Here is a 105,183-nt window from a genome sequence, read left to right on the forward strand (position 1 = left end):
GGGAATTTTAAGGGAGAAAGAAGAAAGATAGAGATGATTACCAGATTATCGGGTGCCGATAAAAAAATATTGGATAGCAATTAACGAAAAATAAAGAGAAAATGTATACACGGGGAGAAAATGTAAATAATGTTGATAAAATATTTGAAAAAATAAAAAGAGGGAGAGAGAGTGAGAAAGGGAGATAGATGATCATGGAAGAGGTTGAAATGAAAAGCTCGACAATAAAAAAGAAAATCGAGAGAGAGAGAGAGAGAAAGAGAGGCAACGTCAACGACAACGGCGAAGGCAACAGCAAAAGCAACAGCAACGGCAACGGCAACGGCAACGGCAGCGGCAATAGTAGCGCCGGTAGGACGATGGTGGGGGTGAGCACGACGGAGGGTAGGGTGCCGTAGGGGCAGAACCAGCGCCGCGACGCCTCATCACGCACAGTCGCGGCTCGAACGCCGTTCGATGCGAACGTGTTGTAGTTACGGTCCGTCCTCGACCGCCCTCTCTTTCTCTATCTGTCTACCTGTTCTTTTTCTTTCACTATTCTTTCTTTCTCTTTCTCTTTCCCTTTCTCTAATTATTTTTTTATTATCTTTGGCTCCACCTAACCCGCGTTATTTTCCTTCGACATCTTTTCCATCCTTCTTTCTTCTCCTTCTTTTTCTTCATCCTAATCATCGAAGAAGTATTCGACAAAAGGATTTTGGACATTCGAAGAAAAATAATAATAACACACGATTATTAACATTCTCGATTTTCGTATCAAAGTTATTCGTCGAATCGAGGTAGAGTATGCAAATTGAGGGAGTGACCCCTCGTATAATAAATATTCATTACCCTTTTCTCGCGAGTGATAAGTGACTTTTGTTTTCATCGAGGATCATAGTGTACGTTTCGTTTAAATACTGAACCCCCTCCCCCCATCGCCGTTTACTTTCCACTTCTCAACCGAAAGAGTTAGAGAGCGATAGTTGAGTCGCGAGCACGTGTCTTCGTTACGAAAGCTGATAGTTTTCGAGCTGACAAAACCTCGTATCAGAGCGTATTCCTTCCTTAATTCTAATTATTTAAACGTTAACAACGCGATTGATATTATCGTCGTGCAAATTTTAAAATGACCACCACGATGGTGTGAACTATTTAACATTCAAAATTCTTTTCGTAAAGATCCTTATCATTGTCGATCTCTTGACTTTATGAAAGAGAGGAAAAAAGAAGAGTACATATAGAAGGAGAGGAAAAAAGTAAAACAAAATATCGAAAGAACGAAGGTAAACAAACGAACGAAGAGTGCTGTGTCTGTCATAAATGGCGGTGACTCGCGAGCCCTGGAATGCTCGCTGAGAGCTTGTTCTAAGGAAGGGAATGGATTTTCAGAGCGCGATGGACACGTTCGTTGAGGCATGGATGGCTGCTAACACAAAAAACGATCAAGTACAGGTGAGTCCATTATTTCGATCTTTACTTTTGTCTTATTTTTCTGTCAATTTCGTAATCCCATAAGTACTGTACAATTCAAGGCTAGTACTTTCGATTTAACACAATCGACAATAGTAACAAACCTGCTTATTTCGCGGAGATGACACGTTCATAAAGTCAACGCATTCCTACGTTCGAGGGTGAGTTAACCGAAAAGCAACCCCTTTCCGACATTACACGGCCAATTGGCCACCCTAGTCAATCTCTACTACCCTTCTTCTATGATCGTCCCATTAAAACGTACATCATTCCGTTGCTATACTTTTAACGTTCTTTAAACCGAAGTTTCTAGCTTCAAAAAAGGAAAAAAAAAACAAAATTAATTCTACTTCCAACCTTATCTTAATGATTAATTAAATGGCAAGTAAAAAGTAAATGTAGGAAACTAAACATTTCATTTTCCTCTCTCTTTCTCTCTCTCCCTCTCTTTTTCTTCATTGACTCTAAAAAATATTTAATACCAGCGCCCACATAGATTTATGTAACTTTGAGTAAAAGAGTTTTCACTCAAAGTTTCGTTCATTTAATTTTCCAGAAAATGGTCTTTTTCGTTCTCTGTCTAGACTAAAAGTCAATGTAGGGAAAAATGAATACATAATATATATATATATATGGGATAGATAGAAATATATTCATACGTATGTTAATCCGTGGTACGGTCTAAAATTTCACGTTGAATACGAGGCTGGAGGCAGGCACGGGTCGAAGGGAGGACGTAGGGAGGGAAAAGAGGGCTGGAAGATAATCCTTGGTAAAGCCGTGGCTCTCGAATGTGTTGCGTGGATGAAAGTACGGGACGCTTACACGTGTAGGTAGCCGGGGGGTCACGGGTTCTGACCACGATACGGATGTGCCCCTGCCTTCTTCCTGTGCCACGATCATGTTCGTGTTCTGGCATTTGGTGCAATAAGACCGCCTATCCATTGACCGCTAGATCTCTCGTTCGTCGATCGTCACCGAACTATGTTTCCATTCGGTCGAATATTTTTTTATCGACGGACTTAACACGAGAACATAGTTTCTTGATCATTGATCGCTCGCTTTCGTTGGATTGTCTTATCTCGAAAGATTTATACGTATATACATATTTACGTATGTATGTATACATGCTAAGATATGATCGAGAATGATTTGAATATTTTGGTAAGCACTGACTTTTATATTTCGTAATATAACAGTACAATAAATTATGATACCGACGAAAAAATAGTCCTATTAATTCCGAAATCTTTTACGAAGTTTCAAGATTTATTTAAAGTCTTCTTTTAATTTTTTTTATTTATATTAACTTATTATTATTAAAAAAAACGACGACTAATATAAAAATACATCAAATTTGTATTCAATTGTAAGATATTTAGTTTAATTATATCATTTAATCGAAGTTGGATCAAATTATTCAGCAAATATTAAATTTTAATCAGTAAGTACGTATGGAAAAATTTAATTTCTACTCTAATAAATATTTTCCTCGTTTCTTTTTTCCAATAAACTTCCTTTCTTCGATAATTCTTGTCCGAATTTATGAATTTCGTAGAATTTTCAAAGCGTAAGCGCAAATTCTTTGTTGAAATCGTTATGAGTAGTCGTATCGAGGATAGAAATCATCGCGCTAGAAACGTTACGTCGAAACGAAAAAGGTTAATGGGTTAAATATCGCATAGTGTTGTAAGATTTTACGCGCATTACCATCCGCTAATTCTGGAAAGCCGTAAGCTTCACTAGTAGTAACATGGTTTTGCGAGAGGTACTATCTCATTTCTCTTAATACGAGAAACTGAGAGAAAGAGAGAAAGAGAGAGAAATTAATCCCATAACGTTGTTAATTCACTAATAAAAAGACACCAATCGTGAGATACTTTTAAGGGGGAGAAAAAAATAGCTTGTAAAAATTATCCCTCTTTTTTTTGCGTCTCATGCGATGTGTCACCTAAGGAACGGTATCTTTTTTTATATATAAAAAAAAAAAAAAAAAACCTAAGAACAATGCTTTCAACCAAGTCCGAGACAACGGCTTTTGTGCATACTCGACGTTTACCGGTACGCCTCGCGATGTGGCTTCCTCCTACGACGAATTGCCCCGTCCTCGTCTTTCAGGTATTTCATTTCCGCTGGGAAAAAAATCCGGAATAGATACGACTCGCCACAAGAGTAAGCCCTTATTTTTTCTAATTGGTTAAGAATAAAAGATATGGAAATATTAACCGAATTCGATATATATAATAGAAATTGTTGATAGGAGGTATACTATTTAAGTGGTATAATAAAAGCTACAAATATCAACATTTTCAGAAGGTAGCAGGTAACTTTTAAACGATATTGTACCACCAAAAACGTCCGCACCCTTCACATATTTTTTCAAGTATATTCATGAATTTGTTTCGGTTCGATAATGCTTTATTATGAACTCTGTCAACCGTAAATTCTCTTTAACGTTTTCCTCATTTACCGTGTATTAATAAATATCACGTCGATTTATTAATAAATAGACATAAAATAGATCTTGAGACTCGTCTGAATTTATCATTATCAACGTTATAGGAAAATAAAGGTAGAGAATGAGTCGTATAAAAAAAAAATGGAAGAGACGGTTGTACAATTGGTTCTGTTCATCTTTCGGTTACTTGACGATCTCTCGGGAGGACGTTTGGTAGCGCGAAGGATTTCTAAGAAAGACGAGGCGTGCTTGAAAGTTCGTGAAACCCTGCACGTTTATATGGCAAAGTGCGTAGTGTGTGCGTTGGATACGTGGGTAGGATACGATCGAGGCACGCATGGTCACGGTATTTGACCACCCCAGGCTCCCGGAATTATCGTGATCCATCTATCCGGCCTACAGAGTCGATACGTCAAACGTCGACTAAAGCGGATAGAGAGACAACAGAGAGAGGGAGAGAGAGAGAGAGAGAGAAAGGAGAAAAAAGGGTGGGTAGTGGGAAGTTGAAGATTTCCAGCTTTTTCATGTAATAGATTTTTAAATTATATGAGTAACCCGTAATATGTGACGCGATGTGACATAATAAGATCCGCCGAACAAGAAGTACAAAAAATTTATTACGTTTCATTTAGTATAGAAACATTTGGATATTGCGTCGATGAAAAAGAACTTATTTACTAAGAAAGCTACAAACGATAGAAAATGATAAGAAAGTTTAATACTAATAAGATTGAAAGATCGAGTCGAAAAGCTAGATCTCAATCGATTATATAAGAAAAGAGATTAAAACTAAATAAAAGATAGATCGGTATGGCTGCGAAATAAAATAAAAAGAATCTGTGATTGGAGTTAATAATTGATCTTGATATTCAAGAAAAAAAGAAATGATTTCCTTTTTCTCGTCATATAATTTATATTCTTAAATGAACATCTGTTACGTTTGACGAAGCATGAATTACACGACAACGATGACGACAACGACAACGACGACAATGATTTATGTAACGTGATGGCATCGATCTGCGGATTATCTCATAGAAAGGGGAGAGGGGCCCAATTATCGTTTGTGGATATCGACCATCCGATATTTCGATAAGCCTGATTAGAATGTTGCACGATTAGCATGCGACGGGCCATGATAACCATTTAATTCCACTACCGGTCTCTCTCTCTCTCTCCTTCTCTCTCTTTCACACACACACACACACACACACTTTCTTGCTCTTTTTATCTATTTCTTACATCAGTGATTAGAAGCATTATCGACCTATTAAGAAACATAGAAAGTCGGGACGCTTTTAGAACATTTTCTTACAAATTGTTTTATTCTCCGTCGATGAAAGCTTTTCCTTTAGGTTATAAACGTGAAAGCGAAAACATTGATTTCCTTTCTCTCTTTAATTCCTTTCGTCTTCTCATCGTACCTTGCTAGATTTAACTTTTGGAAATATCGCAATCCCATTAGAGAATTAATGGGTAGCGGTTGATATGTGCGTTAGATGGTAGTAGATATGTCGTTTATTATTTCCTTCTCGAGTGTTTTTATAATGAATTAAAAGGACTTTGATTGGTCTTTATTAAACCGATATTTGGATAAATTCCAATTCTTTGTGTAAGTTAAATCCATCGGTTGAAATTTCGCCGTCGTCTATAGACGATGTAAAGAACTGTGTGGTAAGAACTAAAAGTTTAAGAACGAGTACCGATTAAGGTTATCGCCTTAACGGGAAGCGAGCAAGCAGGAAACATCGTCGGCACGTATCTCCCTTTTCGCGAGATAGAAGGATTCATCGATGAACCTCGCCGATGACCCAGGGCCCATTGAATATCTTCTCTATCGTACGATTTTCCATTTTTTTCTCTTTCTTACTTCAGTTCGACGTGCCCGATAAGAGAACGAGAAAGAGTATTTATTACTCTTAGAGATTGGGGACCATACACAAGTCATATACAAATATAAAGATTCAACAAAGATACTAAATTGTCGTTAACGTCGCGTTGATCATCTTCTGGTTATTCCAAAGAAAACTATGAAACAAATTTCGCAAGATAATAGTATTTATTCCAAGAATACTCTAATCTTAATTAGAGAAAAGTCATCCAAACGTAATAATAAAGAGAAATAAAGAATAAAACAATTGTTATCCTTGAGTGACAAAAAGATGATAACGTAAATCTCGCTTTAGCTTGTGAAAATATAAGAAATATGAAACGTAATACGTAAGTCAAGACGTAGAGGTGCAATTTGACGAAATTGAAAAAATGACGTAGAGTGAGAGAAAGAGAGACAGGTGGAACATAAAAGTTGGGAGAGGGAAAAAATGAAGAGGGTGGTAAAAGGAGTCGAAAGGGGAAGAGAGAATGGAAAAGGTTGGCAGAATCCGAGTAGGGAGAGAAGCGAGGGCGACATCCTCCCCGTGAGTCACGTCGTCGTTACACGACGATGCCGGTCGGGGCGTTAGCCGGATAAGCCGCTAACCCCATCCACCTGTTGCCCCTTCTTACGGGCTGCCGCGTTCGGAAGTTGGCCGTTCCTCCTCCTTCTTCCTTCTTCGTTTTTCGTTCTTCGTCGAAACGAACCATGTTTGGAAAGAGAAAGAGAGAGAGATTGAGATAGAAAGGGTATTCGTAAAAGAGAAAGAAGGACAAAGATAAAGACTGTTTGTAAAAGTATAAGAGAAAGAGAAAGAGAGAGAGTGCGCGCGAGTGTAGGTTCGTGTGCGTTAAAAAGAAAGATGGAAGTGTAGGGCCCCCTCGTTGCCCTTCCACCCTCCTCGGAGCTCTTAGCAAGGCCCCAACTCTTCTTCTCATCCTCCTCCCTTTCGAAGCCGACTCTTCAGCGGTCTGACGTGTTTTTTGCAAGTGCATACCTCCGAGCAGCTCCCGAAACAGTAGCCGGTACTCCAGTACAGTCCGGGCAAGTGAAAAAATCTTTCGGCCATCGCTACCGGTTCCTAGGCTAATCGAATCCTCGATATTCATGCAATTTTCTTTTCAATTATTACAGCTTCCTTTTCTCTCTTGTTATGATCTTTCTAAATTGAATTTTTAGACTGGATTTATTGACAGGGGAATAATGTTTGGTACAATCGTGGAAAATCTTTAAAGAAATCGTTCGATTATCAAGATAAAAATTACGAACGTAAGATCAAGGGGTTTCTTATTTTTTAAATAATTATTCATAGAGAAATAAATATAGATCGAGATATTATATTAATTTTATGATATAAAATACATGGAAGAATATATTTCAGGTCAGAATTAGAATAATAAAAAAATCAATATCTTACATATATATATATATATATATATATATATTTAGAATCTGATGAAAAGCAAAAGTTATCCCTTATGTTAGTCAGCGAGAGTTACTCAAGATTATAAGAGAGAAGATAAAGTGAGGGTAATGCAAATAAGCGGCACGGCACGGCACGGCAAGGCAAGGCACGACAATGGCGCGTTAAACACGGAATTAGAAAGGATGACGGAGGGTTAAACGTTCCTCTCGTTTCTGGCTCATTCGCGCTCTCGAATTCCTCGGAGCCGTCATCGACGATCCAGTTCTTGATCTGGCGAAAAGGAACGATCGTCGGTGCATTTCGCAGTTCGTGGCTTGCTTGCCTGCCGGCTCGGCGCTGCCACCGTGTAAGATCGTCGCATTCTGGACCCAGTTAACCCTCGTTGACACCATGGACGGCTTAGCCGTTAGTGTTAAGTTCAGTTCACTCATACATAAATCTAAGTCCGCGGTGCGCTTATGCCTTAGCAAGCAGCTACGTCGGAATTGAGCACGTGCTCAGATTTCATCGGCGACGACGCTTAGATCATCCAGCCGCTCTCTCCGATCAAGCTCCGAAATCTTCCAGTCAGATTCCTTCAACTGGAATCGGTAGGATCAAATTATAAATTATTTATTTTTTTACAAGTTAGATCATTGAATGTTGAATACATGTTATATAAACATTTGGTAGATTAATTACATATTTGAAATATCACATTGGATAATAAAGTATCAGTTTTCGATGAAATTATACTTGATCGGTGGTGAGTTGTAAATTGATCATAATATTCGAGTTTAAATTGTGATTACAGAGTCAAGCGTTGGCATTGACGCACAAGACGTCGCCACCTTCGAGACCCAGCAGCGTCTCGTCTTTACCAAGGAGTCCGCAGTCTCATCAGTCTCAACAGTCGCAGCAACAGAGCACCCCGCAACCCCCGTCGAGCACGCATCCTCACCAGTCGCAGACTCCCCTTGGTGCGTCCTCCCATCAGACACCGTTCTCTGCTCACAATCAGCACCCAAAGCAAGAAATTACTGCGAGTCCGAAACAGGAAGGTTTTGACCTCAGTAAATCGGCCTCCAGCTCCGGTGAGCGCTCTTTTCATTTATTAATCACCTAAATCTTATACTTGTAAACACGTGGAACAAATTATTTGACAATTTTTTTCGCGTTTATCGTGAAAGTGAAGTCATAGTAATTTGAACGTCTTTATAGGAACCCTAGATTTTCCGCTTCTATGCTTTCCTGCCTTTTTTCTCCATTTCTCTCTCCCTCTATCTCTCTCTTTCCCTCTTTCTCTCGATGTCTTATTACCTGCGTTATCCTCGTACACTCCATTACACTCCGAGTTTCGGCCGACTGAACATCAAGTTGAACGTGGGACTCTAGCGGCCATAAATTTTATCCCGAATTAAGTCACCTTTTCGAGGACAGGACCGTGTGAAAATCACTTCTCGTCGAGTTTGCGAAACGTTATTCGGATTATCGTACTTGTACCATAAATGTGTTAAAAGAGTAAGAGCTTAAGACATTGGATAGAAATAATGATTCAGTCGGTAATATTAGGTTTTGCCTTCTTCCTCGCGAGTTATCAATTTTAATAATTTTTTATCGGCATATATTTACTGATCGTTTAATTTGGATTTTTGTATTATTCACACACACACACACACACACAAGTATTATATTAATATTATTTAATTAGATATCATTTTAAAGATAACAATGAATGATAATTTCTCCAAGTGAAAACAGTGCTCTTTAATTTAATGCTCCAGCTTAGAAAATTGGTTTCTATGAATGATCACGGTCTCATTGTAAGATCGATCAGTTTGATTTGAATGTATTTAGAAATGATATGAAGCTTTGAGCGTCGTTTATGGAATACTTCCGTCGAGAACGATGAAGACGCACGAACGCGTTCTCTCGCCGGAGGCTGTTAAAGCTTGTAAACGAGATAGACTATCAACGGAATTTCCTTGATCCTCGATAATGCTGTGGAAACAATTTGCGCGCGTCCGTTTGCTGGGAGGAACGGGAATCGTGCGAGTACCGAACACAAATGTATGGGACTCTCGCCATTGAGTCGTTTAGAAAAATATTCACATTCTTTAGACATTTTATTGAAATAACGGATCCATCCAACTCTTTGCAAAATCCTTCTTAATTCATAGGAACGTTAAAATAGAATGAAGTAAAATAGAAAATTCTCGACCCCCCTCTATTATATATATACTTTATTATTTTTATTTTGAAACATTTTATTTGAATTTATTTACTCAATTCGTCCTATCGTGTTCTCCTACAAAACTTTCGCTTACAAATATTTCCATCAAAGTATATAAGTATCCATTCGCGAATGAATTCGATATAAAATGATATTACGACGAAGGATGGGAAAAGGTCAAAAGGCTTTGATTGATCTCCTTAGGAAAGGAACAATTTTTCGCTTCGTATCGAGACACCGGACATCGGATTAGAAAAAGTTAGGATCGCGAAGTTGGCCGGATTACTAGGAATGCTTTTGTTTATCGACGCTATGTTAGCTGGTTCTAGGGCAAGAAGGAGAAGAGAGTCGATGCAAGGACGAAGAGTACATATTTGACTTTCGAACCCTTCTCGTTCACCCTAACAATCCAGGCTATGAAGCTCGAGAAGGAAAAGACACGTACTTCCTAAATCTACGGATTCTCTAGGATTCAACCTTAAATCTCGTAGCTTCATAACTACTCCTCTTTTGCCGTTCCTCCTTCGCATCGTTTTTCTTACGTCATTTCTTTTCTCACGTTATTTTTCCTTTATCTGCTTCTCCACGTATTTGCCTTTTCCTTTTTCTCATTCTGTTATGGAGACTGACTCCATTGAAAAAGATAGAAAAACTTTAAGCACGAGGCTGGATTGCCTTGAATGTCCTTGACCATTCTCGACGAATCGAATCGATCGGTACATCGTAATGAAACGACGAGGAGAGAATGAATTGGGCTTATAAAATGATTAAAATGATGATTGCAAGAGAGAAAAGAAAGAGAGATCAGACAGACAAAAAAAAAAGAATGAAAGGAAGCACGTAAATATATTTATTGATTTTCAGAACAACATCAATTAATGAATATCAATCGGATGAATTTTTTATGATTTTTAATTGCATTAATTCCAGTTAAATTCAAATGGATCTACGGTAAAAACGATTATCGAAGATAATGGCGAACAAGAGAATGTCTTTATTCCCGAAATTAATCGAATTTGTGAAACGAATATATCTCTAATTAACTTACACGAGTATTATCAACTTAACATTATTTACGCATTCTATATAAATGTACTTCAATACTACTGGATTATAAAAATTCCAGCATCCAATTTAAAAACACCCTATATACACACCGTATATTCAATATACACGCAAGGCTTACAAATACGCGCAAACGCACGTACACATGGATAAATGTATCGAGGATAGGAACGGGGAAAACGTCTTCTTTTCTTCTGGCATGGTTATCCGGCCGTTTGGAGTTAGGATAATCGTGCGAATGCGCGCGTATTTCATTCGGATTTACCTGTTCACGTACGTGTACGCGCGAATGTGTTAGCGTGTGCTTACACGTGTGTATATATATGCGTGAAGCTAAAGCAAAGGGAAAGCAGGGGCGATACGGAACCGGAGGGACTACGAAGAAGAAAGAGAGAGAAGGAGAACGAAGAGGAGGATATTGTGACCCTTACGAACTAATCCGGATTAAATTCGAATCCCCGGCTATGCGGCTAGGCGAGTTGCGAACACGCAGCCACGGAGCGCCATCGTCTTGCGCCATACGATCGTTCTCGTTACGCCATTTAACCCTCGCAAGAGATCGGCTTCTGGCTTTCGAGACGACCTTCAAGGAACAACGATTCTCTATCTCGTATTTTATTTTTTCTATTTTCCTGCAAATTATCTTCTTCTTCTTCTTTTTATTCCTATTAACTAGCTTTGTCTTTCTCTCTTATCTTTCCTTTTTACACGATATATTTTTTAATTTATTATCTAATTTATTCAATTAAATTACTAACTATGTTTTATGCAAGAGTTAATATGAAAATGTTATTATATTTATAGGAGTCATGTCTTATACCATATGTATTATATTTAGTTTATAATAGCGAACAGATGACCTTGTAGATTATTTGAAACCGATTGAGATAAGGAATCGAATAGTATCTCGTTAGTACTGGTCATCCTTTTATATTTGATCTGTCCACTGGCAGGTGCGAGACAGCAATGTATTGTCGCGAGTAACGCGTGTCTCACGTTTCATACGTTGTACAATAGGCATAGATAGAACGTGATAGAGAGAGAGAGAGAGACTCGGTCCAGCGTCTCCAGTACAAGATCGATCGCCATTTAAAGCCCGTGCTTCGTCGTGGTCTTCGAGCGTGATTAACGACGCTCGGTTAACCCTTAATCGATCTATGCGTATTCTAGGATACATCGACTTACGGCTAGCATTACAGCATCCAATCGGTCCACGTCGTTAACGAGTCCATGCCAATCGTCCGTAATATATGACACATGTATATATTTATATCATATGTATATATGAACTCGCGGGTTCATTTCGACGCTCATCGACGAAAATGGGGATCATTTGCTTTAATCAACAAATTTTGTCATTTTTAATTATATCGTATCACGTCACCCGGTAGATAGTTAGGTATACAGTGATATAGCTTACGAGCACAATACAAGTCAAATGCAAAATCGATAATCGTAACTCGCAATTTTGACCTAGGTGAGAAAGAAAATCGTATTGCATCATGGTTTCTTCATTTTTAACTTAGCTATCTCGCAAATTTTGACACGTTAGATAATCAATTTCAAAGATACAGGACTATTCTATTCTGTAAAGGGGATAACAGGATATCGTACCAAATTTCTTCGTGAATGTCGAGAACGGAGTATCAAAATAGTCGAATTTACTAAAGGAAGATTGTTAATCGAGAATTTACTCGTGTGGAGTTAGCAGATTGGCAGAATCCTTCCACGTATCTAACCCAAATTCGTTATTTACTTAAGAAATAAATCATTTGATAAAATATTTATAAGTAAAATAGAATTCACACAATATATTGATTCGTTAATCTAAAACAATTAAAAGCTTTCATGCTTATTTTGAACGCGAATTATTGAAAGAATAATAAGCAAAGAGAGACCCCTCTCAATCAGTTAATACAGGAGAAATTCGTGAAACACATAACGAGTTATATTCAACATTTTCTTTTCCACGCATCTCGCATAGAATTATAACATTTCCTTATCTGTAATACTTATAAATTTTAAATTTTCAAAAAATATAAGACTGTACAATTATATTTTCATCGTTTACACTGCCTTTGAAGGTGTTTCATGGAACACCCGTTATATGACGGGCCGCAATGCCGTGGAATACGCGGGATACGGCTACGCGCGAGAGGTGGAAGAGGACGAAGAGGAGCGCAGAGGGGAGAGGAGAGGAGGGGAGAAGAGAGGAACGGTGACCGCGTGGAAAGGGCCGCGTAAGAGAGAAGGGTGTGCACGAAGGGACCAAGTGAGAGAGTGATATAGTTGGGAGGTGGATAGGGGGGATGGTTAGGATTAGCTGAGTTGTGTGCGCTGGATTTCGGATTTGGACGACGGGCCGCGCTCACACGACCAATAATCCCGGATTAATCCTGGACTCGCACACACACGCATTGAGAAAGAGAGAGAGTGAGGGAGAGAGAGAGTGCATGTGAACAGTGATGGAGGTGCAATGAGAGAAAAAGAGCCTGTGGAGGTTCAGAGTAGGATAAAGAGCACGTATAAATCGACGGATATACGTGTATGAATGTGTGTGTGTGTGTGTGTGTCTCTGTATGCGAGACAAAGAGAGAGATTGAAAGAGTATATGTGTATATTCGTTCATTTATTTATTCTTTCGTATGTATGGAAAATTCAATCGTAGGGATAACACATCGATTGAATTATTCGGGAGGTCATTCGAGTTCCGTTGATCGAATAAAATGCTTCTATCTGGGAACGTATTTTCGTTCATATAATTATTAGTTTCGTCGATTCGCCCGAGAGAGAGAGAGAGAGAAAGAGAGAGATATTCGTTCTATCCTACAATCATATACACGCAAACGTCTCAAATACTGTTTGTTTGAATATACATTGATCTATATGTAACAATTCTAAAAAAAGAAATATAATTGAACTGTAATTTATATGATACACTTGTTGGACAAACAAATTTAAAAAAAACGTAACCATAAAAATAACACAAGTGTGAATCTGAAACTTTTCAAATCTATATTTGATATAAAAATTTAGTTCACTGTCACGCGTGTTAACATAGATACCGTGTATACGTAAATTCCTACTCACGCAGGAAGATTCAGTATTCGACGTGGTACGAACGACATCGCACGTCATATGAGGTAAAGTAAGAGAATGTGTCGATATGTGTCCTGCATGTATGTGTATATGCATGTGTGTATGTGGGTATCTGCCTGCGTGCGTACGCGCATGTGTCGAGCCAACGAAGATTTGCTCGCACACGCGAGATCAGGTGTGCTAGCGAATATACTAATACATCTATAGCATAGAGACGTACACACGTGCAGCAGAACGGCTCTCCCAAAGATAATCCCCGTGAATATAGAGACCGGATAATCCCCGGAGAGGGCTGACTATCTCTCTCTCTCTCTCTCTCTCTCTCTCTGTATACGATCGCGATTGTCCACGTGTGTATGTGTATCGCTCGTCCATGTGACTCTCACTCATACACCAAGCGCGGATGATGGCTTCGTACAAAAGGGCGAGGGACGCGAGCGGCTAGAGGAGATGAGGGCCGGGAGGACTATGGCAGAGCACACAAGGTTTAGAGGCTAAGCGGCTCATCCCCCAGGAAGCTTTACATCCCGCCCTGATACGAACGGGAATTCTACGGACGATTCGAAAGATATTGCGTCTGTGTATACGATTCTGCGCACAATCTTTCTCTCTCTCTCTCTCTCTCGTTTTATCTCTATCTTTTCCTATTGTTTCTACATATCCTTTTTAGATATTATACACAATAACACATATATATATATATTTAGATAATTATTTTACATCTGTAGATAGTTTTTGTATATCTCGTATTATCTCTCTGTTTTCAAAATTATAAAAATCTTGCATCATCTCTCATTTTCGTTCCAGCCAAGTACTTTATTCGCTTATTAATACTATAATCTTGATTAAATTCGTTTGAAATTTCTTTTTCTTCTTTTTTTTCAACTTTTTTATAAAGAATATTTGCTTTGAATATTAAATATAAAATAATCCGATCTATATATATATATATATTTACTCATCTTTAAATCCTTCTCTCTCGTCGTTTTAAAAAATTCTTTTCACATTGGATCGAAATTACCCATGTAAGTAGAATTTGTAAAACTAATTGCTGATAAAGTGTTTCGTTTTATTTTCACTAGGACAACAATTTGTTAACATGGTAATGAAACACGTGATTTGTACATCCAGAATGGCGGAAAAATAAGAAAGAATGATCTAGCGATGAATGATTTAGCTTGTAAAAAAGGGTACATAAAAAAAATCATTTTCGGCAGAGAGAACAGAAAGAAGGAAAAAGAAGAAAAGGCGAGGTTGCGTATGTGAGCGATCTTAATTCTGGATTATACGATCCCAGATTTCTATAATCCTACCAGGCCTTCGCCCGAAAGGAATCCTGGGATTAGAGAGTCGAAGAGCAAGCCGACCATACCTGACGATAAATCGCCGGATAGTAAGACTTCGGATTAACCGATTCTAAATGTTCTCGCTAACGCTTATAAAAAACTTTCACGACTTTTTAAGAAATAATAAGCAAAGCAAAGAAAAAATATTTTTAAACTTGCCGATATGAAAAGTCTGGAGCTTTGCAGAACACAAAGGATTCGTAGAAAAAGCTTTGAACCCTGAAACGAATATTAAACTTATCAATTGTTAGATCGAACAAAATGTTATTTCCATTAAATTGTATTAAAAATTCCAAAAATATCATGGCTATTTTATTAGATTTTCTATTATTACAAAATTTCTCAAGTATCAGAAGTCACGAATGTTTATTGGAAAACTAGTGATTTATCGGAGATATATTTTTAAAAAAGTATTAAAGGATATTTTTTTATATATAGTCAATAATTAATCTATTAATTAGTATTTCAGAAATTCTTGTATAAAAAGTATTGGTACTTGATAGAACATATAGTATAGTCAAGAGTATAACAATTGTCCAAAGCTGCGAATAGCTTCCCATGAGAATATCGTTGCGAATTTCGAGTGTCAGGATAACAGAAGACCGAGGGGAGAATACGAGGAAGAGGAAGACACGTGAAGGTCCTTTCTGCTATGGTCGAGGTAGTCCCATTGTAGCCTGTTGCGTTAACTGAGTGGTAGTGGCTGCGTACATCAGACAGAGAAAGATAGAGAGAGAGAGAGAGAAAGAAACGTTCAAGGACGCTCGAAACGACAGCAGTGTCTGAAGTATATGTGAGAGATCTCATGGATATATCGTCGCGTTATCCTTTCAGCAAGGGGACCGGGATAAGGAACGGACGAGTAAATCAGGATCTCAGAAACTATGAAAGTAGAATCCTTGTGAAGGTAGCAACAACAGGCAGGATATAAAGGCCTGATCCTCTTGGATTTCCCGACTTCCCGATTTTCTCTTCGTCCTATATCAAAACTCTTCCCGCGCGTCCTTTAAATCATGTCCTGCGTTCCTGATTATCAAGGGTCATACGCTACCCTTTTTTACCTTGCCAAATTTCCTTCTCTATAGGACATCCTTTATGCTCGCAATCTGCACGCGTGTGGTTTTATTAATAAAATAAAATATATGTAAGATAAATATGTCTACGTGGCATAATCAATTATGGTCAGTTATAAGGTTTAATTAAAATGTAACTATTAGATTCTATTTAGAATCCAAATGTGAAACTTTTCGTTTTGAAATATTTGTTAAATATTCAATCATGTAATTTTCATAATTATTAATTTAAATTTAAACTGAAGTACGTATATAAAAAGTAATGAAAATATTTTTCATCGCGTCAACGTGAATTTGAAATGAGCGAAAATTTCTTTGATCCTTTTCTCGCTCGGCCGATTTAAAAGAATCTCCGATTTTGCTTACGACCAAACGATTATTTAATTTCTACGGCAATTGAATTTTATATATCGAAGAGAATACGAGTTCTCGGGCGCGAGGAAATAGTAGTCCATTTTGAAAATTAATTTTGAGGTAATACATAGGGCCGAGACCGATTCCATAATACATATTTTAATAATTTTTATCCGGCTTACAAGTTCTCCTCATTTAAATGTAGAGAGTTTATCGTTGCGATGCCTCGCGATTCTATAAGAGCTTTAAAATAAAATCGATAAACGGACGCGTATAATGACGGCGATAACGATAATAGAATGCCCATATATATTTATTGTATATATATATACACATATACATACATATACAAAAACATACATGCATATATATATATATATGTGTGTGTACTTACGTAGGTACGCATTACGTGAAAATTATTTTATAAATTACATTACTTTTCGGCGTATTAATTTCTTCGCCAGCTCGCTACACAGGATTACCCGTTAATCACATTACAATCGGTTTAATCGCGTCAATATTATAATAGTAGCGTTTCGTTGTAAAATCGAAATCATGGACACGGATCTATCGATCAAAATATCTCTATAGAAATATATATTGAAAACAATAAAAATAAAAATAATGTACTTATGATTATTTTATTAAACTCATTCGATTATCTAAAGTTTCAACGATAATCAGAACATTTTCGCATGGGTACCTCTCATTTTCTCGTTAAAACAAATACCCAACTCGATCGCACAATTGCTTGGGAATAATTCTCTTTCTCTCTTTTTCTATTTTTCTCGCTCTCTCCCTTTTTTTCACACCCTCCTCACTTTTCACGATCTTTTTCATAATAAGCCATATAGATAACCTTAATAAAGCACGTACCCTTAACGAGTTGGTCGCATGGTTACGGTGCTGGATCGATGTCCAGCAATTTGTAGGCCTACAAGAGCATCCCATTACCAGGAGTGTATATCCTTCACGAAAGCTATTCGAGGAGATCCTTTAGAAGAAGCAACAAAGCTCTCCTGTCCTAATACCGTTGGACTTGAGTGCGTTGTATGTTAGTAATAGATGGACTATGATATGCCGCGAGGATGAGAAGAAATATTTTTCTAGAACTAAAAATATGCAAATGCGGTCCTTTGTTCGATACCTGGTGGCTTATCTTTACGAATAGGATAACAAGAAATAGTAAGAGGATGAATGGTATGCACTTGGAGGTTACTTGCCATCCACTTCGCGGACCTTCGAAATGTCCCGTGACCCAAATAAGGGCTTTTGTAGGACCCCGGTGATCAGGAAAGTAGGATCACAGGATGAATGGTTATCCTTACGCACTTGCTATACCCGTACGCACCCTTTCTTGTTTGCTGTCCTCTTCTCCCACCAGCTTGCCCTTCCCAACCAAACCTTCCTTATTCGTCTCCCGAAGGACACCAACCTCGACCCCACCAGGAATCCTGTTCGATGCATATGCTTCCCTGCTAGTTGTTTACGCATGGAGGCGGTAAAAAAATTCCCATAACTGCACTTCCCTTGTCAAAAGGATGGGAGGAGTCAGGATAGAACGGTTAGGAGATAAAGAGGATGTTCCAATACAATCTGTATAAAGAACTTTATTTCATTTATCACCTAATTAGAATTATATTGTTTCATAATTTTTCTTATTAGATAATCTCTGTTAGAAAATTATTGTTTTTTCTTGTAATGATCTAGTGGCAATTAAATTGACAAGTAAAAGTTTGGTTTTCTCCCTTCATTACTAATTATAAAATATTATATGTTTTCAAATGTATAAAATTTTCTATTAATAATAACACGATCCATCCAGCTTATCTTTGGCATACAGCCGTAAATTTGAAAAGCCTCCAATTTGTTCAGAATAATTTCTATTGCATCGTATATTAAATGCATTTATTGCAGATTGACTGTATCCATAGATGCATTGATTTTAAATTCAATCGTTTTGAAAAGCTAAATAAAATTTCTGTTTTGTTTCGTATAATCGCAATTTGAAAATACTCGTTCATATCAAATTCAATCGTTATGAAAAGCTAAATAAAATTCCTGTTTTTTTTTCGTAGACTCGCAATTTGAAAATACTCGTTCATATCTATTGTTTATTGCATTATCATCGAGGAAATTATTCCCCTTATCGATCACGAATAAGTTTGATGATCGATTAAAATACAAGAATGACGATGTAGTCGATCGATGCTCTTTAAAATAATCATCCGAGCGTTATCGGCTTTCGGACGTTCGTATCAAATTAATTATCATGTTCCCATCTTTCCACCTACTTCCGGACTAGTTAATCTCCTCGATTATATAATCCAGCCATTTAGGACTTAGACTCACTAATCCTCGGAGCGCCATCGCCAAACAAAACGTCAGGGTTACGTAATCTTTGAAGATTGCTTGATCCAGGATTACAGTGGAGACAGCTTCGAGGTTGCAAGAACATCTTTTTTTCCCTTGTATTTCTTCTTCTTTTTCTTCTATACTATTCAATGAGTAGAAACTTACGAAACATTATTAGACTTTAAACTAAGGATTACCTCGAAACCAAATAGAAATCGATTTATAAATTTCTTCTAAAATAATCAATCTAAATGTTACGTAAAATATGACCCATTTTGAGATAATCGTTTTAATATTTTATGCAGCAGGACACCTGTTTACGTACTTACATAAATACAACCGTTTTAAATAAACATAAATTTAAACTTCGCGGAAACGAGTACAAATAAATTTATATATTTCTTCAAAAATAATTAGTCCCCGAGAGAGTATTACGAAAACATGACACGTTTAAAGATAATAATGTTAATAATTGACAAAACAGAATACTCACATGCCTACAATGATAAAAAATAGACAAGTAACTATTTGAGAAACAAAATGGGAGGATCAAATCCATTTCTTTGTGTTTATAGCAAGGGCGGTCCTTACCTAAACGCTAACATGTTCTCCTGATACCATTGTAGGTATCCTTGTCAGAAATTTTTATAAAGAGAAAGCAAGGATGAGTCAAATGGTCGTGCATATTTATTGTATTTCATGGAACGTCGAACAAAACGACGAATAAGATCAAAATACATGAAATAAAAGTAAAAGAAAAATAAAGAAGGAAAGAAGAGAGAAAGAAGAAGAAAAATAAGATGAATACATTTGTCGAATCCCTCGAAAGTGATAACTAGAAGTAGAACGCGCTACTCTTCGGCTCTTATGAAAACCTCGGACAATATCATACCTCCAACTCCAAAAATGCAACCCTGATCATTAACAAGGGCATAAGGGTTAACCTGCAAACGTTCATTGGCCGTACTGACTATTTGACTTTGGTTTAAGGAGAAATCGAATCAACAACGTCAATGATAGCGTTTGCTTACCAACCTAACAAGATATTCTCCTAATTACTGAGTAAACAATTCTCGTCTACCGTCGTCAAAGAACGATCCTCTTCTTCTAATGTGTGTCAAACATTTTAAAAAATCACTATTCCCTTATTTTTCCATTATTTTTTCATTTAATTAGTATCTCATAATTTCTCTATTAATCATAGTTTCGACCTTTGTGCATTTTAATTAAAAACTGTTGATTTTCTTTTTGACTTGCTTATGCAACTTTCTGCGATAATTACTTTTAGATCCTTTTTTGTACTAAAATTTCATTGGTTATTTGCATCACGTTTATGAAATTCTAATTTACTTCTAAACATTCTATTTTGATATACTGTAAATATAATATAATTACAAAATATAACGATGTGGGTCAAAAAGTGACCTGTTCATCAAAATTAACACTTATAGCTTGTCTATTACTCTTTGAATAAGAGAGAGAGAGAGAGAGAGAAATATGTATGAACGTATGATACGTATGAACACATTGAAGGATATTACAAATTTAATTAATTCTATTATCCATTCTACAGCGATTGGTCTATTAGATCATCACTGACACCTTTGTTCGATGGACAATGGCTTCAATCAGATAATCCACAACTATTTGATTAATCGAATCGCACTCACTGATAAATGAATGAGTCTTGTGCGCGGCTATACTCTCTCTCTCTCTCTCTCTCTCTCTCTCTCTCTCACTCTCTCGCATAACTAATAATACCTATTCTTGCGACGTAATAGATCGAACCAATGCATAATAATATTCATATAGTAATTGATGTGCTCTACGGGAGCCTTTTGATTGGCTTAATAGACACTTGGCTAATAGCATCAATAATTTTTTGTAGCTATTCTTAAACAATTAGACAGGAAAATGAGCGAGTTCCGGACTAGTTTCTTTTCTTCAACGAAAAAACCAAGTTCGCACAAAGTATTCTTTGCAAAGTGTTAAGGACCTTTGATTATGTACATAAGAATGACGACAAGGTTCGTTTAGAATCCTCCTAGTGGTTCCTCGACACGTGACTCTTGAAACTTTCTGCTCTCCTGGGACGGAGAGGTCACACGGTAGCCTTATCCGCATTCCCGTGGGATCCCATCGGATTCCCTAACGAAAAGGACGAAGATAGTGAAACAGGAACGACACGCTTCTGGACTTGCAGGATACGCGAAATGTACGAGCTTGCTTTTGAGCAACGACGAGGACGACGACGAGGACAAGGATGATGACAAGGATGATGGTAACCAAGCATTAACTCGAGGACGAATAATCTAGATCCGTGTTTTGTCTAGCCATCGGCGATTTAGTTGGGGATATACGGTCTTCGGGTTACCAGGATACCAGGATATCGAAGGATCCGTGAAAATTCTTCTTCTTTCTCGCTTACGTCCAACATACTGCTTGTTGACACTGAGGTGAAGATTCCAGGAATCCTGGGAAATCCAAGAGAAACTCATTTATGTAGTCCTGATAGGAAAAATCCTATCAAATCTGGATAAATCCGTGTGAACTAGATGGATGGATGAGTACAATTTTGTACATTGAGAATGCTCTTCCTTCTCATTTACTACCCTACTATCTTCAATTTCACACGATTAAGAAAGAATCGTAAATGAAAGGATCGGCGAGAGTAATCGAATAAGTCCAATCTCGAAGTTGTTAACGATGCCATAACGCATGAAATTAATTACATGATTTTATAATATTTCAAGATTTGTTTGTATGTATTTCCTATAAAAATAAAAGTTATACATATATATTGAAGATTATAAATAATTAAAAATTTTCAAAGAATATAACTTTGATAATTGAATGAAATTTTACAAGGATACAGGATTCTCTCTTTCTTTCTCCCTCTTTCTCTTTCTCCAGGAGTTATCGAAGAATGTAATTGTGGAGAAAGAACGGACACCGTAAAGATTCATAAGCTCCTGGTAACAAACCCCCTAAACTCCGTTCTAAATCAAGGATCAAACTGTGTTCTCTTCAAGCATCGTCCTTTCTGCAGGGTACGCACGCCTGATCATCCTTACCCCATAAGGTCCTGTTACCGAAAGCCCTTCGAATTCAACGGAAATATCGGTGAGATGGCAAAACGATCCTGGAAGGAACCGAATGCTTTTGGCTCCTTTCATGCTTTCCTGCTGATCTAAGGATTCGCTTATCCTTGCGTGCTCGATCGACTCTCTCGAGAATATCTGCATTTTCTCCTAATTGGAGTTGCTTGTCCTTTTTTTATTTCTCGGCTTTAAATTCGCGAATATAAGTATCTTTGATATTTTTTATTTCAAATATTTGTATTCCTCTCGAGAATCTCGAAAAACTTATACGAGAATAAGGATATTAAGTAGTTTATGGGATTAACAAGGATCTGGTTCATGTGAATGAATAATGTATAAATAACTTTTACTCCAACTTTATAATGTTTTTTAACTTGTCATAATTATGAACAATCTTCAAAAATCTCAATCTTCATTAACATCTATTATCTTGATAGATTTTAATTATGACATTTAATCTATTATGAAAATCAAAGTAACATAATTATTTCCAAGCTTGTACGAAATAAGACAATGGAATGTCATTAAAAGTAATCTAAGAAATATTTGTAAAAAACCAAAGATTTTTCAACGATCTCAAAGCATCGAAAAATTTGAAAAATTTGAAGAAAAAAAAAAACGCGGATTTAGAGCAGTAGATTGTCGTAAAGAAGTAAAGAAAGAAGAAGAAGAGGAAGAAATCGACTTTACTTAAAATTATAATCCTCGATTCTAAAAGAGTTTAAAAATAATCCGAGATTAAAGCTCGCAACGCGCTACGAAAGTTTGATAGAAAGTCGTGAGCGTGCGCGCGCCACCAATTCATGGCACGCAAGAACCATTTCGAAGAAGCAAAATAACAAAAGAATAAGGAGGAAAGAACAGAGAGAAAGGCGCAACAACAAAAAAACCGGAACGGGATCTTAATTCCATCGAATAGGGATCCCTCGCAAATCTCTATCTTCCTGCTTAGCTATCGTTCTTTTGCGATGGTGGTGGTAATGCTGGTGGTGATGGTGGTAGTGTTGGACGTGATGGTGGGGGAAAAGGATCGAAAGAAAAAGATAGGAAATAAAATTTATTTTTATGACCTGAAACCGGTATGGGAAAAGGGCCGGTGCACCGGAATAAATGCAGTCAAGAATTACAAAAGATTACAGGTTAAGAATAAATGAATGAATCTGATGAAATAATAAAGAACGGGAAGAAGGAAATAAGAACAAGACCATGAATTGTAAATAAAGTATAATAAAACATTAAAATAAAGAATTTTAAAATTAGCAAAGTAAATAAAATTCAAATAAGACGATGCCCCAGCTCGAAACGAATTTTGCAAATACTTTTTCTTGATACATATTTTATACCAGTCAAATTTATTTCACTTATATATACCGAATTAGATAATGAATCAATTTTTAACTCTTACTGAATATATACAAAAGTTATTAAATCAACAAAATAATAAAATACATTATATACAAAATATAAGATAATATAAATAATAAAAAAATGTATTGAAAAAATATATAATGAGATCGGAAAAAGAGTAGATGTCACTGTGTAGAATGTAAAATACAATACAATGAAATTATTGGGAAGAAGGGAAGAAAAGGAAGGAAACGGAAGGTAAATAATTTCCCTCCGGATCGACCTGGTTAAGATTCATAATTTATGATCTTGGGAGTAATCCTAGATGGGAGTGAGGGGTTAGGATGGGGACGGGTCAGTCGGTAATGCGAAGAGCCGAACGGAGAAAGATGCGTGCATGGAAAAGGGAGACGAATAGAGTAAAAGAGCGAAAAAGAGGATAGGGGTGAGAGAGAGAGAGAGGAAGAGAAAGAGAGAGAGAAAGAGAAAGAGAGAGAGAGAGAAGAGTTAGGACTCATCCTTTGATCCGGGATTTATTTAACTACGATAGCAGAGCGTGGGCTTATCCCGGGGGAGGTTTTAGCCGGCAAAGGGGCGCGCTATTGATTTTTAGCTGGAGGATTAAAAGCGCACTTCCGTAACACTATACTCGAGCGCACGCACATGCACATGCCTTTCATTCGTTCGTCGTGTTTTTTTGTCGTTCTCTCTTGGCTCTGCTTTTCGTTATATTTTTCCAAAGCCGGGACATTATTTCGTTTTATAATTTTCCTTCTTTTTTTTATCTACCTTTTTTTTCCCCTCCCATATTCGATAAGCCGGGATAATATACGCGTTGTTTTTATCGAGCGAAATGAAATAAAGGAAGAGAAGACACTGGTGGATGTCCATGATAAAGAGAAGGAAGCTAGACCATGCGAGATAACGATCTTGCAAGCTTATCTCTGGCAGTAGTTTCAAAACGAGGTCAGACCGACTCGCCAAGCGCAAGTAGAATTTCACACTTTCGCTGTTCTCTCAGCCCGTCGCGCAACGATGCCGAACGTTATCGTCCTTTTCTTCCTCTACTCTTAAATCTGTTGTTGTTATTGTTACTGTTACTATTGCTCCTCTTGTCGTTACTAAAACGACCTAAAATCGAATACGCAAGTCGACTAAATCTTAACAACATTTAACAAGGATCAATGGGTACTTCTAAATGAATGCATGACAGAGATACAGAAAAAGAGAATGAAAGATATAGTCAAGCTGCACGTTATCCTTGCTTTTTCATAAGGAATGAAGACGGACTAAGACCGAGATCACTGCCCTTGGCTTTGCATCATCTATTTGAGATACACATTTTTCACTTTCGTTATCCGCCTTCTGACTCCCGTTCGATCTTGGATCAAAGTGCAACGAACTTACGGACCGAGCTTGAAATCTGAAAGCAAACGATTGATCGAACTGAGGAACGGATAGACGAAGAAGTGTCGTGTAATAACGCTACCGTGTCCGCTATAGGGGGTTGATAACAAAAAATGTCCTAGGCTAAGAAATGAGAAAAGCGTATAGATGAGAGAGAGTGTGTGTGTGTGTGTGTTGCGTGCATACGTAAACACGATGCACCGATCAGGCTGGCTTTAGGAATACGTTACCGTCGTCATCGTCGTCGGTGGTTATCTTCATGGGTCAGCGCCCACGGCTGTTGGCTTAATCTTCAGCTGCCGAGGAGAGAAAGAAAGAAAGAAGCCGAAGAAGAGATCAGGGTTTGAGTGAAAGAGTAACAGAAGGAGAGAAAGAGAGAAAGAGAGAGAGAAAGAGAGAGAGAGAGAGAAAGTTCAGAGAAAGACGAAGGGTCCATACGCGCTTATCTTTATCCGATGCTCGTCCGTCGACGAGCGTTCCTCGTTTAACCATTCTCTTTATTTCTCTCCATCTTTTTTCTTTTTTTTTTTTTCTTACTCCTGAAATCAAGCGAACGGTTATGCTACTCGATTTAATCCAATCGCTAAATTTTTATTATTACCCGGACTTACGGGTGCGTCATCTTCTCTTTCTCTCTTTCTTTGCATTCCTCTCTCCTATTATCCTATTTTTCTTCCATCCTTGTCTCTTCCTCTTTATCTTTCATTTTTTTATGTTTCTTTTTCTTTTTTTTTTGTTTTTTTTTTATTTTCCCCCTTCACACACAAGAGCAATAATAATGAATTAATTATTTAATTATCTTCGCTAACGTCATACTCGTGATTCGATTCTTATTTAACTTCGTTTGTTTGTTGCATATTCTTTCCATTCTTATATGTATTCTTTCTACGGTAATGAATTTCATTCTCACCATCAGTTTCAGTATTTTTGATTGTTCTTTTCTCGAGAAGATTGGACTTTGTTTTCAATTCGATGTTTGCTTCATTAAAGTTACATTAAAGTTAAATTTAAATTTCTTGTAATTCTCATTCAACTTTGGATTTGCGTTTTGAACTATTGATCGAAATAATCCAGAATTAATCCCGGTCTATTTCTTATTTAAAGTAGGACGCGATCGATACTATTCACCTTTCTCTCTTTAATTAAGATCACTTTAATTGTTACGGCGGAGTCAACGTTGCGTTCTCGAAGCTGTTCGATAATCGTTAGGTTAGTTTTAAATCGTCTTCGGATAATTAAGCAGGGTCGTCGAGTCCTTTCTCGTTCGTCGATCGTTTTAGATAAATCATTAAATGTTGAATCGACGAATAACGGTGTAGAAAGAGAAGGAGGAATAGAAGATCGTACGACTAATATGATCTAGTAGGATGCACAAAGTGAATCGCAATGGTCGCCAGCAAATAGTGCGTACGTCCCTGCAAGCACGAGCCGTGTAAATCGTATTAGGGATTATTGCATGATCAAAAATATCCCCGAAGGATAATCCTTGAAGGTAGTAGCTATGTGTGAGTGGCATTAGCTCTGACGTGTATTATGATGCGTGTAGGTATACGCCGATCCCCTGAAAACCCCTATAGCCTTGCTCTCTCTCTGTCTCTTTCATCCTCTCGCTCGACACCAGCATACCTATCTATCTATCTCTCTTTATCTCTCTCTCTCTCTCTCGCAAACATTGTACACTACGTCATCGAGCGTATAAGAGAGTCTGTGTGCGTATCACCGCTACGTCGACCTCGGCGAAAATCCACGCCTCTTCTGCATCCTGCTTTCGATTTATCTTTCTCTTCTTTCAAGCGTGAGAGAGCGCGCGAGCGCAAACAGGTGACGCGTCGCTAAGGGTTGCATTTCGGTTATATCGACAAATTTTCTATCCTTTTCTTTCTTTTCTTTTTTTTTCTTCCATTTTTTCAAGTTATACTTCTTTTGGCGCGTTTGAGAAAATGTGATGAGAGTGAAATTTTTACGAGCGACATGGTAAAAATTCGATACCGCGAAGTTTGTCGGTATTTACGATGCGCGGCGAAGCGATTTCAAATTTACGGCATGAAAGTCGTCTGTTTTCTCTTCTTCTTTTTTTTTTTTTCCTCAAGCGGGTGTCAACCCATCCCAAGTACTAATCATACTCAGCGCTGCTTGACTTAAATGATCGAGCGAGAATTAGTGCTATCACCGCGCTATGGCCGTTGACGCATAAAATAATTCGATATATCTCCCTTATATTTAGTGTGGATTGATATCTATATTTTGGATATTTTTTTTTGTTTTTTTTTTTTTTTTTATTTCTTTCTTAAATATATAATATATCGATCTCTCTCTCGGTTGAAAATATGTTTCCTTTTATTTTTTTGTTAAATAAATAATAATAATAATTAGTAGCTTATCTTATCATACTTCCAATCCTCCCCATTTTTACCTAGTCACGCTATATATATATTTATAAAATTAAATAAATAAATAAATGTATAAAAATATAATAATAAAAGAAAAATAATCGGCTTACATTAGCGAATATTTTCTCATCAACGTAGGGATGCAATAATTCTCATCACCATGGAAATCAGCAAAAGTGCAAAGGATCAGAAGAATCATAAGGAACGTTCGTTAATTAAATATTGTCTCCCTTTTGTCAAATAAATTCCAATTGTTATATATATATATACAGTATGTGAATAGATATATACATTTACGTGTAATACGAAAAAGATTAAACATATTCCTGAATGATTCTACACGTACTAAACGTTTTGTTAAATTTATTTCAATCTCGTTTTAATCTAGATTCGGTAACGAGGAAAGAAATCCTTTTTTCTTTTTTTTCTTTTAATTAGCAAACTGGGAACATTAAACAACGAGATTCTTTTTTTGATCTCATTTCTTGTATCTCTATCATTGCTCCCTTTTGTCCTTCTTTATCTACCTTTCTCTTTATTGATAGAAAATCAATTCGACACGAATCAATGATAATCAGAGTTTTAATAAGTAATGCCGAGGCAAGAAAATTTTCGCTTTTATTCGTATATCTTGGTCAGTCAACTATTTTCTAACAATAAATTGAATCAGTTTCTAATCATAATTAATTCATATTCGGTCGTTGATAAAAATATGGTTAATACAATTTATTAAAGTATTATTTCAAGTCGAATATGGTACGTCCAATGAGAGTCGTCGGTCTTAGTAAAAACAGGAACATTTCTTTTTCTACTTTTCTAATTTTATTTTCATTTAATTACACGATAAGACATTGTCGCGTAATTGCTTGCTTCTCTTCGCTGGAACAGTATTAAAACGAGCATACACACGTAGCTCTGTGTTCGCATCATACATAGTCAAAAATAAGGGCTCGTTTTAAGGTACGCGAAGATATTCATTGCTTTTCCAAGAGACTTTGTTCTCTCCTTTCTCCGAGAACAATCTTCTTCAGAGTTTATTCATTAAGACTTCGTTATTCGTTGAAGAGACGTATTCTTTTGAAAAATTGAATTAATCCTTCCTGACCAGATATTGCACTCAGTTGTCCTATTTCAACAAGAAGAATCAACATTCTTTACTTTCTTACTTTTTTGCATTTAAGAAAAAAACTTTTCTCTTCAAGCATTGTTGCAAAATCTCTCATTCAGATGCAAGAAGATGCCCCAAGTTGGAGATCCAAAAATAAAAAAGAGAGAGAGAGAGATAAAAAAAGACAATAATAATAATAATAATAATAATAATAATAAAAATAGAAGAAAAAGCATAACGAGTTTCAAGAAATTTTCGTAGTTCGTCGTAACGACGTCAACGTTGTTATTTATTACATTCCATCGCAGTAATCAAAATGTTGTAAGTAGCAGCTCTCTTTAACGTCGACACATTCTCCACTCGTTGTCGCTCGAGAATAATTAATCATTATTTATAGGGCTAGTAGCAACGATCAATTCGTCCTCCGGGAATCGATCAACGCGTCTCGATTGAACGAGCTTGAAGCTGCGAAAGTAGTAACGTGCTCGTTATTTCTTTCTTACTCTCTCGTGTAATCAATGAGAGAGCACGACGACAAAATACTTCTTCGAGAAAGAAAGGAAGAAAAACAGTAAGATAGAAAATAAGCAAGCAAGCAAGCAAGCAAGCAAGCAAGAAAGGAAGAATAAAACGAATGAAAGAAAGAAAGAAAGAAAGAAAGAAAGACGTCTGCTAGCGTTCGACGTGCACCGGCAATCCTATTTCTTTCTTATGCAAAATCTTGGAGCTGCGCGTAGCGTGTTAAGGGATTAAAAGTCTGCTCTATAGGGTCAGCCGAAGGCTTAGTACTCCTAACAAGATTAGCCTAAGATGCCGAGTCCGCATACCCCGAGGATTACACATTATGTATTCACCTGGATATATTCACGCAGAGTAAGAGAGTAAGAGAGAAAGAGTAAGAGAGAGAGAGAGAGAGAGAGTAGGGAGGAAGGGAAGAAATATCTAGTTCGTGCCTCTCGAATATATGTAGATACGATGCCTTCCTTCAACGACGATGACGCTCTTCTCTTCTTATAAGAGTTAGTATCTCCTTAATCCGAATGGATTCTTTTCTCTAGCTATGTTTTTCAAAAATATTATGATTATCTAAATAATATATAACGTGACGTTTGAAGAAAAAACATACAAATTTCGCAAAGTTTTCTCGAACCATCCGTACGTAATGATGGAGAGAATCCGTGTAAAAGAATTCGTTTGATGGCATTGTAATAATAGAAGACGCTTAGAGTAACGAGATCCTATAACGTGCTGGAAGAAAGAGAGCATCGCTGAGGGGGAGCCTTATCTTTCCCTTGTCGACTAGTACTCTATTTCGAGGCCGAGATACCAGAGTTCATTCTATCTCTTTCTCTCTTTATTTCACTCTTTCCAGTCGCTTTTAATGTCTCTTCTCTTTTCTCTCTTTCTTTCTATTTTTCCAAGAACCACCACTACCACTACCACCTCCTTCGATACTTCTCCTTCTCTCTCTCTCTCTCTTTCTTTCTCACGCGTTTTGATTATAACAGAAGCGAGAAAGTCTAAAAACGAACGAAGGGAGATAGAAAAGAGATAGGTGAATAAGAAAGAAATGATGGCGGGAGAAAGGAAAGAAGAAAGTCCGAGAGAGATACGGAGAAACGAGCATTGAGTAATTGTCGGCTTACGTCTGTCAGATCGTCAAAAGCTCTCTCTCTCTCTCTCTCTCTCTCTCTTTGTCTTCCCCCTCAAGCAACCGTGACGACCAAAAATCGAGATAAGCTTACGAATCCTCTACCCTATCTTCTTTGCCATTTCACCTCATGGAAATCGCGAGTTACAGCGAATCATTCCATGCTTCGAATATTTTGTCTACTTCTCTTTTCTATATTAAAGAAAGTAAGGGTGAAAGAGAAAGGGAGGAGTGTACTCAAACGCATTTGAAATATCCTTTTAACTCTCCTAACATGCGCGAACTTCTCGATCGTCTCTTTAAAAGTGGATCTAAATCATGTTAGAGTTGAAAAATAAATTCAAATTTAATAAGAGAAATTATCGCGATGAGATGAACGTCAAGCGGATTACGAAGAATTATTTTCATATGAGTTATTGATCGATCTTCTTTTACATATGCATATAATCGAATGGGAGCTCGCGAATAGCCGTATAGTTTATACATATATATGTGTAATAGAATAAAACTGGAGCCCTGGCAACCACTGACTCCGGTCGCACCAGGTGTAAAGTATATAGGTAAAAAGGAAATATATCTTTGTCTCGATACTTACACGAAACATCGCGTTCATAGTTTCAAGCAATTGCGAGAATTAGAATTAATAGCAATCAATCTTGTTTTTATTATATATTTTCAATTTCTTTTTCAAAACGTCGTGTCTCTGTGCGTTTGAAATTATTTCATAAATATAATATCTTAGAAAGCTTTTCACCCCAAATTCGATACATCGAAAACAACTTAAAACCAATTCTTAAATCGCATAATCGCGAAGCGTCCTACCCTGCACTTTCAGGTAAGTTGGCAAGCAGGAGCAAATAAGACGTAGAAAGGAGAAGTTTTCTGAGATGATAGAAAGTGAAAGATAGAGAAACATAGAAATACAAGACAAGACAGGACAAGACAAGACAAGAGAGGAAAAGGATAGAGCGATCCAAGGATGGTAGGAGTAAGTGGTGGTTTTGGCAAGGGGATGCTCTGATGCGATTTCACGCTGGATTTGCTTAAGATCTCCGCTAAGGAGCCCTTTAACCCTCCCCTTTTACCCTTCCCTGGCCTTTACCCTTCCATCACGCTATCTACGCGTTCGTGGCTTCCTTCATCTTTACTTACTTCGGTCACTTCTCCTAGGTAATTCTCCTTTCTCGTCCAAAATGCCACAATAGAGTTAAATTATTATCGATCTAAGTCAATCATTTATAAATAGTATCATTTATTTGATATTTCTGTAACCTTTTAACGTAACTTATAGCCATAATCGATAAAGATTTGAGAAAATCTTTTCTTCAAAAATATCCCATAAGATCGTATAAAATTCTCTCCAGATTGAAGGATAATCCTTTAGCTGACCTTCTCCTCCTTTGAACTCAAAGTTCCGTACGCAAGTCGGCCTTCGATCTCCCTGAATATTTGAGATCCGTCCGAGCAAGTGGAATAGCTAAATCCGACGTATTCCTTGGACGGATGGACGATAGGAAGAGCGGTCGGGGTTGAGGCTAGAGTTTGAACTCGGGGTTGGGGCTGGGGTTGCGTCTGGAGGATGGGGTGGTTCAGGTTTTGCGTTGGAAGCCCTCACGGATTAGAAGCGTTCGTATTGCGCACGTATATCCGTGTTTTAAGGATGCTCGCGCATACACACGGCTGTATGCAAACCCTTATGGCTTAAGCTAAGGCTAAGGCTCTCCCTTGACATTACTACGTCATTCTGCAGGAGTCTCCAGTCGCCGGAAGGATCAGCCTCTTCTCTCTCTCTCTCTCTCTCTCGCTTTCTTCTTCCTTCGGAGGATTTCGCCTTTCCTAAATCAGGTTGTCAGGCCACGATCCTGCTTCGCGTCCGCCGATCTAGAAAGACGTCATCCAACGCCGCCCGTTCGAAGCTTCATCGATATCTTCGGGAAAAAAAAGGATTTCGTCTTTCTTTTTCAATATACGCAAGATTTGAGAAACATAAGAACGCATCTCGTTCAACGAATAATCCTTGGCATCTCTTCGACGACGAAGAAATCGAGGACGAAGAACTAATGGACTTTGTACCTACCTGTCCTCTTCCTATCAACCTCCCACCTCCCCGCCGCCCTTCTTCCTTCTCGTCTCTTGCCAACTCTAAATCATCCCCCGACAACGAGTTCGCGCTCGCAATAACTCGTTACCGAAAATCCAAATTAAGCTCCTTAGCCAAGAAATTTACGAGACGTTCGTTCCCCCTCTCTTCTTCCTACCTTCTCTATACCCACGTCTCCCTCTCCTTCTCTCTATCTTTAAGACGCACCCCTTTTCCTCCTTATATACCTTCAAGAACGCAGTTTACCAAAGTAATTTTAATCTTCGATGCGTATGGGACGCGCGAACGCTCCACGATCTATATCTACATCGAACAGCTGTCCTGAATGTGTGAGTGTTTAGATATATATGTATTGACGCGTTCATGTATTCGATAAAATAACGAGAGAGTGAGAAAGATAAAGGTACGTTGTTCTCCTTGCTTTTCCACTATATATATAGATATATATGATATACATATATATCTCTCTCTTTGTCTCTTATTCTCTGCCTTGTATAAGAGCTTATTCTCTAAGCGTCTTAGGGCAAGTTTTCACCCTTGCTACTCTCCTATGTACTCGAATGCACGCGTTCTTATGAGGGCACGATCGTTAGCGATCTCAAAAATCAGGCAAATCGTAGAACCGTACATACATCTCCAAGGATCTCCAAGTATTTAGCTTTTAAGACATTCGATGGATAGGAAAAATAATCTTTTCTTATCTTTTTTTTCTACGCTAATAGAATATGTTAGTTTTCAATCATAAATAATATATTATACAGTCAAGAGATATAATATTAAATCTTGACGTTTAAAAAAAAGAAATCAATTTGTTGCTGACACATATTTTCTCCGATAATCTCGTGTATATTATATTTTGTCCGATGAAAAGTTTTAATCTCGTTTATAATTGCATAATAGGAGGATATTAAATAGTGTTGTAGATATTGGTTAATTCAATTGGATGAAAAAGAAACAAAAAACAAGAAAAGAAAAAATCACGGAAAACATAATAAAATGCAAACGACGTACAAAAGTATTCATCCGAACAAAGTTTAATGATGAAAAAATAAGAAGATATCTAAGGAAAATAAAAGTTGAAAAAGTTGGGAGATAAGTTAGTTCTCCGCGATGCGTGATTATGTCGCTAAGAATGGGCTAATACTCGGATTTAGAAGGTTTCGTCGCGTGGCCGGTGATCTTATAAGTTACACCGGCTGTAATGTTATCTCATTAGGTACGTCTTATCTAGTGCTTTCGTCCGCGCTCGAGCTTAGCTCCTCTACCCGGGCGGAGCTTAAATCGCACGCGAGCTTAACGGAACGAATGGCTGACCATTGGACGCACGCGAACGAAATACGACGCGGACGGCGAGCAAAACTCGAGTCATCCTAAATCAATCCTGAATTGTGTTTTAGTTCGATATCAACTAACACGACAAAAACTTTAACTTGAGCTCTTCAATCAAATCCAACCATTTCATCCGTTGAAAATACTCATCTCGGGCGTATGTATCTATTATTATTTCGATTAACAATCACGCTTAACAATGCGATCAAAATAATATATTTCGTTGTGAAATGTGTCGATACGATTTCAATGTAGCCTACAGTAGCTAGAATGATAAAAGTGTAGATATCCTACAACGCGTTAAACATTTGTCTAGTTTCCATTTTATCAGAAAATAGAACGATAATCCTTAATCCAAATTGTATTTTTTGCGTGTCATAAAATTCCGAGATCAAATTTAAATGAATACGTTTTCGATTAAGTATCAGAAAACATAGAATCGGTTATATCATTCGCGAACGGATAAGATGTATTTTTCTGGGCATGTACAATTGATTAAAAATAAAATCAGATATAGTTATCATTATTTTTTGCGCTATTGCATATCGTTAGATGTGATTTTATTGGCTTTGGCGATAACGATTCAATGGACACCTAATAATCCATCGGAGATTATCTCACTTCGTTAATCGAGCTTTCATTCGGGACATATGACTCAATTCAAACAGAACATTTTACATTTTTTATCTACATTTTTTTTTTATTTCTACGCAATATTAGATCATTCTCAGTTTACGTAATATATCTACGTTATTTTGTCTGTAAATGGAAAAATTGTATCACTATTTATGAGTCCAATCTTAAAAATGGGCCTATGAGCAGATAATAATGATCTATATAATTCTTCTTACAAACATATGTTCCAGTTAATTTTTATCGCCAACTAATTCCAAGTTAAGTAGCATATTCGATGAAACTGCCACCGAATCCAACAAACGTCTGATAGTGGAATTTATCGAAAGAAGTTTAACAAAACTAATAACGTTCGTGTTTACAGAACTTTTTACGAAAAAAAATATTGCTTATTGATCGAGAAAACAATAGGAGAATGTGTGCTGATACAGAAACAAGGTCAGACAATATTTACATTCGTGCATGAATTTGTATCATTATCATCTCCGTTATCTTCTATCCATTCTCCAAGTCATTTTTACTTATCAAAGAGCAGACAAATTTTAGAACTTCGAAAATAAAAAAAAGAGAAACGGAGAATTCTCGCGCGCGTTAGGAAGCAAATAAAAACACCATCACCACGTTTTAATGTAGTCAACGATTAAAAGGGGAAATCATTGAAAAAGAAAGAAAGAAAGAAAGAAAGAAAGAGAGAACACGAGGCAGATAAACGCGTCGAAAGAGTTGGGTCCTTATCTGTAAAGGCCGACATCCGCCGGATCAGCTCGAGATACCGAAACCACCCACACTTTCCTTCTTCTTCATACACCCTTCCTTCTCTTCTATGCTCTTCGTACTTGATGCTTTAATTAATCTCTTTATTTTTTCATTAATGAGTGTATATATATATATATACATGTTCGTGTGTATTTACGAACAAAAGGATTAGAATTATTGTTAATAAAGTGTACATATAATACTAAGAATACTTGTTTAAAATTACAATATTATAACTGTAACGGTGACTATGGCGATGACAATGTTCGAGATAGATGAAGTTAAACTTAAAATTGAAATTTCATCAGATGAAAAGCAAGCGAAAAGTATGGTTAACGTTTCGTCTTTGACCGAGGCTTCGTTATACCAACCGGCTGATTCGATTTCGAGAGATTATAGACAGTATCGTCTTAGATTACCTAGTCACGAAGACGAAGAAGAAACCTTAGGATCGAGGTCCCACGCGTACTGCGACTCTTTCTATCTTTATTTTTTTCTCTTAATCTCACTTTTTCTCTCTTTAACCAATCTGCATGACACTTTTCTCTAATTGGGAACTACATTTAATCAAAATAGAAACTAGAACTCGCTCGAATGATCCAATTGATTGAATTAGATACAAACACTCATTCAAATTATAAATTCCAATCATTTAATCGCGAGAAAATAATGTAGAAAAACAATGATAAGTTGATATGTAATCGATTACATTTCATATAAATGACATATCAAAATATTTATGCGATATTATAGAGAAAAAGATATTTACAAATAATAATAAATAATGAGATATAAGCGGAGAAAAAAAATGTAAAATAATATATAAAATATAAAGGAAAGAATCGATATATTTATATATACATTTGATCCACGTGTTCCAACATTTCGCAATCTTTCTTCCATCACTCTTTTTACGTCTCTCGTCATTTCAAAATCGATCTTTTAAATAATCTCCGTTTATTTAGCCAGCCACGAAAGTGGGACTAATCCCTAAGAGTATCGCCCGTTTAAGAGATAAGCTAGTTCAAAGCATATAAGTATACCGCCATATTAATTCTATAAATAACACTTGCTAGTATCCGTCGAATAGATAATCGCGCTTAATTGAACGTTATTCTCGATCGAGTTTCCTCCTTCTTTCTTATTTGTGATTTAGAAAGACTACGAGCTAATCTAACCGACAAAAGAAATAATCTGCCTTATGCGAAAACTGAAGAACGAAGACGCGGAAAGAAAAATATTCCCAGAGAGTATCTTCCACTTCGTTCTCACTCTCCATCTTTCTCTCTCTTTCTCTCTTTCTCTTCACTGTTCACTCGTTCCCATTTAAAAGAAGAAGCCATTATCGTTGGGGATGGCCCACCGCAAACTCGGCCGCGGGGTTGTCGAAAAATATGTTCCAACTTTTTTATCTCACATCCGTAAAGCACCGAGAGTGCTGAATGCGACCAGGGAGTCGTTAATTTATCAGCAGAAGAGTCAAAAAGAAATAGAAAAAAAATCGTAGAGAGAGTAAGAGAGAAACGCAGCATTTAAAGAGAGCGCCACTCGTTCTGTCGACGAATCGGCACCAACGTTCTTCCATTTTACGTTTATCGAATAAAAGACAAAGGGAAAGGAAAAAAAAAGAAGAGAAAAACAAAAGGTCTCGATGGAGAATCGATTAGTTTTGCTGTTACTCTCTTTCTCATTCTAATTCTCCCTCTTTCTCTCTTCCTGGCTCTTAGCCGGAAGTGCGTGTTTGAAAATAATGCGACCGTTTCGCGGTTTTAATTGAATATTTAATAAATCGCAAATATAGTGCGCCGTGTGTGCGTGGAGATTTAATTAAATTTTAATCGCCTTAATTAATTCCATTACAAAATTATGCGCGCGCTTACCTAACCCCCTTCCCCCTATCCCGCCCTTCCTCCTGCCATTCCTTCCTCCCTCTCTCCCCCCTTCATGATTTCTCCCCATGCGTTCTCTTCTCACATCCTCACCTCTTCGTTCACCTCTCCTACCGATCGCGGCCCGTTCACGGATAATTTTGCATTATGCTCGTCGCTTGAAAAACATGCCCATATTCTACAGGGATATTCTACAGGGATTTTCTGCATTTTCCAATCTTCTTTTCCCGTTCTTTTCATTATCTCGTTCCAATTAAAGTTTCGAGAGTAATCGATGAAAAAAGGGAAAAGAGAGAGAGAAAGAAAATTAAATGTTACAAATGTTGATATTTTGTTAATGTGAATATTAATGATAGACACAATGAAAAAGTGAAATAATAATTATTTAAGGATATATATATATGTATATATATATATAAGAAGAATAAATGATTGCACGCGAGCGATACCTCAAATGTACGAAAGATAAGTGGATCAAGTAAGAAGAATAAATTTCAAAGTCGAAAAAACTAAGCAAAAATTCGATCTTAATGATTGGCCCAGAAAAATACAAAATAAATAAAAAACATCGCTATTTGAAACTCGATCTGGTCTTGATCTTTTCTCCTTCTTTTTCTTCATCTTTCTTTCTTGGAGGGTCCTCCCGATGAATCTTATCATCCAACATGAACTGTCAAAGACGAGAAGGTTGCTTGACGCTTCTTCCGACGTGCCAGTTCCTTCCTCTCCGTTAGCGAGCCGAACGGGGAGATAACCGGAAGTTAGATAGGACCTGCACCAGAAATGAGAAATGTCTTTGCCGTTGCAGAGATTAAAGATTTCGGGATGAGTTTGCTGCCATTTTCTTTCCGTCTTCCCCTTCTTTTGGACTTTCCTTTTCACGATCATTCGTCTTTTAAGGCAACAACTTTTTAGACAACTCGACCTTATTCCTTCATTTATAAATTGTATCATTAATTAAGATTATCAACCAGCTGATCGTTAACTAACAGATAATAAACTTATCTGAGCGAGCAGGAAAGAAAAAAGTAAATATTATATAAGAAGAACAATTAGAGCAAGCAAGATTTCACTGCTCGTTATTAGATTGTATCATAGGAACGAAGTGGCATCGGTTAAATACATCTCATCTTTGCTTAAATAGGCAACCATTATGAGAATAAAGTTAGTAAGATCGTTCTTTAACAGGACAAGTTACGTGGCACGGTGAATCGTAAGACACGAAACGTTGCTAATAAACAGACCGCGTAATACGGTCTACCGCGACTAAACCCTGTGGCGTAAAAGCCCACCTTAAACCAGCTGATCCCGGTACAAAGACGACGCAAGGACCAGGCACCTTAATGAAAACTGTACGTCCCTGGATTAAGGTGGCCACCGGTCAGCCTACAGCATCCCTCTAGGTACGACCTGTCTTATGCAATGTAGGGTGTAGATGAGAGGGAAAGAGAGAGAGAGAGAGAGAGGAAAGACCTTCTCTATGATGTCCGACCATATTAGATGGAAGTTTAGAGGCATTAATATCTAATATAGTGGCGCCAGGTAGTAAATCCTTACTCGGTTATCTTCGCTGACGACTAAGCACCTTGCATCGAGGAGCCATTGGCCATCAATCTACCTGTCTCGAGCTTCCTCGGCTCTTTATTTATTGACCTTAGTCGTTTAATATCGATTGTAAATAAGTTACTCGAAAACAGGTAGGTATACACGTAAAGAGAGAGAGAGAGAGATAGAAAAAGATGCTTGCTGCTTCTTCTTCATTAATAGTAAGAAAAGAACGACTAAAGGAGAAACGAGAAAATGAAATTAGCATTTAACGAGCATTTAAGATAATCAAAATCCACGAACATTGAAAGCATACTTTAAGAGATTCGGTATTATGCGAATTGGACCTGGTAAAGCACTGTTTTCTATCTCTTATACCTTTTCATCCTTTCTTTCTCTAGATCTCTGTCTCTGTCTCTCTCTCTCTCTTTCTCTCTCTTTCTCTCTTTCTCTATCTCCATTTTCTCGGTTTCGGAGAAATCTGGGATTATGATCTAAAGTGGGATAGAGACTCCGAGACTTAAGTCAGGGTTCACAAGGATCGTAGCTATTGTGCCATCGCCCAGCTTCCATTGTCTCGGGTTAGACGAGTAGATCTGCATATGCTTAACATCGGAGTTAGACAGCTCTTGGCGATCTTCAACTCTGCGAATCATCTCAAATATCATGATTCTCCAACATCGAAGTCGATACCCATTGTACTGTTGGAAACGCCTCGGTGTCAGGGTAACCAAGACGAATTACCAAGACGGCTTTTCCTTCTTCGGCTCTTTTAGGAAATCTATCATTGTCTTAATTTTCTTTTTTCGTTCCACCTCTAATCGAATTCTCAATGTTCTTTGTTCCAGCTAAAAATCTGCCAGTTCATTGCGTCGTCGAGACAATTCATAACATTGTCGAGAGTCATGCGAGCAATGCCCGAGAAAATTGGCGAAGACCTCAGATCGAGACCGATTCTTATGTAATCATTCCAGTCGCAATGCCCTTTCAGGTAATTTCATAACGTTCAATTAATATTTAAAATACTGACTTAAGAAAAATTACTTAAATCCCTATTAGAGTTCAATAATAATTAAATTCATCTAAAAGAGAGAAATGAGAAAATATTTTATTTTTCGGCATTTGTTCACCCCTTCGATACGATTCACTTTTATATTTATTGTTTCAGGATTTAGTGGGAGAGGCATTGGTTCGGCTGGGTTATTCGAGCGATTTAATACCCAGCGCAAGAGGTAGCATAGTGATAAGAAACTGGAAACCTCTACCAATGGAAAAAGTAGCGGAAGGTCCACTTTTAACGGTTGGCGATATCCTTGCTGAACTTACTTCGGTAGCAACCTTGAAGATTCAGGTTTACAGATCGAGGCCACCACCGCCTAGTCCCGCAGCCGAAGTTAGAAACAAATTGCTCAGGCTGCTCTTACTTCATAGCCACGCTCTTCTCGTTTCCGCAGGATGTCCTTTGGACGAGGTAAAAAATCTAAATCTCTTTCGTTGAATAAATTCTGTAGGAAAAGAGAGAAAGAGAGAGAGAGAGAAAGAGGAAGAAAGAGAAAGACAAAACGATTCTCAAGGTCGACTTGTAAAGAGCCACCACAAGGAGCACTTAAAAATGTATAAAATGTAAATCTAGCCCGAAGAGTGTTTGCCTTGGTAGCTCTTTAATCTCATTAAGAAGTCCTCCTCTTTGGTACTCTTGTTCCTCCTTGGTAGAACGACGCTGGTAATCTTCGCCGTTGGTGTCTCGCACCCGGCTGATCCTCGCCTTAAATAAATGTTCTCTCGGTTTCGTGTCGCCAATCGAAAATTCAACTCTATAAAAGGCCCTGACCCTCTTTTCTTTACCTTTCTTCTATCCTTTTTTCTTTCGAAAGAAAAACGATCACGAGTACTTTGGCAAGCTATTGAATATACATGGATCTTTGCAAGAGTTATCTCTCGAAAGAAAAAGCGTTGTAATTCTTGCAAGAAGTAGACGAAGCTAGATCGATGCCAAAGAAAATTGTCTTCTTTTCTTTTTTTTTTCTCTTTTTTTTTCTTTTATCTTTCCTTCAAGCTTTCCATCTTTTTTCCAACAGCGAAAACGATGATCCACGATACGTCAACTGGAAAAGGAGAACGTTTCGCGATCGTGCTTTACCGACAGTAGAAGATCTTATAGCATGTGATAGGATTACCCTTTACTCAACCAAATTCGCAGCCTTCATCAAAAGCCCCTTCGATATCGGCACAGGGTAGCCACCCTTCAACCACCCCCTATCTCTCTCTCTCTCTCTCTCTCGCTCTCTCTTTCGCTTACTTGACGAACTGGTATTATCTAAGTGCACTCTCTTTGAAGATCCTGCTACCCTCCCATTCCCGAACTTTAATGCCGCTCGCGGTGGTCTATGATTACCAATTTTCTCTGGCAGACGTTACCCGCTCGTATTTCGGCCCGTCGGCTAATGGCGAATGGAGAACCTTCGTCTCTCATAGATTTGGTTTAATCTGACAATGATTCCTACTCGAAGATTCATTGACTAAAAGACGTTCGATTGTATCTCCAATTTCGACGTGACATTTTGATTTTTACTCGAGTAGAATATGTTGAAAAATTGATCCAATTAATTCTTCCGACGAGAAGAAAAATTATATTTAGTATTGTCTAGATTTATTGATTTTCAATCAAAAACTTAGAGACGACTTTCGGTATAGTCTAACATCGTCTTTGCTCGTAATTTCACTTATCCTAAAGAATTGTATTAAACATCTTTATTGCCCCCGTGCATATAAGATTATTTTTTACCAAAATTAAAAACAGACGTATCATCTTCGAGCAAATTTTCCACCCACTTTCTTAAGCCTTCGGGACCGTCGTGTAAAGTAAATCGCATTAGCCCTCGGAAGATGCTTATTGTTGACAAAATTACGAATTCGTTCTTCTTCATACGTGTGTTTGTTCGCGGATTTAAAAGCGATTGATTTACTACTGGCCCGTACCTCGAAGAGATCAGCTGACAGACATCACCTACTGCGTCATCCTTCGAGAATAATAAATACGTGTAAATCAGGCTCGAAGAGAAGCGCAGCTACTTGTATAGTCTCAGATAAGCCACACTCTACGTTTTTGAACAACCACGACGACGACGCAACGACGACGACAACGACGATGCCTGTTTACCGAACGATTTCTCAAATCTTCTTGAGAGAAGTCTACGTCGACTGTCTGGCCAATGACGCCTTTGCATTTACTTACACCGCTTTAACCTGACTGAATGATTAAGTATGCCGTTATAAAACTCACGGATGAAGATTCAATGTTGCTGTCAGTTTGTAATAACGGATTAAAGATACTTCGTTAAACGTCTACTTTAATTACAAGGTTAATTATTCTCCAATCTTTTTGTTTTTTTTTTCTGACTGCTCGAACAAACACACGTTTTCATGATGTATTTACCGGTAATATAAATTTATATACATATATTCGTTCTTGAGAAAATTAATTTCAAATATTTATTATTCCTTAGTATGTACTTAGATAATTGTAATAGATCTGATACGGAGTAACTTTATCATTGCTATCGTTAATATTATTATTAAATGGTATAACTTTATGGAAACATTTTGAAGGTTCTTTTCTACATAGTTGCCATTTTGGAAATCTTTTATTACAAACAATACATAATTCCAGAAATATTTTTAAATATCCAATTGATATCGTATATTTACTCGAAATAGAAAAAAAATATTTAACAATTTCACTATGAAAAAGTCACTTGAAATTATGACCCTCGTGAGTTACGCAATATTCATATCGCAAATGTAAACTTGGAGACGTTGTACTTAGGCGAATAGTTCACACCGAACGGAGCAAGGCCGTGTACAATTCTTAGCTACTTGATTGATATATCAATCCGACTTTAAGTGTTAGCGAAGAAGTATCGCTGAATCATGTCGAAAGAAACATTGTAAATCACGTTTAACACGAACGCTTTTAAACAATACTTATTTACGTTATGTTACAATCTATGTTTTTGTTTGTTTCTGAAAAGAAAAAAAAACATGAGAGGTGGGTCATAAAAAATTGCGATTTAAGATCAATTCGATCGTTGCGATTTATAAAATGACGAGTTGTGACGATGCTTCAGAAATACAAAATGGATTACTTCGGTTTATTAAGACTTCGTCGAGCTGCTTGATCCTCATTTCGCGGAGCATGTTTGTTCTTATAAATCATCCCACAGATAAGGCACACTCTCCGTACTACTTCCTACGACTCCGAACTTTTCCATAATCTGACTACTTAATGCTCGATGACGGTGAGCGCCATCCTCGGGGACAGCTATCGGAGCTGTGCAACGCCCACTTGTGTCAACACGATTAAAAGAAGACACGCGCGTGCCAGGATCTTACGCGATTCAACTCCCTTTCGATCACTCATATGTCCTTGCGATAATCAATCCTCCCCTGGTTAAACAAATCCTCTGATTATAATTGCATCCTTGTAATTAACGATTTTCTCGTGTCTTGAATAATATAACTGTCAATTTTGTTATTCGTCAAATGAATTAAATCGAATAAAATCCATACAAAAAAATAGTATTTCCATAAGATAAAAAGTATTTAAATATGACGAATAATGTTCATACTTGGAAGTCTAATCTTACACTCGTTTAATCCAAGTAAAGCAGGAATAGCAGGTAATTTCAAGAGGATTCCCATTTTGCCGTAGATGACACTGTTGTCGCTCTGCAGAGGCTGCAACGATCTCTCCGAGGAGACCAAGAGAAATTTTGAGTCTTGGCTACAGCAACAACAATTGGGTCTTGGTCTTAATCCGATCGTACCATCTTCGAATCATCATCATCATCATACTCAAAGTCCTCAGCCAGATGGTAGCGGACCGATCGGTGCTGGGACTGGGGCGATTGGACCACCGCATCCAGCACTTTTACAATACTCTCATAAAACGCGTATGAGGACTAGCTTCGATCCAGAACTCGAGTTGCCACGACTTCAACGTTGGTTCGGTGAAAATCAACATCCAACTCGACAACAAATACAACATTACGTGACGGAGTTAAATTCCTTGGAGTCGCGACGGGGTAGGAAACCATTAGACGTGAACAACGTGGTTTATTGGTTTAAGAACGCAAGAGCTGCTCAAAAGAGAGCAGAGACCAGAGGTGTCAACGGTTACAGTCCACCAGGACTGAGTCCAAGAGGCGCTAGCATCGTTAGCGAAGATTGTTCTGACGAGGAAGAGGACTCCAGGCATCAGGTACACAATATTTTACTCAACTTTCACATTTTATGTGTTTATTAGATATATAATATTATAATAAGTGTGCACACAATATAATCATTTAATTATAACTTTCTTTTTCAACGAGCCTAATATTAGAATAATAATTTCGATATATATATATATATTACTTCTTGATGATTATCGTGAATTAATACAAAGCTCGCGTTCGGTGAAGAATCTTTTTCGTTTCTTTGAGTTTGTAGTTAACAATCCTTAGCTTCTATAATGAATTAACCAGGTCTGGTCGGTTCGTTCTGGAACGATGAATTTACGATCATTTCTAACAGCCTCTATTAAAAGTCGGTTTCTCAGACTCTCTCGTCTCATCCATTTGCTTCAGTCGACGTCACCGTCGCCCTGCCCACCTAGCAGCCCACCGGTCGGTCCATTATCCTTGACTACACGACCAGAGGATCAACAACCGCCACCTTCGACGCCATCTTTAGTCAAGCAAGAGGACACCAGAGTATCTTCTGGTTCCGAGGACGAAGAAGCTAGGCCAACTGGTCCTCTCCCACCTGGATTTTCATTGGTACCAAGTCCAATGTTTGGACATGGTATTATGTACATGTCCCATTATTTACCACCACGTGGACCAGCCGGATGTCCGACGAGTATGATCGACGAAAGGAGAAAAAGAAACCGGACGTTCATCGATCCCGTAACGGAAGTACCTAGGCTTGAAACTTGGTTCACTCACAATACTCATCCGAGCCATGCGGTACGTTTCGATCTTTTCTTTTACTACAATATTTTATCATCCACTGCATTTTTCATATTCAAGAATAATAAAAATCTAAACGCTCCGTTGATTGAATTGTTTTTTAATAACTGACAATATCTTTGCAACAATTCATTTATTTCGAACAACTCGAGCAAACTGAACCATCGAAGCAATCTTTCATTAATTAGATCGCATATTTGAATTTGCTCGAACACTTTTAGTATCCTTAACCTGTCAACCTATCGATCGAATTCAAGACATAAACTTGTGATACTTAATTTTAACCGAAGCATGCATTAATCTTTTCTAATTTTTAAAATAATACAAAATAATTCAATAAACACTCGATAAATTTCGAAATCGTAAAAATATCAGAATGATATTAAAAATATTCATCGTGATCGATTCGCAGCTCATTCTCAAGTACACGGAGGAATTAAATCGGATGCCCTATCGCCAGAAATTTCCACGATTGGAATCAAAGAACGTGCAGTTTTGGTTCAAGAATCGTAGGGCCAAATGCAAGCGATTGAAGATGGCCCTTTTCGAAGGCGAGGCACCTCAACAGCATTCATATCACGCAGATTAGTTCCTTTAACCTTGATCGCATTAAATTAGAGACACTTGATTCAACATTGTTGCGGAAGAAGAAGAAGAAGAAGAAGAATAAAGAAAATGACGACGACGAGAAGGAGGAGAAGGAAAAAGGGATTGTGTAAAAACGCGAACGAATGTGAAACATATTGTTATATAAAAAAAAAAGCCGAATGCTCGAATGCACTATTACTTTGAACGCATTGATTCGTTGTCGGCCATCTTTATTGTAATTATATTGCCTAATTATTAATATAATTATCATGGAATTTGATCAATGTAAATACGAGAACGATATCGAATAAATCTGTATGTCACAATTAATCGTCTTCTTTCAGTAATATTTCCATCATGTATTCTATTAAAGAGTTTTCATCGAGTTGGAAATTCAACAATTATATAGAGTAAGTATATCATTGCAAAGATAATTTATAATATAAATATCCTATTAACAACGTTAGGATAAGTTCTTTTTAACCAATATAAGTTAATTGAACAAATCAAATTTCCGTGTCTTTTCTTTTTCAATAATATTTATAATTTAACACGTTGAGTGCTACGTCAGTCCGTAGAGACTGACAATGAAATTTCCGTTCAGGCGGCATCAATCCCTGGGGACTGACAGTAGACTATTTTTTAGACTTTTTAATACTCAACATGTTAATCTTATTTTCATTAAATAAATAAGATAGAGAGAGGTTAAAACTCAACGTGTTAATCTTATTTTCGTTAAACAAATAAGATAAAGAGATAAGAAATGATGATGCAGGACGGTAGATATAGGCCTTCTAAATTTTCAAATTCGAAAAATTCTTTAAATTCATCTCGTATGTTGATATGGTTAGCTAACTTTGAACCCAAACGAAGATAGACATATGCACACATTACAAATGCATATATCTTTCCACGAATAGGTACGTGTCGATAATGTCTTCAAGTTTGTCCTCGCACAAAGGACAACCACCGACCGAAATCTCGTCCCTAAGATAAGACTACCAGGCTGCCATCGAAACAACCCTAACTCAAGCGTCACGACGATCAATGAATACTTCTCTACAAATGAGAATCAGAGAATGTTTCTATCGATATAGTCACCTTCAACTTATTACATATATAGACACTGTTAGAGAATTTCAGAATAGTAAGAGACTACTTCCTACGTGCTTTTATGATATTATGTCACTCTTAATTATTCATTTCGTATTCATAGAAATATTATATCAAGTAGCTGATTAATAGATTTTTCGTTGATTTCGGTTATACTTAAATTCGACTCTATTTAAATCTTATTAATCAACATTTCATTATTTTTGTAACAAGTAAATACAAAACCATGCTGTTATCTTAGCTTTGCTAGATATTGTTCTTAATAGTCATTAACAACATGCAGAAGAAATGATCAAACTATCAATGTACAAACCCTCTACTATTAATTAAAAATTCGAATACAAATTGACCGGTAAGTAATGTGTTAATAAATATTTTAATGAAGTAAAGGATAAAACGTTATTTGTAAAAGAGTAATGAACAATTGAGCGATTCGAACAGATTATACAAATGATTTAAAAGTGATCGAAGCTTCGATGAATCATTTAAAATCAATGTTTTATTAGAATATTGTATTTAGCGACTTTGTAGAATTTTTGATGTTTCTTCATTACCCAAATAACAATTTCATAAAGAAAGAAAATTTTATTTTCAAAAGAAAAAGATCTAGGGTAAAGGATAAGTTCGAAGATAAATCTCGTTCTTATCTGTCAATAGTAGACGAATATATTCCAACTTTCTACTTTGCTCGAGCAAGTAGTAACGTATAAAGATGACGAAAGGGATATCGTCGTCAACAATGTATACTTAGAGAGGATAGGTCCTTTTGAATGCCCGTTGAGAGCGTCCCAGATTTAATGAACATAGGCGGATTTGTCCAATTAAAACGTCTTACAAGGATCCATCTGAAACCGAGGTTTATTTCGTTCGCAAAACATCGAATCTCGACTTTGACACGACCCACCTCTCTTCTTATCCCTCGACTACGTAGGTATTATACAATATATATAATACATTTCACGGTTATCCCCCTTGTTATCGTTATCGAGTCTCCGTTTTTCGTAGAAAGGAAGAATATTATCGAGAGGAGCGGACAAATTTTTTCCTTTTGATTTCATGATAAGGTTTATATAAACACAAAGCGATTTTGTGATCCTACCTTTTCATTTATTTTCACCGTATTTCGACTTTAACTATATAATTGTTCATCGATAAGTTCGTCTAATGGTGTTCAATAAAAATCCAAATATGATAAATCCTCATGGAATTTAATTTTTTTCTAGTAAAAATGAACAATTCTTGATATACATGACAATTTAGAGAATAATATATCAATTATTTCATAATGAAAATTTAGGATTTTCACGTAAACTCAAGCCTGACAGGCAATCGAAAGAAACGACAGACGGAGAGAAATCTTAATCCCATCAAAATAAGGAAATCAAAAAGAAAAAGTAGAAGAAGAAGAAGAAGAAGGAGAAGAAGACGAAGGATCGAGGAGGAATGGGTCGGACGGATAAGTAAAATTGAGAGCAACGTCGAAGAGGAAGAAAAAGGGGAAGGGGTTGGTTGGTTGGTTGGGTTTTTCAGGCAAAAATCTAAAAGTCAGCAACCTCGGGGATCATCCCTCTATCTGATCTTAATTTGTCAGCCGTTACGAGTATTTCTCGAGCAGCGCGTTCGCGTTTATGATAAATCGGCCCAACCGCTAGCGTCTTATAAACGATTCGCCATCTTACTCGTAAAGTCGTTTCTTACGATAGTCAGTCTACTATTGGAAGACGAATTAATTAGCGAGAATAAAAAGATGATGATGGTGAAGAAGAAGAAGAAGAAGAAGAAGAAAAGGAGCAGGAGGACGACGACGAAAAATAAGAACGAGAAAGAGAGAAAGAGGGAGGGAGAAAATTGGAGGAGTCAATTCTTATCGGCGTATTTCTCGAGTTCAAACTCTGGAGAAATTTTCGGTGGATACAATATGCGAACGGGAAGAGATAGAAAGAGATAGAGATGTAGAGAAACAAGGAGAGAAAGAGAGAAGAGAGAGTACGTTTCGTTCGTAAGGGAGCATTGTGTGCGCTTCGGCATTCATAGAACGTTCTTATCTTCCTATCCGGAGAGCTGTCAGCAAAGTTCCTGAATAATAATGGAGCGTGAGAGACAGAAGGAGAAAGAGGGAGAGAGAGAGAGAGAGAGAGAGATAAATTGTGAGGAAAGAGAAGAAGAGGAAGAGCTCGCGGCGTTCTCTCCTATCAGCCGGCTAGGATATGCCTAACTATTCTGTTTCAAAGCGCTTGCCGGACGTTTCGCCATAGATAATGTTGTCCAGGATGGTTAGATTGTTGGATACGACCGATAAGACGACCAAAAAACTCTTTCGTAACCTATATACATAGCTGTTACGAACAAGGACGAGTCGATTACGTCGAAACTACCCTTTCGGATTGTTACTTAACGAGGAATATACCTTTTGAAGTTACGTGTCAAACAAATACAAAGAACATATTATACTAAAGAGAAAGAAAGAAAAGGGAATGATTTACAAATTATGTAAAAGCAGGTACAAATAGTAATCTCAAATCTTCATATAAAATAACAAAATTACATCTCTATTTAACAAAAAAATTAAAAAAAAAAGAAACTGTAGCATCGTAAAACAATTAACTTTTTCGGGTTTTCGTAGGTACTTATAAAATATTGTATAATGTATTGTAGTCCTCGGCAAAAAGTTCTAGCAAAATAAAAGATAGGTTAAGGTGGAAGAACGTTATCACGGAGGGTCGCCGAGAAAGCAAAGAAAACAAGGAAGATGAAAAGGAGAGAGTCAAGGGAGAGTTAAGAAACTGAATCACGAAGGAGTACGAGAAATCGAGAGTTCGCAAATTAGCCGCAGGATTGGCCTCATAATCCTTGAGGGATGCGAAACGTTTATTCCTCTCTGTCTCCTTCTATCTATATATATATATCTCCTTTCTCTTTTTCTTACCTCTCCCTTCATCTTTTTTTCTCAAGGGTGGTAGATGAGGTCGTATAAACGAACTCGTTCTGCAGCCCTACCTTCTTTCTCTCCCTTCCCACGTTCTTTCATTCTTTAATCCCACCCTCCTCGAGTTACTAGCAGCGACCGTAGTAAAAATTACGAGCACCGAGAAAAGGATCGGATGAGAAGAGCAACGATTGAAAGTAATGAGCCGTGTGATAGGAGGATCACCCGTAAAGAGAGAGAGAGAGCGAGAGAGAGAGAAAGAAGGTAGACCATCTAATCCATAAGTTGGAACTAATTAATCCTGTTAATTTAACACCAATGGCCAAGCTATCCCTCGGTCAACCAGGACCAAGCGAATTTCACGTACGATGATACGTTGCTCGTATTACATATTACGAAAAGAAACGAATAAGAAGTTAAACCAATCGGTAGGTTAAATACCCTCGAATACGAAGAGAAGATCCTTAATTGATCTATAGCGAAAGATTAAGTGGATTATATGTTCGTGGTTGGTCCTGAACGAGACGGTTGATTTATTAGAGTCAAACAAACTCGAAGAACATTTTTTCATTTTGATCGTAAATAAATTATGTTTTAAAAAATTGTGAAGAATATTCAAGAAATATGGAGAGTAGATTGAAAAATCTGTTTACTTTTCATGATCTAATGATAAGTATTATAGATATAAAAAAAGAGGATAGAAGAGTAAATGTAGTGGAGTTGAGCATTAATAGACAGGGGGTCCGCTTAATTGATCTACAGCTAAATATTACGCGATCAGGCACAACGTTAAGCCGAGGAAAGTGGGCAGTTGTTAATCGGTCATTCGGCACGATCTATCGTAAGAGTAGTTGGTAGAGAGAAGGATCATACCACTTAGCCCGCTCCTTTGCTTTCTCGGCAAAGAGTATAGAGAAGAAGGATCTTTTCGCGACCGTAAATAAAAGAAATCCTTGTAATGGCTTTTGCCGAAGATCCTCCTCCTTGGTTCGTCCATCTCTCTCTTTCTCGTAGACCGGTTATTAAGCCCTGAGGCAGGGAGAGAGGCATCCAAGTACTCACCCTACCACGGGGGCCTGAAGGGTGAAACGTATCGAAGGTTCACGTTAGTAGGCTCGCTACGTTCTCGTCCACTTGCCGGCAGCAGCAACCTCGCTTAATTCCTTAACCCTTATAGACTTTGAGAAAATTTAGGGAGCTCCGTTCTTGGCGAGCCGATGTGGTACGCGTATAAACTGCCGCGGGTAGGAAGTGGAAGAAGAAGAACCGAGAGAGAAACTAAGAGAGAGAGAGAGAGAAAGAGAATGAGCGAGTAGCATGAATACCAGGTGCTCCTGGGATCTTGGCGGCATCTTACGCCCGGACGATACATAATTTATGTCGCGCTCTGCCAGGCTTAAGACAGTATTAAGATCGAGCGAGCACCGACGCGAGCCCTTTACCTCTCCCCACTCCATACAAGATTCAACCTTTCTTTTTCTTCTTTCTCTTTCTCTCTCTCTCTCTCTTCCGGATTCTCGAGATCGAATTAAGTTTTCCTTTTCGTGAATCAAAAAGGATAATCCCGACTACGAATTTTACTCCTCACCAGATAAACGTTCTCAATGAATTTTTCTAGGATATCCTACGGTTGATTTCAGTTTTCCTTGATTATATTCGTAACTATATCTCAACAGCTTGAATTGGTTATTATAAAAGAAAGAATTAAGATCGAAAATTGTCAATAGAGTTTTTCGAAGAGATGATAGGAAGATAATCGATAAATATTTTCTATTACGCGGGAGTCCTTAATCGCAAACAAGAATTTCGAATATATATCGATATATTACTTTTCGATTTTTTCATCGAGCATCAAAAGAAATTCCATAGGACTTAAGGTCGGTGCCGAAAGGAGATCAGGATTCGAAGGAAAAGCCACGCTGATACGATAGCACTGGCCTCTTAGCCTTTTTATGGTCTGCCAAACAGAATCCTTCTTCCTACTTCGCGTACATCTTTGTGTCCTTTTGATCCGATACACGCGTTTCTTTCGCGAAGAGAAAGAGGAAGAGAGAAAGATAGAGAGAGAGAGAGAGAGAGGAAAAAAAAGAAAGAATAAAAAAGGAAGAAGGAAAACGTAAAGCTCGAGATCGTCGTAGCCGAGTCGTACAAGCCGAATCGTGGAAGGATCAAGGATATTACGGACATATTTTCTCTCGGGTAGACTCGACTCGATCTTTCTTAGCGGCATGTTTATTCAACGTGGGATTTAAAGCCGGCAAGCATAATAATATCCATCTCGCGTTATCACCGTGAACGTTAAATTAACTTTACGATCGTCCTGCGAGTTCGTAAAATTATTATCAAACGCAACGTTTACGAGCATCTTCTGTTAATGCTAAGAAACATCTTCGTATAACATTAGAAAATAAACCCATACACGTACATAGATATACCTTATAAATATATAAATGTATTATAGTAGACCGGTTGTATAAAAATATCTAGATCCTTCGCAAAATTTGACGAGAACAGACGGACGGGAAAGAACCCCGTAGGATTATCGAAGAGAATCCTGTCATCGTCCAGCAAGGGATTTTCCTCCAACGAGGAAGAAAAAAATAAATAAAAAAAGAAAGGCGGAAGAAGGTAGACAAAAAATAAGAAAAGAGAAGAAGAAGAAGAAGAAGAAGAAGAAAAGGAAAGAAGAAAAAATAATTGAAAATTTTCAAACGGTCAGAGAGAAGGTGGGTAGGATGGGGTAAAATCTGGGGGTGGGGGGGGTCGTCTTGGCTGGGAGAAGAACGTCTTGGCTGGGCGACTTGCGATAAAGCAAAGAGCCCGCGCTAAATACTTACATAAATCTGTATTGCCTTGCGCAGCACGAGAGGAGCTTATATTACACTTACACATACGCACACATAGATGCGATTGTAGGGAAGGAGAGTGTTGACCGGTTACATCCACCACCTCGACAAGGGGTTCGTTCTCGAGATATTTCGATGCGTTCTATCTAAAGACGATTCCAATGAAAGTATCCTACCAAAACGATGACGGATTATATTTACTTTCTTTTTTTTTTTCTATTTCAAATTCGATATATTGTTTACATTCGAATTAATACCTATGATTTAAATTAAGAATTGTAATCTTCTTAATATTTAATCTCTTTTATTTTACTTGCATAATTACTGTATAATTTATCCTGTTCTAACGTTCTTTATGTGTATTTATGTATATGCAATATTACACACACATATACACAACAAGAGATCATAAATAGTAAACTCCAAAACGGTCCAAGACGTACGCCGAGTAGAAAGAGGGTGATTGCGTTTAAGGGATGCCGATAGTAGATAGGGTGTCTTATGGGAATCGCTCGATTGATAAAAGTACAAGAAAAAAAAAAGAAAAAGATACAGGAAAAGAATAAGACAATATATACTTTTGGTTCTATGCGAATAAATAAATCTTTCCTTTCGTTGCCTAAGGTTGAAACATTAATTAATAAACTGAGCGAATGAACAAAAAATAATAGAAAAAAGTCTAAAAAGAGTAAGAAATAGAAGGTGGTAAGGGTAAATAAGAGGAGAACAGTACCTTTCGCGAGGAGAGAAACGCAGGGAGAAACGCGAGGATAGGAGAAGGGGGTTGGGTTTGAGGTTTTCGCAGGATTCGCGACTGCCTGGGCAATAAATCTGCCGGGTATATCTGAGCTCATGAATGTTATTAAGATACAACCCCCCGCGTGCTGAGCGCGGGAATAGTAAGATGCACGGATGTGTATGTGTATGTGTATTTGTGTGACTATATACCCTGCGTAGGAAGATATAAAGGGAGTGAGAAAGATGGGAAGAAGGAAGAGAGAAAGAGAAGACGAATGAAAAAGATGAAGAAGAAGAACAAGAACAAGGAGAAGAAAAAGAAGAAGAAGCAAAGGAAGGAAAGTAGCTCGTGTAAGACCGGTAGCTCCTGGCAAGGCCAGCCAGCCAGCCAGCGCAGGGTTAAAGAGAAGAGTAAGGGTGGGGGGTTGGAGAGCAACGATGGAAGAAGAGAAAAGAGTAGCGACCCGGAGAAACGGTTATGAAGAAATACCGCCGCCGGTAATCCCGCCATAGATCACCGCTTCTACTGGCCGCCTCTTCTGTCTTCTCCTTCTTCTTCTTCTTCTTTTTCTCCTTTATGTCGTAATATCGTAGACTTAACGTGCGTCGACATCGTGTAGAAGTTCGTAAAACGAATATCGTATCGATTAGAGCATCCTCGTCGAAGGTAACTGAAAATATATAGACGAATATAGTTGTGATTGTTGATTAAGCCACGATTTAACAACGTCTTGAAGATATTCACTCGAGTAACTAACTTCAACATTACGGAGAGTTAATTAATTGAGCTTTCTCGAAGGAAATGGACCATGTCCTCTAACATCAAAGAGATACATTCGGGGTCTATCCCTAGCTCTTTTCGATCTTTCTCGGTCTCTTACATTAGTCTGTCTATCTGTATGTCTAAGTTCCTTTTGCTTGCCAATTAATAAAGGACCAATAATATAATATATTTGTCCACAATCCGTCGTCTTATTTCCTAAATAACGAACAAACATCGTACGGGACTACCATTCGTCGTGGGATTTGATTCTACGATAATTGGCGGCATATTGGATACAACTATAAAATCAAAATATTAACGGAACGATAAATATTACGTCAAGTGATTAAATCGCGTTAGAAATGTCCGGATTTCTTTTCAAAGTTATCGAGTTAGTTACCGAAATTGGCTCGTCATCGTTCGGTTCATGATAACGAGTTAGAGGAGAACGAGGATGAGGCGGTAGAGATGGTGGTGGTAGTGAAACAGAAAGGGAGGAACAACTGTATCATACAACAACGTATAACGTGTAAGCCCGAAGGGTGGTTTATGTATCGCCAAGGCAAGATATCCGATGATTTAGCTGTGCTCTCGGGGCTGCTCTAGTGAGCTGGAGGAACGGGGAAAGGGAGAAGGGGAAAGAAGGATGGAAGAAGGAGAAGAGAGTAGTCTTCTTATCTCGCGGCTGGCCGCAGTAACCGTGGTGTAATCTTTTATTAATTCGTCGACTTAGGAAATTTATCGTGGCTTTTGTTTACCAGTAGACGCTACCGCGTTGTCTTAAATCTCGCGAATATAAGAGAACACTGTTCCTCTTCTTTGCATTATCTCGACTATCTCTTTTGGCGAGAAAGCATAAAGGGAAGAAAAAAAAGAATTGTCGTTCGAGTTTCTCGTTTTGTGTAATTTTTCTTTTCCAACAAAAAAGAAAAGAAAAAAATCATTTAAATATTATAATTCCAAAAAGTAGAGAAAAAAGTTTGAACAAAGTGGTATTGCCCTTAATCGGTTGACATTTGTCGCGAAGGAAAGGGGGAGAAAAGGGGGTGTGGTTGGGCGAGGTAGGTCTACGAGTCTTGCGAGACTTTTCGTTATGTATATACAAAATTCCATGGCATATACGCGAATTCCATATAACGGTGCCGGAATGGCGCTATATTATTATTAGAGTCCCTTAAGTCTAAGAGCCTTAAATCTGCGATAAGTTATGGGCACCCCTCGCGCCACCCCGCGCACCACCGCTCTCCTCCTTACCTTCCTTCTTCTTCTTCTTCATCCTCCTCTCCCACCTTCCACCTCCTTCCGCACCTTATACCATTTCCCTGTAATATCTTAGTCTACGATGGCGCTTCTTCGGCCTTTATCTCGCATACATTATACGCCCCCGAACGGGCTGGTCTTCATCCCTGAGAAAGAAGGGGTAGGAAAGGAAGTATACGTTTGAAAAGGGGGTCGAAGGGTAATTGAAAGTAACTGCTACCGCAGAAGCTAACCTAATCCTGTCTATTCTAATCAAGATAAACCTATGAGGATCATCTCGCATATTTCCACTTTCATATATATATATGTTTGTGCTTTCTTGCGATGGCTTTATTTCTTATAAATCATCGTTCGTCTAAGATGTCTTTGAGAAAATGAAGAAGATTTTTTTATTCAAGAATGGAAACAAAAATCTATCCTTTATACGGATCTCAATCTGATAGGAGAAATTAAAAGAAAAAAAAAGAAAAGTAAATAATATTCATTTATTAATAAGTATTTTTGACGAGATGAAAAATGTGAAAAATAAAAGGATTGATTGTCGCGAGTATAACGCCCGAAAGAGTGTTTCACCGTGCGACACTGGCGTCGAACGATCCTCGCGGATAAGCATATTTCACGGCGTTATCTGCAAGCACTCTGTGCACATCCGAGGAGTTCGTAGAGTCGAAAAGATGGCGGTTGTACGGCTTGCGGGCAACGTGCCAATCTTGCTCGATGTTTTTTACGGCCGTGATAAGCGCTGCTGTCCTCTTACCCCTACTCTCCAGTTCCTCCCAAAGAGAAACCTACCACAACCACCCTCAAACCCCAACCCCAAGCCCCGAACGCAAAGAACCCCCAACACCACCCGAAGAAAACGGTTAGGAATGTAATCTTTACCTTTGCTTCGCGCCTTAATGGACGTTTCCTCGTTGACAGGTCGAAGCCCGAGAAACGTTGAGCTCGTTCGTGTGTCTTTGACGCAAGATGCCTTCTCGTTTATGGCACCGAGGAACGAAAAAGTGCGATAAGCTCTCGGGAAAAACGTTTATACAGACACAAACACATATCTACAAGTATATACAACTGTAGTATCAAATGGAATAATGGCAACTGAGCAACCCCCGCCTACAATTTTCTTCCCTCTTGTCTACATCGACATCGAACGAGCTCCGATTTAAACGTTTCCACCTTCTCCCAAGATCGAAATATTCAACTTGCAACTCTCTTATTTTACCTCAATGTTTATTTCCTATTAGCTCGATTAACTTTTCTTTTCCTGCGACCTGTCCTGGACGTTTAACGACCTTTTAGGTCGCGAATACCTAATGTCGACAAAACCTCGAACCACGACAAGCTCGAGAAGCTTAAAACTTTGATCTATCTTCGTTGACGAACGTCGATCGACCTTCGCTCTCAACCCAAAGCTCTCAAGATAAAATTTCGATTGTCGATTATCGCGTTGGAATAAAAGCCCTGTCGTCGAACTTAACTGTGAACTCGAATAAGGATTTGATCAAAACACCGAGAGAGAGAAACAAACGGATCAGGAAGGGTGTTGCAGATGAGTTACACGCGACAACGATTAGACAATAGAACGGAAACGTGAGGAGAACGCTGAGGTTTTGGCAAGCTTCGAGATTCTCATCCTCTTCTGGATGCTTTGGGAGTTCCGACAGATGTGCCCGGTATCACCCGGAAAATACGCGTGCGCGCGCGAGCGCAAGCAAGCAAGGAACGCAAGCAACGCTTTATCCTTACGGGGCGCCTCCGTGTTCCTGATCTTGTTAAGGATGCACTGAACCACGAATAGCCGGTATTCATTCGCGTTTCGACGAGAGACCTACCTGTTTACGCCATCTCCACAACGTTCCTATTATTAACGTTCAGTCAGCATTTAGTCGGACTAACTTCCATTATTTCCTTATTTTATGTTTTCTCGGAGAAAAACTTTTTATATTACTGTCTATAAATTTAGAATTATGATTTTGTATTGATAACTAACAAGTAGTTACAAATTTTTTTAATTCAAATTATTGAAACTCGAAAAAAACTTTAGAATCGTTCGACTGTAATTTTTTTACTTGGAATTATTAATGAAATAAAATAATAAAATATATAATCACGGGTGTATATATATATATATATATATATTAAATTAATTCGAAATATTATTAATATTTTATATTATTGTGTGTTTCATTCTGAATATGTAAATTTGAAAGATAAAATAGTTCCCAGAGAAGCAAGGATTTCGAAGGACCGACCGCTTGACCAAATATAAACATCGACCACTTTGATAACGCGACCCTTGGTAAAATCCCATTATGATACTACCTTAATTCAAGACAATAAAGTACGCATGAGTGACGAAAAAGCGAAGGAGAGTTCAGTGAATTTAATTTAGAAACATGCCAGAGCAATTACGAATACGCATTTCGGAAGACGTTCTACGTTTCTTTCTCCCTCGCGTCCAAACACGCGCGATCCCTTTTCTAAAAGATATAAAAGGTGGTGTAAGGGAAGGAAAGGAAGGGAAGAGAAGGGCACACGTAGGGACCGTGATTTCGGCGGCTTTGTACGAGACTCCGCGGTGGCGTTGAAGCCAACAAAAGATAAGCCGTTATTTATAACCCGACTTAAGGGGGTTGAGAGATCACGGGGGTGGTTCCAAGACGAGAATGAAATTATTTTCGAATCTCGAGTAGAGTTTCGTGCAACTCCCACGCGAATGTTACGTTTCCTTCTCTAAAAACAAACCAAAAAAAAGAAAAGAAAAACAGAAGCAGTGTAAAGAAAAGAGGTGTTCGACATTCGGTTCACTAGTCAGACCGAAAGTTAAATCTCGAAAATGTCAAAAAGACAAAAAGAAAAATATAAAAAATGAAAAGATAAGAAGTAAAAAAAAAAGAAAGAAAACTTGATAAGAATCTTCAATGCTCGTTCTCCCCGTTCTAAGGAGATTCAGTGATGCATGCTCGAGAGAAATTTAAGAAGAACCGGAGAAAATATCGAAATGTTCAGATTCGCTGGTAAAAAGGGGTGGGGTTGAGGCGTCCCGAGTGGAAGCTCGCTTGGAAGCGGCAATGCCGCGCGCGCTTCCAACCGCCACTGGGGATAGGATGAGGGCTGGATGAGGGTGAGAGGAGTGGGGGCAGGTCGTCGCTGCAGAGAGAACGTGCATTCCCCGTGAAGCTAGGTGTCCTGGCGGTGGTGATGGTAGTGGAGGTGGTGGTGTAGGCGGTGGTGGTCGTGAACTGGCTCCTCGAACTGATCAATACCTGAAACACCGCGAGGTATCGTCCCGTTATTTCCGGTCTCCCAGCGAGACCGGAAATGAAGGCGTTAAAAATATATACTTAACTCCCTCCTATATCTATATCTTTATATATATATATATATTATAGAATGAGATATATAGAACCCAGTAGCAAAAGAACCGAGAATTTCTACTTGGCTTCGACAACGAACCAAGACATTATACAATATATCCTTCCTTCGTTGCTAACGTAGCTGGCCCCAATAGTCCTGAACTGATAGAATCGAAAAAAGTAACAGATATAGACAGAAGATGAGACCATTTTAGACGCTTTTATTGCATTAAATGCAATCCTGACCCTACGGTAAAAAACACGAACAAGTTTAGTTAATTCTTTGATCTCGAAAAGAGATCGTTTATATGAAATTTCCTAAGGGATATCTTTAAGAATATTTGTATTAATTCGATAAAATTTAACCTTGCTACCATTCTTTCTTCATCTTCTTCTAGAAGAGAAAAATGACAAATTTGGAAGAAGACAAATAAGATGATCTCTATCTTTTCTCCCACCAACTTCCAGCAGTACGAGCATCAGAAATTTGAGGGCGTGACCAGGAGTCCGGTGTGGAAGTCCGGATTTGCGAAATCGTAGTGAAGGGGTTGGTTTAATATCAACAGGTAGAACGAGCCCGTTCTCGTCCCCACCGGATAAGCCGAGGGCTAAGCGCCGGCGCTAGCTAAACCTCTGGCACCCTCCCTGGAGGGTGTGACCTACTCTTCCCATTGGTCCGAGTGGACGTGTGAAAAAGAGAGAGACCAGTCCTGCGCGGAGAAAATCTTTTTTCAAACTTTTACCTTTGCAAAGGGTGGAGCTTGTTCCTTAATCTTCTTGATTTTTTCAACACTGACAATGAATAAAAAACATAATATGAATTTTTTAAGATCGAACAAATAAACGAATCAAACTTGTTTTCTTTTCCTTCGCGACTTGTCTTTTCAAGTAAAAAGGAAACGTCGAAAGGGAAGTTTGTTCTTGATCGATGTTACACACGTTATCGATCTAATCGTTAGAAGTAGCTATTATTTCAAAAAAAGAAAATACAAAAAGGAGAGACAGCCGAAGAAGTATCATAGATGCTTCTGTCGGATCGATGTAGAGAAGGAGAAAGAAAAGGAAAAGAAAAGGTCGTAATACAGCGATGGTAAAAAAAAATTGGAAAGAGAAAATATCCGCATGGGTCAGCCAAGAGAGGCTTATACCGAAGAGCTAGCAGCCTCAATATCGGCTTTTGGAATGCTTCGGGTATTTATCTAATGTCTTATATTTTCCGCAGGACTGCATCATTCGAATTTCCATTTTTAAAGGTTTTACAAACGAACCGTTTTCTGTATCAGCATTGAAGAACTACCAGTACCGAAAGATACTCCATTGAAGAAGCGGAAACGAACGAAGGATCGTTTTATGTTTAAGAAAATCTTTCTCGATTAGATTTATAGATGAAACAAACCAAAAAAAAAAGAAAAAAAACGAAAAAGAAAGAGAAAGGATGACGTTCATAATGCCCGCTCTTTTTCCTTTTTTTCCTATCACAGGGAATAATCGCGCCATTACACATCGCTTATCTTACGGAGATATCGTAGCAGCGTACCTCACATAACTTATCGAAGATAAGTCCTCAGTAGTTTTCAGAAACCGTTAACAATACTTTCGGATCAGGCCAGTCAACTTCGTTTTAATTTTTTGATAATGAAATAAAATGTGAAATCGAATGATCCAAAGTGATATTTCTATAGTGATTATAATCGGCGATGGTGTCGATAACAATTTCATTATTTTTCAACTCTTGACCGTAAGACTTATCACCGATGCATTAAGATGGAGCTCGGAAAAACGATTAGCCTGTTCATGATTCATTACCTAGTGATTTATCTCTTGGGAAATTTATCCCTTGCTCACAGTTTTTGTCCCGTTAGATGTTTGTGTTATTTGGGCCGACGTCCGAGAATTGTCATGTGTTCGAAACAGGGCTTGACGACATTTCCATCTAATATCACCGATATCGTGAGTCTCTTCATGAAATATAATATAACAGTAATCTTCAAGTTAATTCATCCAATTGCAATATTTTCTTATTGGAAACAAAATAGTTTCGTTTCGCTTTTCCCATTGTTCCACTCAAATTATTAGTTCATTATTCCACAGGTAGAAAACTTGGATTTGTCGACTAATCTATTGACAGAGATCACAGATGATATAAAACGCTTCGTAGATCTACAAATTCTAAACTTAGCTAGAAATCAATTAAATTATTTGCCAGAGAGTATAGGAGAATTAAAAAATTTACGTAAATTAGACATCTCGGAAAATAATATTGAGGATATAAGCAATATAGCAGCTATCAATCGACTGCCTTCTCTGATTATTATTTTCCTATCTAAAAATCCTCTAACAGAGTTAAAAAATTTGAACAGTAATGTCCTTCAAGCTGTTGAAGCAAGTTACTGCGGTAAGATATTTATTATTTGAATTTCTAACTGTTATCTTACATCTGTATGTTTTTTCTCATTTTCCAGGCATTAAACAGATTGACAATACAACATTGAAAGGATTACCAGATTTAATGAGTCTAAGTTTAAAAGGAAATCCGTTGAAAACAATTCAAAAAGCATCCAGTAAAAAGTTACGGTGGTTAGACATGTCCAATTGTCTCTTGAATTACTTAAATCCTGATACTTTCACTGGTTTCCCAGTTTTAGAGGAATTACGTCTGAATAATAATCCTGCGCTCGTTTATAGTACAAGGTAAGCATCTAATCATAATTTAGAAGAATGTATCATCATATTTAACTTTTGTAGGCATTCTACTCTACAGCATTTGAATTTGAAACAACTGGACGTTTCAAATTGTAATTTGGACAGACCAGGTCTTCATGGTTTGCCATCATTAACACACGCCAGATTATCTCGAAATACGATACGTCTACTTCCAAATCGAATTTTTGCTAAAAACAGACAACTTACTCACCTGTACTTAAATTCAAACGGTATAGAACATTTGAATATAAGTACTTTCGAAGGACTGGTGAAACTTAATCATTTGGATTTGTCAATGAACGCTCTTGAATTCATCCACTCTTCAACATATTTTGACAACGTTGATCTCAAATCGGTCAATCTCTCTTATAACAGTCTATACCAATTTCCAAATTTGACGTCACTTTTGACATCTTTGGACTTATCTTACAATTTCATAGAAACGTTGGAAAGTAATTCTTTAAATGGTATGCCCAAAATAAATAGTTTAAATTTAAATGATAATCGGTTACAACGCTTACCCAACGGATTACAATCATTGACTTTGACAAGGCTAAATATTCGAAGAAACAGACTAATGGAATTAAATAACAATAGTTTCGCCGAACTACCTGAACTTGAACAAATCGATATTTCAGGTAAGCGCATCATGCATAAATTATATATAATTATTGACTTATTATTTCTACTTATAATAATTATCCAATTCTAACGGTGCCAGGTAATCGTTTAACCGAAGCGATAGACCCAAGTATTTTCCAAAAGAATGTTAAATTAGAGACCATTCGACTGGAGGATAATCCATGGCGTTGCGATTGCATTCAATTATACTTAACTTATCAATATTTAACCAATCCACCTGCCAAAACCTTGCCTTACTCTTTGATCTGTCAGAGTCCTGCAAACGTCTCCGATTACACTTGGGAGAGTGCCTGTTACAACGTTTGGAACGGAGAACTCGTGTACAGTAATAACAAAATATGGGGGTTTTTCTTGATGTGCGTATTCGTGCTTATTATTATGGTGGGTACAGTCACGTCCATCAAACACGCAATCAAAATGAAAAGACAAGCTATCGAAGAAAGACATCGTATCGATAGAATGGAGGGTATTGAAAGACTGAGACTCTTACAACAAAGGTAACGTTTCTTATTTCTTTACTTACTTTAAATCCCGATACTGTTTTACCTACGAGGTTTAACCTTTCTTATCGACTGTTGATAATTATTTTTTATCTTAACTACAACCAATAATAGAAAACTATTTTACCTTCAGAGCAAAAATCATATTATCATGAATTTTGTTTCAATAATAATTAATTCCGCGAGTATAATTTGAATCGATAATGATCCAATTGACAGGAATCAACAAAGACAGGAAAGAACGGAAACAGCCCCGGAACCAAGGATCCATCCTCTGGAATTGATCGGACCACCCAGTTACGAGGAAGCTGTTCAGATGCCAAGACTGACGCATTCCTTGGATACGTTAAACGAAGTTTCTGTAGAGAATGTTTACTTAACTAGACTAGGCTCTGTCGACAATTTACAAAACAAGAGAAAAAGATCAAGAAGACCGAGAAAGAGAACCCAAAGCGAAGACAATTTGTTGAGAAGAGAAGAGCGTCGCGTTGAAAGACTAAGAAGAGAAAGGAGTAACTCGGCTGGTAACGTTTCTGATAGTGGAGAAAGACCAACACCGATGACGAATCCTACAAGGTCTAAATCTTCGTCTACTCGTCGACAGAGAAGGACAAACACTATAGAGGAATTTGAGGAGTCTGAAAGTAGTAACAAAGGTCGACCGAGACCGCAAACACCTAGCGCTAAAAAGAAAAAACGTAGAAGAACGATTAGAGACGGACACTCGACGGACGATGAGGATTCCGACATCCAAAGAGTCAATAATAACAGGCCGATCGTCATCAGAGACCTACGAAGGGAACCGAGAAGTGGAATTTGGGAGATGCAAACCGAATGCGATTCTTAAGACTCTCAACAATATTATTAAACGTCCATGATGTTGTAATGCTATTAAAATTTGTATACTATTTTTATTAAAAACGCTTAGTATTCTCGAGGCTAAATGTTTTTCTATTCTTAAAATAGAAATTCTAGGGGATTGTTCTAGTTCAATACAAAATTCAATACGATTCAAAAGCTTTGATTTAAAGTAAATTTTTAGTATAAACGTTGAAATTGGAACAGAGAGAGATACGAATCTCGTAGTGTTACTTTTAAACTCGCGTAGCGTGCCTTCGCGTAACATCCAATTACTAGGTTAACCATAACGAATAGGTGTGCTCGCGGAATCATAGCAATTTGTTAGTAACCTTCGAGCTGCGTAAAATACAGTATTATTTGTACGATATATGCAACTATTAATTTCATTAATAATTACATATCGAGACATTGAAGAGAAAAAGGCGAGATGGTAATCGGAGCGGTATGCTAGTAACTTGAAGGATTAAATGCAAATTATTCATTTCTTTCATCCGAATAATAATATTTCGTAGACTCAATTTGTTGCTAGTAACGAAATCAATCGATCTATAAATTCGGTTACAAATTATCACTTCGATGTTACGTAAAACGCTTATTAGTCATTTTCACCGAGTATGGTCACTATATTTTCTTGTCCTCTTTTTCCTCTTTCTTCTTTTTTATTTATTATCCCGATCCGTGCTAAACATCACTTACGTGATATTTTTTCTTTTCAGATTCATTTTATGTAATTATACCTTATCATTTTTTGTATATAAAAATGTCACAAGGATTTTTATATTCTAATTGAAGATTACACTTGCATACATATACGTAAATATATATGAATAAATATATTTTCTTCGCAATATAGGTAAACGAGGTAAACCTTCCGTTTCGTTTTATTAAATACACTAAGTATAAATAAAATCTTCATGTACTTACTCGGATCAATTACTTCCAAATATTATGTATCATTCGAAGAAAAGTTGAAGAAAAAAGATTCTTTTTCCGAAAGGAATTAACATGATAGGGATTATAAAATCGGTCATACACATTCTTAAGTTATCCATCGTTGTTTGTACGATGTTGTTCACAAAGGTAGGCACCGTATTTCTAATGAATGATTACGTCCAAACATTATGTCTTCGTAACCATAATACGTTTTTAGGATGCACAGTACATAATATATAATACATAATAATTATAATAATATATATGTAATCAGCTTATTTGGCTCACATACCTAAATACAAACGATCTTTGATTGATAGTACGAAATAATATTAACGACAAAAACTTATTTATACACTTAACATTGTAAACACATATATGTAATTAAATGTGACGAACATTCGAAATCCTTAATCCTTAAATGAATTAACTAATTATTAAAACTTGCATAAAGCTCGTACCTTATAAAATATATCTCTCCTATTATCTTATAATTTTAACGAATAAATAATTGTAATAGTCGATAGACAGGCAATGCGTATATTGCCCGTTAGCAAATAAATTTATACGTAATATTTTTTTCTTTCTCTCTCTCTCTCTCTCTCTCTCTCTCTCTTTCTCTCTCTTTCACTATATATATATTTATATACGACATAATAAATGGTATAAACAATAGAAGCGTGTTATAATAATGTCGGTAGCGATAAATACGGGGCTGAAAAATAATGCATACATATGTATTGATTTATCAAATAAATCGTGTCTTTAAATTTAACGAATTGATTATTTATCGTATATGATTCTCATACGAATGACACATTCTCAGCGACTGATCTGAATCAATGAACACGCATTAAAAATATATTATCATACAAATCGTTCAATTATCGCTTTGAAATGATATTATTTAGTAAAATCGATAGGCATCGGTAATAAATCTAACAATTGAATACAGACAAAGCTCTATATTCATGTTTATAATCGACAACCAGACTTACTTTATTCGCTAATTAATCTCAAACACTCAATATAAAGAAAAAAAAGAAAAAGAAAAGACAAACAAATAAGAGGAAAAAAAAAGGATCAGAGTGAAGGTAAGAAGAATTGCGTCTTATTAAGAATCAAACATGACGGGTGTTTACGTATCAATCGACTAGCTATTACAATTTGTCCATTCACGCAATAATAAGGAACGCAACAAAATAATTATCAACACTTATGTAAAATCTAAACTCCAAAGCGTCACGTATTCATCAAATATCAAACGATTCTTGTTCGTTTGGCCGATCAAGGCTAAAATTAGGAATTTCATTCAAATAAGCATACGGTATAAAAAAAAATGAAAAGAATTATTATGGCAGGCTTGGAATGTACCCTCTTGACGATAATATACGCAAGGTAGGATTAAAATAAAAATCTCGCTTGTATTCTCCTCACTTTTAGATTCGCTCGCACTCTGTGTCTAACATAAGAAATAATTTCGGAGAATACAACGGTAGGACTGGAAGATTTGTGAAGGAGACTGACTAGTATGCTAGTACAACGAATGTCTTCACAAATCTCGTATACGATTAAACTCATGCGATCTTTTTGTTCTTTTTTTTTTGTCCTTTTGCCTAATCATCCATTTTGTCGAAGTATAAAACAAATAAGAAAAAAGAAAGTTATGTACAAGTCCACTTTGTTCGCGCTCACTACCGCCTAGAAAAATCACGTGTCGTAAAAAGAAAATAGATAATCCGTTAGGTCAGATATTCGAAGAATATTCTCGTGGAACGTCCTATAATATACATGAAAGTGTCGATTTCTGAAGGTATTTCGAACGTGGCCCTGACACGTAGGGGCTAGAAACCAACCAATCACGTTGTCCGTATACACTTCCTTGAGTCACCTGACGTTTTCTTGATATTCTTTCATTTGCATTTCGTTGCGTCATTAGTTTGATCCTTCGTTAAGTGACAAGGTTTGGCCAGGTAGGTCGTTTCACGGTGTTTTGACTAGATTATCACCCACAGACGTTCGCGTTATGAGTATGGGCGTTTTTGGAACGCTGTCTGGATTCTCTTGAAGAGTAATCTTTACTCTCTGAGCTCCAGGACTCAAGGGTGGACCATTCGGTTCGGAAAGACGCGGACTGGTCGTTCTTGCTGATTCCACGGGACTAGTCCTCTCTGAAAATGAGTCGTCTTTCGAGGATATCGAATCCTGTAGAGCTTCTTGCACAGGTTTAGAATCTTCCTGAGTATTCAATACCTTTCTGGGAGGTTTCACGGGATCCGCGTGGTCTATGTGATCTGAATGACCATTTTGAGCTCTGTCTCTCTCTTGAGCCCTTATAGAATCTTTTGTATCCTCGTGTTCGATCGTACCATCAACCAACGGCATGTTTTCTGGACTACCGTTCGATGCTATTTTCGGTTGCGCTTGATTCCCTGTATCTAAAAGAGACTTTTGCATATCTTTCATCTCCGTACCATTCTCCACGTCACCCCGTTTCCTCTTCTTCTTACAAAAGTCACCTTTATAGGCTGCAAATCCGACCAAACCTGCCAGAATGATCAACAAACCAGCCAGAACAACGTAAGAGCCCATTCCTTTTTTAGATTGTTTGGCAGGTGACACTTTGGCTAATTCATTGTTCATACCAGCGACCTCGGGTGGTTCCACCATGATCGGACCCAATTTTGACATATCCTCGGCCTCATTACTTTCTACAATTTCTGGACCAATTGTAGAAAAGGGTAATGGAACAGTTGCAAGAGTTACATTTGTTCTTGACTTTGTAACGGGAACTTCTCCGAGATTATCGAAAGTCTTTATTACCGAAACATTCATGAATCCTTCTTCTTCGATGCTAGGTTCTTTCTTCTCTGTGGTAGCATCCGTATCGGTAAATACACTAAGGATCATAGAGAAAATACTTTCTTCCGAAGTGCTCGATACATAAACCCCATGGTCTTCCATTTTTTCATCACTTTTATCATCTTCGTTGGGCACTAAACCAATTCCAGAACCCTCTAAACCAGAACCCTCATCTCCCGATCCTTCAACAGGATAAAACAAACTATCCTTCACCTTCTTCTTCTGTGACATTTCTGTAGTAATTTGGTGCTTCTGGTCCTCGAAATCAAAGAACAGCTCTTCGGATTCCTTTATAGACTTTTCCAGAGGTGCTTCGGTTGGCGTTATTGGAAGTGGAGTTTCACTGATACTTGGTGGACTAACTTCCACTGTCGTTTGAATTAATACAGTCGTCGATGGCTCCACGTTAGATACCGGAAGTATCTCCGGAGCTGGGGTTTCAACTTCTTCAATCTGTGTTATCTCGGAAGATTCCAGATTTTCTATAAGCTCATCATTCGAATCCATCTCGTCAAAAACATCGCCGGAACCGAAGTCTCCTGATCCCTGATATGGCTGATCACCCAGCATTTCCTTATCATCTTGCTCCTCTTTACAAATCCTCTGCATCTCCAATTTCATAAGCGACGTACCTTTCGAACCATTCGGCCCAGCACATGTAACCTTCTTCGACAACTTAACACTTCTTGACGTCAACAAGTCTCTCACGTGTAACGTTGCACAATTACATTGAAGTGGATTACCATGAACATCCAAATGTTTAAGATTTTTCAGAAGAAGCAATACAACCGGCAACTGACTAATATTGTTCCTTCGAAGATTCAAACTACGTAACTCGTGTAGCCCTTCCAAAGATGACAAGTTCAAGTATTCTAATTGATTGTTAGCGAGGTCAAGACTCTTCAAGTTGATCAACGTTCGAAAAGTACCAGGTTCTATTCGTTTCAAATTGCCACCGGACAAATCCAAATGTTTCAAATTGTTCAAGTGTTTGAAAATCTTCGGATCCAAAGCACTGCCGATCACGCTGACTTTCAACTTTTCCAATTGATGAGCGTCGATGTATTTGATGTCCTCTAATTTGTCGCATTGCATCTCCGTTTCGGTCTCTAAGTAGCACAGACAATTCGTAAATCTCGTACTATGCAGAATAATGAGGAGGAACGAGATGAAGCTCCCTACTTTCTTCATTTTTTTGTCTGATCTATCTGCAACGAAGAAAAAATCTTCGATTACGTTCGTTTTAGAACAATTTATTTTAAAGTACAACGATCATTACATATATTAAAAAACAATTAATACTATGGAAATAGGTGTGAATTTAAAGTTCTAATGAGTTCGCGAGAAAAATGATGGATTGAATATGCAATTAACACAACGTCGGAAAGTTTAATCGTATATCATTGACAAAATAAATGAACATGACCGATTATCGTGACTGCTATCAGTGGATAATCATGATTATCGTTGCCTGGGTGATTGTCAAAGTAGGTCTCATAAGATAAGAAGAAACTCACTTTCAAACAATAAAACGAAAAAGAATGTTTAAGAAATTGTAATAAGAAAAATTCAATTCAATTAACGATCAACCTTGACATTCTATCAACAAATCTGCAGTAAAATCTTGTCAAACCATGCAAAGTATTACGATTACGTTTTGCTGCTCTCGTGTTAATCATTTTCGTGAAGTCATCGTCAGCGAAGGAAAAAGGACTATTTTCTGATTCGTCTTGCCTGTTAAGTGTTAACCTTCCGCCCATACACATTTCATGTATAAATGAATAAGTTTAAAAACGGAGAAGTAATTAAAAGAAAAAAAAGGTGATACATAAAAACGGCAACTGGAAACGGCAAACAAGAGAAAAATAAGGAAGAAAGTATGAAAGGAAAGAAAAAAGTATAAAAAGAGAAAAAGTGAAATCGAGGAAAGAATGGAGGATACCAAGTATTATTTGCATCTTTTTTACATACTGTTACCGTCCGGTCAGTGACGTCATCATACTTGTGATTCCCGTGCAACGTGTTACACAGATATTTCGAAAAAAGACACCGTTTCACGCGCGAGGAAACACGAGCGTTGAACTCTCCCGATCGATCGAACGATCCTACGGGTCGTGTAATTTCTACAAACATTGTATACGAAGAACGTGTAATAAAAGGCCAATTTTCGATTCGAATGTTACAGGAAATGGAAAATTTTGAAAAATATTCGTCAAACGTTATAATAAACTTTACAAAAACCAACGAAACTGATGATCGTAATATTTTTATATAGACGTATATACTTTCAAGACTTAAAACCGATGCTTAAAGTCGGTTTCTTAGGTAGACAAAATAGGAACTTTGGAAAAATTCTTAATTCCTTAATCTAATCGAAAGCTCTGAAAAGAGATAGGTAATGAAATAGTCATGCCTACGTTCAAGTAGGCAGATAGAACACGAGCATACGTGTATCACGGGTTTAGAAAAAGAATTACTTAATCTCGACGAGCCGAGCGTGTCCGTTCGATTAACGAGCTTTTCTCACCGTCCTTCGTTTTACCCACGTTCGAAGGCCTCGATTGCGTGCTCGCGTGCGCGTGTAAATGCGTGTAAAAGTAGTCGTAACACACGGGAGCGTGTGTACCGTACTGGCTACTTCTACTGTTAATTTGCAAACAGACGCGTTGTTTAATGGGACTTAAGTAGGTACGCGCTGCGCAAAGCAGTCGTAGCATTTTGCCAGATCCCAGTGTGGGCGTTGGCAGGTCATGGCCAATAGCTTTGAGATTTCAATGCACAACTAGATATACGTGGGAGCATCAACCGGGAAGAATCTACTGATTGTGAGATTAAAAAAAGTATTTGTCCACGGACTAGAGCGTAACGTTGGAAGAACGAAAAAATAGAAATTTAAGGTAGTATTACAAACCGATCATTTGTTTATCGTCTCGACTAAGAAGATAAGAGAAACATTGATAATAAACTAATACGAGATACTTACGACTTATTTACTCAGACGTCGCATCAACAGCATCGCATCAAAAGCATCTGTAATAAATAAAGATATACCTTGGTTAAAAGTTTATTCACTATAAAGCATCGTACAAAGCATCGTCGTACGAGCAAGTCGTCGTCAATGTTTAGGCAAAAAATCACGATACGTGATCCACGTGTTATAGGGAAGGATCTCAAGAGATCGTAAGCGAGCGATCGGACACGCTCGACGGACATGGTACTTTGTAAGAAAATAAATCGTAAGATCCCGAGTCCAGATACCAAGATGTTTTTATGAAAGTTTCTTTCCTTCAGAATCACGCCAATAATTTTCGTTACCTTCTTCTTAACTTCTCTTCAGAGTATAGTACTTCTTCGGAAACCTCAGCGGAGAGGATAATTACGATGGACGTCATATTAACGTTCGCGCGTCGAAAGTAAGCACTACGAGTCTTTAATCAAGGAACAATTTTCGATCTGCCCCTTATCCGTCATTATATTTTTTTATTCAAGAAAATTCCATAGACCAACAAGTAAGTCTAATGTCTTTCTTTCCGAGCATTCCATTGCTAGATTGTTTAGCTAATCTTTTCCAATTACAGAATTTCATCATTGAGAAGAATCAACGTAACTTATGAATTTGGAATCATAAAATAATATTAACAAAAAATATTCGGTATTTAAAATCGATCTCCTAGCAACCCCATTAGGACTATTTACAAAAAGTCTTAAGTAAATGTTTGACGAAGTTCCATTAAAACAAAGTGTCTCTGGAATTCTTAGCAATGCCATTTGTAGAATTTAATCGTTGCCTAGTCATCGTATAAACGTGCAACCGACAATCTCTAACTAACTTTTACTAGGACAGGTCGAACATATTACGCGCAACTCATTTCCTTTTTATTCTTTTTTTTTTCCCCGTTAATCTCACGATACTGACTATAGCATATCTCATCTTTGAATGAACAAGCCGCATCGAAATGTCCTTCGTTCTCCTACACGTATGCATAATTACGTATGCTGATAATCCATGTTGCTAACGTATGTGTACATATGTATATATTGTATATATCTTTCGTGTGTTTCTGTCTTTTGGGTTCAAGGGGCAACGTACGCGATACAATCACACTAACTCACACTTCACGAATTTTATCTCACTTCGATATTTGTGATCGATTATTGCTCTCGAAATGTCCGATTAATTCTAATTGAATAAAATAGTTAATCGAGAAATATGATTGATGATCTATTATTATTTCAATATTATCGAATGAATGAGGATGAATCCAATCGAAGGAAAATGATTAAAAGTCGTAATGAGCATGACGAGAAAAAGAAACGTGTACGACGGCTTCGGACTCGTTTTTTGCTGTTTCTCTGCTTAACGGTATCCGGTACGACCTCGTGGTCCAGTTCGTCGCGCGTTACGGAAGATCCAGCTATTTCAGAAATCGTTCCGGGAGGTCGTACACCTTCCTGGAGTCTGGATAAGGAAGTTCAAAGTACCCTTGTCCGAAACATACCGAAAAAGTTATACAGAAAATCGAGTGATTGATAAATAACTTCTAACAAATATAGAATAGTGCTATCTTTTATCAATTATTTCGTTTAGTTAAAAGCATTTATCTTTTTTATTCAAAATAAACTAATAATCGAAGAGAATATAGACTTTGCTTTGACATCATTTTTTTGTTAAGACTTTATTACAATCGATACACGAGTCAAAATTGAATAATAATCGAGGATTTATTTTAATAAAAATATCGAAACCAACAAATAGATAAAAATTATGTAATACCGTACGAAGAAGGTAAAATTTGAGTAGTCAAATGCCTCCTTCTATCACTTCTTAGAAAAGACGACGTTGTGTCAAGTGTCATGCTTAGATATTCAAGCGATTCAGGTTAACCGACAATGCGATTATTCTTGCAAAATCGTCGTAAAGACGTCAGAAAAACGTCGAAGTCTGTAAAACGTCATTCATGGTGACCGTCGTAGACAGTGGTTCCTCTCTTTAACTTTTGCGAATCCTTGCATTGATTCAAACAATTAACACTTTCGATTTCTCCGAGGAAAAAAAATTACGAGAATACAATCGACCTCTCTTTACCTTTATCTTTCTAAGTAACGATAGATGATAATCTCAACAGTCAAATGAATTAACATCGGAAACGATCTTATTCAAAAATTTATCTGCAATTTGATGATTTACATTTATGGAACAAATTCATATTAAAAATTATTTTTCAATAAAAAATGATCGGGAAAACAAAATTGTTACGAATTGAAAATCGAGCCTTCACCTTTAATAAAATCTTTCTTCATAACGTTTAAAAAAAAGCCTCGTATTTTCTCCAAAGAAACTCACAATAAAAACAACCGATTCTTCTCGCGAATCGTGATAGAAAACGAGAAGATCGCGTGAGGATTATGGAATTTCTTGCAAAAAATGGGAGAATCCTGTGCCAAGTTGCAAACAGAAAACGATATCTCGAATACATAGTAAATGGAAAGAACGAAGAGGAGGAGGAGGAAGAGGAGGAGGAAAATAAAGAGTGCAGGAAAGTCATTTAAAAAAACTCAAGAAACGAAAAAGAAAAGCTCGAAGAAAGGACGAAACAGAGATTCATCTAGACTGAAGAAAAAGAGGTAACGGAGGAGGAAGGGGGGAGGGTGAATAGACTACACAAGAAGGCCGGAGAACTTGACTCGTGCCCCCGATATACAAGGTGTCCCACCTAAATATTTTCTTTGTTTTCAATGATATAAAAAATGTTTAAGTCATACTTTGATCGGTTAAAAAAAAAATATTAAATGATCTATCGTGGAACAAATATTTTTTACTAAGGAAATTTTTTATGGATTCTTTCCAAGATCACCGGTATTTTTTTTATATTGTACATTGTAACGGGTAAAAATATACATTTAAGTATAATGGGACACCCTGTATATTCGCATACACAGATGTAAGTATGTACATACATACATATATCGAAAGATATCGATATCGTTCGGTCGTGCGAAACGATTAGCAAAGCGTAACGCATCAGAAATCGAGCGGAAGCCACGAGTACGAACGGACGGCTCGACCGAGCTGAAGAAATGGCAGATAACATTCTCAAATAAAGCTCTTCTAGCTTTCTCTCTCTCTCTCTCTCTCTCTCTCTTAACTTCTCTATTCTATATATCTATTTATCTATCTATTTATCTAACGAGTAATCTATCCATCTATCCCTTTTTATTTTACGGAGAACGTAAGTTAACGAGAAGTTTGATGCACCGTCAGCTTGCATCTAATCCAGGAAGCGAATGACACAGGATACGTGTACAAGGGAAACATCGATGACCGGTCGTGCGAGTTTCTTTAAAAATAAAAAATAAAAGAATGTCACTCTTTCGCAAATCTCTTGTCTCGTTCTTATACTCTTTTTTTCTTTTTAACCTCGTTACAGCCTTATCGTTCATTTTTATCTTACAATAAGATAAAATGAATTCATTTTTATTGAGTATATGATGTTTAATGTATTTTATACATAATAAATATCAGTATTGTATTATATAAATAAATTTATTCGAAATATTGCGTAATATAATGATACCTTAAAGAAATAAATCTTATTAGTTCGCTTTTTATTGATTTTCTAGTCTCGATAGTCGCAACAGTCATTGAATAACACTACAAAAAAGAAATAAATAAGTTAAGAATAGTCAAAGTGCAAGGTTAATAAACCAGATGTGCTTTTATAACACGACCAAAGAACAAACACTCTTGTAAGTGGCATAAACTCGTGAGACGATCGATGCTCCGAAAATAATTCTTATTGGCAGCCAATGGAAGCAATTACGATCGATATCTTCGATACGACATCGTACGAGATCGTTCCAACGATAGATCTATCGATCCTTTCCTTTAGATCCTATACTTACGACAAATAATGGTTTATCGAAAATTGTAAGACACGACTGGAAAGATTTATGAGATGTTGTGCGTTTGTTCACTGTAAGAGTAATTAACTTAAATTGCTTTCGGTGATTACACGGAGAATGACTCGTCCAGAGATACATTAGAATCGAATCATCCAACAAAATCACTAACCGATGACTATTAGATGAGTCTAGTCTAATTCCTTTCAGCTGAATCGAATCTCCCCTGCTTAGTTTCAATGATTATTCGATCTAAGAATAGTTAACGTTGTAATGTTCTTTTCATGATTTTTATTGTTTTTTAAGTGCAACGCTTGGCTTTAAACTATCATCACTTTGACTTAGTTAACATCTATGTATTTATTTATTGTAGTACATATATCTATTTTTTGCTATATTTCTTTAGGAATTTACATATGCCTACATTAATATTTATACGTTCAATCTGACTTAGAAAAGTAACCGAACAATTATAATAATTCAATAAACGCGTTTAAATTATTAACATTCAAATATTTAAATAAATTCAATATTCATAAAAAAAATGTAAGAAAGTGTTATGAATATTACGAACTTATCATAATCCTCAATCCTGAAAATTTTGTTTCGAGAACGAAATAATCGGACATCTCCAAATAGGAAAAACACTTCCGAGAATCGATATAGATCAACCAAGTAAAATTACAAAGAGACTGAGGAAAAGAGACAGAGAGAGTTCGTTGTTACTTCTTGAAAAAACGAGAAGCTGCTCCTTCGCTGTCGAAGTAACCCGCTCAATCTTGAAACAAATCATATGTTCGTTATTCGCCTTGCAATGACGACCAGTTATCCTTCGTTCTTAACATACTCGAGAAATAGCAGGAGTGCTTGTACGATAGGTAATTTGCAAATTTGCTCTTAAGCACGGGTAACAGCACACGTCTGTACGATTTACCATCGCATATTTGAAACGTTTTTTCCTCTTTCTCTATCTCCTTCTTACTTGCTATTTTTTATTTAATTATAAGAAAAATTTACATCGTCACGTAATAGCTTTTTTCAAACATAAAAGTTGCATACCTATACACAAGTAAATGGACATATAAGCGGTAAAAAATATCGATTAATATTAATCGTCCTCTTCCATTTGAAATTTTTTGTCTTTCAATAAACGCAGGTATAATATTAATGGAACGTTGGGATAAGTTATTCGAGAAACTCTACATTCTTCTGTACACGGAATGAAATAGATTTCCAAAGAAACCTATGCATATTCTATTTCTCAATGGCGCCACTCTTAAGATTCCTCTACATCGTATCACCCCAATGATCGCGAAGGTCATCGAAATTACATCCGAGAGATTCAATCGATATCCGTTTTCTAAAGAACAACGGTAGTTTCCTTGTCGCCTCACTTCTACATACTTACGTATGTAAATGTATTTTTTGCTACAAATAAGTATACAAATAATTTTAATGAAAAAAAGTAAATGCATAAATAACATATACGTATAATTATTCCGGGATAATACTAAATTATTGGATATTAAATTAATTTCGTATGATCGACGACAATAATAATAACGCAACGTGAATAGATCTCTTTAGTATAATAGATATATCACAAAAAAATATGATTTGTTTTTATAGCTGAGAAAAAAATAATTGAGGAAGGCTCATTATATTTACTTTTTTATCGCAGCTAGAAGAAAAAATAAGATTTTTTAACAAATATATCTAAAATGGTGAGAAAAGTGACCGAATATTTGTAAGACTCATTCACTTCATATAGAAACACGATGGACTTTCACGATGCGTGTCGTGAGAAAGGTGACATAAGAGAGACGCGAGTCAAGCAATAGTCTTTAAAGCTTATTCGACTTTCATCGTCGCTTCGAAGAGGAAGAGTTACACGAACCGGATTTGGAAGCTTCGCATACTTTTTATGTCAGTTTCTTGTTTCTCGTTTATTCAAATTAACGAGTCATTTTCTGATGAACTTTTACGATACGCTTATCACCCTGACAACGATTTCGCAGAATCCTCGGAAAATATCTTTTGATGTCTAAAAAAGAACGATAGAAAGATCTATGAAAACAGAGTCTTAAGTTATCACAAGAAAATGACCAACCTCCGTACGCTCGTTAGCTTTGTTCTTGATCCTTACTGAAGAAAGTTAATGATAGATACTGGCAATAGACTTTCCTCTTAAGGTGGCGAACATCGGGGACGTTAATTTCAACATAAATAAACCTAGAATAAAGAGTTACTATCTCTCTCGCTCTCTCTCTCCCTTTCTTTCGATTATACCGAGATAAAAACTTAGGTCTAGTAGGAACTATTATAAGTCACCAATTTTTATCCAACAAATATTATCCGTTATTCGAAACAAAAGACAATTTTAAGACCACCGCTATTAACATTTAACTATCATATTAATTTAATTACAAAATAGATAGAAATTTCAAATATTTTTAAATAATTAATGATGATTTTGAAAATCAATTAAAAACCTTAGATCCCATTCGATACGAACATACGCGAAATTGTTTCCCCCAAAATAAGTCTATATCGAGATGTTCATTAAGTCGATAAAATTATTGAGCATACATTTGACTTTCGGCAGAATTAAAGTTCGTAGTTACGAATAAATTAAAGAAAGAAATGGTTGCCTCTCGCGGATATCCAAGGTACCGCCTCCTGAAATCGTCCAAACGACCAAGGTTCTTGGTTTTCACGATATAATACAGAGGCAACGTACGCGTTGCGTAAACCGAGCATTGCCGCTTATTTCATTAGTAACTCGTACAGTACAATACTTTTTTATATTACAATATCACTTTTACAAGTACAGTCGTAATACTTTTTTATATTAGAAAATACGCTATAAGATTGTTCGTTAAAAAAAAAAAAAGAAACAGACAAAAAGAGTATAAATGCGCTAATCGTGAGTTGACAATAAATATACTCGGCTAATTTTGCAAAAATTTAGAAGAGATCCGTGACAGAAATAAAAGAAAAAAAAAAATAAAGTAACAAACTGACGTAAAAAATTTCGTAAAAATTACTGACTCATACTGATTCGAAAAAATACCACCTTTCGATTTTGTTGCGTTTCATTGTACGCGTGCATGGTGACTATATAACGTACGATACGTAACATACGTGAATGCCGACGAAGAGAGCAGGACGAGAAAGAGAGAAGATAAAATATATACGAAAAGGTCAGAGGTCAGCGCTGACCGTCTCTGAGACATCAGCATGGCTAATGCTGTAGCCAGTGACGTCCTTCTTTGCTCGGGCATACGACCATATTAAAAATCTGCCCTAATCGCCCTCTCTATCTCTCACTATCTCTCTTTTTCTCTTTATTTTTATTTCTTTTCCTTAGACGCATCTCAATTCGCTTGTACCTTCTTCCTCGAAGAACCTCACCCTCGCCCATTCCTCTCTGTCACCGCAAAAGGCACGCGACCTTTCCTAGTAGTACCTATACAGGGCGTAAGATACACGAGAGTAAACCAAGAGGTTAAACAGTTATCTTCGATTAAAATAATTGCATTAATCGAAACAAACAGATCATTTATATATGATCCACGCGCTTTGATCATTATTTGTAAATAAGAAAAAAATTAATATTGCACACAAACGATCCAAATCTTTTTTTTCATTTATCCTAAACGTTAAAATAACTCGCTACTAGAAAAGTTAATGTAAGATAACGACGATTCTAACGAAAATACATAAACATTGTTCACAAATAATAAGATGCACGCTTTACCGAGAATAGAAGGAAAATAGTATTCTTGAGGTACATTAAAAAGACATTTATGTATATACGTATGTACATAATATAATAGATAGACAGTGGGACGTCAGAATCACATGTAGATAAAACAGCATTTGATCCAAATCTTTTTTTTCATTTATCCTAAACGTTAAAATAACTCGCTACTAGATAAAAGTTAATGTAAGATAACGACGATTCTAACGAAAATACATAAACATTGTTCACAAATAATAAGATGCACGCTTTAACCGAGAATAGAAGGAAATAGTATTCTTGAGGTACATGAAAAATACTTTAGTATACGTATGTACATAATAATAAAGATAGACAGTGTGACGTCAGAATCACATGTAGATAAAACAGCATTTGTTTAACACTCGGCACACGTTACGCTATCGCGCATCGATGATAACAGCTAACGATAAAAATAAAAAAGGAAGAAGAAAGTCGAGTTTTTGCCTAAGATCTTCGATAGAGAAAATGGTAAAAGAAAAATAAAAAAAAAAAAGGCATAAAGCCGAGATCTTGATTTTTATACGAAAACAAATATTGAGATAACATATCAAGTTATATTTCTTCTTTCTGTTTTTTTTTTTTTTTCATACGACACGAGCTCGTTCTGGAAAATTTTAATTGAAAAATAACATGAAAAATGATTACAGGAATAAAGTGTAACGAATCGAGTTGTTAGAGAATCGATGATCAAGTTCAAACATCGCTAACATAACGCACGAGACGTCTCTGCTAGAGAAACGACTGAAAAGGTAATGGCGGGTTCGATGACGCTGCGTAGTCGTAAACACCTGGAAACTCGTTATCGTCTTGATATAGGCGAGAATCGTATTGCGAGCATTTGAAACCTATGTGGCCTTACTAGATGAAAGAATTCAACAGATCCCAACATAAGCGATCTCTCGATAAGTGATATTAACTAAAGTAATAACAATGATTTCAATCGAAAGGTAACGTTATTCTCTAAATAACGGGTTTTTACATTATAAACAATTATTTATTACTATAATAAATATTACATTATTTGCCAATTCATATCAACTGGATATTAATCCAGTGATTAATCGTCTATTGAAATTTGAGTAAAATTAAATAAATCATATATCTTCTGACTTATCATTATCTCCCATTTCTTATAACACTAAATATATTTTAAGTAACGCATTCGAAAAATTATAATTTTATGCTTAATCAAAACTTGAATAATTAATGTATAATTAGAAATGAAAAAATTCTTTCAAATGTTATTGTTTTGGAACGATATAAATCTTACAGGAAACTGTGTATAAGTGTATAGATACATAGAATCTAATGGCATGGAATCGTAAAAGAAAAATAAACGATCATTTATTCTCGACTTACCTTAGTCGTTGTTATTTTCGAGATAAATTCATGCATGTACTAAATCCGTATGATCGAATCGCAACACGGATCGTAGTTTGACTTACATATGTATGTATATAAAGAGACTCTACTGCTCAAACAACGAATGGTGATCGTTGATTTAACCGACTTAGGAGTGCGTACGTTCACCAGCTACGATAACGTCTCCATAGGATATAATTGATGATTAATGATAAAAAAAAAAAAAGAAAATAAGAAAAATAAAAAGAACTAGAAATTAAAAAAAATCAAATATACTGAAAAAAGACTTTGAACTCCATTTGTAGAAAGATACATATCTAAAGCGACTTACGATCTTTCCTTTTCTATTCGCTTAATAACCGTGCCTATCTACCAGTCGACTAACGATCGAAATTAATTAAGAACAAGTTAAACAAGCCTATCTGCCATCGTAACGCAAACTAGTCATGCACTTGTGATAAGATTTAAAGGAATGTCTTCTTTCTCTGCTTTCTCGTCAATATTTTCTTTTCTTTTTCTTCTTTTATCATTCGTTTTATTTGTTCATATATCACGTTTACTGTTACACATACAAATGGAAATACATTACTCCTGTACATAAATTCACGCGTTAGGAATGATAAAAGCGCTTTTGATAATTACAATTTTTCATACGTAAGTAAATAACTTTAACGTTTCTTATCGAATTTCGCGGTAACATTTGAGACGTCGAATAACGATCTAAACGATTAAGTAAATTAATACCTTTACCTAATGTTCTTGATTGTTCATTATTCGACGACTACATTTTTATTGGCTCTGAGGTTGTTAATTTTGAATGGAAATAAAAAATTGATGACAGAACTAGTATTTCTGGCATTATAAATGTTTTAAACGAAGTCTGGGGATCATCGTGTGCTGGGGATTTTCACGACAATGTAAACTGATCGGTAAACCAAGTTCCAAAACAATAAATAATTTTTAACGCAGTATGTTACGTAGAAGCACGTTATTTCAATTATATTACAAAAGATTCTTCCGTTTACGTGTTTGTAAAAACATTTGTACAAACCAAACTAAAACAAGATACTGAAGACACTGGCATTGATATCTTGTTCTATCGTTAACCTCACAATACACTCCTAAGGCTATTTTTATAAATTCAGTTCAGTGATCCAACAATAAAATTAAGAATTTTTATACTCGACCCATATCCTAAAAGAACATATCTACGCGACATTTTTATCTCTTACTTGTTATCTTGACATATTCGGTACATGATCTCATCGTTTTTTATTCCAACGAGCTAAAAAATATTATTATTATTATTATTATTATTGACATATACAAAATTTGCATACTAACAAATTTCTACTATTCATCGAAGGAAGATAAAATTTATTACAAAATCTTGATACAAGTTATCGTTATTTAAATTGTTTACATTTTAATGAGATTATTTGTATACAAAAATGAATTATGAAATATAATATTACAAAATAATATATATATATATAAAATATTAAGTGAAAATGTAAAATAAAAAATGACTTCTTTAAACAATTTAACTGAAATATCGTAAATCTTAATCGCGTCATACGATCGAATAAAAAAAGATAAAGTTAAAAAAAGATCGATATCTAGTTGGATAAGATTCCCCCGTTGATGGAAAGAGTCGAGTCATCGTCATTTGAAAAAACAAGAAGACAAGAGAAGAATAAGAACGAAGAATAAAAGATAGAACACAGAGAACGTTCGAAGTCATAATCGATTGGTCCTAATTCCGGCCAATTACTGTCCCATCACAGTCAACACCGGTTCTCTTATTGTCAGACGCTTTTTCTATGTTGGCAAACCGTACACTTGTTCATTCTCTTATATATATATATATATATATGTTAACGTAAATATGTTAAATCCGTTAATTTGTGAGTTAAAATGCATTTCTCGCAGGAAAGTGAATTTTCCACATAATCTTGTCGAGAAATGGAATTATATTATTTCAGATATTTAATATTTGTGTATGTGCATGCATGTTAAATAACAAATTTTCTCAATGAAATAAGTATATGTATGGTACTATCATTAAAATATTTTTATAGAATATAGAAAATGGAATTTGAATATTTTAAATATGTATGTGTATATGTTACTGTTAAAACGTGAAATTAAGTGAATTATACGATTTAACGCCGACATATATATGCATGTATAACACATGTATATGTGCACGCACATAAATATATGCATACACACACAGTAGTCAAAGACGATGAGAACGGGCCATATGTCGAGCTCGATTCTTAAGCACTCAAGGTCGCAGTTTCCTCCTCCTCCTCCTCCTCATCCTCCAACTCGTTCTCCTCCTCTTTCTTCTGCTTCTCTTTCTCCTCTCAGCTTGTTCATCTCATCTTCGTCCACTTAAGAATTTCGTTTAGAAAGATTTGTAGCGAACAGAACCGAGGCACGCGCTCGGATTTACAAATAACTCCAATAATCCAGGGATTATTACCTGTTTTCTCATACAATTGGTCAAAATTTCCTAAGGGAAAAGGTTCGATGCACACGCTACTTGCAAGGGCATGCCAATCATGTGCAATCACTGATTTTTGGAAAAAATTGTTTTTCGCATACTTGTAATGATTCATGAGGAATATATATTGCACCCATTAAAAATTGATTGTGACCAGTCATTTGTGAAAAAACGAAAGAGAAAGATAGAGTGAAGAATGAAAAAGAGTAGGAAAGAAAGGGTATCTAACGCAAGATCACGCACCTAATCTCCTAAGTACGAACTTCAGTCACGATCTTTTTAAGTACTAAACAAACGTTAACTCTCTTTTTTCTATGATCAAATAAGAAATTTCTTTTAAAATAATAAATCTACTCGTAGATTCTCGAATAATTGAACAATATTCAGACGAAAATTCTATACAATTTTTAAAAATCGTTATTTTGGTATAGTTTCTCGTAATCATTTTTACTCTTTCGATATTACTCGTTTTTATTTTTATCATATATTTTTCGTCGACTAACAATAATTTCTTATTTTTTAATTACAAAGGTATTATAATGCGAAATAAACAAAAAATATACTTTTTGTATAGATCGTTGCATCATTAATTCGCGTGAATGTTCATAATCGAGAGGAAATTTTCATCTGCACGAATTTGACCATCGAGAAGAAATATTGTCGTAGCGATAACCTTTGTGAAATGACATAAATGAATATAGATAAATCAATTTGTGATTTTTTTGAAATTTTGAATCATTTTTATTCTTGAAAAATAAGAAAAATTTATTCGAAACAAAATCCGAAGGAAGAAAAACTAAACGACACTGTAAGTCTCGAGTTCGATATGATATGTAAATAAAAAAATCCCTGATCGAAATTAATGAATTTTCGAAAAAGAACCGGTCCTCCCGATGATTTTTACAAAATTCTTTGATAGAAACAAGCTTGGTCTTGACGTCATAGAAAATCAAACGAGTCATCGAGCGTAAAACTTTTAACGCGTACGTTTTATTCAACGTTTAACGAGCGCTAAAGTTGATTAAATGAATACATTCAGTAATGATTCGTGGCAATACGAAATGACCTTAAAATAGTCTGATATCTATCACTTTTATTTGGGTTACGTATCTGGCAATAAAATTAAAGCGATAAAAAAATGTGCGAAACTTACGAATTAAATATTGATTTCTTTTTTCTTGTTTTTTCTTTTCTTTTCTTTATTTCTTTCTTTCGTGTCACTAATTAAAACATAAAATATTATACGTATATCGTAATCGGATGTTATGTCACGAAATTGTATTATTTCGACACTCGTATTTCGTAATAAATTGAATCTTTAAGAATAGCAGGTATGCAAGTAAAACAAAAAATATACAAAACTTATTTTTAGCAATGGACGTCATTGGAAAAATGGATGAATATTAAATATATTAGTTTATGAATAAGATAGTGGAAGGAATCATACGAGAAATAACTATTGACGTAGGTAAGAATGGTGTCGAGATATTCATGAATGAAACTTCGGAAGGAGTAAGGGAGCTACGTCAGACGAGACGTGAAACGTTAAATTTCTTTCTCGTAACGCAAGACGTTCCTTCTGCATATGTAAGAGACTCCGAATCGATCAAGGTAGATATGGAAATAACCATGCGGAGTCATCAGATTGGCTTAGTAATCATCTTCTGTGGAAATACCTATACTGAAATCAGCGTTATTTTTTTTTACAAAGAAATAAGAAAATTGTAAAATGAAGACACGTGGATGTATATAAATTAATAATTATCAAATTCTGTAAGGATAATTTCTAAATTACAAGGATTCGACATAAACGAACAATTTGTGAAATTTTGATATACGGAATAGGCCAGAACTTTTTGGACTTGTAATTTTATGACGGAGAATAAAAATATCAGAAAAGATTAATTGATTTACGTAATCAACTCGTAACTTTTGGCTTGCCCTGTACGCTACAAAAAAAAAACATATAAAATACATTAGAAACAATGCGAGATAAGATTCATCAGAAAATATGATTTCTAATCTTTCAAGTTAACTCTGAATATCTATTAGTGCGTATGACAAAGAAAATTTCAAATAAAATAAGATAATAAAAAAGAAACATAAAATGTAACGCATAGACGTTTGCATATTACGCTTATAGACTATGATCTAGGTATAAGATTTCTTTCGAATAATTAAACGAGACAGTCCGTCGTCGGTCAAAAGAACGGAGAAGCCAGATAGACCGCAGACTTCGTCGGAGTTTTGCTGGAAGGCATACAAACGAGATACATCGAAGTGTCTTTACGCAGCTGTCGATGATATATCGAGAATGCAAAAACGGCAAAACGATATGAAAGTGATACGATCGATAAATATTTTGGGTGATCCTTGACAAATTAGTGTAGGAAAAAATAATTAAACTTTCATTTTCGTGTTCCCCATTAATACAAAAGTAAAACAAAAGGATAGAGGGATAGAAATAAATGAATTAATGAATGAATGAATGAAAGAAGGAACGATTCAAGGATTCTCGGATCACGACAACGAACGCGTTGTGAATCGTATCTCTCTTCGAGTTATATGTACAGTTAGACAATAGAATGGAACCATTCTCCGAGACTTGATAAAGTGAGAAAAAGTACGAATCTCTCGAGATAAATCCCACTTCGAACGAAGACCGAACGAAACGATCCGAAATGTAGAAACTAAGAGGAGTGCTTCGTAACAAAGCGATCGCCACCCGCCGTTTTTGACCCTGACTACTACCACGTCGGCTAGCACTATTTCATTTCCAGCATTTCATTCTAATTTTAGTCAAACCTTCTCCTCTCCGATTTTTCTCTCTTTTTCTCTCTTTTACTTCTCTTTCGTTAGACCGAAACCGGAAAATTCGTGACTACGCGGAACCGAAATGAATTTCAAAGGCGTTCCTTTTACATTAGCAAGCGGTAGGTAAATATACATTACCGTGAGTCTTCGAATAAACTGGTAATACATAGTATATAATCTAACTTTAAATTAACGAGTCTCCCATTTGCAAATAATCGAAGAATTTTATTGCGATTAATACCCATAGCAGTGATTCACTTTGAAAAAGTCATCCATTTTGAGTTATTTTCTAGCTTCTTTCATTACGAGACTAATACGAATTTCGTACATTGAATTCTTCGAGTATAACTCTAAAGCACAACCGTCTGAGGAATTATATTTTTAACCTTTACTCGGTCCGCCCCTAATGAGCAAGGTTACGTGTCTCTACACTTTCGACGACAAAAAAGAAAACTTAAAAATACACGAACAGAGTTACAAAAGAATTAAAAGAAGAATAAGATAATGAAGCGATAATGTACATTTCATCACTTAAATACCCGATTGTACAAAGTCTAACAATATCTCTAAGAAGAAAACGACATATAACATATATATAAGTATATATATGTGTATATTCTTGACAAGCAACTCATTCCGTATGACATCTATGCTAAGACCAAAAGAAAATCACGATATCTATTATTTACGACGGCTTTGATAACGCTATTTTATTACACACATACTTCCATTTAATTGGTTTCGAAAACAAAACAAACAGAAAAACAATTATAAAACAAAACGACGTTTTATCAATAAGTTTCAACGGAAACGAAAGAAAGATTAATCGAATATTTAAAATAGTAATAATAAAAATATAAATATAAAAATAGTCTTATAACGATACTTCCGACAAACGACACTTGTTGAATGAAAATGATTAAACTTACCTCCGGGATGAAGATTCGACGAATAGATCCGTACTCCTGCTCGAAAGTTCACTTTATCCCGAATTTCCTTTCCACAATAAAATTAAAAAAAAAAAACACAATTGAAATTATTCAAAAGAAGGAAGAATAAGAAGAAGAAATACAAAAATAAAAGTCGAAGGGCAGGCAGGTAGACAGGAAGGATCGCGTCGTCCTAAGGAGCGATTGCGAAGGTTCGCGCGAGACTGGCTGGAGCCGCGTTCACTTCGATCAGATCGAAGCCACCGAAAGAGAGAGAGATACACGTTCTATTGCAGCCTGAGGCCAACTTAGGACTGTGGACTCTGACAGTACACCGCGAGTCCTCCTCTCGCTCTTTTTCTCACTCCTCCTTCTCCTCTTCTTCTTTCCAACTGCTCGCTTGGTAATTCCCTCTCTCTTTCTCTCACTCTTTTGCACCAACCAACTCTCCTCGTCATGTCTATCTCTCTTTCTCTTTCTCTCTCTCTCTCTCTCTCACATTTACTCATTCTACCTACCTTCAATTCCCCACCATATCTGCAACACCGTTGTATACCAAGCTTGGTAGCACCAAGAGATCGGGATAGGTGCACGAGATAGTTTCTACCGAACCAGAGAAACCATTCTCAATTTAGACACGCTTTTAGTTCTTCTTTTTCCTCTCGTTATCGATCACTTTGATTTTGATGATACTTCTTCTTTCCCTTCTACGATTTTCCAATTCGTTCTACTACTTACCATATTGACGCTCATTTTCTCTTCTAATAATATTCGTTAGATCAATTTATCAAATATTTTTAACATTATTCCCTTAATCGAGACGAATATGAAGAAAACATTAATTTTATAATAACTAATATTAAATTGAGTCGAACAAAGTATTATTAATGAAATTGTAATCGTTGATTATTAACCGATAATCGTAAACCGTTAATCATTGGATCCTAATTGAAATATAATTTATTTAGACAGCACAATCTCATATACAATCCTTTAAATGATAAATATGTTAGAGATTTATTTCTATAACGACTATATATATATATAACTGTTTAATAATTATGAGCAATGGTACTTAATTATGATAAATCGAATAAAATAAATTGAACGAAAAGATCTTACGAATAAGTATATGATGTAGATCTTTTTCCGCCGAGATTACTTCAAGAACTAAATTCGTCCGTTGTATACTTTCCTCGATCGAGGTTATTTACATTTTTTAATCTCAATGTTTTGAAAATCTTGTCTATTTGTAGGAGACAAACAGTAAACAAGGAAGGGAGAACGAAATCGACAGGATTCATCGGAAATCATTCACCTTCAAGCTTATCACCGAGCGAGCAAGTGCGCGAACAGTAAAAAGAAAATAAAGAAAATATAAACATAATGTTTTCAGGATAATCTTTAGTAACGTTGGAAGTAGCCGAGTTGGAAGGATCAACGACACGTCACGATTTGTAGACACGATTCGTTTCATTCTTTCTCCGTTAGTTGATTTTCTATCTTTCGCGATCGTTAGACTTAACGTTCAGACTTCAACTTAAACGAGGAGGACACGAGAACAACTCTCTACCGGATCTACGCATTCTCCGTTACTATAATAATAACGGCTTGAATCCTTCCAACTGAAGGAGTCCTTCGACGTTTGGTAAGCCTTGATTTTTAACATTTTTCATACAAAGCTTACAGGAAATGAATGTCATTCTCTTCGAACAATAGAAAGTAATATAAGAGTAATGAGCGTATTTTTTATAGGTGTGATATAACATCGAATATTTAGGTTAATTACACTTTAAACGACATTCTATTTTTTGCCTTTTATAACTATACGTTGATTCCTCGACTTAATGAAATATATGTATATGTGTATGTGCATGCGCAAGTGCATGTGCATATGTATATAGTATAAGCGGGTAGAAGAAAGTTCCAAAAAAATTGCAGCATTTACCAGTACATTTTCGACTAGTTTCGTCCAGAAATTGATTATCGGGCACGTTAAATAAAAAATATTCATTTTGTTTTTTCTATTCGCGAAAAGAGTAATATTTTAATCGTATACTTTGATTGTCACGATAATTAGAGTTTTAATTAATATGCATTATTATATATAATATAATAATTTCTGTCGTAGTTATTTTAAAACGTACGTTACCGTTTTAAGTAACAATGTAAATATGTTTATTGTATATAGACAAGTTTTGATTAAGGAACTTAAATAATTCATCGATTTTTATTATTCGAATCCTTATTCGAATCGAAAGGAAACGATCTAACTGTACCTATGTACGCATGCCCTATAAGAATTCTATACATAACATGTATTGATTTATTAATCAGGAAACATGTAAGTAAACTTCCGACTAATCGAGGAACCGCTGCTTTCCGTCTAACGTAACATAGAAGAGACTACGATTTTACTAAAGTTCAAGTCGTCTTACCTTATTGGGATTTCCTCTTTACCTTTTCTTTCCTATTATGCGTTCCTGTTACGAATGTGAAATGCATAGTTACAGGTGTGTCGTGCACGAGCGTCCTGTCTAGAAACGAATTCTATTCATTGTTTCGACGAAGAAGAAGACTGACGTGTCCTACTAACAATAAGTCATTTGAAATATATCAACTTGCAATCGTCTAACTTGTCTAGACCTTCTTACGTATGTAGATCATTATGTGAGCAAAATTACAATTTCTTGTCTAATAAATATATATTTTTTTGTGCATTACTTATTATGCGTATAAATAGCTGAATAACCGGTTGAAACAAGTTTATTGAAGTGCGTTATTGAAATATTCCATAAGGTAATAAATAGAAATTAGTTTTTATATGTACCTACGTACAATTTCTATTTAAAAACATGGACATACAGAACGAGATAAAAATCACTTTCTCCAAAATAACTCTCTAAATAAACTATTTATTTTTTATATTCTTATATATTAATTTTCTACATTTGTGTTTACATATATTGTTCAAATTCCGTTGACTCGATTTATAAATGTTCTATTAACCGTTTCAACTGATCCAAATCTTGTGATTTCTCTAGATAAAGCGACTTTTATCTCAGTCTGTATTCGCTTAAAATATCTCATCGTTTCTTACGAAACCATAACATTTAATATAAAGCGTTGAAACAGAGATTAGTAAAATCATGTATACATCTTTAAACATGAAAATGTTGCAAATGTTTTCTGGTTATCTTTTAATCCGGCCTTGATATACCGTTGCGATACTACGTAATATCACGAATGTACTTTGCTCGGCACTTTTCTTGCTTAAGCTACGACGAATTTATACGTACGGAAGAGCAGTCTTTTCCTAGTGTATACGAGTTCTCTTCTCTCTATATTTATGTATATTCGACTATATTCTGTTCAATCGACGTTGCACTTTACTATTCCTGGAGAGTCTCTCCAAGAGAAATTAAATATCGTAACTCTTTAACTGCTCGTACGTTACCATTCTAATCAATTTTCTTCACATTAGTATCGCTGGATAAACACATAATTTATATATCGAGTAATTAATTGATCAAAGGTAAGATGATACGAAATTTTATGAAAATTATTTGACTTAAGTAGAAATTATTCAAACGTCATTTTATGAATTAAAGTTATCACCGAAATATTCAATCTAAACACAGATATTATTTTTTTAAATATTTTTCTATTATCATTCGAAATACTGACAAGTAAAAGTAAACAATGTTTCTATATTTTCAAAGTTATTATCAAGTCATTCTTCAATGAAAAACCAGTATTCGAGAGGATCAATTTGAAAACACGTAAAACGTTTTATTTTACCACCCAACGTGTTCGACTAGAACAAAGATGAATCCAACATATGGAATGGTAAATGGTTGTAATTGCAAAACGCTTGATGTACGCAGCCATTAACTCTAAAGTCTTTCTTATCGGCTTATAACTTATTTCTTTATCCCTCTCAATATTTCTTCTCGGGCATCCCAGCTGTTTATTAAAAAAAATACAGAAAAGAAATACAGAGAGAAAGAGAGAGAGAGAAAAAGAAATATTTAAAAATCTTTATAGGGTTTATCAAATTTCAATTAATATAAAATCAGACACATATTTAATTTACACTTATTAATTATAGAATTTATTTGTATTTAATTATTCGAATGATTCATTTTCAGAACTTTGTCTTGCAACACGACGTACTACTAGTTTTCTTAGAGCGTCGAGTAGAGATCGTTCTAGTTATTTTCTTAACGTTCATAATGGTTAGACTCGATCAGCAGTGCAAGGTGACTTCCGACGTGTAGTTGTCATTGTCGTCGTCGTCGTAGTCGTCGTCGTTGACGTACTTGGATCCAAGTCCACGTCGTAGATTTTCTGACCCAGAAAGAGATTCTCTCTCTATATCTATGTATATCTTCGATGTAAAAGAGTGAGAAAGATGAAGCTCGGAGACATGGAAGGAAATACTCGCGACGAGTGTAAAACTAAGATACGACTTCTCGAGATGCGTTTATTACTTCAAAGACGATAAATGCGTCAACGATTAAAAAGACCTCCCCCTCTCCTCATCCTCGAATGGCTGTAACATCTTTTTGGGTTTAGATTGTAACCGCACGCAAAAATTACAAAAACATATATAATACATACGGTATTTTTACTTACCTTTGAAACATCTCTTTTTTTTTATGCAAGAAAAATAATGAAGTAGCTAATTACAGAGGTACTTTAATTTGTTGTACTCGTTTCCAAGATCGTTGTAAGATGGCAGGTTATTATGAAAGTGGCCTAATTGTAATTCACGTATTTTTTTATTTCTAAGTATTCCTTTCGTAACGATGTATTTAATAATGCATTTGTTCAATTTTCCAGAATAACAAGCAAATGAATATTTTTCTCCTTTACCTCGGAATTATTTTATGTAAATATTGTTTAAATCAAGTAGGTATATCACAAATCCCCATTTATTCGATTTCCCTAACACGTTTAAGAACATGTAGTTTCCGCGTGGAACATCCAATTTTATCGTACAAGTCATCGGAGAGCTGAACGAACTGGTTGCGAAACGGGACACCTTGTAGATGGTAGCAAAGCCGTCGACACCTGCCGTAAATAATTCCGCCATCCACTTCCTCGTGCCATCAGCTTACTCGCATCCTCGGTTTTTCTCTTTTTCTCTCACAGGATTTTTTTTCTTCGATATGCATATAATTACTAAGACTCTATTAGTCACGTCATGTGTTCAAGGACAAAATTGTATGCAAATCAAGTACGTTTTCATCGAACAAATGGAGAAAACAAAAAATTTATCGAACCCATTTGTAAATATTCATAAACCGATTGGTCAGGATTATTACGAAAAATCTAATTAAAGAAGAAGCAATCTCAGAGTCGGTTCGTTTACGAATCTCGTTAAAACTATTAACGGTACAAATTCAAAAGGTTAGAGCAAAGTAATTAATTAAGAGTTCGATTGAAATTTTCATTAAGATAAGTCAGACCTTATTAAATGATTAAGTAAATGAATTTTACAAATAGTTTATATACGTTTATATCGATTGGCAAAATTTATTAAACTATCCTTTGCGATAAATTCCCAAGATTTTTTTTTTTTTAAGAAGAAGAAGAAGAAGAAAAGAATAAGAAAGAAAGAAGATGTTATGCTTTAATCCAGCGGATCGAAGATCAAAGGATTCACCGGTTCCGTGAGACTCTCACCATCGACTTCGCATTGCTATCGATTAACGCGTTATCAAAGCGCTCTAATCGGCTACGATTCTTACAAGGCGTAACCACCTTGATTCTATAGAAAAGCGTTTCTTCTAACCGTTATGTGAACCGATAAGAAGAACTTCTTTTTCTAACTGTCGACATTGTCCAAGATAACTGAAGACAGGTAAGGTAAACTGGTCGTCAGGTTGCGTAAACGTGCGCACTCAATTCGATTCTTTACAGCGTACAAAGATTATGTTTGTAAGGTTAGCATATAAAATAATTGCCTTTCGAAAAGAAAAAATAATGTATATCAATAGAATACAAATTTCAAGAAAGTTTTATTATTTTATCTTTATGAAAAAAGTATATAAAACTTGTTTATAAAAATCTGACCTTATTTTTAGACGTCATGCAACATAGTTCAGATTATAATTATATATTTATATATAAAATAAAAAATAATTAGGATTTGTATAAAAGGGAGGAGATAAAAAATGATTTTTTATCAAAGATATATAAAGGAAAAGGTAACGAATAGAATACGCTCGTTGCAACGAGCAGAGCATCTTAATCGGGTATCTTAGATGGAGGAGAAGAAGGTCCAGGAGAAGAGAAATCATTTAGGTAAGAGAGCAACAGAGTAACTCTATAACATAAACGTGCCAGTTGGTGGCAAATTTGCGGATGCGTGCAATTGGCATTGCCTGCTACTCTACTAGCTCTACGTTAGCTCTGCTCACTCTTACCTCTACGTTCATTTGACCATATGTACCGATATACGTACGTTGCACGTACCTATCTGTCTATACATACATATATATATATTTGTAGATAGCTCGTAGAACGTACGCGGAGGACAAATCGGCAGCTATGAAGCAGTTAACTTAATATGGACTCGCACCAGCGCGCAAACGAACAAGTACGAGAAATATACATATGCCATCGGCGACCTCGGGACCTTCTCTAGGTCAGTGTTAATTCTCCGGAACGGATCGCCTCTTCCGAATATCCGGTTAGCCTTCGAAACGGCCAAGACAAACAAGAAGAAGAAGAAGAGAGAGACTCGTTCGATCAGTTTCAACATCTTTTATTTTATCCTCCCTCAACTCGTACGTTTTACTAACTGCCTCGATAAGATATCTTTTCTTCTACCCTAGTATATCTCTTCTGATATTTTTATTTCACCAAAAGCTTATTGAGACGTCTTTTGTAAAGTCAATTATTTTCTAAACAAACGTTTTTGATTCGAATTCGAGCTGATGTATCTATCAAAATTTGCTTAAATCATAAGCAATATTATTCTTACAATTTATATACGTAGTACAAATGATTAATCGTAGTTGTACAAATGTTTAACTTTTGTTTACTTTTAATAGATTGACCTAAGAAAGTATACGGAATCGAATTGCGTATAAATTTCTATAATATAATACAACATTTTATTGTGAATTATTTATCTAGATACGAGGCAAAAGATATTTTTATATGACGTAAAAATGACGTAATCGAATATATGTAAAGAAATTGAAAATTTTATTTAAAAAACTGATCGAATCGAAATCAATTTCAAAGAAAAGGATTCATTTATATCATTAATTCTTGGGTGTGAACCTTCAAGAATACCGCAAACACGTTCGGTGCAAAATTTAAGATTCTCTTTAACGATGATTCATAACAAATATATATGAGTATAGCTTACAGATATCTCCTATCTCTTATTCTTTTTTAACTCTACTTGTAATCTCATGGTCGCGCGTTAAATTTATAGAGTACTTATGTATAACTTATCTCGCTTCGATCGCGAAGAAAAAAAAAAGATCTCCCTTCATTTAAACAAACGCGTTATTACAAGTATATAAAGCGAAACCACTTAAGACCTATCCACCGACAACGACTTAATAATTTTCTGAAATATCGGCATAAATATTCTTCGATCCTAACGATGAAAAATAATTATAACGGTCTATTTTTTTTTTTTAATTTTTTATAAGAACAACGAAAAAATATCGTAAGTTTGTTAAAAATAAAAATAATAATACCCAAGATATTAATCTTGGAATGATTACCGTTCCTATTACTTTTAAATGGTTCACTCTATATATAAAAACAAAAATCAATAATCGAAAAATTGTAGAGAAATGTTTTTTGTTATATATCTATCATAGATCGATGATTTATGCTTTTGCCATTTTTTTCTTTCTTTTCTTTTTTAATGTTCGGTCGATTTGAACCATGCACACGTGGAATGCCGTAATGATACCGAGTATGGTATATAATGTCGCAACTGTACTGAGATACCGAGTAACAGAGAAAGTCTATTTGTAAGAAACTATGAAGTTTGAAAAAATCAGAGTGGCTTCATCGAACCTCAATAAAAATATTACTTAACCGGTAGACACGCTCAGATTTCGATTAAAAGAATACATATGCGAAATGGTTTCATTTATTTCTAATCGCTCGTATACATATCTGCCAAAATCTTTAAGGATCGTTTTGTTTAAGACAAAATTAAATTTGGTATAAATAGATTAATATACGCGTTCGTGAAACTGCAGTCTATTTATTAGACGATCTAATCTCTCACGTTTGATCTTACTTCCGGATAATAGTTCCCCCTGTTCTCCAGACGACTGCACTGGATATCTTGTTGCTACGACTAAACTCTTAACTGCTAAAGTGTGAGTCAATTTGAGTGTACCGGACATTATTATTTTCTAGAGTACCGTTAACGGGTTTATATAACAATGGGAATATGGCATTAAAAAATTAACGTAACTTAACAACAAGAGAATTTCGACATTTCTCGTTATACTCTCCTAACCTTTTAACGAGCTCTAGATAGGTTGATATTTTAAAATTCGATTTCTCGTGCTTGTAAAAAATGATCGTACAAACAGTTAAGAGAGAAAAATCATTTGAAATAATACGGGAAAATGATGTGCTTACGGCATTGATTATAATAAGAAAGAAAATAATATGGAAAAATGATTGTCCAAATAGTCATGCGGTAAAAAAATAATTATAAATACAACAAAAATATGATGTCTCCGTAAGATAATTCAATATAATTTTATATTTAATAAACGGTTCGATTCGTCACACGTACATTCACGCATATACACGCGCAACAAGTGTAACATACATCGGCGCTTGTATTAATTAGCTTATTAAAATTACATGTTACATACCATAATTAGTATAACTCGACGTTTACATATACGTATTCTTAATAACATGCATATATATTAATCGCCCTCTTACTTTCTTTTAACATATGTGTATAGATATACCTTAAAGATTTGCAGTGTTCAATTACATAGAACGCGTGTCGTGTGTAAACGATCGCCTTGCAACCCACGTAATGATTGTGTATTCTGAACCATATACGACAAGCGTACGACAAGCGTCAAGTCGATCATTAAAAGAGATACAAAGAAACAGCGGGAAGTTGCGTTCGATGACGCGAAAGGAACAACCTGCTTCTTCCTGTCTATCTTTAAGGCATCCTTTGAGATTAAATGGATCTTCCTGATTCCAATCTTATAACGGGTATAAAAGGATTTCAATTCATTATTTCAATTCTACATTAATCAAAATAAAAAAATAAAATTGTACTTTTCACAAACGTAATTAGAAAATTTGAAATATTTAAACATCCACATAGTTGCCCATTTTTATTTTTTAATCTAATTTAATTGCATTTGCAAATTATTTAAAATAATTAAATATAATACATATGTTCTTTAATTTTTTTGTTCCATTTCATTTTTACATTTTTAAAATGTTAAATTTTCAAACAATCGCATGCATAAAATCGATCACGAGTTAGGTACAATCGATATTTTACGATGCGTTAAAGGAAAACTGAAAACGACAAATTTTCTAACTTCTCAATCAATTGATATGTGCTTCAAATATGTGCACTCGATAGACTGAAATAAATACATGATTGACGGTGTCACAGAAACCGGAGATAATCTCTGTATAAGCGAAAGACACGTTGAAATCGTTACGTAACAGAGATCGTGTTTTATTCAGCTTCATCCGATAGAGATCCATTGGCGGACGAAAGAAAGAGAAGGAAGATATAACGCAACCTTTCTATCGTACTAAATGATAATAACCAACCAATGAATAAACAAAACGATCCATTTTTTTCTTCACGTCATCGTACATGACGACAATGCACTATTGATCTTATATTCTTCAAAAAGAATATTATTAATTGTTCGAAGAAGATACAAATTTTGCAAATATATCGATAACAATTCTCTTTTTTTTTTTTTTTTTTTTTATTTCCTGCAAGTGAAATTGTAAAAATTTCTCGTAATAAGAAACAGCATGACCTAAAAATTATTTTAAAAAAAGAGAGAAAGATACGTGTAATAGAAAATAAAAAGCAACTTTCTCCTTTACATAAAAGTTTCACTCGAAGATAAATATCTAATTCTGAGAAAAAAAGAAAAAGAAAAAGGAACATAAAATACTAAACGACAATGATCGATCTCGCGTACGCGATACAGTTCTCGCGAATTTCTCACGCTAAATAAAAAAAAGAAGAAGACTTAATTATAGAATTAAAGAAATTGAAAAGCTTAGCGTGACAAAGATCTCAACTTATTAAACACTTTTTGCCGAATCAAGCAATACTGCAAATGTAGCAGGATAAAGTGGTGGTACCGCGCTAAGGTATTACCTTACGCCTACATAACATCGTCTATGGACATTATACAGGCGTTACCACGAGAATGTTAAGCGTTAATAGTTCTACTTCCCGGACACGACGAGTTTCGACGAACGTAATGCGAATCACCGACTGACAATGACATTGCTAACTGTATTACATACAATGTAAATAGATGATGGCAAATTTTATTTCTAACTCATCATCGATATTTAATTAAATCTAATTTCAATTTTTTTAAATATATTTTTATTTTTTTCTAAACATGCGAAATATTTCAAAAATTATATACACATCAAATTTTTCGATCCTTAGTTAAATATAATTAATATAATTTTATGATGCTTCATATGTGCTCATTCGTTACGTTCATTCCATGCATATGCGTGTATATCTTCTATATGTATATTTAGCGTGTGTATTTAACAGTACGTTATAGCTTCATGGGACCTCGAGTAAATTTGAATTAGGGAGCCCGATGTACGGCGTTGAATTTTTCTTCGAATCAAGATATTTTTTCTTTTTATTTTTAGTACATAAATAAATTTATAGAATATTGATTTGAAGACTTTATACCCTTCTGTAGATGGGGACCCCAAACAATCGCCCTTTTTGCCCATAAGATATTAAGAACAAATTAATATTTATTTCAACACCGTAACGATTTGATAAATCTTGTTATTTTTATCTCGTTTATGTTTTATCAAGAAAAAATAAGTAGAGTAAAACTAATGGATAGTTTTTATTGTTATTAGAATCGAAGAAGACAAAATAATGAACGTATTGACGATAGGCCATTAATAAAACGTTCATTTTTAATCGCTACAACGATTATTATACCGTCGACTTTTTTTCTTTCAAAGAATACACTTTCGAATAATCTCTATCACGCAAAAATGTACACTGCCTCCGAACCTGTTGTTTGTCTTCCTCCTCGATGAAAAACGATGAGCTCGTTAAGAAAAAAAAACCACTTCGTTTAATTTCTTGATCCTTCGGGCTTTCACGTCATTCGAGGTCAAAAACTAATGTGAGATATGACGAATGCATATACTTAACTCCTTTTAACCAATTGTGAAAAAAATTATTGTATTCATCCATCAAAGTTTATATCATTATTATTGAGTTTTGCTTGTTGAAGAAGTGAAACTTCTTAGGAGACGGTAACGATAAAATTATATAAAACGATATGAATAGAGAGGAAGCATACAAGTAGGCATGCAAAAAATATATCAGAATATACTAAACACATGCAACATACACAAATCCGTCGTTTATTATTATGTTATTCCTTACGAAAGTCATATAAATAGAAATCAATAAAAGAATTTTAAATAACTTCCATAGAGGACAATGAATTAATTTACTGTTGGATTTCGAAGAGAACGGTACGTCGAACTTACACTCGGTGTTTCTAAACTACAATATACATATTTTTCGATTAATTATCACTTATTTAAAGCATATAGTACATTCCAATATACTTTACTAATATCTTTGATTGTTTAAATTAATTAAAATTTTTTTTTCTTTTAACGTTTCTGACCAGTGATAACTTTGAATTGAAAATTTTCATCTAATAAAATATCAAATCGAAATTGTTTAATATTCCAAGTATATTAACGTTTCATTGACTCCGTTGCAGAGACATCACTCATTTATTCAATGACTACGCTGGCTTCCTTGTGGAGCCAAATGTTTTTAGCATTTAATTTTTAGTTAATTATGCTTAAAATACTATGCGCCGGAATTGCTGGATAGGCAGTAGTACAAAAACGCGCGGGATGTTAAAGGTCAATATTGCTAATAAATACCATAAGAATTAACATAATTATTCATATTTACAATATTCAATCACTTTTTTTTAATTTTAAGATTAATTATAATCTTAATATAAATTATTTATTAAAACTTTACTACATATTTATATTCGAGATTATTTTATTTTAAATATTTAATACTTTTGCTTTAAGACGTTCGATTTATGGTATTATTTTAATTTTACCTTACATGTATAGCATCAGTTATGACGGTGACGTTACCTTGTGGTACTAAACGAACATAAAATAAGGAGTGAAACACTTTCGCTCGCTCGAAACAAAAAGCAAGTCGACCTATAACCCCCACTCATTTTCGCCGACCTAAATAATAACCGATTCTAGCCAATCCGCCAATTCGTCGTGTTACAATCTAATGCTCTTAACAAGCGTACGTATGTATATAAAGTATATTCGTGGCTGCTACGAGATACAGTGAACCACAATAACACGAACACTTCTTAGAAATTCAACTAACATTATCGATCTTATCGTTAACAATTTCATCATTTCTATTTCATATTATTATATAGGATTTTCTCCTGTCAATGGATTAAGGATTGCGCAAAATATTGCGAGAAAAATATTGAAAATTATTTTTCCAAATGGATTTACTCATTTCTTTATAGTACACGGTGGATTGACAGTTTCTAAAAAATTTCAAAAACCAATTACTCTTCTTCGAAACTATATTCTGAAAAAATATTAGCATAAAATGTCTTATTTATTTAAAAAATAAATTATTCGTTTTTAAAATCATCTAGGAATTTCACAATAAAATATATTAAAATCGACATAACGTTCATATTCTGTCCATAAGAATGAAAATTTTAATGTACGAAAAAAAATGGAGGTTTGCACGAGAGCAGGTGCAAGTTGATCGGTTCGTCGAAGATATGGCTTTGCTTTCTTTCGAACACCTGTCGGTGTCATCATCGTCGTTTCACCGCAAGCAGATCGAATGTAACGTGTTGGTCGGCATCATTCAATTTTCTCGTATTTCTATTCAATCTCGTTGTGATTGATTATTAATTAATGCTAATCGTAAAAATATAAATCTTGGAAAACTTTTAATACAGTTAATCATTTTTAGTCTATCCGGTACTTCCTAACATTTTGTTGGTCATTATTTATTAATCAAGTATAATTAATTGTAATAAATTTCTCTATATATACTATTTTAATATTTTAAATATTTATGATAAAAATCAATGTATTCGGGGATATGTTTAAAAATAAATTTTTTATTAACGAGCGTGTGTCGCGATTTCTTTCTCGTTGGCCTTGGATGACTCATTCGAATAACTTTCGATTACGAGCAATGAACTTTGCAAAATGCATTGATTTTTCTGATGACGATAAGACAACTTGAGTATACGAGTATTATACAAGTAAAAAAGAACAAGAAAAAAAGATGGAGTGAAAAATATTGAGAGTGACACTATCGATAAGGTATTTGAAATTAATATCAACAATCTCTTTGAACTCCTACTATAAAGTTATACGAATAAGGGTATGAAGGAATAAAGATCGTTTGGTATACGAGATCCCACGTATTTACAAGCACGAGAGGTGTTAAGAAATCATTCTAAGAATGATTTAATTTTTTTCTATTTAACTAAACGGCAAATCGAATGGAAGAGGAACAGAAGAAAGTAATCAAAATGACAAGTAGGAATACGAGCATAGAATTTCTCGCTCTTTACTCGATCATCGAATACATTCTACTCAACTTGGAATGTTGAAGAAAGAAAAGTAACCTTGAAAGGAGCTTCGTAAATCGAAATAATCGTTTCTTCGAGATAAATTATTTTCTTCTTTGGCTGATCTTTCATATCATCGAAAAAAAAAAAAGAAAGAACTAATTAATAATAAGAAAGAAGAATTAATAAATAATCATAAATTAGAGTCTCTCCGTCAATTTGAACTCCTTTAAAAAAATTTAAATTAATAATTGGTCCCGAAGTTCGCTCCTCGATATTTCAATGTTATTTACAATTCTATCTACATCTAATTAATCTTAAAAAATAATAAAATCATTAACCTAAATGTGCTCATAATTATGAAAATCATATATATCTCTTGTTTCGAGATATTTAAAGTATTACATTTGAACGTTAAATGAATTCCATATAATGTTGAAATAACAATCACTATTAAACGATTCATGTTTAACAATAATGTAAAAATTATATTGAATTAATTTAATAAACACATTTTTGTGTTTTAATTTCGACTTACATTAGACCACTTTCATAATTATGGACAAAAATATTAATCTTTCTAACTGGAATATATTTAAATAATAATTGCACTTCCTCTCGAGTATAGATAAGTACCAAATATCTTATGTATAACAATATGTGTGTATGCATATGTATGTCACGAAACGCATAATTCATCGATGAACTGGTAACCGATCGATACCGATATATCGGTTTGAAGTATCTATTAATTAAATTACCTTCGCGGTCTCTTACTTTCGCTCGAATTTCATTGAACAAGAAACTTCGATCCTGGGTCTCGATCTTTAAGAAAAGAAAATAAGAAAAAGAGAAAGAGAAAGAGAGAGAACACTATTCCCGCAGTACAATTCTCCGCGATAAGGAGTTGACGCGAACGCGACCACGAGGAGAGACACAGTACGGAGATATTATGTAATAAAGCATTACGAAAGCGGGGTCAGGCTAACGAGAGACTTGCATTAGCATTATAACTGCGGCATCGCTTCATATTATAAGCCGCGGAAAGCGTTACATCCTCGTCTACTTCTCTTCTTCTCCCTCATTTCCTATGTCTGTGCATATATTTTACCTGCTCCAATTAATGCTGCTGCCCTTTTTATATTTATACAACTGAAAAGTTGACAACTTCGAATAACTTTCTTTTCGAAATTCGAAGTAAATGAAATAATAACAAAGAAGCGAAATTATCGAAATTGATGTTAAATTTATAACTTTATACTCACGTAAATAAGTTTGTTCCACAATTGAAGAAATGTGTTTCACCTAATACAACGAATGAAAAGAAATATAAAAGTGTAAAAGTTTTAGATCGACTTTGAGAACTCGTGGGATTCTTCCATAGGAACTCGAGAAGATAACAAGAAAAGGATCTTCTCGGAATCATAAATAAAAGCGTCGTGTCATTGGACGTACTCGTTGAACGATGATCGCCAGGTTACCACTCTCGCTCGCACTTCGTCTCCTTTCTTTCGACTTTTCTTCTTTCTTCTATTCCATTCGGGAAGCAATACCTACCTGCAACACATCCAACAGCACGCGTTCGACAGTAAACTCTTCTCATTGACATTCTTAACGCATTTTACACAGCAGGATCTTCTTCTTCCTCTTGAACGCGATAAAGAAGGATGCTGTACCGCCATTATCACGATAATTGCTCCTCGTTCCTTCCCGTGCCGGATAATATCTAATATAAAAGATTTACTTCGTATTGGAATATCATTAAATAGGATACTCGGCATAATAACAAACGTTGTAATTACATATGTAAGTATCTAATATATGATACATTGTTAGATACCAGACATGTGTATAAAACCCAAGAAAAAAAATAACAGAGGGGTTTTCTAGAGAAAAGTGTAACCTTTACAAGAACCGATAAAGACGGTTGAATCGAATTTTATCCGACATCAAATCGAGGTCTTGGTAAAACTTGTCGTCTCGAATTATGGTTTAGAAACGTGGATATTATCAACCAAGAGAGATATTAGTTTCACTAATGTGCATTGGACAACAACGATCGTTGAGTGAGCATTAACACGTAATGATTTATGAAAACGCATCGATGATCACGAGTATTATTGTAAAACGATATACCATATATCCGTAACTTATATCTTGTTAGAAAGAGATTAGAATGATTATGATCGACCACATACTCGAAAAGAATTTTTCATTGTTGTTTAAACAGCCAAGTTGAGGGAAAAAAGAACGCTAAAGTATAAAAATAAGACTTCATTCCTATCTAATAATTTTCACATTGCTCGATGAAATATCAATAATAAATGTGTTAAGACGCCAATGGAAATTTTGTTATCTGATAAGAGCCCACGGTACAAGATATCTGATACAAATGAGATAAACTCTTCGTCACTATATGTACTAGAAAAATATTTAAGTATTCTCCCTCTCACGCATAGATCTCTTTTTACGCGATAAATTATCCCACCAGTTAAGCCGGTTACTTTTATACGCGATTTAATTTTATGCCATTATAAAAATATATTTTTCTATATAATATTTATTTATTTTTTTTTTTCGATTTACTATAACATCACACACACATTTTTACCTAATTATATACGTAAAAGAAAACATTAGTTTTATGTATATTACATTGTAAGTTTCTACTATACCGATACTTTAAATCGATATCCATTGAGCGTAGGTTTCTATTATTCCGATCTTCCAAGAAAATTTCTCATAAAGTTGTTACCATAGAATTCATTTTCTACAGTAGATAATTATATCTAAATTTCAATTTGTATTGAAACAAAATTGTATTGAAAATAAGGCCAATTAAATGCGTCCATAATTTTTCTGTGATCCAACGGAAAACATGATATTATTTGAGAAGTGTGTTAAAACGGAAGAGTCCATCTATAGTATATTTTTATTAATATTTAATTTTCCCAAATAATAATCCCAACTTCTAAATTAGTACGCAATCTGATCGCGATTATAATGGGACGCAATTTATCAATGTGTTGATATAAAGTAACATTTTTTATTTTTGTATCTAACAATAAATTAAAAGTAATAAATCTAGGACGTAACACAATGTGTGCGTGACGTATTCAAGTACAAACGTTAACCTAAATTTTTGGTTAAATGTGAAACGTTCCAACGTTTAAGCATATAAAATATTAGTTTAAATTTATAATAAGTATGTTCATAAAACTAATAATTAATTTGATGTAATAGTGTAAAACGTCATTAAAAAAGAGTGATTAGAAAAGTGTACCTTTTTCAATAAGTTGTTGCAACATGAGGAAGATCAACAAATACGGTTAACACAACACACACTCATGATACTTAAAAGCTTTACAGATTAATTTAAGGTTTGTGTTTTTTTCTTATTTGTTATTTTTGTTTTGTTTTGAGCTCTAATTTTTGACTTATTCAAGATTTGGAAAAGAAATCAATTTCTTTTAACATGGCCACCAAAATATTATTAAATGAAATAAGATCCAATTTGAAAGGAATCTTTCTTTCCGCTATTAAAGCTGTTTCTCCTAAGCAAATAATAAAAGATAAGGTGAAATTAAAAGATGGAGCTTTGTTTATCGAAAATAAAAGATTTCCAATAGGGGAAAAAGTTTATTTAGTAGGTTTTGGCAAAGCCGTTATGAACATGGCTATAGAATTGGAAAAAATACTCGGTAATCATTTGGTCAAGGGTATAGTTAGCGTGCCTGAAATCTCTAAAGATTCAATATGGACGTTCGATAAAACATCTAGTTTTCCTAATCAGAAAACAACTGTGCTTGAATTTAGAGAAGGTGCTACAAATAATCAACCAGATGATAGATCTTTAAACACGACACATGATATTATAGATCTAGTCGAATCATTAACCGAGACAGATACTCTAATCGTATTAGTATCAGGTGGAGGATCTGCATTACTTTATATGCCTAGACCTACAATAGATTCTGAAGATAAGATGCGTTTATGTAAAGAATTGCAAAATGCTGGTGCCGATATAACTGAAGTTAATATATTAAGACGAAAGTTATCTATGGTTAAAGGCGGTGGCCTTGCTAGAATGGCTTACCCAGCTTCAATTATTTCTCTCATTATATCTGACATTATAGATGATCCCATTGATTTAATTGCTAGTGGCCCTACTGTTTATAATCCAAAATTGCCAGAAGAAGTTATCACTGTTTTAAGAAAATATGATTTATTCAAAAGTGTGGAAAGTGATTTAAAATACCTTATTACATCTACTGAAACTTTTAATGATGCACCTTTATTAAATTCGGAAAAGAAATTCAAGCATGTTAATAACATCATTTTAGCTAATAATATGACTGCTATAGAAGGAGCAAGAGTAGAAGCTTTACGTAGAAAACTTGTACCAATAATATTACAAAACAATATTAAAGGACATGTTCATGATGTTAGCTTAGCATATGTGAATGTGGCTAATCTGATATGTCTTACGCTGAATAAGACATTAAGTATGGAAGATTTTCTTACCAATGTTAATAAATCAGACATTATTTCTTTAACAGCTGAGAAAGTAAAAGAAATTTATTCTATGATCGAAAATGTTAATGGAGGCGGTGTTGTTTTAATAGCTGCTGGTGAACCAACAGTTAAAGTTACTGGTACAGGGAAAGGTGGAAGAAATCAAGAATTGGCATTATATTTCTCTTTAGATTGGTTAGCAAAGGTCAAAAGTAATCCACTACTTGCATCTTACGATGTAATAATATTTAGTGGTGGTACAGACGGCCAAGATGGGCCAACAGATGCAGCAGGTGCGTTTGGTTATCCTGCTTTTGCACCAGTGGTATATCAGTTACTTGAAATATTAAAATCGATAAGAATCCAAGAAATAACTGCATTTCAATCAAAGAAAGAGGATAACACTGAGAATGAAGTAGTGCATCAAGATCCGTGCAAAAGATATATGTTCAGCGATTATCTGACATCAAAATCAATTAAATTAACAGATCAAGAATCAAATAAAATAGCAAAGGAGATAGATGACATTGAATCGCTTGATATACATGAATACGAAAAGAAATATAAGACAGAATTGATGATTATGGAAGTAGAACGTATTATACCTGAAAATGCTTTAGTAGAGAATAATTCATATAATTTTTTTTCTCGATATAAGAAAGGTGAAAATATAGTTAAAACTGGTTTTACTGGTACAAACGTCATGGATTTACATTTTATTTATATAAAAAAACGTGACTGCACATGTGAAATGCATCAGAAAGAAGGAGATGTAACTGTTACAAATTTAGACGATCATGATTTACATATCAATCCAGAAACCATCAAACAACATAAGTCTCTTCTTATGCGTGCTTTTTTTAAAAAAGATAAACCATCGGATAAATCATTGACTCGTAAAATTGAAATAGAAAAACTTAATATTAAAATAATAGATGAAAATTTACGTGATCCGTGTTGTAATAAGCAACGAAAAACTCCAAGTGATTGAAAAAAAAATACTTATATAATAGGAAAACATTCCTAAATATAATGGGGTAGAAATGGATAGCAGACAATCTTGGTATGTAATTAAATCTTATAATGTAACATATGTCGCACAACTTTTATAAATATCAACGTTGCATTTCTTTGTGGATCGTGTATGCAATAAGATTAACAGAAATGTTTGATAGAATAAATTATCTATTAATAACATTTTATAGTTCGGATATATAAAAAAATATGTAATAAACACATCAGGCACATATAAAAGTGAGAACATTTGTTGTTACCTAACTTTATTTTTCAACATAGTTTACAAATTTAAATGCATATTTTTTTGATAATCGCCACTAAAATAAAGAATTTATTAAGTAGTATCACAGATTGATTAAAAAGAAGCAAAATCACAGTGACAAATCTATAATAATTATTTATTACTTAATGCCTCGTAAATTGTACACAGAATTTAAGAGTAATGGTCAGTACGCTGATTATTTTTTTCTTTTTTTGGATTATAAGATGGATAATTTTTTTTTCTTTTTTTTTTTCTTTTTGTTTACAATTTTATGAAGAAAGTAATATAATATTATATGTTAACAAAATAAAAAAGTTTTTTTATGATCATATTTTGCTTTTTATCAAAGCTCTACTTGCGTTCATTAATATAAACAATAATTATTAATTGAAGGGTAAATTTGCAGAAACTACCGCGAATCGTATTTAATTATTTTAAGAAACGAATAAGAAAATTGATAAATATTCATCATTTGCTAACAATATATATATATATACTTTGATAGTGAATTTATATGACCAAAAAAAATATGTGTTACGTTCATTGTTATTTCACAATGATCGATCATATATGGGTACTTAGAAAGAATTATTTTCATATGGCATAAATAAGATTAAACATCGATTTTACATGTCAGATATAACTTATATCTATATATTATTATAATACTTAGCGAATTATAGCAAATGTAGTGATATGCCCCAATGTGTAGATTAAAGAAAAACTATATCTCGCAAAACTACCCTTTAATTATATCAACAATGTAGTTCTTTGAAAAAAAAAAAGAAGAAAGATATGAGAATAATTTAATCGATTAAGTTTTTACCCACAGTACTACAAATTAAAAATTCATTTTTACAAAAGTATGAGCAGAGTCCTTTGAAAAAAACTGCCATGGGCTGCAACATACAGTCTAAAAAATCATTCGCAAAAATTATAATTACAAATAATGGCGATGAATACAGAGTAGTATATTAAAGATAATAAAGAAAGGAGGCACAGTGATCAAGTAGATTCGTATTCTTAACAAATATAATTCTGGCTATCTTTCAAGCAACTTTTCTCGTTTCAGTCGAATTAAAAAAAATAAAATAAAAAGAAGAAAATATTGTCCACGCATTAACAGA

The 105,183-nt window shown here is 35.5% G+C and overlaps 4 protein-coding genes across 8 annotated transcripts; 3 read left to right on the forward strand and 1 right to left on the reverse strand.

The window, feature by feature from the left end:
- Window positions 1-443: 443 nt before the first annotated feature.
- On the forward strand, window positions 444-44,899 carry LOC122519725 (homeobox protein dve-1). 4 transcript variants are annotated; one of them, XM_043639389.1, is made up of 8 exons: window positions 444-1,265; window positions 1,372-1,434; window positions 8,003-8,282; window positions 38,819-38,961; window positions 39,139-39,441; window positions 42,682-43,230; window positions 43,598-43,978; window positions 44,394-44,899. In XM_043639389.1, the coding sequence occupies exons 2-8, from the start codon at window positions 1,378-1,380 to the stop codon at window positions 44,568-44,570; spliced, it is 1,890 nt and encodes a 629-aa protein (XP_043495324.1). In that variant the 5' UTR covers window positions 444-1,265; window positions 1,372-1,377; the 3' UTR covers window positions 44,571-44,899. The 4 variants fall into 4 exon arrangements, with proteins under 4 accessions (XP_043495324.1, XP_043495325.1, XP_043495323.1 ...); XM_043639390.1 differs by having other exon boundaries at window positions 444-779; XM_043639388.1 differs by having other exon boundaries at window positions 444-1,434.
- Window positions 44,900-59,130: 14,231 nt separating this feature from the next.
- Window positions 59,131-62,327, forward strand: LOC122519423 (leucine-rich repeat-containing protein 15). Its single transcript, XM_043638833.1, has 6 exons — window positions 59,131-59,518; window positions 59,660-59,963; window positions 60,031-60,259; window positions 60,314-60,909; window positions 60,993-61,410; window positions 61,633-62,327. The coding sequence occupies exons 1-6, from the start codon at window positions 59,333-59,335 to the stop codon at window positions 62,258-62,260; spliced, it is 2,361 nt and encodes a 786-aa protein (XP_043494768.1). The 5' UTR covers window positions 59,131-59,332; the 3' UTR covers window positions 62,261-62,327.
- Window positions 62,328-63,310: 983 nt separating this feature from the next.
- LOC122519422 (protein windpipe) lies at window positions 63,311-84,696 on the reverse strand. Of its 2 annotated transcripts, none has more exons than XM_043638832.1 (3): window positions 84,371-84,696; window positions 69,053-69,099; window positions 63,311-67,273 (listed from the first exon to the last, which is right to left on the reverse strand). In XM_043638832.1, the coding sequence occupies exon 3, from the start codon at window positions 67,258-67,260 to the stop codon at window positions 65,191-65,193; it is 2,070 nt and encodes a 689-aa protein (XP_043494767.1). In that variant the 5' UTR covers window positions 67,261-67,273; window positions 69,053-69,099; window positions 84,371-84,696; the 3' UTR covers window positions 63,311-65,190. The 2 variants fall into 2 exon arrangements, with proteins under 2 accessions (XP_043494767.1, XP_043494766.1); XM_043638831.1 differs by having other exon boundaries at window positions 63,311-67,277.
- A 16,287-nt stretch (window positions 84,697-100,983) lies between these two features.
- LOC122519795 (glycerate kinase-like) lies at window positions 100,984-104,055 on the forward strand. Its single transcript, XM_043639493.1, has 2 exons — window positions 100,984-101,642; window positions 101,709-104,055. Exon 2 carries the CDS (start codon window positions 101,738-101,740, stop codon window positions 103,766-103,768), a length of 2,031 nt encoding a protein of 676 aa, XP_043495428.1. The 5' UTR covers window positions 100,984-101,642; window positions 101,709-101,737; the 3' UTR covers window positions 103,769-104,055.
- The last annotated feature ends 1,128 nt before the right edge of the window (window positions 104,056-105,183 follow it).

Source organism: Polistes fuscatus, unplaced genomic scaffold (genome assembly GCF_010416935.1).
Source record: "Polistes fuscatus isolate 324 unplaced genomic scaffold, CU_Pfus_HIC Scaffold3, whole genome shotgun sequence".
Taxonomy (NCBI): Eukaryota; Metazoa; Arthropoda; class Insecta; order Hymenoptera; family Vespidae; genus Polistes; species Polistes fuscatus.

Coding starts and splice junctions, on each gene's coding strand:
- LOC122519725 (XM_043639388.1), top strand. CDS start 1,360: ATGGATTTTCAGAGCGCGATGGACACGTTCGTTGAGGCATGGATGGCT. Junction 8,283..38,818: donor TAAATCGGCCTCCAGCTCCG/GTGAGCGCTCTT, acceptor TCTTTGTTCCAG/CTAAAAATCTGCCAGTTCAT. Junction 38,962..39,138: donor CAGTCGCAATGCCCTTTCAG/GTAATTTCATAA, acceptor TTATTGTTTCAG/GATTTAGTGGGAGAGGCATT.
- LOC122519423 (XM_043638833.1), top strand. CDS start 59,333: ATGGAGCTCGGAAAAACGATTAGCCTGTTCATGATTCATTACCTAGTG. Junction 59,964..60,030: donor TGTTGAAGCAAGTTACTGCG/GTAAGATATTTA, acceptor CTCATTTTCCAG/GCATTAAACAGATTGACAAT. Junction 61,411..61,632: donor CTGAGACTCTTACAACAAAG/GTAACGTTTCTT, acceptor TCCAATTGACAG/GAATCAACAAAGACAGGAAA.
- LOC122519422 (XM_043638832.1), bottom strand. CDS start 67,260: ATGAAGAAAGTAGGGAGCTTCATCTCGTTCCTCCTCATTATTCTGCAT.
- LOC122519795 (XM_043639493.1), top strand. CDS start 101,738: ATGGCCACCAAAATATTATTAAATGAAATAAGATCCAATTTGAAAGGA.